The 138964-nt window shown below is 50.8% G+C and overlaps 7 protein-coding genes and 1 long non-coding RNA gene across 29 annotated transcripts; 2 read left to right on the top strand and 6 right to left on the bottom strand.

Annotated features, from left to right (window-relative positions):
- Nucleotides 1–4091: 4091 nt before the first annotated feature.
- On the bottom strand, nt 4092–7551 carry LOC129528710 (ret finger protein-like 4A). Its single transcript, XM_055370634.1, has 3 exons — nt 7473–7551; nt 5426–5720; nt 4092–4914 (listed from the first exon to the last, which is right to left on the bottom strand). Exons 2-3 carry the CDS (start codon nt 5709–5711, stop codon nt 4334–4336), a joined length of 867 nt encoding a protein of 288 aa, XP_055226609.1. The 5' UTR covers nt 5712–5720; nt 7473–7551; the 3' UTR covers nt 4092–4333.
- A 20858-nt stretch (nt 7552–28409) lies between these two features.
- On the top strand, nt 28410–61061 carry NLRP9 (NLR family pyrin domain containing 9). Its single transcript, XM_055370623.2, has 9 exons — nt 28410–28717; nt 33213–34764; nt 36806–36967; nt 42665–42829; nt 49897–50067; nt 51572–51742; nt 56777–56947; nt 57397–57567; nt 60314–61061. The coding sequence occupies exons 1-9, from the start codon at nt 28438–28440 to the stop codon at nt 60444–60446; spliced, it is 2976 nt and encodes a 991-aa protein (XP_055226598.1). The 5' UTR covers nt 28410–28437; the 3' UTR covers nt 60447–61061.
- Nucleotides 61062–74834: 13773 nt separating this feature from the next.
- Nucleotides 74835–96139, bottom strand: EPN1 (epsin 1). Of its 7 annotated transcripts, none has more exons than XM_031007780.3 (11): nt 95846–96139; nt 92407–92736; nt 84929–85178; nt 81574–81698; nt 81197–81271; nt 80618–80701; nt 78542–78845; nt 77803–77913; nt 77562–77648; nt 75625–75882; nt 74835–75460 (listed from the first exon to the last, which is right to left on the bottom strand). In XM_031007780.3, the coding sequence occupies exons 2-11, from the start codon at nt 92632–92634 to the stop codon at nt 75252–75254; spliced, it is 1731 nt and encodes a 576-aa protein (XP_030863640.1). In that variant the 5' UTR covers nt 92635–92736; nt 95846–96139; the 3' UTR covers nt 74835–75251. The 7 variants fall into 7 exon arrangements, with proteins under 7 accessions (XP_030863640.1, XP_030863641.1, XP_055226602.1 ...); XM_031007781.3 differs by having other exon boundaries at nt 92407–92756; nt 95846–96053; XM_055370627.2 differs by having other exon boundaries at nt 77562–77645; nt 92407–92756; nt 95846–96035.
- Nucleotides 96140–96574: 435 nt separating this feature from the next.
- U2AF2 (U2 small nuclear RNA auxiliary factor 2) lies at nt 96575–115893 on the bottom strand. 2 transcript variants are annotated; one of them, XM_031007778.3, is made up of 12 exons: nt 115672–115893; nt 111480–111615; nt 110603–110647; nt 110205–110308; nt 109635–109786; nt 108220–108336; nt 107094–107232; nt 102572–102651; nt 102366–102488; nt 101989–102075; nt 101470–101718; nt 96575–97350 (listed from the first exon to the last, which is right to left on the bottom strand). In XM_031007778.3, the coding sequence occupies exons 1-12, from the start codon at nt 115718–115720 to the stop codon at nt 97216–97218; spliced, it is 1416 nt and encodes a 471-aa protein (XP_030863638.1). In that variant the 5' UTR covers nt 115721–115893; the 3' UTR covers nt 96575–97215. The 2 variants fall into 2 exon arrangements, with proteins under 2 accessions (XP_030863638.1, XP_030863637.1); XM_031007777.3 differs by having other exon boundaries at nt 101977–102075; nt 115672–115870.
- Nucleotides 115894–116992: 1099 nt separating this feature from the next.
- Nucleotides 116993–117672, top strand: LOC129528708 (uncharacterized). The gene is made up of 2 exons (XR_008674001.2): nt 116993–117124; nt 117331–117672. It is a non-coding gene; the product is annotated as an uncharacterized lncRNA (long non-coding RNA).
- CCDC106 (coiled-coil domain containing 106) lies at nt 117669–123551 on the bottom strand. 5 transcript variants are annotated; one of them, XM_055370629.1, is made up of 6 exons: nt 123269–123551; nt 121771–121846; nt 121539–121643; nt 121264–121440; nt 119350–119562; nt 117669–118406 (listed from the first exon to the last, which is right to left on the bottom strand). In XM_055370629.1, the coding sequence occupies exons 2-6, from the start codon at nt 121799–121801 to the stop codon at nt 118090–118092; spliced, it is 843 nt and encodes a 280-aa protein (XP_055226604.1). In that variant the 5' UTR covers nt 121802–121846; nt 123269–123551; the 3' UTR covers nt 117669–118089. The 5 variants fall into 5 exon arrangements, with proteins under 5 accessions (XP_055226604.1, XP_018871527.1, XP_055226605.1 ...); XM_019015982.4 differs by lacking the exon at nt 123269–123551 and adding an exon at nt 122568–122895; XM_055370630.2 differs by lacking the exon at nt 123269–123551 and adding an exon at nt 122568–122844 and having other exon boundaries at nt 121771–122090.
- Nucleotides 123552–125221: 1670 nt separating this feature from the next.
- ZNF581 (zinc finger protein 581) lies at nt 125222–126273 on the bottom strand. Its single transcript, XM_004061490.4, has one exon. The coding sequence runs from the start codon at nt 126271–126273 to the stop codon at nt 125680–125682; it is 594 nt and encodes a 197-aa protein (XP_004061538.1). The 3' UTR covers nt 125222–125679.
- A 1101-nt stretch (nt 126274–127374) lies between these two features.
- ZNF580 (zinc finger protein 580) lies at nt 127375–135804 on the bottom strand. Of its 11 annotated transcripts, none has more exons than XM_063701668.1 (4): nt 134501–135790; nt 132640–132711; nt 129664–130727; nt 127375–128347 (listed from the first exon to the last, which is right to left on the bottom strand). In XM_063701668.1, the coding sequence occupies exon 4, from the start codon at nt 128333–128335 to the stop codon at nt 127817–127819; it is 519 nt and encodes a 172-aa protein (XP_063557738.1). In that variant the 5' UTR covers nt 128336–128347; nt 129664–130727; nt 132640–132711; nt 134501–135790; the 3' UTR covers nt 127375–127816. The 11 variants fall into 11 exon arrangements, with proteins under 11 accessions (XP_063557738.1, XP_055226607.2, XP_055226608.2 ...); XM_055370632.2 differs by having other exon boundaries at nt 135078–135790; XM_055370633.2 differs by having other exon boundaries at nt 135675–135789.
- Between the last annotated feature and the right edge of the window lie 3160 nt (nt 135805–138964).

Raw genomic sequence — 138964 nt, 5'->3', positions numbered from 1 at the left:
CAGCAAGGGCTGCATTCTCCATGCCCTGTCCCTGCAGGCGTGTCACAGAAGCGGATGTAAATTGTTGGCTTCGGTGGCTTCTGATCCACAGACCCTGTTCACTGTACAAGCAGACTTTTCTTTTTTTTTTTTTTTTCTAATTATACTTTAAGTTCTTGGGTACATGTGCAGAACGTACAGGTTTGGTACAGAGGTGTAGATGTGCCATGTGGGCTTGCTGCACCCATCAACCCGTCAACTACATTAGATATTTCTCCCTAATGCTGTCCCTCCCTTAACCTCCCGCCCCCGGACAGGTCCCAGTGTGTGATGTTCCTCTCCCTGTGTCCATGTGTTCTCATTGTTCAACTCCTACTTATGAGTGAGAACATGCCGTGTTTGGTTTTCCAATCTTGTGGTAGTTTGCTGAGAATCATGGTTTCCAGCTTCATCCATGTCCCTGCAGAAAACATGAAGTCATCCTTTTTTATGGCTGCATAGTATTCCGTGGTGTAGATGTGCCACATTTTCTTCTTTAACAATGAAGAGAAGCTCAGAGTTTCTGACAACCCAGGGCTTGGCTCAGTTTCTAAAGGAAACTGTCTTCCTTTCTCTCATTGTCAGTGTTGGTACGGCAAACGGATTTGAGGTGAACCCGGACATTGTTGTCTTACCCTGAGCCACTGCCCAGCACGTGGCCCCACCGTCAGTCCAGCCGGGGCATGGATGAGGTGGCTCAGAACCAGGCAGGTCATGTTATTGCCCAACCGTGGCTCTGAATTTTTTTCTTCACGATTCCTTAGGTTCTGTGTTTTGCCCAGGATATAAGGAAGCACTCACGTGGGCCGTCTAGTCTCCAAGTTCTATGAGGAGAAGTGTCAGTCAGGATGAGCTGAGACCACAGAGGAGAAACAACGGAATCGTTGCAAAATGCTTTCATTAAGTCCAAACAAAACAAAACAAAAACAGAAAACCACAGCCCACAAGTATAACAATAAAAATCCTGTGAACTTTGAGAATCTGATGTGCGTCTGCCACAGAAAACTTCCAATTATCAACAAAAAAATATGAGGTACACAAAGAGAACAGAATGTCTGCAAGTCACAAGATGAAGTAAATGTGCTCAAGACCTTGGGCTTCCTCTCTACAGACTAAATTACTTGTCTAAGGAGGACCAAAAGAACTAAAGGAAACTACAGGCAAAGAACTGAAGTAAATTAGAAGAGTAACACTTCACAAAATAGAAAATACCAATAACCAAATAGAAATTTTAAAAATGAACTAATTAGAAATTGAGGGACATAAAGTAAAATAACTGAAATGAAAACTCACTACAGAGGTTCGACAGAAGTTTTTCCATTCTTTTTTGTTTTTATAAATGTTATGAAAATCTAATTCAAGGCAAGTGAAATTGTCACTGCCGATGACACCATCTTATATAGAGAAAACCCTAAAAACTCCAACAAATTCTGTTAGGACTGATAAATGAATTCAGTGAAGGTGCAAGACACAAAATCAACAAACAAAAATTCTTAGCATTTTTATGAATTGTAAATAAACTACCTGAAAAAGAAAATAAACAATAATTCTGGGCCAGGTATGGTGGCTCACCCCTGTAATCCCAGAATATTGGGAGGCCAAAGTGGGCAGATCACTTGTGGTCAGGAATTCGAGACCAGCCTGGCCAAAATGGTGAAACTCTATCTCTACCAAAAAGACAAAAATAAGCTGAGCATGGTGACTGGTACCTGTAATGTCAGCTACTTGGGGGCCTGAGGCAGGAGTCTGCAGTGAGCTGAGATCGTTACACTACACTCCAGCCAGGAAAACAGAGAGAGACTCTCTCTCCAAATATCATAATAATAATTCCAATTAAAATAACAATAAGAAAATCAAACATCAGAGTAAATTCAATAAAGAAGGAGAAAGACCTGTACAATATAAAGTATAAAATACCAATGAACAAAATTGACAAAAACACAAATAAAAGGATATCTCATGTTCATGGATTAGAATTAATATTCTTAGAATGTCTATACACTCAAAGGGATCCACACATTCAATGCAATCCCAATCACAATTGTCATTTATCACAGAAAAAGAGAAAAAAGTCCTAAAACTTGTGTGAAGCCACAAAAGACCCCAAATAACTGAAACAATCATATGCAGAAAAATCTCACAGCTGTAGACATCACATTACTTGATTTCAAAATATATTATCAAACTATTATAAACAAAACGACGTGGTACTAGAATAAAAACAGCCGTTTCTACCAATGAAACAGGAGAGAAAGCTCCCATATAAACGTGCACACGTGTGGCAAATTCATTTTTGACAAAGGATCCACAATACAAAATGGGGAAAGTACAGCCCCTTCAATAAATTGTGCTCGAAGAACTCATCCACATAGAGAAGAATACAATTGTATCTTTACATCAAACTGCATGCATGAATCAACTCAAAACGGAGAAAAGAGTTAAATGAAAGACCTGAAATGGTAAAACTATCAGATCAAAACACAGGGGGAAAGATCTAAGAAATTTGTCTGGGCAAACTTTTTTTTCGATATAACCACCTAAATCACAGGCAACAAAAGCAAACATAGACAAGTGGGATCGCATCACATGTAAAAGCCGCTGCACAACAAAGGAAACAATAAGGTGAAGAGACAATCTACACAGTGGGAGAAAATATTTGCAAACCATACGTCCGATAAGGGGTTAACATCCAGAATACATAAGGCACTCAGGCGAGACAACAAATAGATGGATTTAAAAGAGGGCTAGGATGGGTACACAGTTTCAATTTTGGAAGATGAAAAGATTTCTGGAGATGAATGGCAGTGATGGTGGCAAAATAATATGGACATCATAAAATACCATTGAATTTTACACTTAAAAATGGTTAAGATGGTCAATGACATATACTTTACCACCATTTGTTAAGAAATAAAAGACTGAATGAAAATTAATAGTATTCTGTGGGATCATATCAAGTGATACGGTTTGGCTCCGTGTCCCCAGCCAAATGTCATGTTGAATTGTCATCCTCAGTGTTGGGGGAAGGACCAGGTGGGAGATGATTGGATCACGGGGACGGATTTCCTCCACCCTGTTCCCGTGACCGTGAGTGAGTTCTCACAAGATCTGATGCTTTCAAAGTGTATGGCACTTTCCTTTTCCTCTCTTTCCTGTCACTATGTGAAAAAGCCACTCGCTTCCCCTCTGCCTTCCTCCATGATTGTTAAGTTTCCCGAGGCCCCCCAGTGATGTTCCCCGTGCGACCTGCAGAACTATAAATTAATGAAACCTCTTTTCTTCCTAAATTACCCAGTCTCCGGTAGTTCTTTAGAGCAGTGTGAGAATGAACTGATATAGAATATTGGTACCAGGAGTGAGGCAATTCTACTAAGGTACCTGAAAATGTGGAAGCGACTTTGGAACTGGGTAACGGGCAGAGGTTGCAACCGTTTGGAGGGCTCAGAAGAAGACAGGAAGATGTGAGAATGTCTGGAACTTCCCAGATACTTGTCAGATGGTTTTCATCAAAATGCTGACAATTGAATTGTTCTTAGTGAAGTAACTTCAAGTAGAAATTCAGGTGATTGATTACGGTATTTTCTTCCTATTGTGAGTTTCTCAGTGAGCTTCAACCGCATCTAGAAATTTTGGAAATGTGTGCTTTTCATTCAACTCAGGATAGCTGTAATTTCCATTGTAATTTCATGTTTGATCATTTTATTTAGAAGTGGTTGTTTAATTTGCATGTATGTGGAGAATTTGTGGATTTCTTGCTGTTATTGATTTCCGATTCAACACTGATGCCGTCATAGGAGACGGTGTATAGTATTTCAAATTAATGCTAATGAGTTCTCTCTGAAACCACACATATTCGTGGCAAACACTCGGTGTGCGCTTGAAATGAATGTCAGTGTTCAGTTGTTGGGTTAAACTGAATACATGAACATATATAATTTTGCCGTATTCATAGGTCCTTATCATTTGAAATTCAGTTACTGTGTTGGGTCACATTCAAAGTATTATTTAGTTCATAAGTTCCATAACACACAGTACACTAATCTTGCAGAAAATAGAAAACATTGGCAAATGACTCTGAATTTTCAAAATATTTATTGAACAGAAATATAAACATAAGCCCCAAAGAAAACAACATGACAAACTTTAAGTACAATGTAATCTTCCCCTCATTAATATAATTGCTTTCTGTTCATGGTTTACAGAGTGATGGCTCTTTCCCTTCTGTCCCTTTGTACCTATGTGTATCTAGCAGAAAAGTTCTTAGCTGTGGCTATGGGCGCACTGAAACTTCCTCAAGATGATTATGTTCAAATGTTTATTTACTTTCCCCAGAATAAACTGGGGCACTGGCACTGGCTGGATTGATCACAGAACAGATACTCAGGATGCTCTGATCATCTTGACTTCCACGTTGATGAGCAAAAAATGGACGCCATGGCTCGCAAACAGGAATGTCGATGAATGTGTAGATATGGCACCCATCACTAACATTGTAAAAGGAAATGGACCTCATACCTACATCCAGGAAAATCCCCACTCTGTGCAACTGGGGACCCACCCAGAGAGGAGTCATAGGCACACTGCTGGCAGCAAAGACCTTTCCTTGCCTGCAACCCACAGTCAAGAAGCCATGTTCTGAAGAAAGCACAATCTTCCCCTGTCGGTTCACAGATTCCTTGCACACGCCCACATCCCACACTTGGCTGGTGCCCACGTCCACCTCCCAGTAATGGCGGCCGGAAGTGAAGCGAGGGGTGCCCAGGACGCACAGGGCAGTGTCGAACCTCTCAGCTTGCTCCTTCCTGTTCTGGCTCAAATCCCCACTTCGGAAACTCCTCAGGTCTTCAGAAATGATGAGATAGTTGTTGGCTGTGTCCACATCGAACGTCATATCCACTGTGCAAAGAAGAACCAGGAGTTCAGCAAAGACACACACTACAGACTCCCTCTGCCCTTTGACTGCAAACACTTAAACACATTATTCACTTTTACTTGTATTCTACTTTCTTTCCCAAATCAAACTTTCCTGGGGAAACTTGTTTGGCCTCCTGATGAGGTTAAATTTTATCTATAGATTGCATGAATATAATCATTGTAACAAGTCCACCTTATTCATATTAGAAATGCCTTTTGAATTAATTTAGTGGATAATTTGATGAAAATTAGTTTTCCATTTAGCACATATGATACATGAAAGAAGACAGTAGCTTGCTCTCCAAAGTATTCTACAAACTTGCACAGATTCCATGAAAATCTCTATGCAAAGGTGAGAACTGCTGTTGTTTGGGAAGCATGGAAGTTTTAGATGCTAGATATCCTGCTAATGCCTATGTTTAATGAAGAAATGTTTGAAAGTCGTTTTCCCAGTGCCTTTTATGGGTTGTGGCAGGTCCTATAGATTCCTTACCTTGAAACTTCCTCATCCTTGGGTTCATTGTTAGAACAGATTTCAGCTTGGGCTCTAGTTCCTTGATGATGGAGACCAGCGCCCTCAGCTTGTACTTGGGCTTGATGTCATCCTTCTGAGAGACCACAGAGCAGAAACGGCACAGTAAACCTTCCCCATCGGGCTCCTTCTGGAGTGAATTGAGGCACTGGAGGCAGCAGACATATCCACATTTCAGTTGCACGGCTTCTTCAAGATCTTTTAGGCAGACAGGACATCTAATGACCTGTTTGAAGTGCTCAGCCATGGCAAAAGTCTAGAGAAAAAAAAATGAACACGGTATTAGAATTTCCACAAGCTGAATGAACAGCTGATAGTGTTTGGGGCTTTTATCTTTACATGCATGGAGCTATCATGGCACAATACTTAAAATCACTACTGCTAGTGATGAAGACACAACATGAATACAAATGTCAATGACTCGAGGTCCTGAACTTCTAATATCTGTAATACTCATTGGAATAAAGGGCATGATTCACCGAAAGACTTTGAGTTGAAATAGGAAAGGAGTCTACACCTGAGCTGTTTGATATGGTAGCCACCAGTCACAAATGGCTATTGAGACCTGAAATGGGGCGTATCTGAATGGAGATGTGCTGTGAGCCGAATACACTCTTATTTTTGAAGACATAATGGGGAAAAGAGAACGTAAACTCTCTGCTTGAGAATGTTTAAAGTTGCTCACATGTTAAATGATTATATTTTGAGTTAAAATTCATTAGGCTTGCTTTGTTCTATTTTATGTGACTACCAGAAAGTGAATTTACAATTACATATATGGGTTATCTTATGTGTCTATTGGGCAGTGCTGGAGTACATTTGAAGACCTTCTACTTCCTCAACTGTGCAAACTGCATGTGGTGAAAGCCCTGATAGGGCACCAAAAGGACAAGACACAAAATACAAATAAGTCTTACCAGGTAAACCTGAATATTCTGCATAGCGGAAAAAGAAAAAAAAAGCAAAAAGCAGAACTAAAAAAAAAACAAACAAGCAGCCATATATATGACAGTGGATTAATATCCAAAATATATAAGGAATATTTTCAAGGCCGTAGCAAAAAGAAAATAGTAGGGAGGTTTCTGAAAACATTAGGTATAGAACTGCCTGTGTTCCAGCAACCCTACTTCTGTGTTTATAGGTGAAAGAAAGAGGTCAGCATGTCAAAGAGACATCTGCACTCTCAGGTTCTCTGCAGCGTTATTCACAAGAGCCATGGAAACAACCCCAGAGTCTGTGAGAGAAAAATGGATGAGGAAACGGTGATATATACATTGGAGTATTCTACCATAAAAAAGAAGGCAATTCTGGCATTGCACCAATGTGGATGAAGGCCGAGGGCATGATGAGAAGTGAAATAAGTGAGGCTAGGGAACTGAACACTGTATGATCTCAGTTATGTGGAATCTGACTTGACTGATCTCATAGAATCAGAAAATAGCCACTGCACTCCAGCCTGGGAGACAGAGCGAGACCCTGTCTCAAAACAATTAAAGAAATAATGAATCCCCATCCTGGAAGAGGTAGGTCCCAGCATCCGGCCAGATCTTTTCTGCAATAGTAATGTAAACACTTTGCTTTTCATTTCCTTCCCTTTCTCTTTCTGAATTAAAAGGAACAAAAAACTGAACAAAAAAAAAATCAGAAAATAAGAGAAGAATGATGGTTGCCAGGGGTTGTGGGAAGGGGAGAATAGGAAAACTATACCAAACCCATAGGAAAACCTGACTTTGAATAACGCAGCCACCGAAACTCTGTCCATCATTTCACAAAGTCTACCAAATTCTGATGAAATTCAAGCAAATGGAGATTGTCGTGTCTCTTGCCTTGGTATTGAAAATCTAAGACTTACCTGTTACCAGGGCAGAGTTCCCATTATCCTCCAGAAATACAGTGTGTCTGTCATGGAGTTGGCCTCAGACAACTCTTGTGGAATCAAGACATTATTGCATTCCCCTAGACTCTCATACGCCTTTTGTAAAAATGAATTCCAAGAGATTGAACTCACCTCTCCTTCAGGAGTTTCTCCCCTGGCCTCCAGCTGCTTTTGCGGACAGCTCAGATCTGGAGTGAGAGCTGCCTGCCAGGGGCTTTTATACGAGAGGGTGTCTCCACCCACCTTAGCCACACCCTTTCCCTCCTTTTTAATCCAATCATATTCTGATTTCATTCTGCCATCGAGATGGTCACTACTGGTCAGGTTTTTACCGTAAAGGAAGACGATTGTGTTTTCAGTGTTATATTTTAATTCACAAGGACAAAATATTGCCACGGAATAATTTTTAGATAAGATCTTGAATATTATGCCTATTGATTAAAATTTGGAAATTAATTAAAATTAATTAAAATCTTAAAATTTGGGGTGACATTTAAAATTTCTCTAAAATGAACGGTGCGACTTTCAAAGAGTTTTCTCTTATAAATGTAACACCTTTTCACATTTCAATAAAAGAATTGAGTTAAACCTACTCAGAAGTCGTTACTAATAGGACACTCCACAGACCACACTCAACTCTCAAAAATATTTTCTCTATAATGTCAAGATTCTAATTAAGAAGCTTAGAACAGAAGTCCCAAAACGGTTTCCAGACAATCAGTCAGCCAGTGAAAGTCCGGTTATTCTTTTTAGTTGCAGCATCTAAAATGAAAGGTAAAAGTTACTGTTACAATCTTTCTATTTCCCTTACATCACAACATAAGTAAAATGAGATTCATTTCCTCTTTAAAAATGTTCAAAAATGGGTTCCTCATGTATTAAATATATTATAGGTGATCAGAGTTCATGGATAAGAATGTAAAAGTAGGAGACTGGAGGTAGGGTGGGAAAGGATTTGATTACATTAATGTGATTAAATTAATAGTCTTTAATTAAATCATCTCCACAGTAATCATTCTCTAGTGATTGCCAGATTCTCTTCTTTCCTATTCAAAGCCAAGGCAGTTCTCAATTCCTTTTGTCTCATGAAGGCAAATGGAGAAACACAAATCTCTACGTTGTGGTGCATATATTATATGAAATCCTTGCACATTGCATTTCTTCACTGATTGGGATCTATAATATAATCTGCCACATGTATGTCCATGTATACACACATACGGTATCTACACATATGCGTGCAGGGAGAAAATGCTTATCTCTTCTGGCATAATTCTAATTGGTTTATTTTCTTATATAAATCCTTTTAAAATATACTCACATTTCTGGGAGCAGTTATTCTCCAGCTTGTAATTTTATGGACCCATGTTCCTGGAGCACTGATCCCTCACATCTTTTAATTTTTATCTGCTTTGAGGAAAGCTTGAACAAAATTTATGTTCTCTTTGGGAATACCTGGCGGCCTCAGTTGTGGAAAGGACCAAGCCCAGTGGGTTGATTTGCCTCTTTAATATTCTCCCAAAATATCTTACAGCCTGGAATTGCATTCATGCTCATGTCTTGGGAGAGGAGTTCTTCCGTTCAGAATTAGAGAATAGCGTCTTAGGATTGCTGGCACACTGGTGGGGTTGCTTTGGGTGTTAGATACTTTCCACATCTTTTCCAATTGCATCTTTTCAAAGAAAGCAGCTCCGCTGGCTTCTATTAAGACAGTGGTGAAGTTTCCTTGCCCGCTCTCATGTACAGTTCAGTACTTTGAGGGTTTTCTGTGTTTGAATAAACCTGTCCTTCAACATCCCAGTCAGCGAGGGCTGTATTCTCCATGCCCCGTCCCTGCAGGCGTGTCACAGAAGCGGACGTAAATGGTTGGCGTCTGTGGCTTCCGATCCCTAGGCCCTGTTCACTCTACAAGCAGACTTTTCCTTTTTTCTGTTTTAATTATACTTTAAGTTCTGGGGTACATGTGCAGAACGTGCAGGTTTGGTACATAGGTATAGATGTGCCATGTGGGCTTGCTGCACCCTTCAACCCGTCAACTACATTAGGGATTTCTCCCTAATGCTATCCCTCCCCTAACCCCCCGCCCCCGGACAGGTCCCAGTGTGTGATGATCCTCTCCCTGTGTCCATGTGTTCTCATTGTTCAACTCCTACTTATGAGTGAGAACATGTGGTGTTTGGTTTTCCAATCTTGTGATAGTTCGCTGAGAATCATGGTTTCCAGCTTCATCCATGTCCCTGCAAAGGGCATGAAGTCATCCTTTTTTATGGCTGCATAGTATTCCATGGTGTAGATGTGCCACATTTTCTTCTTTAACAATGAAGAGAAGCTCAGAGTTTCTCACAACCCAGGGCTTCGCTCAGTTTCTAAAGGAAACTGTCTTCCTTTCTCTCATTGTCAGTGTTGGTACGGCAAACGGATTTGAGGTGAACCCGGACATTGTGGTCTTACCCTGAGCCACTGCCCAGCACGTGGCCCCACCGTCAGTCCAGCCGGGGCATGGATGAGGTGGCTCAGAACCAGGCAGGAGATGTTATTGCTCAACCGTGGCTCTGAATTCTTTTGTTCACAATTCTTTAGGTTCTGTGTTTTGCCCAGGATATAAGGAAGCACTCACGTGGGTCGTCTAGTCACCAAGTTCTATGAGGAGAAGTGTCAGTCAGGATGAGCTGAGACCACAGAGGAGAAAAAACGGAATTCTTGCAAAATACTTTCATTAAGTCCAAACAAAACAAAACAAAAACAGAAAACTACAGCCCACAAGTATAACAAAAAAAAAAAAAACCTGTGAACTTTGAGAATCTGATCTGCGTCTGCCACAGAAAACTTCCAATTTTCAACGAAAAAAATATGAGGCACATAAAGAGAACCGAATGTCTACAAGTCACAAGATGAAATAAATGTCTATGAGAGCTTAAGACCTTGGGCTTCCTCTCCACGCACTAAATTACTTGTCTAAGGAGGACCAAAAGAACTAAAGGAAACAACAGGCAAAGAACTGAAGTAAATTAGAAGAGTAACACCTCACAAAATGGAAAATGTCAATAACCAAATAGAAATTTTAAAAATGAACTAATTAGAAATTGAGGGGCATAAAGTAAAATAACTGAAATGAAAACTCACTACAGAGGTTTGACAGAAGTTTTTCCATTTTTTTTGTTTTTGCAAATGTTATTAAAATCTAATTCAAGGCTAGGCACGGCGGGTCTTGCCTGTGATCCCTGCATTTTGGGGAGACGAGGCGGGTGAATCACTTGAGGTCAGGAGTTCGGCACCAACCTGGCCAACATGGAGAAACCTCGTCTCTACTAAACGTACAAAAATTAGCCCGGCATGGTGGCACACACCTGTAATTCCAGCTACTTGGGAGGCTGAGGCAGGAGAATCACGTGAATCCAGGAAGCAGAGGTTGCTGTGAGCCGAGATTGTGCCACTGAACTCCAGCCTGGACGACAGAGTGAGTGAGACTCCAACTTGAAAAAAAAATCTAATTAGACTAAAACCATCTGCACCAATGTAATGTATAAATTTTGATTATTGTTATTTTTCTATTATAAAGACACATGCACGTAAATGTTCATCACAACACCATCCACGATAGCAAAGACATGGAATCAACCTAGATGGCCAGGAGTGGTGGACTGGATAAAGAAAATGTGGCCCGTATACACCATGCAATACTACACAGTCAAAGAATGAAATCATGTCTTCTCCAGTAACATGGATCCAGCTGGAGGCCACTGTCCTAAGTGAAATAACACGGGAACAGGAAAGCAAATATCACGTGTTCTCGCTTAGAAGTGAGAGCTAAGCATTGAGGTCACATGGACATAAAGAAGGGAACAAGAGACACTGGGTGCAACTCGAGGGTAGAGGGTGGGAGGAGGGCGAGAATCAAAAAACTGCCTCTCAGGTACTGTGCTCATTACCTGGGTGACGAAACTGTCTGTACACCAAACCCCTGAGGCATGCAGTTTATCATGTCACAAAGCTGCACGTGTACCCCCATGAACCTAAAATACAAGTTGGAAGGAAAAGAAAAAAAAGAACTTAGTAAAGGAGGGAAAAAAAAAAAAACCCAAAACAACATATGGTTCAGGAACCAGCAGCATCAGCTGCTCTTGTCAGAAATTTCTGGGCTCTTGTCAGAAATCCTGAGTCTCAGGAGATCCCAGAGGTGTAGTACCAGAATGCACATTTTAATAAGATCCTCAGACAATTTAACAAATATTCAAGTTGTAGGCCAGTGCTGCCTGAAGAAATATAACATGACCCGCATGTGTCGTTGTAAATGTACTAGTAGCTGCATTCAAAAACATAAAAAAGACCTGGTGAGATTAACTTCAGTAATATATTTCATTGAACCCAATATGTACAGAATAGCATCCTTTCCACTAGGTACCAGCTGCATTTCTCGTGGTCCAGAGCCACTAGTCCCTATCCTGTTGGACAGCACACGGCTAGGGTATGACCTGAATATTCCATTTCCTTCAAAATCTCCAGGTGGTTCTATACTCAGAGGCAAGAACCACTGATGCTCAAAGGTGCATACAATGTTAGGAGCCAGAATCCTGCTAATATTAAGTGAAGAGGCTTTTGCCCAGTTGCTTTTTCCTAGGCCCTTTGTGGGGAGGGTCTAGGTGGGGCAGATACTTTACCTTGGAACTTCAGCATCCTTGGTTCAGCTGTAGAACAGATCTCAGGTGTGGCTCTAGTTCTTTGATCTGGGAAGCTGGCTTCCCCGGTTGACAGTTGATCTTGATCTCATTCTTCTGAGTGACCACGGTACAGAAAGGGCACCATACACCCTCCACTTTGGGGCTTCCTCTTCAGTGAATTGACGCAGCTGATGGATCTACATCTCAAGAATACAGGTTTCTCGAGACAGGCCAGACGGTTAAGACATCTTGCTTCTCACGAATGTTCAGCCGTGGCTGCTGCCTGGGGGGATAATGTGCCTCTTCATGGAGATTCCACGAGACGAATGAACTGGGGTTCTTTCACTTTAGGGATTGTGTACCTACTATGTGATATCCCTTGTACCAGGCAATACGGGTACAGACGTGAAGAGTCATGGCTGCTGACTTCTGAATTTCAAATGCTAGCTGGAATGAAGAATATCGTTCATTATTCGACATAGAGTTGAAGTGGTAAAAGGGTCTAGACCCGGGCTGTCCAATATGGTGGCCGCCAACAGCATGTGGCTAGCAACCCGCTGAAATGGAGTTTATCTGAATGGAGACATACTGTGAGTGTAAAACGCACACTAGATCGTGATGATGTTGGATGAAAAAGGTCGTCATTCATAGCTGTTTAATATTGGTTACATGTTAAAATGACAAATCTTTCGGATGTTAAAATTAGTTCAACATGTTGCTTTCCATTTTCTTTAGTGTATCTAGAAAATTTATCATTACATATATGGGTCACAGTATATTTCTTATGAACAGCGCTGGTCTAGACTCAAAGACCCTCCGACTCCCCCAGCGGGTCTAATATGACTGTGGGAAAAACTAACGGGACCTGAGAAATTGAGTAAGTTAATGGCTGAAACTCAACTCGCCACCGTCCTGCAGAGTCTTTGAAGCTATGATTTGATTAAGGAAAATGAAGGCCCTTGTCGGTACACCAGCCTGGGTTTTGAAATTGAAGTCCTGCCAATACCTGCCAGGGCAGAGGGCTCAGTGCACACAATGTACCTGGCACGGAGTTGGCTTCACGGCTTCACACAACACTTGCTGAATTAATAAATTACCCAATTCCCTGGACTTTGCTCTCTCTGCCCTTTGTAGAAATGTAAATTATATAAAATTGGATTTACCTTTCTTCCATTGTGGCTTTTTTTTTTTTTTTTGGCTTTTTTTTTTTTGGCTTCGAACCTTCCGTAATAATTTGGTTTTGGAGTGACATCCATGAGCAAGAGGCTTTTATTGAAGAGGGTACCTCTTCCCACCTTAATCACATCAGGCCACACCTTCTTAATCCAATCATATTTTAATTTAGGCAGAAATAAGAGTTTTACTAATGATATATAGAGAGGTTACCACAAATGTTTTTGCTTAACATGGAAACTCACATTTATTATGAATTCCTTCCTTCCGTCAATTTTTTTTTTTTTTTTTTTTGAGATAGGGTCTCACTCTGTTGCCCAGGCTGGAGTGCAGTGGTGCTATCTCGGCTCACTACAACCTCCACCTCCCAGGTTTAAGTGATTCTCCTGCCTCAGCCTCCCGAGTAGCTGGGATTACAGGCTCCCACCACCACGTCTGGCTAATTTTTGTATTTTTAGTAGAGAAGGGGTTTCGCCATGTTGGCCAGGATGGTCTCGAACTCTTGACCTCAACTGATTAACTCACCTCTTCTTATTTCCTTACCTCCTCCTACCTTCCTCAGCCTCTAGTAACCACTACTCTACTCTCTAGTTCTGAGATCAAATTTCTTTTAGATTTCACGTATAAGTGAGACCATGGGATATTCGTCTTTTTGTGCCTGACTTATTCCATCTAACATAATGTCCTCCAGTCGTTAAGTGAAATAAGCCAGGCACAGAAAGACAAACTTCCCACTTATCTGTGGGAGCTAAAAATTAAAGCAATTGAACTTACGGAGACAGAGTAGAAGGGTGATTACCAGAGGCTGGGAATCGTAGCGGAGGGGACTTGGTGGGGAAGTGGGGATGGTTAATTGGTATTAAAAAATAGAAAGAATAGGACTTAGGATTTGCTAGCACAACCTGTTGACTATAGTAAAAAATAACTTAACGTACATTTAAAAAATAACTAAAAGAGGCTGGGCACAGTGGCTCACACCTGTAATCCCAGCATTTTGGAAGGCTGAGGCAGGCGAATCACCTGAGGTCAGGAGTTCAAGACCAGCCTGGCCAACATGGTGAAACCCCGCCTCTACTAAAAATACAAAAATTAGCCAGGCACAGTGGTGTGCACCTGTAATCCCAGCTACTCAGGAGGCTGAGGCAGGAGAGTCGCTTGAATTCAGGAGGCAGAGGCTGCGGTGAGCTGAGATGGTGCCACTGCACTCCAGCCTGGGCAACAGAGTGAGACTGTCTTAAAATACAAATAAAAATAAACTAAATGAGTATAATTCGATTGTTTGTAACACAAGGGATAAATCCTTGAGGTGATGGATACTCTATACATTTTGATGTGATTATTACACATGGCAAGCCTGAACCAAAATATCTCATGTACCCCATAAATATATACCCCTACTCTGTACCCACAAAAATAAAAAAACAAGGAAAGACTAATGAAAAAACCCAGAATACCCTCCAGGTTCATCCGTGTTCTTACAAATAACAGGATTTCCTTCTTTTTAAAGGCTGAATAGTATTGCATTGTGTATATGTGCCACATTTTCTTTATCCATTCATCCACAGTCACATTTGAATTTTATGTCTATCGTTCCAGTCCTTAACAAACGCAGTATGTAGATTTCAGAATTTTGTAAAGTTAAAGTTAAAAATAGAACAAAATGGCACGTACAGTGTTAGGATCATAAGCAACAATGCATTGCTGTAATGTATTTCTTATTAACCTGCAGTAGAAATAGCTTTTAAAATAAACTGATGAATCACAGTTTTATGGACTATTAGTTTTAAGCTTTGGCACCAAACATGTTTTCATATATTAGAAAGCGACATTGACTGTTGAAGAATGCGCACTTTCTAGGAATGTGGACACATCTCATGTCTTGACTGGGTTGGCAGTATGTGGGCATATATTTTTATCAAAAGTCAGTGAACTGGTACCTAGATCTTGAATTTTAAATATTATTCTACACTAAGAGAAATCAAGACCCCTTGAAGAAATAGCTAAATCAGGGCTGGGACAAGGGAAATACTAGAGGAGCCTGGAATATCTTGTAGTCCCAGAAAATAAGAAAAGGATCAGTGATGGCTCACACCTGTAATCCCAGCACTTTGGGAGGCCGAGGCGGGCGGATCACGAGGTCAGGAGATCGAGACCATCCTGGCTAACACGGTGAAACCCCGTCTGTACTAAAAATACAAAAAAAATTAGCCAGGCGTGGTGGCGGGCGCCTGTAGTCCCAGCTACTCGGGAGGCTGAGGCAGGAGAATGACGTGAACCCGGGAGGCGGAGCTTGTAGTGAGCCGAGATCGCGCCACTGCACTCCAGCCTGGGTGACAGAGCGAGACTCTGTCTCAAAAAAAAAAGAAAGAAAGAAAGAAAAAAGAAAAGGATCAGTGATGGGGACGTGTCACCGGATCTTGAAATGAAAATGAAATTGAAGTGGGTCCCACTTGCCGAATGTGGACCAATTTGAATACCAAACTAAATATTTACAATAACATAACCTTGAGAATGAAATGAGAATCAATGAATCAATACTGGCGAAATGAACAAGTGAAATATACCACAGTTTCTTCATCCACTCGTTGATTGCTGGGCATCTGGGTTGGTTCCACGATTTTGCAGTGGCGAATGGTGCAGCTATAAACAGGCGTGTGCAAGTGTCTTTTTCATATAATGACTTCTTTTCCTCTGGGTAGATACCCAGGAGTGGGGTTGCTGGATCAAATGGTAGTTCTACTTTTATTTATATGGTGGAATACTACTCAGCCACAAAAAGGAATGAATTAACAGCATTTGCATCAACCTGGATGAGATTCGAGATTATTATTCTAAGTGAAGTAACTCTGGAATGAAAAACCAAACATCGTATGTTCTCACTGATATGTGGGAGCTAAGCTGTGAGGATGCAAAGGCATAAGAATGATAAAATGGACTTTGGGGACTTGGGGGGAAGGGTGAGAGAGGGGGCGAGGGACAAAAGACTACAAATATGGTGCCGTGTATACTGCTCAGGTGATGGGTGCACCGAAATCTCACACATCACCACTAAAGAACTTACTCATGTGACCTAATATCACCTGTACCCCGATAACTTAAAGGAAAAATTTTTAAAATCAGACAGAAAAAAATAAACGAACAAGTGAGTAAAATTCATCCCTCTATTAAAAAGTCAGCTAATAAATACAGAAGAAATGATGAAGTTATAGAACTGTCATTTGAATATTACTCAACCATAAGAAACAAGAAAATTCTGCTATTTGTGACAACATGGATGAGTCTGGAGGGCGTGGTGCTCAGTGAAATAAGCCACATACAAAAAGGCAAATATTGTATGATCTCACTTGTATATGGAATATTTTTTTTAAAAGCTAAACTCATAGAAGCAGAGAGTACAGAGGTGGCTGCCTGGGGCTGGGAGAAGAGGAAATGAAAAGATGCTGGTCAATGGGTACAAACTCTTAATAATAAGATGAATAAATTCTGAAGCCCTGATGTACAAGGAGATGACCATATTTAATAATACTGTACAGTTTACTTACAATTTGTAAAGAAAGTAGATTTTAAGTGTTCTTATCCCACGCAAGCACAAAAAGTTAAGTAATTGTGATGACGTGTTAATGTGGTTGTGGTAATCTTTTCACAATGCCTATGTATAATCGAATTATCGTTTCAAACACATTGAATATGTACAATTTTTACCTGTCAATTATATTTTAATAAAGCTAGCGGAAAATCTTTTAATAAAAAAGAAATTAAAATATCATTTATTTTGGTTACTATTTTTTGGCAAATAAAATGTTCAAAAAGGTTCTTGTTTAGTTTACAAGTCATTTCAAGAGAATTTCCAGTTTGTTTAAAAAACTTCTGGAAATAGGCCGGGGGTGGCGACTCATGCCTGTAATCCCAGCACTTTGGGAGGCCAAGACGGGCGGATCACGAGGTCAGGAGATGGAGACCATCCTGGCCGACACGGTGAAACCCCATCTCTACTAAAAATACAAAAAATTAGCCAGGCGTGGTGGTGGGCACCTGTGGTCCCAGCTACTTGGGAGGCTGAGGCAGGAGAATGGCGTGAACCCGGGAGGCGGAGCTTGCAGTGAGCCGAGATCCTGCCACTGCGCTCCAGCCTGGGCGACAGAACGAAACTCCGTCTAAAAAAAAAAGCCTTCTGAAAATAAATTCCTGCAATTAGAAAAATATATCTGAAGAAACAATTTTATCTTCTGAGTGAGCTTTTAGGGAATACTTGTGAATAGGCTTTATCAAAAGGGTCTCTAACTACATATTTGTTACATGTGGATAAGATGCAACTTCTAACATTTTGCCAACAGACTTTTTTTTTTTTTTTTGAGACAGAGTCTCACTCTGTCACCCAGGCTGGAGTGCAGTGGCACAATCTCGGCTCACTGGAACCTCCGCCTTCTGGGTTCAAGCAATTCTCCTGCCTCAGCTGGGATTACGGGCACCCACCAACAGGCCCAGCTAATTTTTGTATTTTTAGTAGAGATGGGGTTTCACCATGCTGGCCAGGATGGTCTCCAACTCCTGATCTCAGGTGATCCACCTACCTCGGCCTCTCAAACTGCTGGGATTACAAGTGTGAGCCACGGTGCCCGGACACAAATGGACTTCTTAATAGTCATGGTCTAACTAATATAATATTCAGCCAGGATGGGAAATTCAGTTTCAGCCAGAACGAAATAAGGCATAGTGCAATTCATTAAAGAACTAATATATATCCAAAAGAGAAAGAGATAACTGCCTGCAGAATTTCCTGAAATTAAAAGAAAAATTTCACCATCATTATAATTGGCATAATTATGTCTAACACGATTAACTCTAATTTCATCAATATAATAATGAAAGGTGAACTTTCAACAAAACTAAAGAAACCTCCAGGACATGTAAACGAAAGTGAAATGGAATTCTGAGTGTTCCCTCTCAAGTCCATGCTACTACGAGCTTTGGGCATGGTTGGAGGGTCAGAGTTAGAAATGAGTTGGATTCCTTTGAGGCCCAGAGACTCATCACTCAGGCAGGGACGGGTGTAAGCATTGACACTGGTGAAGTGAGATGCAGAAACTGAGCTCTTCACTCACAGGAGATTCTTGAAGTGCTGAAACTCTAGCGATTCAGCAACAGGATCCTTACCTCTATGCCAGGAGAGAAAGTAAGCCAATCACTTCCCCCAAAGGACAATTGTTTCTTGGCAATTTTAAAATATTAGGAATTGAAAGCCAAAGGCAGTCCCAGAAATTTCCTGGAAGGATAGAAAAAGAAAAAATACGAAACCATCACACTAACCCTCGCACTTATGAGAGACAAGGGCTACTTGGATGAACCTACCAGAAGCAGAATTGAACACTTTTGGTTACCTTTTGCAAGTGAAGCCACATGGTCACACCAATGGGAAAATATTCCTTATTCATTGCTTCAAAATAACTACAAGACACACTTGGAAACAATTTCCCATGAGCAAGAATCAGTGACACAACGTGAGAATGTGTGTCCCGATACTCAACACTCTAAAAGGCACTGTGCAATAACTTTAATATTATTAAAATAGTATGCATGATAAAACTATAAAAATGCATATGGAAATATATTACTATAAACCCACGTAATACAAAAATATTCCATTTTTTTTTTGAGACAGAGTTTCGCTCTTGTTGCCCAGGCTGGAGTGCAATAGCGCGATCTCAGCTCACCACAACCTCCACCTACCAGGTTCAAGGGATTCTCCCGCCTCAGCCTCCTGAGTAGCTGGGATTACAGGCATGTGCCACCACACCTGGCTAATTTTTGTATTTTTAGTAGAGACGGGGTATCTCCATGTTGGCCAGGCTCATCTCGAACTCCTGACCTCAGGTGATCTGCCCACCTCAGCCTCCCAAAGTGCTGGGATTACAGGCATGAGCTACTGCACCCAGCCAATATTCAATATTTGTAAAGTGGTATGATATTGTAGCAGTAACAGAAAATAGACAAAGTACAACAAAAGTTACAGAAAGAGACCAAGGCAACAGGTGGGTGTTTCACATCCAGTGGATGGTGCCAGAAAATTGGTATGGGAAGATAGGCTATGCAATATATGTGTTGAAGTAATTGGTATCAATAGATAAAACTGAACCACTACATCACATTATGAAGATTTATTATGTATAAGCGAGTTGAAAATGTAAAAAGAGACATTAATGTGTGAAAGAAAATATAGGGAAATAGTTGGCTTTCAGGATAGGAAGTATTTATATCACCCACAAATGATAAGATTAATAAAAATAGACATTAATACATTTTAAAACAACTCTACCCCTAAAATACCATAAACAATAAAGAGAAAATCCCAAATTTTAGAAGGATTTATGATTTTGTATTAACCGGCAAATTGTATTTTGCATAAATATACACAAAAAAATACATAAAGTCAGGTAAATCTTTAAGGAAAAGAACAGGCAATTCACAAAAGAGAAACCAAGTGACAGCCTGGCCACCCTTTCTGCCCCCCATCATCACCATCATCACCATCATCATAATCTTCATCTTCACCATCACCATCATCATCATCACCATCATCATCATCTTCATCTTCACCATCACCATCATCATCATCACTACCATCACCATCATCACCACCATAATAATCTTCATCTTCACCATCACCGTCATCATCATCATCATCATCTTCATCTTCACCATCACAGTCATCATCACCATCATCATAATCTTCATCTTCACCATCACCACCATCATCATCATCATCATCACCACCATAATAATCTTCATCTTCACCATCACCGTCATCATCATCATCACCATCATCATAATCTTCATCTTCACCATCACTGTCATCATCACCATCATCATAATCTTCATCTTCACCATCACCGTCATCATCATCATCATCATCACCATCATCATCAATATCATCACGATCATCATCCTCTTCATTTCACAGAGGAGGAAAAAAAAGTGAAGTTAATAAATACTTGTCCATAGCCACACCAACAGTCTAGAATAGAGGTTGCTGTTCCAGCTCAAGTGCTTAACCACTTCTAACCTTCTATGCCAGATCCTGTGGCGGCTATCAGAAAAACTGAAGAAAGGGAGATCAAGACACAGCCCTCTAATGGATGCACCCCGGCCCAGCTAAGGATGGTTTGACCAGTCAGGGTAAAGAGGTCAGGTCAGAATTTTGATGGTGAGTAGCTGGTTAAAGAAAGGCCAAGATCCTGGAGAGGAAAGATTCTTTGAGTCTCTTAGCTCAGTCTCATTAGGCAGAACTGAGCCACATCTTCCCACAGATCCAACACAGACCTTCCTAAGCCTCACTGGGATCAATGATGCCTGGGAGGCAGGACAATGTTGTAGTTAAAATTTGGGCTGACCAAGTAGGAATGTTCTCAACTCTAGCCTCCACCCTGATGGCCTCAAGTATCTTTGACAATGGGAATAATAATGCTATCTACTTCAGGGGAATGTGAAGAGAAGGATCTTGCATGAAATGCACTCAGCTGTAGGGCTTTTACACCATTAGCATTCAATTAATGTTAAAGAGGGTGGAGAAAAGAATGGCAGCTGCGGGGGGATAATGGGGATGAGCGTGAAGAGGGGGCAGCATTCGCACAGGAGTCAATGATGAGGGTAACAGGGCGTTTGGAGACACCTGCAGATTCTGACTTCTGCCCTTTATATCCAAAGCCAGTTACTCAAGCATATTCATTGATTTCCTTACATACAAATGCTCCTTTTTAAGTGCTCAACTTTTAAAGCGGAAGTTGAGACATGCACAAAATAGGTTCCCTTAGGAAGTTCACAGGAGGAGTCAGATACTCAGATTATGAGCAGAGTGGTTCCCATTACTAGTCTCCAAACCAGCTCTCATTGGTCGGGAGAAGATAGTTCGCAGAAGCCCTAGGATCATATTATATTACGTAGGGAGATGATATTAACAGCAGCACGGACTATCCAGCTGGGGGAAAAGCATTCACACCTGAGGAGTTAAAAAAGAACCTAAACAATTGCAGTCTGGGTCTAGTCATCAATATCCATGACAGCCAATGAAAAAGAGAGATTCTGTGGCCAGTCACAGAGCAGCCAGGGCCTTTTATTCTAAGTTTCCACAGCTGTTCTTTGTTGAGTTCCAGCCAGGAGGACCAGGGGCTGGGTTGGGTAAGTCTTCCCCCTGAACTTTCTTCTTCATTTCCCTAAAGTCTCAGTGCTTCCTGAAGGTCTGGAGTGCATAAGGAACAGGGAAGAGGGCACCAGAAATGATCAAGTCTTGACCTTTTGTTTTGGCAAGGATGCATTGTAGTGAAAACCATTTATTTATTTATTTATTGTTTTAAGATGGAGTTTTGCATTGTCACCCAGGCTGGAGTGCAATGGCGCGACCTCGGCTCACCACAACCTCTGCCTCCTGGGTTCAAGCGATTCTCCTGCCTCAGCCTCCCGAGTAGCCGGGACTCCAGGCGCACGCCACCACTCCCGGCTAATTTTTGTATTTTTAGTAGAGACGGGGTTTCGCCATTTTGGCCAGGATGGTCTCAAAGTCCTGACCTCAAGTGATCTGCCCACCTCGACCTCCCAGTGTGCTGAGATTGCAGGTGAGAGTCACTGCTCCCGGCCTGTAATGAAAACCAGATAAATTTGCAGAGAGGTTGTGTACCCAGCACTTTCACTTGTTAACTTTTGTGTTTCCCAATTCTAAATTGGGTGAGAGAACGGGACTCTTCCAGAAGGCATTGTCTCATTTTTTTTTTTTTTTTTCCGAAATTGAATTAGAGATACAGAACATTGGAGGTCTTGGAGAGCTGAGGAGAAATGATGAAAATATCGAAAAGTGAAGGTCCATTTTCCAGACTTGGTCTGTTGGTTCTGATTGGGGGATTCATGTAACCTGGGGAGACAAATAATAAAACACCAAATCTCTGGCAGTGAGAAAGAGTGAAGTGGAGAGAAGGAAGTTTGAGACCTGTTGATCTGGTGACTTGGCTGGTTGGTTTTGAAGTAATCTTTTATCAGCCAGTTCTAAAATGTCCTAACCTTATGCTAAATGACATATTCATCATGTTGTCAGTAATGGTTGCTTTGCATGCCCACAAGAATAGCTTGAGAGTAGGGGTGAGCCGGGGGGTAGAATCTGGGAGGAATGAGGAGATTGTGCCAGGGACCTTGGATGGCAACAACACAAAATGGTAATGGGTGGTGGAGCCTAGTGTTGGCCGAAAGTCTGTGAGGTGTTAGGGGGCACCAGCGAGGGTATCTATACCTTATCTGGACTCCACAGCATGAAGAATGGGGCTGATGAAACCGTCGGCATGAGAGAGCCGCGGGAGACTCAGTATCTGCAGAGGGAGGTTTCCCCTAGAGCAGGGAGGAGAAAGGAATGTTCGGAGAAGAGACTGAGGGGATGTGGGGTTTGTTTTTTTATTGGTTTGTTTGTTTTAAACTTTTGGTGAAATATCCATAAAATTTACCATCTTAACTACTTTTAAGAGTGCAATTCAGTGGCATTAAGTACATTCACATTGCTGTGCAATCATCACCACCATCCCTAGAACCTGTTCGTACCAAACTGAAACTCTACGCAATGTCCATCAAACCACTCCCCGTATCTTCTCCAGCCCCTCTAGTCTCCGTCTGACTCCATACAACGGTCCAATTGTACTATAATATTATACCATTATTTAACTGTTCTCTTATTTATGAATATTTAGGTTTTTGCTTTCAACAATTATTTAAAACCCTGCAGTGACCATTTGTGCACACAAAACTCTGGGCACATTTGCAAATGCTGCTTTGGAATGGATAACCAGGGAATAAAATCGTGGGGTTGAAGAAAATCTTCATTTTCCATTTTAATAGAGGTTGCCACATTTTCCTCCAAAATTACATGCATTTATATTCCACCAGTGTTTAACATCCATTTCCCCATATATTATGATGAAAATTATGTATATTATTTATTTATTTTTTGAAACTGAGTTTTGATCTTGTCGCCCAGGCTGGAGTGCAATGGTGTGATCTCGGCTCACTGCAACCTCCACCTCCCGGGTTCAACCGATTCTCCTGCTTCAGCCTCCCGAGTAGCTGGGATTACAGGCACGTGCCACCATGCCCGACTAATTTTTTGTATTTTTAGTAGAGTTAGAGTTTCACCATATTGGGCAGGCTGGTCTTGAACTCCCGACCTCAGGTGATCCACCCACCTCAGCCTCTCAAAGTGCTGGGATTACAGGCATGAGCCACCATACCCGGCCTATATATTTCAAATCTGGATGGAAAATGAGCTTCTAGAAAATTTTTCCTATTTTTAACAGCCATTGAAGTTTATTTCATGAAGTTTGTCTGTTCCTTTCTCAGTAAGTTAAATTAGCTTCTTACTTGCCTGTTACATTAAAATGTACACTTAAAATTTAACTATGGAGGCCGGGCGCCGTGGCTCATGCCTATAATCCCAGCACTTTGGGAGGCCAAGACGGGTAGATCACAACGTCAGGAGTTCCACACCATCCTGGCCAAGATGGTGAAACCGCGTCTCTACTAAAAATACAAAAAAAAATTAGCCAGGCGTGGTGGCAGGTGCCTGTAATCCCAGCTACTCAGGAGGCTGAGGCAGAGAATTGCTTGAACCTGGGAGGCGGAGGTTGCAATGAGCTGAGGTCGTGCCACTGCACTCCAGCCTGGGCGACAGAGCGAGACTCTGTCTCAAAAAACAAATAAATAAACAAAAAATTTAACAATGGATTTCCATGCTTTTGCCTTTATTTTCTAATTTTATTGGGATTGTTGAATGAGACCAGTGATCTCTGATTTAGAATACCTGTTTCTCTTTTAGTTTTTATTTATGCCCAAGATAAGGTCATGTTTAGTAAATGTCCCATGTGTGTTTGAATGGAATGTACATATTTGATTTGGAATCAAAGAACTTTCCCTTTAAAAAATGTATACATTTATTTCGCATACATATGTCACAAACTTGTGTATTACCTCAATAGTATATTACTAATTTTTTTTTTTTTTTTTTTTTTTTTTTTTTTTTTTTTGCTGGGTGTGGTGGCTCTTGCCTATAATCTCAGCACTTTGGAAGGCCGAGGTGGGAGGATTACTTGAGACCAGGAGTTTGGGACCAGCCTGGGCAACATAGTGAGACGTCATGTCTACAAAAATCTAAAAAAATTAGCTGGGCCTGGTGGTGTGTGCCTGTAGCCCCAGCTACTTGGGAGGCGGAGGTGGGGAGGTTGAGGAGGTCCTTGAGCCCCGGTGGGTGTGGGTGGGGGGCCGGTCGAGGCTGCAGGGAGCTGTGATTGAGCCACTGCACTCAGCCTGGGCACAGAGCAAGACCTTGTCTCAAAAAATTTATTGTGGTAAAATACACATAATACAAAACTTACCGTCTTAACCGTTTTAAGTGTATAGTTCAGTGGTACTAAATACGCTTATAATGTTGTACAAGCATCGTCACATCCATCTCCATAACTGTTTATCTTGTAAAACTGAAACTGTCCTCATTAAACAGTAGCTCTCCATTTTCTTCTTCAGCCCCTGGCAACCATCATTCTACTTTGTCTCTATGATTCTGACCACTTTAAGTACCTCATATACATTTAATTGAACAGTATTTGTCGTTTTGTGACTGGTTTCTATCACTTGGCATAATGTCCTCAAGGTTCATTCATGTCACAGCATATGTCAGAATCTCCTTCCTAGGCCGGGCGCCGTGGCTCACCACGCCTGTAATCCCAGCACTTTGGGAGGCTGAGGCGGGTGGATCACGAGGTCAGGAGATCGAGACCATCCTGGCTAACACGGTGAAACCCCATCTCTACTAAAAATTCAAAAAATTAGCCGGGCGTGGTGGCCGGCGCCTGTAGTCCCAGCTACTCAGGAGGCTGAGGCGGGAGAATGGCGTGAACCCGGGAGGCGGAGCTTGCAGGGAGCAGAGATCGCACCACTGCACTCCAGCCTGGGGACAGAGCAAGACTCCTTCTCAAAAAAAAAAAAAAAACTCCTTCTTTTTTTTTTTTTTTTTTTTTTTGAGACAGAGTCTCGCTCTGTCGCCCAGAGTGGAGTTCAGTGACGCAATCTTTGCTCACTACAACCTCCGACTCCCAGGTTCAAGCGATTCTCCTGTCTCAGCCTCCTGAGTAGCTGAGATTACAGGCACCTGCCACCACGCCTGGCTAATTTTTTTTTGTATTTTTAGTAGAGACGGGGTTTCACCATGTTGACCATGCTGGTCTCGAACTCCTGACCTCAGGTGATCCACCCGCCTCAGCCTCCCAAAGTGCTGGGGTTACAGGCATGAGCCACTGGGCCCAGCTTCCTTCCTTTTTAAGGCTGTATGATACTGTATTTATAGACTGCATTTCGCTTTTCCATTCATCTGTTGATGAATACTTGAGTCACTGATGCTCCTATTAACATGAGTGTCCGGATAACTCTGAGAGAGGCTGCTTTCAATTCTTTTGGGTTGCTGGATCCTACAGTAATTCTGTTCTTATATTTTTCAGAAAATATGATACGGTTTTCCACAGTGGCTGAACCATTTAACATTTATACATCACTAGGATACAAGGGTTCCAGTTTCTCTACCTTGTCATCAACACTTGTTTTGAATTTTTTTTTTTTTTTTGTAGTTACCATCTTAGTGGATGTGAGGCATTATCTCATTGTAGTTGTGATCTGTATTTCTCTAATGGTTAGTGACGTTGAGCCTCTTTTTATTTGCTTATTGGCTATGGACCATTTGTATATCTTTGGAGAAATGTCTATTCTAGTCCTTTTCTCATTGTTAATAAGATTGTTTTGTTATTGAGTTTTAGGCATTCCCTGTAATCTGGATTTTAATCCCTGTGAGATACATGCTTTGCAAATATTTTCTCCCATTCTGTTGGTTGACTTTTTACTCTTTTGATATCGTCTTTTTTTTGAGACAGAGTCTCGCTCTGTCACCCAGGCTGGAGTGTAGCGGCGTGATCTCAGCTTGCTGCAGCCTCCGCCTCCCAAGCAGCTGGGATTACAGGTGTCTGCCACCACGCCTGGCTAATTTTTGTATTTTTAGTAGGGACAGGGTTTCACCATGTGGGCCAGGGGTCTCAAACTCCTGGCCTCAAGTGATCCACCTGCCTCGGCCTCCCAAAGTGCTGGGATTACAGGCATGAACCACCGCACCTGGCCGATATTGTCTTTTGATGCACAAAATTTTAAAATTTTTATAAAGTCCAGTTTATGTTTTTCTTTTGTCTGTGTCATGTCATATTCAAGAAATAATCACCAAATCTGTGTCTGGAAGCTTCTGCCCTACATTTTCTCCTAGGAGTTTTATACTTTGGGCCTTCCATTTAGATCTTCTTCTATCCATTTTGCATTAATTTTTGTTTATGGTATTAAGGGTCCACGTTTATTCTTTTGCATGTGGCCATAGATGGTATGTAACCTTTGCTAATGGTTTGTAATTATCTGAAAGGTATATTAGCTCAGATACAATGATACTGTGTTTGTCATCATCTCCTTGTGTGTAAAGTGGTATTCCCGGGTGCACATATGCTCATGAGTTCTAGATCTTGGGGAACTGAATCTTGGTGTTCAAAAATTCTTAGTCCATTTAGTGCTTTCTAGCTTGAGTGTTTTTCAATGCTGATATTTTATACTATTAATACTTTGTTGGGTAAGAATTTGCCAGGCTTTTTCTTCTGTTTTACTTTTCTGTGTATTTTCTAGGATTCTCTTATAAACAACATATAGCAGGATTTGTATTTATCCAATGTGAGTCTATATATTAGTGAGCAATTTTATTTCATTCATATGTGTTAAAATTATATTTAGGCTGGGCACAGTGGCTCAAGCCTGTAATCCCAGCACTTTGGGAGGCTGAGGCAGGTGGATCACCTGAGGTCAGGAGTTCGAGACCAGCCTGGCCAACATGGTGAAACCCCATCTCTACTAAAAATACAAAAAAAAAAAAAATATTAGCCGGGCATGGTGGCAGGTGCCTGTAATCCCAGCTACTTGGGAGGATGAGGCAGGAGAATCACTTGAACCTGGGAGGCAGAGGTTGCAGTGAGCTGAGGTCATACCATTGCATTCTAGTCTGGGCAACAAGAGTGAAACTCTGTCTCAAAATACATATCTATATATATTTGGTATTATTTTTGCCACCTGTCTTATTTTGTCTACCATATATTTCTACTTCATTTCCTGTCTTTTGTTGAGTTGCAATGATTATCTGAAGGGTTTATAATAGTGGGAAAGTTCACTGCTCTGTTTCTCTCTGAGTTGTCTGCAGATGCTAACCTATAGTAAATCTAACTTTTTCCTTATATACTGTAATAAGAAGGCATATACCAGCCGGGCACAGTGGCTCACGCCTGTAATCCCAGAACTTTGGGAGGCCGAGGCGGGTGGATCACGAGGTCAGGAGATCGAGACCATCCTGGCGAACGCGGTGAAACCCCATCTCTACTAAAAATACAAAAAATTAGCCGGGTGTGGTGGCAGGCACCTGTAGTCCCAGCTACTCAGGAGGCTGAGGCAGGAGAATGGCGTGAACCCAGGAGGCAGAGCTTGCAGTGAGCTGAGATTGCACCACTGCACTCCAGCCTGGGCAACAGAGCGAGACTCTGTCTCCAAAAAAAAAAAAAAAAAAAAAAGGCATATACCACCAAACAAGATTAAAAAAAATCTAAATTTGCTTTTATGTCCTCTTCCTTTATTTTCATCTTCCTGAATGTGATCATCTGTAATTTTAATATCAGTTCATTTTTTTCATTATCAGAATTGGATTAGACTATACTAAGTATGGGAAGGTCTACAGAGCAAACAAACTCATAGAATGCTGGTAGGAATGTCAGTTATTATATACACAAGGGAAAACCGTTGAGTATTATGTAGCAAACATGGTGACCTGTGTTTGCTGTTTGACCTATAATTTATAAATCTAGAGAAATTTGTGCTTATATGCACCAAACTACACAAAAACACTTGTTCCTGGAAGCATCATTTATGTCAGACAAAAACAAGACACATAAGTGGCAGTCAACTCTACCATTCACATGCATTTGTTTGGAAAAAGATGAAGCTTCTTCCCTAGATGATGTTTGGTGCAAGCTACGCATGATGATATCAATAATTTTGAGCTGCTTTCAGCTGCTGAAACTTAACTCTGTAATCATGTCATTCTTCTCCAGGTATCATTTATTCTTTATTTTTGAGGATCTTTCTTTTCCCTCTGGAGACACCTGAGTTCACAATCCTGGGGCGATATGGCAGAATCTTTTTTTTCGGATTTTGGCTTGTTGTGGTACCTGAAGGAGCTCAGAAAGGAAGAGTTTTGGAAACTTAAGGAGCTCCTCAAACAACCTTTGGAGAAATTTGAACTCAAGCCAATCCCCTGGGCTGAGCTGAAGAAGGCCTCCAAAGAAGATGTAGCAAAGCTGTTGGACAAACATTACCCAGGAAAGCAGGCATGGGAGGTAACACTGAACCTGTTTCTACAGATCAATAGGAAAGATCTCTGGACAAAGGCTCAGGAAGAGATGAGAAGTAAGTGCTGGATGACGGGGCAAGGACCCATGGGGGAAGCCTGGGAACAAGGTGATAGCATTGTTAAATGAGTTGCCACCCCCTCCATCAGATGAGAATGTGTGTGGGTCAAGGTGAGAGTTGAAGGTAGGAAGAGTTGCAGGCCAGGGCTGTTCATATGTGGGCCAGCGATGAACTGGGGACAGATGGCGTCCTGATACCAACTGTTCACCTAAGGAGTGTCTTCCAATTTTTCCACCCCAAGTGGAGTTGTTGTTACAGGAGATGAGTGGCCAGTTAGTGTCTGCATTGCCAGGTCTACTGAGATGGAATTCTAGTATGGTAGTTGCCTATCTTTTTTTTTTTAGAGACAGGGTCTTGCCATGTTGCTCAGGCTGGTCTTGAACTCCCAGGCTCAAGTGATCCACCTGCCTAGGCATCCCAAAGTGCTGTGATTACAGGAGTGAGCCACCATGCCTAACTGCCTGTCCTTTGTGACCAGACATGTACCAAGGAGTAGGTAGAATCTTAAGACAATCAGACAGCATATGTCCCAGGTACTACAGGAAGCATTCTTGCGAGCTTGTTTGGAGGTTCTAGTAGGGGAGCACAGCTTCTCTTCTGCCCGTGATGGAAGGACCTTCCTCTATGGGCAAAGGTTGTCATCGTCTTTGACCCAGGGGAGACCTTCAGGACGGACGCATATGGAGCAGTGAGGGAGGAAGTGGACACCCGCCCAGCTGGCCACATCAGCCGAATTAGCCCTGGGGCGATCAATGGGGTTACAGACATCACAGCCAGGTTGTCCTCACGTCCTGGAAGCATTCTTTCTGCATAATGTCTTTTCATTCTTTTCACAACCCAGGAAAGGTTTACAAGTCAGAAAACTGGACAAAACAGTATTCCCATGTGTTACATGACTTTTCCAAAAGTGACAGATCTGACTCCGAACCAGTTCTGCTGGACTCATTGATGGGGTCTACACCCTCCTCTGGGGGGGATACTTAGGAAAAACTAAATATATTCCCTATTAGGTATCTAGTAATTAGCATTTGTTTCTGATGATTGTTATCTTCTCCCTTTACTTTTGAGTTCCATCAACTTCTGTCATGTTTACTTCTGTTTTGTTCATGTTTCTTCTTTGTGTTGGTAATTCTAATTTGAGACCTTATTTCGTATCCCCACATGCTTGAGGGTATTTTATTTGGTTTGGAGTTGCTTGCTGTGTTAGTTTTTTGTTTTTTTTGTTTTTTGTTTTATTTTTTTGAGACGGAGTCTTGCTCTGTTGCCCAGGTTGGAGGGCAGTGACATGATCTCGGTTCACTGCAACTTCTGCCTCCCAGGTTCAAGCGATTCTCCTGCCTCAGCTTCCCGAGTAGCTGGGATTACAGGCATGCACCACCACGCCCAGCTAATTTTTGTATTTTTAGTAGAGACGGGGTATCACCATGTTGGTCAGGCTGGTCTCAAACTCCTGACCTCAGATGATCCTCCTGCCTGGGCTTCCCAAAGTGCTGTGATTACAGGTGTGTGCCAGTTTTCTTTATCTCTGTGGTTCGTGTCTTTGACTTTTCTGCTGATTAATGTTCTATGTTGGCAGATGAAAAAGTGACTGAGTCAGTGTCTGAACTGAGAGTTTCTCACTTGGGACACTGAGGTCCTAAATGTTATAAAAATCTGTAAGACGTGACATGACTTTTTTCTTTTTTGAGACGGAGTCTCGCTCTGTCGCCCAGGCTGGAGTGCAGTGGCGCGATCTCAGCTCACTGCAAGCTCTGCCTCCCGGGTTCCCAGCATTCTCCTGCCTCAGCCTCCCAAGTAGCTGGGACTACAGGCACCACGCCCAGATAATTTTTTGTATTTTTAGTAGAGATGGGGTCTCACCGTGTTAGCCAGGATGGTCTCGATCTCCTGACCTCATGATCCACCCACCTCAGCCTCCCAAAGTGCGGGGATTACAGGCGTGAATCATCAGTTTTAAATAACCTTGCTTATGAATTTTGTCTCAAAAACCTTGGATGTCAGCAAATGTTTACTATGGGCAAATATAGAAAGTGAATAATATAATGATAAATCCATTCAATTAAATAGCATAGGGTTTTGCCAGGCGTGGTGGCTCACACCCGTAATCCGAGCACTTTGGGAGGCTGAGGTGGGCGGATCACCTAAGGTCAGGAGTTCGAGACCAGCCTGGCCTACATGGTGAGACATTCTATCTACTAAAAATACAAAAATTACCCAGGCGTGGTCGTGCACGCCTGTAATCCCAGCTACTCGGGAGGCTGAGGCACGAGAATCACTAGAACCTGGGAGGTGGAAGTTGCAGTGAGCCACAATCACACCACTGCACTTTAGCCTGGGCCACAGAGTGATGAGACTCTGTCTCAAAAAAAATTTTTTTAATAAATAGCATAGTGTTTTATGACGAAAAATGTGCATGAATTTAGAAAGATGTCCATAATATATTGTTCAGCCAAAAACCATGTTTGAAAATAGTATATACAGTATAATTCTACTGTAGAGAGAAAAATCGGGCAGAAGAAAAATGTAGAGTAATACAGACACAGATCAAGCTATGAGCCATGATTATATACATTGATGACATTTTGGAATGGCCTTATTTCCTTTCTCTTTATCTGCATATTTTTTAATTTAATTTTTTAATAGAGATGGAGTCTCACTATGTTGGCCAAGCTGGTCTTGAACTCCTGGCCTCAAGTGCTCCTCCTGCCTCAGCACTCCCAAAGCGCTGGGATTACCGGCGTGAGCCACGGTGCCTAGCATGTATGTTTTAAATTCAAGACAGTTTTACAATATTAATTTTGTACAAAGTCAGTCACTGCTCAGAGACTTGAATAACTCCTGTGCGGCGGTGTTAAAGGGATATAGCGGAGAATAAAGTGGATGCTGTTCCCTCCTGTGATGTCCACAGACGAGTGTGCAAGGAGAGCATAGACCATCGGTGGAACCGTCCCTGCCTTCCTGTGAGCAACTGTAGGGCCCCTTTGCAGTCTCCTTCCGTCCAGTCCCTTCCCAAGACTCAAAATTTTTCTGAAATTTGAAAACTCAGATTATGAACAGGATTTTAATTCTTCTCCCTTCTCCATTTCTCATCACTCATTAGATAAACTTTGCATAAAATATATATTTTGTGGCTGGGCATGGTGGCTTACGCCTGTAATCCCAGCACTTTGGGAGGCCAAGGAGGGCAGATCACCTGAGGTCAAGAGTTCAAGACCAGCCTGACCAACATGGTGAGACCCTGTATCTACTAAAAATACAAAAATTAGCCGGGCGTGGTGGCAGGTGCCTGTAATCCCAGCTACTTGGGAGGCTGAGGCAGAAGAATCGCTTGAACCTGGGAGGCAGAGGTTGCAGTGAGCTGAGATGGCGCCATCTCACTCCAGCCTGGGGGACAAGAGCGAGAGTTCATCTCAAAAAAAAAAAATATATATATATATATATGTGTGTGTGTGTGTGTATGTGTATGTATATATGTGTATATATGTATATATGTGTATATATATGTGTGCGTATATATGTATATATATGTGTGTGTGTGTATATATATGTGTACTTTGTTGATAGGTGACCTGCTATCATCAGTTTAATTAAAGAGAATGCAGAAATTAGGGGAAGGTTATATAGACAAGACCAATTTTCGAAACAATTGATATAGTAAAATTTTTTTTTTTTTTTTTTTTTGAGTCTCATGCTGTTGCCCAGGCTTGAGTGCAGTGGTGTTATGTTGGCTTATTGCAATCTCCGCTTCCTAGGTTCAAGCAATTCTTGTGCCTCAGCTTCCTGAGTAGGTGGGACCACAGGCACGTACTGGTTGACAGCCGGGCGCGGTGGCTCACGCCTGTAATCCCAGCACTTTGGGAGACCCAGGCGGGCAGATCACGAGGTCAGGAGATCGAGACCATCCTGGCCAACATGGTGAAACCCCGTCTCTACTAAAAACACAAAAAACTTAGCCGGGCGTGGTGGCGGGCGCCTGTAGTCCCAGCTACTCTGGAGGCTGAGGGAGGAGAATGGCGTGAACCCGGGAGGCGGAGCTTGCAGTGAGCTGAGATCGCGCCACCGCACTCCAGCCTGGGCGACAGAGTGAGACTCCGTCAAAAAAAAAAAAAAAAAAAAAAAAAAATCTGGTTGACAACTGGTTGAGTTTATCTAAAGACCTGGGATCAAAATAAAGGAAATGTCTGGGTTAAGATAAAGGATTATGGAGATCCACATCCTTATTTGTACAGGAGACCTTCAGAGAGAATAGGTTGAAAAATGTTTCTTATCAGACTTCAAGCCTGTGTTCGTGTTAATGGAGAGGTACAATGAAGTATGTCTGACCCCCACTTCCCATCATGGCGTGAACCAGTCTCTCAGGTTAAATTTTAAAAGCACCCTGGCTTCAGATGGCTGGCGAGTATTAGAATTTTATTTTTGGTTTACAGTTCTCAGAAGTATAAAAGAATGAGTGCATTTTTACCTATCTTATATGCTGTTCTCATTAACACAGATAAGCTAAACCCGTACAGAAAGCATATGAAGGAAAAATTTCAACTCATATGGAAGAAGGAAACCTGTCTTCACGTCCCTGAGCATTTCTACAAAGAAACCATGAAAAATGAGTATAAAGAATTGAATGACGCATATACTGCTGCGGCTAGACGACACACTGTGGTCCTGGAAGGTCCTGATGGAATTGGAAAAACAACCCTTTTAAGAAAAGTGATGTTGGACTGGGCAGAGGGAAACTTATGGAAGGATAGGTTCACATTTGTGTTTTTCCTCAATGTCTATGAAATGAACGGTATCGCAGAGACCAGCTTACTGGAGCTCCTCTCTAGGGACTGGCCGGAGCCTTCAGAGAAGATCGAAGACATTTTTTCCCAGCCAGAGAGAATTCTGTTCATCATGGATGGCTTTGAGCAACTGAAGTTTAACTTACAACTTAAGGCTGACTTGAGCGATGATTGGAGGCAGCGGCAGCCAATGCCGATTATCCTGAGCAGTTTGTTGCAAAAAAAGATGCTTCCAGAATCCTCTCTGCTTGTTGCATTAGGAAAACTGGCTATGCAAAAACACTATTTTATGTTGCGGCATCCAAAACTCATAAAGCTCTTAGGATTCAGTGAATCTGAAAAGAAGTCGTATTTCTCCTACTTCTTTGGTGAGAAGAGCAAAGCCTTGAAAGTCTTCAATTTTGTGAGAGATAATGGGCCGCTGTTTATCTTGTGCCATAATCCCTTTATATGCTGGTTGGTCTGTACTTGTGTGAAACCGAGGCTAGAGAGGGGAGAAGACCTTGAAATAAACTCCCAAAACACCACCTATTTATATGCATCCTTTTTAACAACTGTATTCAAAGCAGGAAGTCAGAGTTTTCCACCTAAGGTGAACAGAGCCCGACTAAAAAGCCTGTGTGCTTTGGCTGCAGAGGGAATTTGGACATATACATATGTATTTTCCCATGGGGATCTCCGGAGGAATGGGTTATCTGAGTCTGAGGGCTTGATGTGGGTGGGTATGAGACTCCTCCAAAGGAGAGGGGACTGTTTTGCCTTCATGCATCTGTGTATCCAAGAGTTTTGTGCCGCCATGTTTTATTTGCTGAAACGACCCAAAGACGATCCTAACCCGGCCATTGGAAGCATAACCCAGCTTGTAAGAGCAAGTGTGGTTCAGCCTCAAACCCTCTTGACCCAGGTGGGGATATTCATGTTTGGAATTTCAACAGAAGAAATCGTCAGCATGCTGGAGACCTCCTTTGGTTTTCCACTGTCAAAAGACCTAAAGCAGGAAATAACCCAATGCCTTGAAAGTTTAAGTCAATGTGAAGCTGATAGGGAAGCCATAGCTTTCCAGGAACTATTCATTGGTTTGTTTGAAACTCAGGAAAAAGAATTTGTAACCAAAGTGATGAATTTCTTTGAAGAAGTTTTCATTTATATTGGTAACATAGAACATTTGGTAATAGCTTCATTCTGCCTGAAGCATTGTCAACATTTAACGACACTTCGCATGTGTGTGGAGAATATCTTTCCAGATGACTCAGGATGCATCTCAGAGTGAGTCTGTCTATTAATCCCCCGTCCCACACACTACGCTTGGAGTTTGCTCTAGTGGCCTGTGGGTATTTCATGGGCCTTATGCCACTGTGCTTAAAAGCATGGAGGTCGGAGTCAGAAAGCCTTCCTTTCGAGCCTTGGCACTGCTGTGGGATCATGAGCTGCAACTTCTTGAACTTTTTCCATTTGCATAAAAAGAGATAAAAGTTTTATCTACTTCATAGGGCCTGTGTGAGATTAAAAGGCGGCTAGCAGGACTTTTTTTTTTTTTTTTTTTTTTTTTTTTTTTTTTTTGAGACGGAGTCTTGCTCTATCACCCAGGCTGGAGTGCAGTGGCACGATCTTGGCCTACTGCAACCTCCACCTCCCAGGTTCAAGCGACTCTCCTGCCTCAGCTTCCCAAGTAGCTGGGATTACAGGTGCCCACCACCACGCCCAGCTAATTTTTGTATTTTTGGTAGAGACAGGGTTTAACCATGTTAGCCAGGCTGGTCTTGAACTCCTGAACTCAGGTGATCCACCCATCTCGGCCTCCCAAAGTGCTAGGATTACAACCGTAAGCCACTGCGCCTGGCCTTGCTTGCTTCCTCCCTCCCTCCCTCCCTCCCTCCGTTCCTTCCTCTTTCTTTCTCTTTTTCTCTTTCTTTCCTTTTCTTTTTTTTTTTTCACCATTTTTATTGTTGTCAGACTGTGCTTTTTTTTTCCCCCTCCATAGCTTGTGCGGTATCCCCCAGTGACCCCACTGAGAGGGGACTCCTGGAAGTTCGTGCCTCGTTTCCTCTGCATTTTTTCCATATGCCTTTTCCCTCCGCTGATTTTGCCTTGTATTCTTCCATCGGGTTCAGGTTACCAGCTCATACGTTAGCTCTCAGATACATGCTGCTGTTCATGATAACATTTTTGGATACAGTTCCCTGTTCACTGAGGGGTCACCAAATAACCCTTGTTCACAGAATACAATAGAGTATTCTCACCTAAAAGAGGAGGAAATGAAGCAGAATAAGGTTGAATAGCTTGTCCAGGGTCACGTAGCTACTAAATGTTTACACCGAGTCTGATTCCAATCAATTACTCTTGTCTCAGGATCCACTTTCTTTTTTTTTATTTCCAACTTTTAAGTTCAGGGATACATGTGCAGGATGTGCAAGTTTGTGACATAGGTAAGCGTGTGTCATGGTGATTTGCTGGGCAGATCATCCCATCACCCAGGTATCAAGCCCGATATCCACTAGCTATTCTTCCTGATGCTCTCCCTCCTCCCAAGCCCCACACTCCAACAGGCCCCAGTGTGTGTGGTTCCCCTCCCTGTGTCCATGTGTTCTCATCATTCAGCTCCTACTTATAAGTGAGAACATGTGGTATTTGGTTTTCTGTCCCTGCATTCGTTTGCTAAGGATAATGGCCTCCTGCTCCATCCATGTCCTTGCAAAGGACATGATCTTGTTCCTTTTCATGGCTGCATAGTATTCCATGATGTATATGTACCACATTTTCTTTATCCAGTCTATCATTGATGGGCATTTAGGTTGATTCCATGTCTTTGCTATTGTAAATAGTGTTCCTTTTTTTTTTTTTTTTTTTTTTGAGACAGGGTCTAGCTCTGTTTCCCTAGCTTAGTGCAGTGGCATGATCATAGCTCACTTTAGTCTTATACTCCTGGGTTCAAGTGATTCTCTCACCTCAGCCCCCAAATAGCTGGGACTACAGGTGTATGCCACCACATCTGTCTAATTTTTTAAATTTTTAATAGAGATGGAGTCTTGCTATGTTGCCCAGGCCGTCCTCAAACTCCTAAGCTCAAGCGATTCTCTTGCCTTGGCCTCTCAAAGTGCTGGAATTACAGGCTTGAGCCACTCTACCTGGCCAGGGCCTACTTTCTAACTATTATGTCATGTTGGCTCCGTTTACCTGGCTGACCTCCCTGTTCAGGCCTGGGTGTCTTTCAGCTTTGAGGTGCTTTGGAAATGGTGTTCGACCTGTTTTGAGAATGTCTTGAATTGAGTTTAGCCACTGGAGAATCACGATCTTTGTTCTCTCATAGTTACAATGAGAAGCTCGTCTACTGGCGGGAGCTTTGCTCAATGTTCATTACCAACAAGAACTTCCAGATTTTAGACATGGAAAATACCAGCCTCGATGATCCCTCCCTGGCGATTCTTTGCAAAGCGCTGGCTCAGCCTGTTTGTAAACTCCGAAAACTCATGTAAGTTTTATGTTAACCTGTCCTTTAAGCAAATGGCAGAGTTTCCTTCTCTCTACTGTGGCCTTTTTGGAAGAAGACCAATGGATAAATGCAGAGCAGCAATCCAGTGTGTTAAATGTAGTGACATGTACATGTATGTTTATTGCGACACTATTCACAATAGCAAAGACTTGGAACCAACCCAAATGTCCATCAATGATAGACTGGATTAAGAAAATGTGGCACATATACACCATGGAATACTATGCAGCCATAAAAAAGGATGAGTTCATGTCCTTTGTAGGAACATGGACGAAGCTGGAAACCATCATTCTCAGCAAACTATCGCAAGGACAAAAAACCAAACAACGCATGTTCTAACTCATAGGTGGGAATTGAACAATGAGAACACATGGACACAGGAAGGGGAACATCACACACCGGGGACTGTTGTGGGGTGGGGGGAGAGGGAAGGGATAGCGTTAGGAGATATACCTAATGTAAATGACGAGTTAATGGGTGCAGCACACCAACATGGCACATGTATACATATGTAACAAACCTGCACGTTGTACACATGCACCCTAGAACTTAAAGTATAATAATAATAAAAAAAATGTAGTGACATGTAAAATGAAATCTAGTTGGAGGGCCAGAGAGCAAGCAGTCCTGGTTAGGGATGACCTTTGCTTGGATGTGGGTGGATGGAGAATAGATGTTTCTCAGGTGAGAAAGGAAGAGTGCTGAGGACAGACAGAAAAATAGCCTTAAATTTGTAAAAAAAAAAAAAAAAAAAAAAAAAGAAGAAGAAGAAAAATAATGAAGATAAGCATAATGGGTAGCATTCATAAAACAGAGTGCTGATGTGCAATATTTTCTTCAGTTTCTTTTAATCCTAATAAAGTTTTTGTTATTACTTTTATACAAATAATGTATGAGAGGATAGAAACACAGTTGTTCCTTAATATTTTACTTATCTTGATTTGCCTGGGCCATGCTGTTCTCTTCACCCCTGTAAGCAAACTTACTGCTTTCAGGTTAAATTTAAGTCTTCCTTCAGCTTGAAAAGTCATGTCATCACGGAAGACTTGCTATGCTCCCAAAGCACCTTATACATCTTTTTGGTAAGAGTTATTGCATTGAATTATTGGCCCACATATTTGTGCAGAAAAAAGTTAACATAGCAGACGTTAAGACTGCTGTCTTGAGAAAGGCCTCTTTGCTAAGTTGGTCCTTGGCTGATGTCTTTTTTGTTTGTTTGTTTTTGTTGTGTTGTTGTTGTTTTGAGATGGAGTTTTGCCCTTGTTGCCCAGGCTGGAGTGCAGTGGAATGATCTCGGCTCACCGCAACCTCCACCTCCCGGGTTCAAGCGATTCTCCTGCCTCAGTCTCCCGAGTAGCTGGGATTACAGGCACGCACCACGACACCTGGCTAGTTTTTGTATTAGTAGAGACGGGATTTCACCATGTTGGCCAGGCTGGTCTCAAACTCCTGGCCTTGTGATCCGCCCGCCTCGGCCTCCCAAAGTGCTGGGATTACAGACGTGAGCCACCGCACCTGGCCTGGCTGATGTCTTGAAACTTGGACTTTGGGAGAGTTTCCACCAACCTGACTGATAAGAATGGTTCACTGTTCGTAAACTCTACCGGCACTGTGGTTTATACTGAATGTCTGGTTTCCTTCAGTGAGTTTTGAATTTTGGTTCATGCTAGGCAGAGGGTGCCTATATGACAAGCCCCAGTAAAAACCACGGACATTGAATCCTTAATGAGCTTCCCTGGTAGATGACACTTCACATGTGTTCTCACATTTTGTTGCTGGAGGAATTTATTGTGTCCTGGTGTCCTGGTGATCCCACGGGGAGAGGACTCTTGGAAGCTTTTGTCTGGTTTTCTCTGGATTTTTCCTATGTTCTTTTTCCCCTTGGTGGTTTTTCCTTTGTGTCCTTTTGCTGAAATAAATCATAGCCATTGTAAGACTGTATTGCAAGTCGTATGAGGTCTCCTAGCAAGTCACCAAAGCTAGGAGTGATCTTGGGGAGCACAGTGTTTCTCTGTTGACTAAACCTCCATGATGGATGGGGATGCGTTTACCCTCACATCCTCAGCATCTAGAAAAATACAAAGCTTTGTAGGGGCTCACTAAACATCCATAGAATGAATGTGTGCTGAAAATAATGAAGGAACTGACTCAAAAGAATTTCTAAAGATCCCACATGGAGAGTAAAAAGTGGACCTCACTGAACTTTTTTTTTCTGGAAAATGTTAAAGTAGGGGACTGGCTTGATTATAACGCATGAGCAGTATCTGAATTTCAGTGGGATCTGTGAGGAATAGTAGCAAGGAAGAGGTGGTTAGTGGTCTTGCAATGAAGACATTTGTCATTGATTTTTGTTTTATAAATTCAGTCTCAAAGCACAAGAAGTCATTGATTTTCAGATGAGATCAATGGCAACATGAAGCAGAACAGTAATCTGGATAAACCTGGGTGAAGGCATGCATTAAGATGTACGTGTCCTTCCTAGGAACCTTAGGTTACAAAATGAGGACATTAGTGCTTCTTCACAGTGTTGATGACAGAATAAATAATTGATCTTTTATTTAAAAAAACTTTTTTTGAGATGGAGTCTCTGTCGCCCAGGCTGGAGTGCAATGGCACAATCTCAGCTCACTGCAACCTCCGCCTCCCAGGTTCAAGCAATGCTCCTGCCTCAGCCTCCCAAGTAGCTGGGATTACAGGTGCCCGCCACCACACCTGGCTAATTTTGTATTTTTAGTAGAGATGGGGTTTCACTATGTTGGCCAGGCTGGTCTCAAACTCCTGACCTCATATGATCCACCTGCCTTGACCTCCCAACTCATTGATATTTTACACAAGTCCTTTAGTTCAGTGTCTAGTAAAAACATCATTAGATTCATTTTAAGTTGTCCAGAAATGATAGAGACAGTTTGGTCATTTCTCTTCAAAGGTATCTAGCCACATGCCTTGAAATTGAAAAATGTTTTTCCTTCTCTTTTTTGTTGTGTATATGAATGATGAATGCAATTGCTGAGACGAATGGAGAATCAGAAGCCAGAGCTCATTCCTTCAACATCGATTCTAATGCCTCCCCAAGGTTAGGGTTTAGGGAACGTTGGAGGTATCATCCAACTGCCATCACTCACATGGAATGGTTAGTTCAGATCCTGTTCTATTTATCAACTTTTTTTCTGTCATAGTTAAGGAAAAAGTTATCCTTGAGAAAAAGTGATAATAGTTTCTGGAAACAGAGTGGCATTAGTAGAGGCTGAGAGAAGTAGATTGATTCCTTGGGTTATGTAGGGCAGACTAATAACGGATCAATATGTTCCAAACGCACATACCTCCAGCGTTCCTTAATCCCTAACGCTGGGGAGGCATTGGACTCAAAGTTGAAGGAATGAGCCCAGGCTTCTGCTTCTTTATTCATCTCAGCAATTGCATTTTTTATCATTTTATGTGCAGAAAAAGGAAAAAGTTGACAAGGCAAATAGTCAACAAATGGTATCATAATCAACTGTTCTATTTTAGTTTGCCCCTTTTCCATGAGGTTGATTATCCTGAAATGGCGATGATTCCTGATTACATGTTCATCTTTGTGACTGTTTTCCCACCATATTGTCTGTTGACTCGATTGTTCGCTGCTGGCTGACGGTTGGCATTCACTGCAGCTGCCTAGCTAACCAATCCCAGTGCTTTCATTAATGTGGTGTGGTGGCTTGGAGGCCGGATCTTCCTGTCCTTTTTGCCACACACCCCCCTTATTCTCACAGGTGTCTCCAGAAATCAAGGGGGTTCGCTGTTTTTCTTTTTTTTTTCTGAGACAGAGTCTCGCTCTGTCCCCCAGGCTGGAGTGCAATGGTGCAATCTCGGCTCACTGCAACCTCCACCTCCTGGGTTCAAGCAATTCTCCTGCCTCAGCTTCCCCAGTAGCTGGGACTACAGGTGCCCGCCACCACGCCCGGCTAATTTTTGTATTTTAGTAGAGATGCGGTTTCATCATGTTGCCCAGGGTGGTCTTGAACTCCTGAGCTCAGGCAATCCACCCACCTCAGCCTCCCAAAGTGCTGGGATTACAGGCGGGAGCCACCGCGCCTGGCCTGGATTCCCTGTTTTCATGTGGTAGCACTTCCACCTGTTAATGGGTCAGGCTCTGCTCACCCTCGCCGCACAGATCCCTGTACACCTCACCGCCCTGTCACCAGCTCCTGGCTTCCTTTATCTCCAGGCAGGTGGTACCTGGGTGTCACTCAGACATTTAGGGGATCACTCCGCCCGCAATCCCCACAGTTCCTCCAGCCTGCTGTTCCCCTCTGTGATCTGCCCTTATCTGTCTTTTGATTCTGGCCTACTCAAAATTTCCATTCTAGTTTTTGAACATGGTAAAAATATTTACTTTTAAAATTCTCTGTCATTTCTTAAAGTTGACTAGGAGAGAAATCAGGGTGCGCTCATCTGCTGTAACACCAGGAGTCACATAGAGCAAGTTCTGTGTGTCATGTATTTATTCTTACGTGTGTCTGGTTTGTAAATACACATTTATCAGGCTAATAAATACATATTATATATGGTTTATACATAAATTTTGTCTGGATTTTAAGTACATATTCTGATTTTGTATTTATCTGGTAAATATGTACATATCTGGCTTATAGATACATATTTGTAGTTACGTATTTGGTTTATAAATACACATATATGGCATATACGTGTAGATATTAAAATAAAAGCCAGCATGAATTGACCATGTTCCAGGCATTACAATAAATGCTCATTTCTTTTTTTTGAGACACAGTTTCACTCTTGTTGCCCAGGCTGGAGTGCAGTGGCACCATCTCGGCTCACTGCAGCCTCCGCCTCCTGGGTTCAAGTGATTTTCCTACCTCAGCCTCTTGAGTGCCTGGGATTACAGGCACACACCACCATACCCAGCTAATTTTTTGTATTTTTAGTAGAGACAGGGTTTCGCCTTGTTGCCCAGGCTGGTCTCAAACTCCTGACCTCATGTGATCTGCCTGCCTTGGCCTCCCAAATTACAGGTGTGAGTCACCATGCCTGGCCTTAAATGTTAACTTCTTAATTACCATGACCATATCTTTCATGAAGAGACTGGGCCACACAGCCATTAGGTCATTTGCCCAATCTTGCAAAAGCAACAAGGAGAAAAGCACAATGTCAAATCCAGTTTCCTGTAACTCTGGAGCCTGAGTTTTTTGACACTACATAACATTGTCTCTTTTATTAAAAAAAAAAAAACTTAATTTTAAAACAGAAATGGGTTATTTCCTTGGGTAACACAGTTTTGCTTGGAGTATTAATTCAGATATGTGTGCATCATTTTATGTGAGGCATTAATCACATTAATCTCAGAATACAAAGAGGTACAAGTATAGTTTGTTCCTGTCCCCATGGGGCTCGGTTTAACATGGGATTCGTCTGACTCGTTTTCCTTATATGTTTGGAGTTATGTAGAAGTGGAGGGGTTAGGAAGAAACAGGAAAGTTCTAAGCAGCTTGAGCCTCTGTGCTGTCTGGTGTCTGAAAACCCCATCGAGAAATAATTTACGGGCAGGAGTAACCAGAATTCCAGAAACAGTGTGGTGAGGCCCAGCATTCAGGGCAGGAAGAATCGTACAAGAGGTGTCTGTCTTTGTGCTGGGATCTCATTGCATGACGCTATTTTTTTTTTAATCTTTTGCAGATTTACTTCTGTGTACTTTGGACATGATTCAGAATTATTTAAGGCAGTTCTTCACAACCCTCATCTGAAACTTCTGAGCCTGTACGGCACTAGCCTCTCCCAGTCTGACATCAGACACCTGTGTGAGACGCTGAAACATCCAATGTGCAAGATAGAAGAGCTGATGTAAGTCCAGGCTGTTCATGCCGAGTGCTGTTTCTTTCCAAGGTGGGCTTTGCAGTTTGATTTTCTTGTTTTCCTTCCTGGAGGGTCATTGCATCAGCCTTCATCTCTCTTGGTTTTCATCTTTTGAATCTGTCTCTCTCATAAGGTGAAGGTAGATTCTGCCGGGCAAGGCCTCCTCTCAGAAGGTTTGTTTCCGCCTTCCCATCTCTAGTACTCACTTTAATTACTTCTTTTTTTTTTTTTTTTTTTTTTTTTGAGACAGGGTCTCACTCTGTTGCCCAGGCTGGAGTGCAATGACGCAGTCTTGACTCACTGCAACCTCAGCTTCCCGGGTTCAAGCAATCCTCCCACCTCAGCCTCTCAAGTAGCTAGGATTACAGGTGCACGCCACCATACCCAGCTAATTTTCGTAATTTTTTTGTAGAGATGGGGTTTCACCATATTGCCCAGGCTGATCTTGCACTCCTGGTCTTAACCAATCTGCCTGCCTTGTTGACCTCCTAAAGTACTGGGATTACAGTACTTCACATGAGCCATTGCATCCAGCCTCATCTCACGGACACCTCCCTTGATACTTCCTGGTTCTGCCCTCAACCAACCAGGCCAAAACAAGAACACCATTTTTTTTTCCCTAAAGATATTTATAGAAACTTAAAACTGAAGCATGTTAATGATCACAAGTGTGATCGTCTGATTTGGCAGTTGACAGCATTAAAGCTGTCAGGGGGAGAATGACTTGCCCAAAGTAATTTCTTCCTCTTGAACATTGTCAGAGTGGCCCCTGTCCTAACTGGGTGATTTCCAGGCAGAGCAAATCTATCTTTCTTTTTCTATTATTATTATACTTTAAGTTCTGGGGTACATGTGTACAATGTGCAGATTTGTTAGATAGGTATACATGTGCCATGTTGGTTTGCTGTACCCATCAACTCGTCATTTACATTAGGTATATCTCCTAATGCTCTCCCTCCCCCAGCTCCCCACCCGCCGACAGGCCCCAGTGTGTGTTGTTCCCCTCCCTGTGTCCATGTGTTCTCACTGATCAACTCCCACTTATGAGTGAGAACAGGCAGTGTTTGGTTTTCTCTTCTTGTGTTACTTTGCTGAGAATGATGGTTTCCAGTTTCATCCACGTCCCTGCAAAGAACATGAACTCTTCCTTTTTTATGGCTGCATAGTATTCCATGGTGTACATGTACCATATTTTCTTTATCCAGTCTATCATTGATGGGCATTTGGGTTGGTTCCAAGGCTGTGCTATTGTGAACAGTGCCGCAGTAAACATACATGTGCATGTATCTTTATAGTAGAATAATCACTGGCCAATCCATCTTTCCAAAGAGAACAAAGGGAAGTCATTGAGGCAGCAATAAATAAAATCAGCCTGCTAAACCCCCTAAGAGAATATGCTCTTCTCTCTCCCAGTTCACTGTCTTGTCTTTGCAGTAACCGTCAAAAAATGTAATTGACAGATTCATCTATACTTGGTTAATTTTATGCATGTAGACTCATCAGGAGAAAGAGGCAGGTTCTATGCATAAGGGTTGTTTGAGCTTATAGAACTGCTGTAGATCTCATTCCTTATTCAAGCTGTTTCCATATCATGGCAACTTTTTTTTAACTTCTACTCTAACTTTCTTTTCTCAGGGGGAACTTTCAAAATTCTATTGTATTTTGCTCCATTTCATAATTATGTTATCTGCATAGGGTTTTATCTATTATACATTAATATAAGGATTGGGGAACATATCTACAATGATAGATATAATGTAGCTGGGAATGTTGCCTTTTGGGGTAAACTAACTATTCTTCATTTACTTCAATGTGGTATTGGTGGTGGAAGGTCTTCAAAGTCAGGTTCTCTCTAGCTCAGTAGTTCTCAATGGGGGGAATTTTGTCCCTTTGGGGATGTCAATGTTTAGAGACATTTTCAATGATCACAGTTGAGTGGGGAGGGTGCTGCTGGCATCTGGTGGATAGAGACCAAGTGTATTAGTCCGTTTTCACACTGCTGATAGACATACCTGAGACTGAGCAATTTACAAAAGAAAGAGGTTTATTGGACTTACAGTTCGATGTGGCTTGGGAGGCCTCACAATCATGGTAGAAGGTGAAAGGCACATCTCACATGGCGGCAGACAAGAGAAAAGAGCTTGTGCAGGGAAACTCCCCTTTATAAAACCATCAGACCTTGTGAAACATATTCACTGTCAGGAGAACAGCCTGGGAAAGACCCACCCCTGTGATTTAATTATCTTCCACTGGGTCCCTCCGAGAACACATGGGAATTATGGGAGCTACAGGATGAGATTTGGGTGGGGACACAGAGCCAAACCATATCACCAAGGATGCTGCTAAATACCCAGTAATGTACAGGACAGCTCCCCAACAACAAAGGATTATCTAGTCCAGTAGTGCTAGCCTGTGAAGTGCCCTGGGAGAGATTAGACTGATGCTTCTCTTCTGGTGGTGGGAGGGGGTCAGCTTGGCTAAAACAGAATGGGGTATTTGCCTAAATCCAACCCAGGGGCTCTTGTACTAGGAAAAAAACATCTAATACTGTGCAGTGGCCCTGGACAAACATTTTTATGGATACCACACCTTAATTCGTGTGTATCTGGAAACCCTTATGACAAACACCTGTTTCTCCACATCAGCCATTTTACTTTGTCGTTGTTGTTTACTTTTTATTGAAAGATTATTATACTCACAGGAAATTACAAAAATAGTACAGAGAAGTCCCATATACCAATCACCACCCAACTTCCACCAAAGGTAACATGTTACATAACAATAGTGCATTCTTAAAACTAGGAAATTTTACTAATGAAACGTACAAAGCTGTTTTTAAAAATATGCTTTTATGAAACTTCCAGTGAAACTAGACTTAATCAGTATCTTTTAACCAGAGGCTTCACCAGATTATTTGCCTATGAAATGAATGCGTTCCACTTGTCCCGTTTTCTCCCCAACACTTAAGGGTGTTGATCTTTTCAAATCCATTCTGCTTTGGGCATAATATCTGAGTGGGTTTAATTTGCATTTCTCTAATGACTAATAATATGGGCGCCTTTTCATTTGTTTGACTTTCTGGGCTTCCTGTTGTTATATGTCTGTTTGATGTGCTGGTGTAGCCCATTGTTTTATTGGGTTGTCTTCTTCTAATTGATTGACAGGTGTTTTTCCTATATTGTGGAATGAATCCTAGGTCAAATACATGTATTGCAAATATCTTCTATGTGGTTTGGTTTTCCACATTCTTAATATCATCTTTGAATTAAGAGAGATTCTTTATCAAAACTCAGTGTGTCTTTTCGTGTTCAGCTGCTTTTTGTGTTTGTTTAAGGAATCGTTGCCAGGCTTGGTGGCTCATGCCTGTGATCCCAGCAGTTTGGGAGGCTGAGGCAGGAGGATTGTTTGAGGCCAGGAGTTGGAGACCAGCCTGGGCAACATAGTGAGACTCCCGTCTCTAAAAACAAAACAAAAAAATTATCTAGGTATGGTGGTGGATGCCTGTAGTCACAGCTACTCATCAGGCTGATGCAGGAGGATCTCTTGAGCCCAAAGGTCCAAGGTTGCTGCAGTGAGCTGTCATCACGTCACTGCACTCTAACCTGAGTGACAGGGTGAGACCACATCTCAAAAGAAAATAATTGTTTCCAAGCCCAAAGTCATAAGAATGACTTCCTATGCATTTTTCTCTAAAAGTCTTATTGTACCATGCACAAGTGGGGCTATGACCTACTTTGAGTAAGTGTTTCTATGTAGTATAAAGTCAGGTTTTTAAAAAAAATTCACATATGAACACAGAATGCTGTTGAAAAACGACTTTTTCTCAAGTGAACAACAGTAGTTATCGTTATAAACCAGATGACCACGGTGTATTTGAGACCAAAAATATCTGTTTTGATTTTATTTTTGTAGATTTTTTTCCCCCACACATCAGAGAATTGTAGGTTTTCACTGTTTTCTTTCTTTTGTTCTTTTACATGTTAAAGATGTAATTCCATCCCATTCAGGCTGCCATGCTTTTTCTAAATTTAGCCATCAGTATATTTCGTCCCATTGTAGGCAATGTGCTTAATGTGTCTTGTCTCCGGCTAATTTTAAGTTTCCCCTCCCACCCCTATTTTGTGTGGTTTTGGTATTTCTTTGTGTTTATCCTGCTTAAAAATTCACTGAGCTTCCTGCATTTGTGGATGAACGTTTGCACAGGCTTCTGAGAACATTTTACCATGATCTCTATCTTTAAATATGGCTTCTGCTCCATCTTCTCTCTCATTTCCTCTTGGTCTGAGAGGAGAGATCCCCATCATAGTTTCAATCAAGAGTCTTGAAGAATGAGGAGCTTTCTATGAGGCACAGAAGATAATTAGATACAGGCATGCAATAATTAATAAAAAGTCAAAAGACTGAGGAGCTTTTAAAAAATTATCACAATGGAGAGCAAACAGTCCATGCATAAACACTTGCATATGCATTGCCCTTTGAGCAGGATGGAGAAGAGAGATCTGAAGGAGGCCAGGGGCTGGGCCGGGCATGGCGGCTCACACCTGTCATCCCAGCACTCTGGGAGGCCGAGGCAGGCAGATCACTTGAGCTCAGGAGTTCGAGATCACCCTGGCCAACATGGTGAAACCCCGTCTCTACTAAAAATAAAAAAATTAGCCGGGTGTGGTGGCAGGTTCCTGTACTCCCAGCTAGTTGGGAGGCTGAGGTAGGATCTCAGCTGACTGCAACCTCTGCCTCCTGAGCTCAAGCAATCATTTATGAAATGTAATTGTTTTCCTGAGGTCTGTGATCCACTCTAGCAAATCAGTCTAACCCAAGGAAGGGGTCAGGGGAACCCCCATGTATAGCTGGTTGGTCAAACACAGGCAGAGCAACCCAGCCTTTGCAACTGGCATCTGAAGTCAAGGGTGATCTTGTGGGACTGAGCTCCTACCGTCTGGGATCTGACTCTCACCTAATTTAATAAATGATCTGAAAGATACAGATGTGCAGCTGGGATCTGACTCTCAATTTAATAAATGATCTGAAAAATACAGATGTGCAGCCAGATAGACACACAGGATGAGATCTGGAAGGGTCCCGAGTGTGAAGGGGGCCAGCCCCTCCACACCTGTGGGTATTTCTAGTCAGGTGGAGATGAGAGACTCAGAAAAGAAACAAGACACAGAGACAAAGTATAGAGAAAGAACAGTGGGCCCAGGGGACAGGCGCTCAATGTGCGAGGACCCGCACTGGTGCTGGTCTCTGAGTTCCTTCAGTACTTATTGATCACTATTTTTACTATCTTGGCGAGGGGAATGTGGCTGGGCAACAGGTGGGGAGAAGGTCAGCAGAGAAACGTGAGCGAAGGAATCTGTATCATGAATAAGTTCAAGGAAAGGTACTGTGGCTGGATGTGCATGTAGGCTAGATTTACGTTTCTCTTCACCCAAACATCTCAGTGTAGCAAAGAGTCACAGAGCAGTATTGCTGCCAGCATATCTCGCCTCCAGCCACAGGGCGATTTTCTCCTATCTCAGAATAGAATGAATGGGAATGGTCAGCTTTACACCTAGACATTCCATTCCCAGGGACAAGCAGGAGACAGAAGCCTTCCTCTTATCTCAACTGCAAAGAGGCCTCCCTCTTTCACTCCTCCTCCTCAGCACAGACCCTTTACGGGTGTCGGGCTGGGGGATGGTAAAGTCTGTCCTTTCCCATGAGGCCATATCTCAGGCTATCTCAGTGGGGGAAACCTTGGACAATACCCAGGCTTTCTCGGGCAGAGGTCCCTGCGGCTTTCCGCAGTGCATTGTGTCCCTGGTTAATCGAGAATGGGAAGATGGCGATGACTTTTACCAAGTATACTGCCTGCAAACATATGGTTAACAAGGCACATGCTGCACAGCCCTAAATCCATTAAACCACGTGTTCTGTGAGCACAGGGTTGAGGCTAAAGTTATGGATTATCAGCATCTCAGAACAGTTTTTCTTAGTACAGATCAAAGTGGAGTTTCTTATGTCTTCCTTTTCTACATAGACACAGTAACAATCTGATCTCTCTTTCTTTTCCCCACACGAGTGCAGGAGCATCTGTCCCTGTGGAGCTGGGGCATGGCGTGTGGATGTGTTTGCCAACCTGGACGCTCTCTGAACTACATTCTTTTAGGATTTTTATGGAGGTTTCATCACACAGGCATAATCGATCAACTCTGTGTCTAGCCCCTCTAGGAAGTGTCAGGATTGGGTTAAGTTTTAGGACATCCACTTAGTGGCTGCAGAAGAGCTGCCCTGCCGTCTCCGGTCACAGAAGCATGTTGCGCTGAGTGTGTGAAAGTAGGAAAAAAAAACAGTTTGGTTTTTCCTATTTCTTGTAGTGCTATTGACAGAGAGTCAGATTTATCAAGTTCTGGATACTCCTTCATGGCAGGGTCTGTCCTGTTCACTGAAGGATGTTGAGCAGCATTCCTGGCTGCCTCCATCGTGACAGCCAATAATATACACAGACATTTCCACATGTCTCTATTAGGGCAAATCACCCCAGGCAGTGAGAAGCGTGGGCTTAGACATTTTTGCTAACTTCAGTGCAAACCTTTGGGATTAATGAGGGAGTCATGTCATTACGTTTGCACTTCTTAAAAGTTTGTAATGTGGCTGGGCGCGGTGGCTCATCCCTGTAATCCCAGCACTTTGGGAGGCCGAGATGGGCAGATCTCTTGAGGTCAGGAGTTCGAGACCAGCCTGGCCAACATGGTGAAACCCCCATCTCTACTAAAAATACAAATGAACTGGGCGTGATGGCGGGCGCCTGTAATCCCAGCTACTTGGGAGACTGAGGCAGGAGAATCATTTGAACCCGGGAGGTGGAGGTTGCGGTGAGCCGAGATCGCACCACTGCACTCCTGCCTGGGCAACAGAGTGAGATTCCTTCTGAAAAAAAAAAAAAAGACTCTGTAGTGTAGATAATGGATCGGCAGGTGCAATACTAGAATCAGAGGTGTCGTTTGGTCTGTGGATAATGTTTCATGAGCGATTGAAAGCTTTGGTCCGTCTCATGGTGTGTGTTTCACATGTAGACTGGGAAAGTGTGACATCTCCAGTGAAGCTTGTGAAGACATCGCCTCCGTCCTGGCCTGCAACAGCAAGCTGAAACACCTCTCCTTGGTAGAAAATCCCTTGAGGGACGAAGGAATGACGTTGCTGTGTGAAGCCCTGAAGCACCCACACTGTGCCCTGGAGAGGCTGATGTAAGTTGGTCTGCAGGAAGCACGTTCGGAGGAGATTTCGAAGCGTGCACCTGGATCCACCCATTATGAAAGCAACGCAGTGCTCACTGAGGGGTGCAGCAGAATGCGGAATCCGTAGCTAGACCTGAGTTCCTTTCCCACGCCTCAGTTGCTCATCAGTAAAATGGAGCTGGCTGGGCGTGGTGGCTCACGCCTGTAATCCCAGCACTTTGGGAAGCCGAGGCGGGAGGATCACCTGAGCTCAGGAGTTCGAGACCAGCCTGGCCAACATGGGGAAACTCCATCTGTACTAAAAATACAAAAATCAGCTGGGTGTGGTGGCACATGCCCATACTCCCAGCTACTCGGGAGGCTGAGGCAGGAGAATCCCTTGAACCCGGGAGGTGGAGGTTGCAGTGAGCCAAGATTGTGCCACTGCACTCCAGCCTAGGAGACAGAGCAAGATTACATCTCAAAAAAAAAAAAAGAAAGAAAAAAAAAGAAAATTTTAAAATTGCATATATTTAAGCCATACAATGTGATGTTCTGATATATGCATACACTGTAAAATGATTACTATAATCAAGCTAATTAACAGAGTTATCATTTTGGAGGATGTGAGAACATTTAAAATGAACTCTCAGCGAACTATACGGTACATTGTGATTAAATAATTTTTAAAACAAAAAGTATTTGATATGCATATCCATAGTAAAATGTTGGCTGTCGTCAAGGAAACTAACATACTCATCATCTGACATCGTTGAAGCATTTTATTTTTTTGTGACTAGAGCACTTAAAATCTATTCTTTTAACAAAACCTTAAATATGTGTATTAAACAACAAAACAAAAATTATTCTACATGGGATATCGTCCAGTACATTCCGTTAAGCCATATGTATACTCTGTTGCAAAGAATGGGTGACTTTTGCCCTAGGTCTTCCAGCTGGTGATGATCTGACTTGGAACTGGAATCTGAGATTCAGTTTGTTGGGACGCTGTATTCCACATTCGTCTTTCTGTACATCTGTAGGTGTTACAAGTTTTAACCCCCTTCTTTTTTTTGAGACGGAGTTTCGCTCTTGTTGCCCAGGCTGAAGTGCAGTGGCACGATCTCAGCTCACAGCAACCTCCGCCTCCTGGGTTCAAGTGATTCTCCTGCCTCAGCCTCCCGAGTAGCTGGGATTACAGGTGTGCGTCACCATGCCTGGCTAATTTTGTATTTTTAGTAGAGACAGGGGTTCACCATGTGGGTCATGCTGGTCTCAAACTCCTTATCTCAGGTGATCCACCCGCCTCAGCCTCCCAAAGTGCTCGGATGACAGGCGTGAGGCACCGCACCCAGCTCCTTATTTTCTTGAGTGACAGCAGAGTTCAAGGAACATCTGGAAAGGTTTTGCCTGGGACAAAGAAAATATGGTAATATTACCATAGGAAGCTTCAGTGGGCTGGGAGATGGTGTGTTTCTCTGCAGAATGATGTACTGCTGTTCAGTAGGCTGGGAGACGGTGTGTTTCTTTGCAGGTTGATGTACTGCTGTCTCACCTCTGTCTCCTGTGACTCCATTTCCGAAGTCCTCTTGTGCAGTAAGTCCCTGTCCCTCCTCGATCTGGGCTCAAATGCCCTGGAAGATAATGGAGTGGCATCTCTGTGTGCAGCGCTGAAGCACCCAGGCTGCAGCATACAGGAGCTGTGGTAGGACTGGCCATGACTTGTTTCAATGTCAGGGTTTCTTTTTTTGGATACTGTGGCTCTAGGAAAGACATAGGAAAGGGATATGCTAGCATCTGAATGTATATATCCTCCCAAAATTCGTATGTTGGGTCCTCACCCCCAGGCTGATGGTACTAGGAGGTGGAGCCTCTGGGAGGTGATGAGGTTATAGAGGGTGGAGTCTCCCACACCTATAAAAGAGGCCCCAGAGACTCTTCTGCGCCTTCCACCATCTGTGGACACCGTGAGAAAATGCCACTTCCAAAGCAGAACGTGGCCCTCGCCAGACACTGAATTTGTTGGCATCTTGATCTTGGACTTCCCGGCTCCAGAACTGTGAGAAATACATTTCTGTTGTCTATAAGGGACCCGTTTCAGTCTATGGCATTTTGTTATACCAGCCCAAATAGACTGAGACAGGAAGAGAATGGTGTCTTCTGAAAAAAAAATCCAGATGAGGCTATACATTTACCCCACCTGGTTCTGGGAACCTTCAGTGGGAAGGAGTTGTAACGACACAGCAGGGGACTCTGGAGTTGGGTCTCCAGCCCTAGAAAGGCCTGGATGGAGTCCCGAGTGGCCCTGACTGCCTGAGCTTGTGCAGGTGACTCAGCTCTCCCCAGGTAATGAGAGGATAGCTAGAGCCTCCTCCTTAAAGAATCGAGATAGCCAGTTGGAATCACACACATGACGGACTATGATCAATGCCTGGCTTGTCATACACTCTCGATAAATGACAGTCAGAGTGCGAGACTCATTCATTCCCTCTGCTAGGAACTGAAGACGCTTCTGGGTGGATAAGTTGGTCAGCAGAGCATTCTAACATCCCTGTTCCCATGGACTTCCATCTGATGGAGTGTCAGATACACACACATGCATGTGTGAGGCTGCAAGGATGTGTCTGCATCCTGGATTCTCAGTATTGACATGGGGGCATTTTAGCCCAATTCATTCTGTGTTGTTGGGGCTGCTGTCCCATGCTTCCTAGGGTGTTGAGCAGCTTCCCTGGTTCCCAGCCACTAGATGAGCAGAGAAGAACGAGGGAGGAGAGGGGAGGATGGGGGAGGAGGAGAGGGGAAGAGGGGATGGAAATCAGGGCAGGAGGGGAAGAGAGGATGAAAGAGGTAAGGAACGAGGGGAAGGGGGGAGGAGGGGAGAAGAGGTGGGGAGGAGGGGGAAGAGGTGGGGAGGAGGGGGAAGAGGTGGGGAGGAGGGGGGAAGAGGTGGGGAGAGGGGAGAGGAGGAGGCGGGAGGAAAAGGGAGAGGGGAGGGGAGAGGAGGGGGGAGGAAAAGGGAGAGGGGAGACGAGGGGGGAGGAAAAGGGAGAGGGGAGGAAGACGGAGAGGGGAGGAGGGAGAGGAGGAGGAGGAGGAGGGGAGGAGGGAGAGAAGGTGCCAGTGGCACTCTCTCTCTTGGCGTGGTAGACCAAAAATGTCTCCAGACACTACCAATGTCCTCTGGTGGGCAAAAATCTTGCCTGCCTGAGAGCCACCAACACACAAGTACATACATCAGACACATACATATATGAGTGTGGGTAGATACGTGCCTATCCACACATCTATGTATATCATGTATCTATACGTCATCTGTCATTTATCATCTATTAACTATCCATCTGTCCCCTATCCTCTGTCCTCTATCTACCATCTTTCTGTCTATCTGTATTAGGAAGTAATAAGTACTATGAGGAATCACCAGCTTGGGGCCTGGAGAGGGATTGGACAGATGATATACAAAATAGTCAGGGGAGGGCTCACCAAAAAGGTGACATTTGCACAGGGGTTTGAAGGTGGGGAGGAGGTAGCTATGCTGATAATTGGGGCAGGAGCATTTCAACCAGGGAGAATAATGAGGAGAGGCCACAGAGAAAAGAGAGCCAGGCAGGACAGAAGAAGTGCAGGGACCCCAAAGTGTTGGAGCAGAGTAGGGAAGGTGGAGGAACTGGGAAGTCATTGCTGCTTCCACCTTCTTTGTCTTCCCTCCTCCTCTCTTCTGCCATCTCTCTTCTTCCTCCCTCCCCTTCTTCCTCCCTCCCCTTCTTCCTCCCTCCCTCCCCTTCTTCCTCCCTCCCTCCCCCTCCCCTTCCTCCCTCCCTCCCCCTCCCCTTCCTCCCTCCCCCTCCCCTTCCTCCCTCCCCCTCCCCTTCCTCCCTCCCCCTCCCCTTCCTCCTCCCTCCCCTTCCTCCTCCCTCCCCTTCTTCCTCCCTCCCCTTCTTCCTCCCTCCCCTTCTTCCTCCCTCCCTCCCCCTCCCCTTCCTCCTCCCTCCCCCTCCTCCCTCCCCCGTCCTCATCCCTCCCACTCCCCCTCCAACCTCCCCCCTTCCTCCTTCCTCCTTTCTCCTCCCTCCTTTCTCCTTCCTCCCCCTTCCTCCTCCCTCCCCCTTCCTCCTCCCTCCCCCTCCTCCCTCCCCCTTCCTCCTCCCTCCCCCTCCTCCCTCCCCTCCTCCCTCCCCCTCTTCCCTCCCCCTCCTCCCTCCCCCTCCTCCCTCCCCCTCCTCCCTCCCCCTTCCTCCTCCCTCCCCCTCCCCTCCCCCTTCCTCCTCCCTCCCCTTCCTCCCTCCCCCTTCCTCCCTCCCCCTTCCTCCCTCCCCCTTCCTCCCTCCCCCTTCCTCCTCCCTCCCTTTCCTCCCTCCCCCCTTCCTCCCTCCCCCTTCCTCCTCCCTCCCTTTCCTCCCTCCCCCCTTCCTCCATCCCCCCTTCCTCCCTCCCCCCTTCCTCCCTCCCCCTTCCTCCCTCCCCCCTTCCTCCCCCTTCCTCCTCCCTCCCCCCTTCCTCCCCCCTCCCCCTTCCTCCCCCCTCCCCCTTCCTCCCCCCTCCCCCTTCCTCCTCCCTCCCCCTTCCTCCTCCCTCCCCCTCTCCTCCCTCCCCCTCTCCTCCTCCCTCCCCCTCTCCTCCCTCCCCCTCCCCGCTCCCCCCTCCTCCCCCCTCCCTCCCCCCTCCGCTTCCCCTCCCTCCCCCCTCCGCTTCCCCTCCCTCCCCCCTCCGCTTCCCCTCCCTCCCCCCTCCGCTTCCCCTCCACTTCCCCAATTCCCCTCTTCTCCCTCCCCCTACTCTTCTCCTCCCTTCCCTTCCACTCCCCCCTCTTCCCCTCTCCCCTCTTCCCCTCTTCCCCTCTCCCCTCTCCCCTCTTCCCCTCTTCCCTCTTCCCCTCTCCCCTCTTCCCTCTTCCCCTCTTCCCTCTTCCCCTCTTCCCCTTCCCCTCCCCCCCTCCCCCTTCCCCTCCCCCCTCCCCCTCCCTCCCCATCTCTTCCCCTTCCCTCCCCATCTCTTCCCCTTCCCCCATCTCTTCCCCTCCCTCCCCATCTCTTCCCCTCCCTCCCCATCTCTTCCCCTCCCTCCCCATCTCTTCCCCTTCCCTCCCCATCTCTTCCCCTTCCCTCCCCATCTCTTCCCCTTCCCTCCCCATCTCTTCCCCTTCCCCCCATCTCTTCCCCTCCCTCCCCATCTCTTCCCCTCCCTCCCCATCTCTTCCCCTCCCTCCCCATCTCTTCCCCTCCCTCCCCATCTCTTCCCCTCCCTCCCCATCTCTTCCCCTCCCTCCCCATCTCTTCCCCTCCCTCCCCATCTCTTCCCCTCCCTTCTCTTCCCCTGCCCCCTCTTCCCCTCCCCCTATTCCCCTCCCCCCTTGCCCTCCCCCTCCTTTCCTCCCGTCATTCCTCCTCCCCCTCTCCTCACTCTCTCTCCTCACCCTCCCTCCTCCTCCCCCTCTCCTCACTCTCTCTCCTCACCCTCCCTCCTCCTCCCTCCTCTCCCTCTCCTCCCTCCTCTCCCTCTCTCCTCCCCCCTCCTCTCCCTCTCTCCTCCCCCCTCCTCTCCCTCTCCTCTCCCTCCTCCTCCCTGTTCCTCCTTCTCTCTCCCTCCTCCCCCTTCCCCCCCTCTCCCTCCCCCCTCCCCTCCTCTCCCTCCCCATTCTCTCCCTCCCCCTCCTCCCCTCCCCCTCCTCCCCTCCCCCTCCTCCCCCTCACCTCCCCTTCTTCCCCATCTTCCCTCTCCCCCTCTTCCGCCTCCCTCTTCTCCCCCTCCCCCCTCACCTTCTGCCTCCCCTCCTCCTCCTCCCCCTCCCACCCCTCCCCTTCCTGCCCCTTCTCCCCCTCCCCTTCCTTCCCCTTCTCCCCCTTCCCTTCCTTCCCCTTCTCCCCCTCCCCTTCCTGCCCCTTCTCCCCCTCCCCTTCCTGCCCCTTCTCCCCCTCCCCTTTCTGCCCCTTCTCCCCCTCCCCTTTCTGCCCCTTCTCCCCCTCCCCTTTCTGCCTCTTCTCCTTCTCACCTTTCCCTTTCTGCCCTTTCTCCCCCTTCTCCCCCTCCCTTCTCCCCCTCTCCTCCCCCTCCTCCCCTTCCCCCTCCTCCCTTTCCCCTCCTCCCTTTCCACCTCCTCCTCCCCCTCCTCCCCCTCCTCCTCCCCCTCCTCCCCCTCCTCCCCCTCCTCCTCCCCCTCCTCCCCCTCCTCCTCCCCCTCCTCCCCCTCCTCCTCCCCCTCCCCCTCCTCCTCCCCCTCCTCCCCCTCCTCCTCCCCCTCCTCCCCCTCCTCCCCCTCCTCCTCCCCCTCCTCCCCCTCCTCCCCCTCCTCCCCCTCCTCCTCCCCCTCCTCCCCCTCCTCCTCCCCCTCCTCCCCCTCCTCCCCCTCCCCCTCCCCCTCCTCCTCCTCCCCCTCCTCCTCCCCCTCCTCCTCCCCCTCCTCCTCCTCCCCCTCCTCCTCCTCCCCCTCCTCCTCCCCCTCCTCCCTCCTCCTCCTCCCCCTCCTCCCTCCTCCTCCTCCCCCTCCTCCCTCCCCCTCCTTCCCCTCCCACTCCTCTCCCTCGTCTTCCTCCCTTCTTCCCTCCTCCCTCATTCTCCCACCCTCCCCTGTCCTCTGCTCTCCTCTCCTCCCTCATTCTTCTCTCCTCCTTCCCCTCCCAACCCTCCTCGTCTCAGAAGTACTTGGGTATTTCTTGCGTCATATGAATAAATGAAAATAAGGTGGGCTGTTATGATTGACCTCGTAAGTGTACGTATTTGTGTATGTCTTCCACCTCCCCAGGTTGATGGGCTGTTTCATTACTTCCGATTCCTGTAAGGACATTGCTGCTGTTCTTATTTGCAATGAGAAACTGAAGACCCTGAAACTTGGGCATAATGAAATAGGAGACACTGGTGTCAGACAGTTATGTGCAGCTTTGCAGCATCCTCACTGTAAATTAGAATGTCTCGGGTGAGTATCTATTGATCACCATCATAGGAAAATTTATCTATTTCAAGAATAGGAAGAGCTGGAGGGTCAATAGAATGGAAGGGAGGCAGGTTTAAAAGCAAGTCCCTCTGGGACGATCTGATACGTAAAATGCTGCTCCAGGGTTTGCTCAGTCTTGGTACTCTTGCTGTTTGAAACTGGAGAGTTATTTGCCTTGGGGGCTATCCTGTGCATCATAGGGTCTTTAGCAGCGCCCCTGGACACTATCCTCAAGTTGCCAGCAGCACCTTCAGTTGGGATAAAGGTCACTAGACATACGTCCCCCAGGAGCACAGTCGTCCTGGCTGAGAAACGCGGGTCTAGACAGCAGAGTGTCCTGCCGGGAGGTGTGTAATTAGCAAGTAACAATGGCGTGCCTTCCAGCCTACCCAAAGCTAGAGTGGATTCTCTGGTGTGTTTCCCTTTTGCAGGCTGCAAACGTGTCCGATCACCCGTGCCTGCTGCGGCGACCTCGCCGCGGCACTCATCACCTGCAAAACACTGAGGAGCCTGAACCTCGACTGGATTGCCTTGGACGCTGATGCGGTGGTGGTGCTGTGTGAGGCATTGAGCCACCCGGACTGTGCCCTGCAGATGCTGGGGTGAGTGGACACTGTTTCCTTTGGGGTGAGTGACTTCAGAACGAGCTTAGTTCATTGGCCGTTTGCTCAACCGCGACATGATGGATGCCAGGCTGAAGGGTTGTTTGTGGTGGGGGCCTGTCCTTGGGCCCCTGTTGACACTATAAAATATAAAAACTATTGACATTGTAAGATGTCAAGCAACATTCTCGGCCTTTCTCATGAGTTGCCAGTAGCACTTCTCTCAGTTGTGACAATCAAAAAGAGCTGCAGAAATTGTCAGAAGTCCCTCGGAGACACAGTTGCACCAGGTGAGAACCACTGCTCTACTAAAACATCTTCTACTTACGTTGCCCATAAATATGCAACGCCAGCTCAGACTTCGGAAGGGCTTCTGGAATGGGCTGAGTAAGGTCTTGATTCAGAAATACATTCGCCAAATGGCAGCAGTTAACGTTGTTCTGAAAATCAGGTTTGCCTTTAGAGTTGTACCTATTTGAAATCTGTAGGATGAATTTTTTAAGTTAATTTTTCCTTCTGATTTTTTTTTTAATTTTTAAAAGTTATTTTTTTATTTTTTAAAAAACAAATGGGCGGGGTATAAATGGAAGAGGCTGAATATTGTTAATTGTTCAAGTTGGTGATGAGTACATGAATTCATTATGCTAGTGTCTCTAAGAAAAGTTCACAATATGTTAAGTTTTTGTTGTTGTTGTTTTTTGGGGTTTTTTTTTTTTTGAGGCAGAGTCTTGCTCTGTCATCCAGGCTGGAGTGCAGTGACACAGTCTCAGCTCACTTCAACCCCTGCCTCCCGGGCTCAAGCAATTCTCATGCCTTAGCCTCCCAAGTAGCTGGGATTACAGGCACTCACCCCATGCTCAGCTAATTTTTGTATTTTTAGTAGAGACGGGGTTTCACCATGTTGGCCAGGCTAGTCTCGAACTCCTGACCTCAGGTGATCCACCTGCCTCAGCCTCTCAAAGAGCTGGGATTACAAGCGTGAGCCACCATGCCTGGAAGAGACAGGTAACATAAAGGAAAGAGGTTTAATTGGCTTATGCATCTGCAGGCTGTACAAGAAGCACAGCAGCTTCTGCTTCTGAGGTACCCTCAGGAAACTTTGAATCATGGCGGAATGTGAAGCAGAAATAGGCACGTCTTTGGTGGCGGGAGCAGGAGGAAAGGAAGCAGGGGGGATGCCACACACTTTTAAACAACCAGATCTCGTGAGAACTCTACCATGAGAACAGCACCAAAGGGATGGTGCTCAACCATTCACGAAGGATCCACCCCCATGATCCAGTCACCTCCCACCAGGCCCCACCTCCAACATTGGGGACTACAATTAAATATGAGATTTGGGTGGGGACACAGATTGAAACCATATCACGAATGTCTAGGGAGGACCCCAAGTGAAGGGGGCACAGCAAAACATAAAGGCCCTGTGATGGGGCCAGGCCTTGTACCCTGCAGGGCTGGAAGGGAGTCCCGGGGAGCTGTATAGCAGAGAAAGGGAAAAATGAATTCAGAGAGGAGACAGAGACCCAGTCCCCATAGGGACAGGCCAGGTACTTAAGACCTGCATTATAAAGTAATAATTATCATGTCTCCCTTCTCTTCAACCACCATCCCCATACCCAAAACATGTCATCTCCACAGTAGCAAACATTCAGAGCAGTTATTTCTGGGTAACTTTCTCATAGTGTCGCTGTAGCTGAAAGGAAACTTAGCCATCTTCCCTACCTCTGAAGATTTAAGATAATAAACTCCTACTTCTCCTGTGTCTAAATGTCTACGAAATTTTGTGACCTGCTAATCCTCCTCAACTTCTTTTTATAATTGGAGATAAAAAGGCATATAACTATGAACACCAGGCAAGAAGGAAGGACACGGGAGAGGGGAGAAGAGAATTGCAAATGTTACTTATATTCTTTCAGGAAAGCCTATGTTCCAGTCTTACCAATTATTTGTGAACTTATTTTTTATATTTTCCTGATGCTGAGAAAATTTAGAAGTTATAAAGAGACACAGATTCAACGTATAAAGCAAGAACGATAGCTGTTGAGGGAGTAGAAGCCAGGAGGAAGTCGTGTCCAGTAAGCTAAGGGAAAAAATAAACAAGAAAGTGTAATTAACTGTATTCAATGCTAACTGGGTAAGTAGGATAGAATGTATTTAACAAATTGATGTTATTGGTGACTACAAAAACCAGCTTTGTTGAGGTGGGTTCAGGGGACGACATGAAAGGAACTGAAAACAGCAAAAATAGACAAGAACATTTGACATATTTATGGGTGTAGCATCTGCTTTATTTCTTAGAAAATGAGCAGGTTGTAAATGGAAGAGGCTGAATATTGGTTAATTGTAGAAGTTGGTGATGGGTACATGAATTCATTATATTAATGTCTCTGAGAAAAGCTCATAATATTTTTTTTAAGCACATTATAAGAAGCAATAAGTGTGTCAGGACATATGAACATCAGATGAATGGAAGTTATCCTGTGTTTTTCTTTTTAACTTAAATTCATCTTTTTTGAATTAAGTCTTAATTGATACATCCTGTATATGAAATTTCACTTTATGGTATAAATCAGAGGCTTCCTATCCTATAGGAAAGATTCATGCTTGTTTTTCAAATTCAGTACAATTCTCCCAGTGATTTCTAGGAAAGAATAAAGAGAGGAGAGGTAGACATCAGAATGTAGAGAGGCAATACTGTGTAAAAATGAAAAAAACAAAAAAAAAAACTTTATTTCTATTTTCCCAGGCTGCACAAATCTGGCTTTGATGAAGAAACTCAGAAGATCCTGATGTCTGTCGAAGAAAAAATTCCCCATCTGACCATTTCACATGGACCTTGGATTGACGAGGAATACAAGATCAGGGGTGTGCTCCTCTGATGGGGAACACCCTGAAGTAGTCTTCTCACAAAGGCTTTCCTTGGCCACAGTGGGACCTTCACCTGGCACCTCTATCCTGTAATTGCACATCATGGCAGGAGGGCTGTGATTTCAGAGGTACTCCCTAGGTGTTCTAGCAATATGATTATGGAGTGTGATTCAGTGTACATGCTGATTGTCTTTGCCTCGGTCCTATATCCCCTTGTCTTTAGAAATCCCATCCTGCCTTGTGATATTTAGAAGCATAAGTACGTTAAACAAGTGCTAAAGGCTCTGGAAAGCATGACTTTATTTTCTTAATGGATGTCTTGGTGTGTAGGAGCATGCATTTGTAGGCACCACAATCCGGATACTTCTGACACAGAAGTGATGCTAGAATGTGTCTATAGATTGTATTGCTAGCATCCAAACTTTCTAGTTTGTCCAGATTTTGATTTGATCAATTTTCTTGTCCAATAAAAAAGCATTTCCAAATCTCTACTTATCCTTTTATATATGACACCCCAATAGATTTTTCTAAAAATTCAGTATTATTCAAATGTATCTATACTGTTTGTATTTCAAAACACAATATTAAACACTTCATTGTCATAATTAAACATTCCCTAGTTCCCTACGGTAAATTGCTGATGCCTTATTGGCCTGGTCTAAAATTTTTATTACAAAATATAAAAGCAAGATGATGCAGAAGTTGGATTATATAATATCAGTTATCATTAGATTGAAATATAATCTCAGATTCTCCTGAGAATGAGAAATTGTGGACCTACTCTTGGATCTCTTGGCACACTCCTGGATTCTTTGGATATTTGGGAGGCTGAATTTTCTATAATCTTCGATGTAGAGTGCTCGCACTTACTTGCTTAATTTTACTTCCAGGTTTTCCATATGTTTAAGCAATTATGAACTTTTTTGCCCAATTTTCTATTTGCTTTTGGCCTTTTCCCACAACTTTAAAGAATGCTGGCATAGGCCGGGAGTGGTGGCTCATGCCTGTAATTCCAGCACTTTGGGAGGTCCACGCGGGCGGACCACGAGGTCAGGACTTCAAGACCTGTAAACACGAGTTTACACTCAAGAATGGACAAGGGTTTCTATAGAACAAAAGACACCATTGTGTGGGGGATTCCAGTGGAAAGAACCAAGGCGTTTGCTACGGCCATGTGGGTGAGAATCTTGTGTGTGGGCCTCATTTGATGCTCAGTCAAGATGGGAAAGATATTATGGAAGAACAGAATGGCATTGGCCAGAGTCCCCACCCCAGTCTGCAAAGGAAAGATGGTTTTTATGGCCACTTCCCCTATGGTTCTTAGGTCATTGTTCTGAAAAGACATGGGGAGGGTTTCCGGGTGGTCTGAACTGAAGAGCTGGCTACGTCTGTGATGAGATCAGCACTCTTTCTTAGCTTTTCATCTTGGAAAGTTATTTTGGTCTTTCCTTTACCCGAAATAGAGACACTGTCACATTCCACAGAAGGGGCTCAACATGGAGAACACACCCCTGACACCGATTTCACATTTGACTGGTTTTTGGGTATTTATTTTCATTTGCTATTTGTTCTTTCTTTTTAGAGTCAGGGTCTGCTTTTGTGGCTCAGTCTGGAGGGCAGTGGTGCCATCATAGCTCACTGCAGCCTTGAACTCCTGGGTTCAAGTGATGCTCCTGCCTCAGCCTCCTGTGTAGCTGGGACCACAAGTGCACACTACCGTTCATTTTTTTTTTTTTTTTTTATTGATCATTCTTGGGTGTTTCTCGCAGAGGGGGACTTGGCAGGGTCACAGGACAACAGTGGAGGGAAGGTCAGCAGATAAACAAGTGAACAAAGTTCTCTGGTTTCCTTTTTTTTTTCGAGAGAGACAGTCTCACTCTGTCACTCGCCCAGGCTGGAGTGCCGTGGCACAATCTCGGCTCACTGCAGCCTCCGTCTCCTGGGTTCAAGTGATTCTCCTGTCTCAGCCACCTGAGTAGCTGGGATTTCAGGCATGTGCCACCATGCCCTGCTAGTTTTTGTTTTTTGTTTTTTGTTTTTTTTTTTTTTAGTATTTTTAGTGGAGACGGGGTTTTGCCATGTTGGTCAGGCTGGTCTCAAACTCCTGACCTGAGGTGATCCGCCTGCCTCGGCCTCCCAAAGTGCTGGGATTACAGGCCTGAGCCACTGCGCTCAGCCCATTTAAATATTTTTTAGTATAGATGGGGTCTCACTATGTTTCCCAGGCTGGTCTGGTACTCCTGGCTTCAAGTGATCCTCCCACTTCAGCCTCTCAAACCGCTGGGGTTACAGGCACAAGCCATCGCACCTGGCCCGTTTACTTTTTTTTTTAAATCTCTCTCTTTACTATTGTTTTTTAAATCTCTCCCTTCCCTTCCCCTCTTTCTTTCTTCTTTCCTTTTCCTTCCCCTTCCCTCCTTTCTTCCCTCCTTTTTCTTTCTTTCGTGCAATGCTGCAATCTTGGCTCACTGCAGCCTCTGCCTCTGGGTTCAAGCGATTCTCCCGCCTTAGCCTACTGAGGAGCTGAGATTACAGGCATCTGCCATCATGCCCGGCTAATTTTTGTATTTTTAGTAGAGACAGGGTTTTGCCATGTCAGCCAGGCTGGTCTCGAACTCACAACCTCAGGTGATCCACCCGCCTCGGCCTCCCAAAGTGCTGGGATTTCAGACATGAGCCACCGCGCCCGGCCCTCTTTCACTTTTCTGAAACAGTACGCCACTGCATTCCAGCCTGGGTGACAGAGCGAAACTCGGTCTTTAAAAAAAAAAAAAAAAAGGAAGAAAAAGAGAAGAAAGAAGGAGGAAAAAGGAGGAGGAAGAGGAGGAAAAGGAAGAAAAGAGAAGGAAGAAAGGAGGAGGAAGAGGAAGAAGAAAAGAAAGGAGGAGGAGGAAGAAGAAATCAAAGTTCTCCAGTCTCATAAACCTGCACATGCAGAGAATCTGGAAAAACTAAAGCTGGGTTGTTCCCCAACCAATGGACATTCTATGGTCCCTTTTCTTCCAGATAATAAGGCCTTGTTTGTAACTGCTATGCAGACCTCTGGCTTCCCATCCAGCATACCTGAACTAAGACTTATTTTGTCTTACACTTTATAGTCACTGAAAATCAAGAATCCCATGGTGAGCTATGATCACACACTGCAATGCAGCTTTAGTGACAGAGCAAGACCTTGTCTCTAAATATATATATCCCACAACACTCTAAATATATATATATATCCCACAACAACAAATATTCCAGCTACAATGTCAGTATGACTGTTGAAGAACCTGACCTTATGACTGACATGTCATTTTCTCGATACTTTCAAGATTTTCTCTACATTTGGCCTTTATTAACTTGACTCTGATAATGTTCGGGGATACTTTTCTTTTTTCTAAGAAAGGGTCTTGCTCTATTGTCCATGCTGGAGTGCAATGGTGTGATCTCGGCTCACTGCAACCTCCACCTCCCGGGCTCAAACGATTCTCCCATCTCAGCATCCCGAGTAGCTGGGACTACAGGTGCATGCCACTATGCATGACTAATTTTTGTATTTTTAGTAGAGATGGTGATATTGTCATGTTGGCCAGGCTGGTCTCGAACTCCTGACCTCAAGTCATCCATCCGCCTTGGCCTCCCAAACTGCTGGAATTACAGGCTCACGCCACTTCATGAAATGTGTTGTAGTGACTCTGGACTCTGTATCGTTCTGAGAGGTTTTTTCATTGGTTTGTTTTCATTTTTGTCTGTTTCCGTAGGCAAAAAAGTTGCCTGGACAGGTTTACAAAACATATCTCCCCATCTCCCTGCAGTCAGCAGCTATCGGTATCTATGCTAAGTTCCTTCAAAGACTCTTAAGAGGTCTCCATGGACCTCTGAAGTTTAATAGTCAATGATTGGGTCAGAGCTTACTCAGAAACCTCAGGCCAGTGAGGCTTCCAAGCTCCGCGGCCCAGGCTGAGTGGCTTGAGTAGCACATTCACTGTGTGGCAGAATTGCGAGTCTGCCCAGGCTTTTCATTTCTGCTGGGCTCCCCGGTGCCTCCCACGTGCATGTGTAGAACAGCACTCAGCCAGAGATGCTTGGGAAGTGGATGATGTCTACCATTCTACGGATCACTTGCGATGCTTATTTCCCAGGGAATAGAAATGAGGAAGTGGGGCCAGGCCGTCTCCTGTCTCTGTTGTCTGTATTACAGAAAGAAGGGAGCAGTGCTGGAGCAGGGGGCCCAGGAGCATCACAGGCGGCAGGCCAGTCCCTGCCAAGAAGAGAGATGTAGGTGGCATGACCCTCCAGGGACTCGGGAGAGACACATGCGTGAGCTTTTGCGATACGGGGTGAGACAGCAAGGGTGCTGTGGGGTGTGCGTGCATTCCCCCCAGACAGTGTGGATGGCTGCAGTCATGTTAGGGCTGTCATAACAAAGTACCGCCAGCTGGGAGCGCTATAGAACGTCAATGTGTTTTCTCACAGTTCTGGAAACCAGAAGTTCAAGATGAAGGTGCTGCAGGGTTAGTTTCCGCCAAGGCCTCTCTCCTTGGCTCCCAGACGGCTGTCTTCTCCCTGCGTCCTCACATGAAGGTGCAACCCCACTATATAACAGTCAGATTGGATTAGGACCCACCCTAATGTCCTCATTTTAACCTTACTTACCTTTGTAAAGGCCCTGTCTCCAAATACAGCCCCATTCTGGGGTACGGGGTTGGTGCAGGGTGGGGGGTAGGGTTTCAACATAGAGCTTTCAGGAGGGCGCAGTTCAGCTAGTGACAGTGACTGCAGGTGTCTAAGCGGAGAGGATGGGCCACTCCAACGGGGGGCGGGTGAGCAAGGGGCGCTGGAGAAAGCGTGGAGAGCACGTGCGCCGTCTAGTGTGCGCGCTGGGCTGGAAGGTGGGGACCAGGAGGAGACCGGGACCACGAGTAAGAGCCCGCGAGAGGTACGTGTGAGAGCGACTGTCTCCGTGTGGGCGAGAAGCCTGGAAACGCAGGAACTGGGTTTCCGAGGGACTAAATACCTCGGTTGATAGTCTGCGCGCTGGCCCAGAAGGAGCACAAGCGCGCACGGAATCCCAGCGTCTTCCCACAACCCCGCCTGCGGCTCCGTCCGCTCTCCGGCGCCCTCTGCTGGGCCAGCAGCCGAAACGCAGGGGAGCACTTTCCAGCTTCCTCCAATCCCAGCCCACGCGGTAGCCGCTCACATGCAGGTGCTTAAACTTAAATCCATCAAAAATTGGCAAGATTAAAAAAATCTCATGCTGGCCACATTTTAACTGTTCTACGTGGCATGTGGCTAGTGGCATCCCTTTTGTACAGCACAGAGAACATTTCCAGCATCTCAGAAAGTTCCATTAGACGCCCTGCTAGTGACCAATCTGCGAAAAAGTGAGGATCCCAGCCTGCGCCCAGTGGCTCACGCCTGTAATCCCAGTACTTTGGGAAGCCGAGGCAGGTGGATCACCTGAGGTCAGGAGTTCGAGACCAGCCTGGCCAACGTGGTGAAACCCCGTCTCTACTAAAAATACAAAAATTAGCTGGGCGTGGGGGCGGGCACCTGTAATCCCAGCTACTTGAGAGGCTGAAGCAGGAGAATCGCTTAAACCCGGGAGGCAGAGGTTGCAGTGAGCCGAAATCACGCCATTGCACTCTAGCCTGGGTGACGACAGTGAAACTCCATCTCAACTTAAAAAAAAAAAAAAAAAGAATCCCCGACTGTCCCAACCACACACAACACACACAGCAGCAATCTCCTTGGTTGAGGGCACTTCCCACTTACGCCCCTCCGGACAGTCCAGGACAGAAACACATGTGGCCACACACACGCCCTCCCCTCCATTTATGGCTGGCCCAGAGCTGCCCAGCCAGAGACCATGCAGGGCCAAAGGAAATAATCTGCTATCAAAACTGAAAGAGGCCAGGTGCAGTGGCTGACGCCTGTAATCCCAGCACTTTGGGAGGCCGAGGTGGGCGGATCACAAGGTCAGATTGAGGCCATCCTGGCTAACAGTGAAACCCCGTCTCTACTAACAATACAAAAAATTAGCTTAGCCGGGCGTGGTGGTGGTGGGCGCCTGTAGTCCCAGCTACTGGGGAGGCTGAGGCAGGAGAATGGCATGAACCCGGGAGGTGGAGCTTGCAGTGAGCCAAGATTGCACCACTGCACTCCAGCCTGGGTGACAGAGCAAGACTCCGTCTCAAAAAAAAAAAACAGTGAAAGGAGTAAATGCAGCTTAGATGAACGAATAAATGCATTCACCCATTCTACCTGAAATCAATACCCAATTGATGTAAGAAACAGAAATCATTTAGGTAGATAGGGCGAAGAGAGTCCCCAGCAAAAAACTTTCTAACAAAAAGCAGCTTAGAAATTGCTCCCTTTCTGGATATTAGCCCTTTGTCAGATGAGTAGGTTGCGAAAATTCTCTCCCATTTTGTAGGTTGCCTGTTCACTCTGATGGTAGTTTCTTTTGCTGTGCAGAAGCTCTTTAGTTTAATTAGATCCCATTTGTCAATTTTGTCTTTTGTTGTCATTGCTTTTGGTGTTTTGGACATGAAGTCCTTGCCCATGCCTATGTCCTGAATGGTGATGCCTAGGTTTTCTTCTAGGGTTTTTATGGTTTTAGGTCTAACGTTTAAGTCTTTAATCCATCTTGAATTGATTTTTGTATAAGGTGTAAGGAAGGGATCCAGAATCTACAATGAACTCAAACAAATTTACAAGAAAAAAACAAACAACCCCATCAAAAAGTGGGCAAAGGACATGAACAGACACTTCTCAAAAGATGACATTTATGCAGCCAAAAAACACATGAAAAAATGCTCATCATCACTGGCCATCAGAGAAATGCAAATCAAAACCACAATGAGATACCATCTCACACCAGTTAGAATGGCAATCATTAAAAAGTCAGGAAACAACCAGGTGCTGGAGAGGATGTGGAGAAATAGGAACACTTTTACACTGTTGGTGGGACTGTAAACTAGTTCAACCATTGTGGAAGTCAGTGTGGCGATTCCTCAGGGATCTAGAACTAGAAATACCATTTGACCCAGCCATCCCATTACTGGGTATATACCCAAAGGACTATAAATCTTGCTGCTATAAAGACACATGCACACGTATGTTTATTGCGGCATTATTCACAATAGCAAAGACTTGGAACCAACCCAAATGTCCAACAATGATAAACTGGATTAAGAAAATGTGGCACATATACACCATGGAATACTATGCAGCCATAAAAAGTGATGAGTTCATGTCATTTGTAGGGACATGGATGAAATTGGAAATCATCATTCTCAGTAAACTATCGCAAGAACAAAAAACCAAACATCGCATATTCTCACTCATAGGTGGGAATTGAACAATGAGATCACATGGACACAGCAAGGGGAATATCACACTCTGGGGACTGTGGTGGGGTGGGGGGAGGGGGGAGGGATAGCATTGGGAGATATACCTAATGCTAGATGATGAGTTAGTGGGTGCAGCGCACCAGCATGGCACATGCATACATATGTAACTAACCTGCACAATGTGCACATGTGCCCTAAAACTTAAAAAAGACACAAAGGAAAAAAAAAAAGAAATTGCTCCCTTTCTCACCACACCACGCAGTTCAAAGAAATCACTTCTCCTAACAAAGAGCAGCCTGATCTTTCAGGCTGTAAAACACAGATAAGCAACTCGGGCACAGACTTGGGAGGTTCCTGGGTAATCACCAAGCCACATACATAGATGGGCCCCAGTGAAAACAGTGGGCCTAAAGCACAGTCCTTTCCCTTTCTTTAGGCACACTAAGATAGGGAAGCTGGAAGCGCGTGGGGGAGATGCCTGCAGCTCCAAGAAGGTGCCTGGGAATGGGCACAGAAACTCTCCCTCCCCTTTTAGCACACACAGATAAGCAGCAGCGCAGAGCAGCACAAACAAAGGGCCTGCCTGCAGGATCAAAGAATGGGGTGGGGGCCCGGCGCGGTGGCTCACGCCTGTAATCCCACTACTTTGGGAGGCCGAGGCAGGCGGATCACTTGAGGTCAGGAGTTGGAGACCAGCCTGACCAACATGGTGAAACCTTGTCTCTACTAAAAATACAAAATTAGCCGGTCATGGCTGCATGCACCTGTAATCCCAACTACTCGGGAGGCTGAGGCACGAGAATTGCTTGAACCTGGGAGGCGGAGGTTGCAGTGAGCCAAGATGACACCACTGCACTCCAGCCTGGGCGACAGAGCAAGACTCCATCTCAAAAAAAAAAAAAAAAAAAAAAAAAGAATGGGGTGGGGGCTGCTAGAGACTCTGCTCGATGCAGACAGCACACCTGGTCCTAACTGGTTCTTCAGGCCCTAGCAAGAAAAGACAGCCCTCCTCACCAGCCCATCTATAAAATCCCTGACATTTCTACTACAACTTCACAACCCGTTCGGGACCCGTCTCTGCAACAGAGCTGTTCCTTCCTTTTGCCTATTAAACTCCTGCTCCAAATCTCACTCTGTGCATCCACATCCTTGATTTCCTCGGCTGTGAGACCGAAAACCTTAGTATTTACCACAGACAAGACCGTTTTGCAGGAACAAGCCAGGCAGGGTCCCGAAAGCTCAGTATTTTAAGGGTCTAACGGAGAAGTTCTCATTAATGTCAGCTCCTTCTGAGAACTGCTGGGGTCAGAATAGTCCGGGAAAGGGGAGAGGAGACACAAGGTCCTTGTTCAAATCATGTATTTCTTAAGATACTAAGAGAAAAAAATACAGGAAACAGTATCTTTTTTTTTTTTTTTTTTGGAGACAGGGTCTCACTCTGTCCCCCAGGCTGGAGTGCAGTGGTGCAATCTCAGCTCACTACAACCTCCACCTCCTGGGTTCAAGCGATTCTCCTGCCTCAGCCTCCTGAGTAGCTGGGATTACAGGTGCCCGCCACCACACTAGGCTAATTTTTGTATTTTTAGTAGAGACGGGGTTTCGCCATGTTGGCCAAGCTGGTCTCGAACTCCTGACCTCGTGATCCGCCCGCCTCGGCCTCCCAAAGTACTAGGATTACAGGCATGAGCCACGGCACCCAGGCGAAACAGTATCATTTCTAACCCTTTTCATGTGGCTGTCAGGACATGTTTCAAGCACCGAGTCCAGCATCTTGATAAGATGGGAACCAGGGAGCCCTCAGGGCCCCCGCGCCAGCCCTCCCACTGCAAACCCACATCACCCTGGCCGTCTGGAGCTTGTGCCAGCCCAGCTCCCCGTGACATCGGGACCTGGCCACTCCTGGACATGGTGCCCTAAGCTTACCTCCCCTGCGGATGGATGTAGTGATGCTTGATTTGGGTGGATGAGAACATTCCCCACAACACAAGCCATTTTGCAACCTCACCTCCTGAGCCTCTGAGCTACCTTTCATTCCCCTTTGAGCACGCGGGGTTAACTGCTGTAGGGGTTACCCCCATAAGTGCATGAGTTATACCTTTTGACAGTAACACACAACTATTACTAGAGAGCATGTAATTACCATTTTTAAGTGCTCCAGGGGAGGGGCCATGAGGAGGCTGTAGGTGAAACAGGAGTGGCTCAAATGTAAATGATGGCTGAACACGAGTGAGGCATTTGCAGGGGTGGTTATGATAATATTGTCTATAGTTTTGTGTGCTTCAAGATGTCCCTCAGAAAGTTTGTATTTATGGGCCGGGTGCCGTGGCTCACGCCTGTAATCCCAGCACTTTGGGAGGCCGAGGCGGGTGGATCACGAGGTCAGGAGTTCGACCAGCCTGGCCAATATGGTGAAACCCTGTCTCTGCTAAAAACAGAAAAATTAGTTGGCTGTGTTCGCACGCACCTGTAGTCCCAAGTCAGGAGAATCGCTTGAACCCGGGAGGCGGAGGTTGCGTGAGCCGAGATCGCGCCACTGCACTCCAGCCTGGGGGACAAGAGCAAGACTCCATCTCAAAAAAATAAATAAATAATAATAATAAGGAAAGAAAGTTTGTATTTATGGAGCAGTCGTTAAATAGTGCTTTATGGGCCGGGCACGGTGGCTCACGCCTGTAATCCCAACACTTTGGGAGGCCGAGGTGGGCAGATCACGAGGTCAGGAGATCGTGACCATCCTGGCTAACATAGTGAAACCCCGTCTCTACTAAAAAAATACAAAAAAATTAGCTGGGCATGGTGGTGGGCGCCTGTAGTCCCAGCTACTTGGGAGGCTGAGGCAGGAGAATGGCGTGAACACAGGAGGCAGAGCTTGCAGTGAGCAGAGATCGAGCCACTGCACTCCAGCCTGGGCGACAGAGCGAGACTCTGTCTCAAAAAAAAATAAAAAAATAGTGCTTTAGGAAATTATAAATATCCATACTAAAATAATGTGGATGAAACATAACATTAAATAATTATCCCTGAAAGTAAAACAAAAGCATGAAGAAACATTCAATAGAAAACAAACAGCAAAGGGAGCGATTTCTCGGCGGAAAGCATGCTGGAACCCTGTGGAAGCGTGGGCTGTCCCAGGACGTGCAGGCAGGCCCTAGACCCCTGCCACATACAAGCAATCACCGGGGGTCAGCACACTTTTTGTTGAAGAGCCAGATAGTAAATATTTTAGGCTCAAGGGACACTCGGTCTCTGCCACACTCAATGTCACCATTGCCACTGTAGTGCAGAAGCAGCCGTGGCTGCACTCTAATAAAACATTTTTTTTTACAAAAGCAAGCAGCCAATCCTTGGGCTGCAGTTTGAGAAACTCCAGGGGCACCTGTGATGTGAGTAGGCCGGTTTCTCAGCACAGTGAAGGGCCTGGCAGGATGGCGCTTGAGGGATGAGCTGGACAACCCACAGTCATCACAGAGACAAGTTCTCAAGAAATAAAACATTTCTGGCCGGACGCAATAGCTCACGCCACACCCGGGAAGCTGGAAGCACGCATGGGGGAGATGCCTGCAGCTGCAAGAAGGTGCCTGGGAATGGGCACAGAAACTCTCCCTCCCCTTTTAGCACATGCAGAAAACCAACGCAGAGCAGCACAAACTAAGGGCCTGAGGGAGGCGGGAGGGAAAGCATTAGATATACCTAATGTAAATGACGAGTTAATGCGTGCAGCACACCAACATGGCACATGTATACATATGTAACAAACCTGCACGTTGTACACGTGCACCCTAGAACTTAAAGTATAATAAAAAAATAAAAAATAAAATGGGGTGGGGGCCGCTACAGTGGCTCTCGCCTGTAATCCCAGCACTTTGGGAGGCCGAGGCGGGCGGATCACGAGGTCAGGAGATCGAGACCATCCTAACATGGTGAAACCCCGTCTGTACTAAAAATACAAAAAAAAATTAGCTGGGCGTGGTGGTGGGCACCTGTAATCCCAGCTACTCAAGAGGCTGAGGCAGGAGAATCGCTTGAACCCGGGAGGTGGAGGTTGCGGTGAGCCAAGATCGTGCCACTGCACTCCAGCCTGGCAACAGAGCAAGACTCCTTCTCGGGAAAAAATCAAAAAAAAAGGCGTTTCTTCCTATTCAATGAGAACATGAGGAAAAGGCAAAAGGCAGAGGCTGGCTGGGAGTGGGTTTGTGTGTGTAAAATTGAGTTTCAGTATAAAAAAAGGTCAAGGCAGGACTGAAAGCCCTGAGGCTGGCATCGCAGCTCCAGAGCGAGGGGCAAGCGTAGGGCGAGGAGCGAGGATAGGGCGAGGGCGGGAGTAGAGCGAGGGGTAAGGCTAGGGTGAGCACAGGTGGCAGGGGACTCTGGTGGGCCTGGACTCTGGTGGGTGGGGTGACCCAGGAGCTCGGATGAAGCTCCTACGGGCTCCAGGAAGGTTCCCTCAAGTGCCTTCCCCACCAGACCCCTAGGCCCTGAACAGAGTCAAGACCCAGGAATGTCCCACGCCCCATCGCTTCACCTGTCCCAGGGAGAAATTCTGTGGGTTTTTTCCACTTCAGCCCTCTCTGGGGGAAGATGCCGGGTCAGAAGCACATCTGCTCCTGAGAGCCAGCCGGGAGCACCACCATGACTCTTGCTTAGCCAAACCTGAGAGTTCCGAACCTCCTCCTAGGCCCATCCGTGCATGCCCTTGTAAAATCCTTTCAGCAAATGAACCCCGCCGCCATCCCCCCCAACCCCCCCGCCACCCTCACATCTGATAGGCTTCTTCAGCCTCCACCATCCCCAGGTGACCTCTGATCACCCTGGCCTGCCTTCAGCAAGAATCCTGCTAGGTGGGTTTAGCCGAAAACCCCCTGACCCCTGAGGTTTGCTCTTAGTGATTTTCCATCCACTGATGGTACCTGTACCTGTCTCGATGGTCCTGAATAAAGTCTTCCTCACGGCCATTTAACAAGCTCGCCATCCCACTGTGGGGAAAGAGACACATCTGCTGTAGAAGAATGATACACACACAGTGGGGTGAACCCTCAATCGGGGACAACAGCAGGCTCCCAGCATTCAACTGTGCATGTCACTAAGCTCAAGTGCTTGGGCCTCATGGGGGACTCCTACACAGCAGCTCCTGCTGAGCACTTTGGTGGCTGGAATATTCTAGAAAGAGGAATAAAGTAGGAGACACGAGATCTGTGGTGCTACTTTGTAATTCGCACTGTAGGGAAAAGAAGATGCCGAAGATGCTGTAATTAAGCCCCAAATTTACGTGCAAGCCTCTGGGTTTTTGTCTTGTTTTTCAATCCTGTCTTCTCTGTTTTGCCAAATGAGGAAATGGTGGGGAGAATTAAAGCCTCACACCTTTAACCCCTCCACTGGACTAACCCAACTATCATTTTATCTTCCTCTTCAGCTTTTTTGAAGAGAAAGGGAGTGCAGGCTCCGCAGTGCGAAATCGTGAAACTTATCCTTAATTTGGTGAATGGAAGGTCTGACAAGTGAGCGGCCCAGGAGCTATGACCGTGTGGGGAGACCAAGATTGGCAAGAGGGAGGCTCGCCTCCCCTTTCCCTGCGATCCCACCCAGAGCTGCCACCTTCAGCTGGCTCTCTGTGCCCTGTGGGGCTCCCCCATCACAACCGCCTAGAGCAGCAGGGTCTCGGACAGCCCAAGCGTAAGGGACGCTTGCTGCTGCCTAGGGACAGCACCCCCTCCACCGGTAACAGTCCCCATTTCCTCCCGGGAAATGACTCTCCCACAGCATACCCAGGCCGGGTGTGAGAAGAGGGCTTCCCCTCCCTGGCTAAGCAAGGGGGATGCTCCTCTGCAACTGAATCTGGAACCAGCTGACCCCAAAGTTCCTGTGTCCCTGGGACCCACCTCTTCCTGCATGGTGTGGTCAGCAATTCCTCCATCAAGCCCCCCACAACCCTCCAGACAGCCTGGTCTGCAGGGGCGAGTGGAGGCCAGAGAATGCTCCGACACAGGTCATGACCCAATCCACAGCAAGAAAGAGAACCCCAACTTCACATCACCCCAATAGCACTCCTTTTGCTCTGCAATCCCCAGGTGACGTAGGTCTGTCCACCAGGGAGTGGGCACACAGGGTGGCCACCAGGCTGCTCGGACACCACAGTCATGTCCCTCTCAGTGGCCTCCAACACTCCACTGGCTGGGTGCTCCCTGGACCCCGACCCATAACAAGTGTTCCTGTGATGCAGCTGTCTGGCCCCACCCTGAGCCCAGAGCATCCCCCGGGCAGAACGGGCAAGAAGTCTGACCCCAGGGGCCTGGCCCCATACAGCCTTCACGCCAGCACCTCTGAGACAAGAGCTGTCGGAGTCACTGAGGGAGCAAACCCAGCCGTCAGGACTTGACCCCAGGGGATCACGGAGGGAGACTCCACATGGAAGAACAGCCTGTTCTGCTTAAAACAGACACGGCCAGATCCCCATCCCTGAGGCCTTGGCTGTGGGGCCTGCAACAAGCTGTCACCTAGCCCTGGAGATGACAGCAACACCCCCCTCACAAGGCGGCCCGAGGATTCTCCCGGATAGTCTCACCAGGTGTGGTCCAGCCCAGGACAAGAGCACACAGAGGACAACCAGGAGGCGCCTGGTAGTCCACTCAGCTCGGCCGGCAGAGGCTGACCCGGCTTTCCAGGAGTGCAGGGATGGATTAGTGATGCTTGCGGTGGGCCCGGGCGATGGCGACGGTGACCTGTGTTGCACATGTGCCATCTCTCAGGATTCTTCTCCTCCCTGAACCCCAGTGCACTCTCTGACCTCATCCTGGTGTCCCCTCAAGAGCAAGGCCTCCTGCACCGGAAGCGTCTGGCCACGAGTGGCCTCCCGACCACCTGGACCTGCGTGGGCTACAGCTCCGCCAGGCCTCGCACCGTCCACCCTCAACCCAGCCATCCCTTGACCTGGGAGGGTCAGGGAAATCGGGGCTTCTGAGACAGAGGGGCTGGTTCCCAGCCACCCCCGAGACAGAGACGGGACCTGAGCCCTGGGTCTCTGGATGAAGGGGCTCTGGGGGACACACGAAATCACAGATGGGAATCTGGGGGTGCCAAGCCCGTGGGAACTGCCATTTATTCCCAAAGTTGCCAAAATCATCACCAAGGATTCACCGAGGGTGCGTGAGGGGGTGCGTGAGGGGAACAAGGAGGCTCAAACACTGACTGGGGGTTGGGAGTTTGGAGGGAGGGGGAACGGGTGGGGGCCCCAGCCACCCCTCCCCCTTCTAATGCCACGGGAAAGGGGTCCTCCTCTGGCCAGCTCCCCTCCCCAGGCCCCATGTCCAGTTTCTCTCCGGGGAGGTGGGGTGGGAAAGGAAGAGGGTGTAGTGTGAGTGGGCCCCAGGAAGGGGAAGGGCAGTGGGGGTGGGGATCCCCCATTTCACATGCACTCACAACACTGATCTCCCAGGGAGCCGGAATGGGGCAGCCGGATGGAGCCAGGCCCCCTTCCGCCCTGGATTATAGGAGGAAGGGATTAGTGTTGGGGGCCGGGGGGCCCGGGGGCATCATGGGGGGCAGGCCAGGGCCCCCGCCAAGGGGAGAGATGTACGTGGGTGGCGCTCCAGGGACGGGAGGCACAGGACTGAGACGGAGCTGGTTCAGGGTGAGCGTCGCGGGAGGCGCGGGCTGGAAGGGGTTGGTGACGGAAGGGCCAGTGGCAGGGCCTCCTGCAGGAAGAGAAAACGAGAGACACGGAGTGGAGTCAGTGGCGCAGCCCACCTGTGTCCATCCAGCATGTGCAGGCAAAGGGCGAAGTGTCCCTGCCCCGTGAGGCACCTCCTCTGGTGGAACCCACAGGAAGGACTTGAGCAGGTGATGGGCCCACACTCACCGCCTGGCAGGAAGGGGTTGGAGGCCTTGGCTCCAGGCGGCGTGGGGCCCGGCCGGCTCACCAGCGAGTCCAGGTCGACGAGGGCTGCATTGGGCCCCAGGAATGACTCCGGCGTCTTCCGGGTGGGGGGCGTGGGAGTTGGTGTGGCTGCAGGTGGGGGGCTGCCCACAGCCTCAGCCAGAGATCCCCTGACCCCACTCATGTCAAACGCCCCAGGGCTTCGGGCCGGCACCTCTCCTGCCAGCAGCTCCAGCTCTCCTGGAAGGAGCCGGGAGAGGGGCTCAGACAGGGCAGACAGCAGTGAGGCTCCAACCCGGGAGCAGTATAGGCCATCATAGGGGGCGCTTCAAACAGCCCGGTGCCCAGAGACCTCGGGAAGGAGGAACTGAGGTGCAGAGCGGGAGCATCGCTTGCCCAGGCCAAAACCTCACGTCAGCCCAGATTCCCATAAGGTGGGTCTGATTCCAGTGAGCAAACACAAGAGGGACGACAGAAGCAGGTGTCACCCTCTGACAACCAGAGGGCAGCAAGTGCTTCAGGGTGGGGCCGTCCAGGGTCTACAGGCCCGCGGGGGAAGGCAGCAGGGGCCTGTTCACAGGTGCCTCCAGGCTCAGAGGAGCCTGCCCTCAGACGCTCCTTGAGTACACAGCCCCAGAGGGAGCTTCCAAGTGGACAGACAGCGCAGACACGTGTTCCAGGCCAGCGTGAAGACGTCTGTTGGCTGGAGGTCTGATTTTCTGGTTTTTTTTTTTTTTCCTGAGACGGAGTTTCACTCGTTTCCCCAGTTGGAGTGCAATGGCGCAACCTCAGCTCACTGCAACCTCCACCTCCTGGGTTCAAGCGATTCTCCTGCCTCAGCCTCCCAAGTAGCTGGGATTACAGGCGTGCGCCACCATGCCTGGGTAATAATTTTGTGTTTTTAGTAGAGATGGAGTTTTGGCCATGGTGGTCAGGCTGGTCTTGAACTCCCGACCTCAGGTGATCCACCCACCTCGAGCTTCCAAAGTGCTGGGATTACAGGCGCAAGCCACTGCGCCTGGCCTGATTTTCTTTTTAAATAGATTTAAGAATTCTATCTAATGTTGAAAAAATGCACACATTTGTATGGGACAAAAAAGGGCCTAAAAGAAGGAAAACTGCATGCTGGAAGGTTGCTCTACATTAACCTAGATAACGAGAGGAGGGAAGCGTGGGTGCAGCTCACTCCCCGAAAGCTGCCAGCCTTTCATCAGTGGAAACAGGTTTCTGTACCACAACCTGCTCTTCAGTAACAGCTCACTTAAAATAAAAATAAGAGATCAAGGCTGACCCGACTCATCACGGGACAGACAGGTATCGGCTGAGGGCCGTGGCGAAGCACTAGTGGCCCACCATGACCTCGGGCACTCCTGACGGAAGAGCCACTCAGGACTCAGCAGATGGGCCCGTCACCGGCAATGGGCGCCGGCTTACGCCAGCTGAAAACCCCAAGGAGCCAGGGCAGCTAAAGGCAGCACCCATGAGGACGCACCCTGGCCAGCCCAGGAGCCACCAGCAGGTGAGTGGCGACCCGGAAGGGGAGCCTCGGCTGCCTTCCAAACCCCTGTCCACGCAGCTCACTGCACAGGACAAGACAGTCCGTGTTCTTTGAGACACCTGGAGAGTTTGCAAGTCACTCAAGCGACGTGGAGGCAGAGACGGGTCAGAGGTCAACATTCGGGTGGGAAACCTTGAGAACAATTCTCAGTTTTTCTCTAAGTCTGCAATTTCTCTAAAATAAAGATGCACACTTCTTTCAAAGACAGGTGGATGGTTCTGGCCCACTCTACCCAACTGAACTTTTCATCCCTAAGTCCAGCTGGCCCTGCCTGGAGTGGGACAAAGACAGCAGGGGAATGGGCTCCTGAAGAGCTAGGGGAGGCTCCCTCTGGCCACTGGGAAGGAGGGCAGGGGCTCACCTGCGCTGCTCCCGGAGGTCGGCAGTGCCGTGCGGAGTCGGTCAAAGTCAGAGAACTCGTCGGGCTCCGTGTCGAATCCCCCAGCTGCTGTGGGGTCAGGATGTTCTGCTCAGCCCCTCCCTGGGGCCCCGCCTCAGCCCCCACCTCCAGTCCAGGCGTCCACCCCTCCCTTAGGACACTCAACACTAACTTCTCCCACTCACTCCCACCCGGGGCTCCATTCCCACCCCCACTCCAGTACCTGTTGTGCCATTGGTGCTGGGCTTGGCAGGTGACCCTCCCCAGGGATCTGAGAAGGCCGGGGCCGGTGTCCAGGGATCGGAGGCTGAGGGCCCACTGACCGGGACCCCACCTGGGTGAGGACAGAAGAGCATGAGGGGCTGGCAACCTTGACTGCCCAGATGGCTAGGGGGGACCATTGCCTCCGAATCTGTGGCTGTTCACACAAAAGCCCCCCTGCCCCCCAGAAGCCCACCCCACCCGGCCTCCCGCACACACACTCAAATTCCAACTGGGCTTCTCTGCCAGGCTCTGCCCCTGGGACCCCAGCTGGGGTGAGGGGCTTCCCCGCAGCCTCTGCCAGACCTGCCCAGCCCTCCCTCAGCTCCCACGGCTCCCCCACCCCTCCCCTGTCCAGCTGGGTGTCAGGCCCCTTCTCCACCTGCACCTCCCAGCTCCACCCACCACCCTCCCCAGATGCCTACGTCACACAGTCTCTGCCCTGGCCACAGCCTCTCTGCCCCTCAGCTGAGCTGCCATCCCCTCCCCACAGCACACCCCCCATGTCCTCCAAGGCACAATCTCACACGCCCTGTCCTGGGCTCTCATCTGACCCCCTCCCTTGCCCCCTCCCCTGCACCCAGGACGCCCCACCACTGCCCGGCGCCACTGGCTCGATCTGTCCCTGTCCAAGGGCACAGTCAACCAAAGACAGGTGCACACAGGCGTAGGGGCTGCATGCAAGTGGGCCACGCACTCACCATCGGAACTTCCCCATGGATCCGGCGTGGGCCCCTCCCCAGCCGCAGGGGCTGGGGTCCCACCCCAAGGGTCAACTGAGGATCCTGCAGGGGCAGCAGGCCTCCAGGGGTCCCCAGAGGCCGGCGTGGGGGCTGGACCTCCCCAGGGATCAGCAGCTGGAGGGACAGGGGGGCCGCCCCAGGGGTCCGAGGTGGGGGCAGCTGTGGGGACGGCAGCAGCCATGGGTGCTGGGCCCCCCCAGGGGTCTGTGGTCGGGGCAGGAGCTGGGGCCGTGAAGACGTCAGCAAGGTCCATGAGGGACGACTGTGGGGGAGAGAGAAGAGAAGGAGCATGAAGAAGTGGTGGGAAGCCTGGGACAGGGACCAAGCTGGGGCCCGTGGCGGGGGAGGCGGCCAGGCCCTGGGTGTCCAGACAGCAGCCATCCATAAGGGGTGAGACGGAGGCAGGCCCCAAACACACCACCTGCCCTCCCTCCTCATCCGTCCTGGGGTCGGCCCACCCCTGCTCACCTACCCCACCCCAGGGCACCACCAGGGAGCCCCAACACAGCCCCACTCCTGCCCCACATCCATTCTCCACACTGCAGCAGGGCAGCCCCTTAACTCCACCTGCTCCCAGGTCCTTGCCCAGCCCTGACTGAGGATGGAGGCCAAGCCCTCCCCTCGCTCGACCCGAAGCAGCTTGATCCTCCCTCTGCCCACCGTGCCTTCTTCAGCCAGACTGGCCAGCCCCTGCTCCATGCCTTCCCCTGGGAAGCCCCCCATGAACCCACTCAGGTCACCCTGAGCACCCTCATGATGCCCCCTACGTTGCCCCGCCGTCACCCCACAGTCATCGCGCTGCAGGCCTTCCCACGCCCATTGCCCCACTGTCACCCCGCAGTCATCGCACTGCACGTCTTCCCATGCCACACGCACACGCATGCATGGTCCTGTGTTCTGGAAGTGGGCACACGACGGGCCCAGCTAACCAGAGCCCGTCTCAGAACGTGCAGATGCCCCCAACATACTCATGCACACATCTCCAGTCAGCACCCATGAGGCAAAGGCCCCGTGGGGGATGGGAAGGGGAGAAGAGCTGAGTCCAGGGCAGGGCAGGAGAAGAGATGGGTGAGATCTGGTGCTCCCCCATGAAGGCAGCCCTTATTCGGGTCACTGGGCTGTGGTGGACACTGATAGAGACCCCTTGGCCGAGGCCAACCTAAAGAGGCTTTCCGTCTACCAAGAAAGTCCCACTGTGCCTGATCACTTATGGCCACAAGCTGTCTGCCGCCTCCCATGGAGAGGAGGCCTTGTCCCCACCCCTCAAACTTGGGCTGGCCTCAGGACCTGCTGAGACCAATAGCAGTGTACAGGCTGACGAGGCAACTCCAACCCAGCCCGACGAGTTTGTCCTGGGGGCAGCAGCAGCAGCAGCAGCTACTGTGCTGTGAGGACACTCGGGACAGACTAGTAACCGGGGAGAGGCCAGGGGAGGAGGCTGGAGGGCAAGGCCAGTGTGGATGCCCTGGGCCCAGAGGAATGAGTGACCTCAGCCCTGACACGAAACAACCAGCCAGCGGCCCGTCAGAGAAGTACTGAAGCGTGACCTGGAAGCACAAGGTCGTGGGAGGGTTTGCTAGTCAGCTGCAGAGCACGGGGACACCACAGAAACACTGTTCGCGAGGGCGGGACCATGCCTCCTCGCTCACCAACAGGCCCTGGGTGTGCAGCACACGGCCTGGCACCAAGGAGGTGCCCGACAAAGTGTGACAGATGGGCGAGCCCTGCGCCCTCCTCCCTGTGGCCATGCCAGGCTGTTGGCCTATTCTGGGCCTCCCCATTCAGCTGTGGCGGCCGGTGGTGGCCCTCACGTGCTCAGCCCGAAGGGGGATGGCCAGCGCTGACCACAGGAGGTGGCCGCAGGGCAGCCTGGTCAGTCACCGGCCTCAGCCCAGCAGGGAGGGAGAGGCACAGAGAGGCCGACCAAGCCTGGAAACCCAGTGCCCAGCTCCAGGGACCTGGCCATGCAGGAATGAGCGATGGAACGGACGGACACCTGCGGGGGCCAGGGAGGGCAGAACAAGCCCCGCTCACCTCCTCCTTGCCCCCAGTCTCCCTCTTGCTCTCCTCGATTGCCATCTGCAGCCGCAGGTCATCCCCGCGACGGATCCGCTCCTCCTGTTGGGGCACGGGCAGCGGCCAGGGAGACATGAGAACGTGAGCCGCGGGCAGATGCCGCCTCAGCCTGGAAGCCCCAGCAACCCCTCCCACCCCAACGAAAGCGGCTGAAGGATTCGATGGGATGCGGACAATGTATGAAATGGGGATGGGGCACCTGGGTCAAAGGTCAGGTGGGACAGGGGATAAGGGGAGTGGGGTGCTGTGCTGGGGCACCCGGGGAGGACGGGCACCCGCCTCGGTGCTATCTCCTGCGTTGGGGGGAGGAAGGGACCCTGGTCACCAGAGCAACCTTGGCACAGCTGTGCTGGCCACCACCCAGGCTCTGTCTGACTTGTGGTCCTACATCCTACGGCTGAAGGTACTGAGGTTTCAACACGCGTGAGCCTGTGGGCTTCGGGCCCAGCAGGATGGTGGTGGGTGACTTAGGAAGGGGCGACGGGGCTGGTCTGAGGGGAGCCCCTGGCAGGGGCAGGAAAGGGAGGCTGCTCTGACCTTATCATGCTCTTCTCGGCTCAAACTAAGGGCCAGCTGGAGCTGGGCGTCGTCCTCGGGGCCGCAGGACGGGGGCTGGGGGAGAGAGAGTGTGAGGGGCATGGCGGGAGGGGCCAGAGGCAGAGTCAGAGGCAGAGCCAGGGTCAGATAGAGCCGAAGAGAGAGAGGGCTGGGGGTCCCTGAACCAGTGAGGGACAGGCAGAGAGTGACACGCAGAGGGAAGGCGGGGTGAGGATGAGGCAGGACTGGGGAGGAGACGAGTGACAGCATGTGGAGCAGCGACAGTGAGGGCCAGGCCCACGCCTGGCTGGGAGGGAGCCTGAGGTGAAGCGTGGAGGCGGGTGGCGGACAGACAGCCCCAGCTGCACGCCCAGTACCTGGTCGGCCTCCTCCTTGCTCATGGCCAGGGCCAGCTGGAGCTGCAGCTCCTCCTCCCCGCTGCTCTGCGGCCACGCCTGCTCCGCCTCGGGAGGGGGGCCTGAGCCCACAGCTGCTGATGAGGCTGGAGGGCGGGTGAGAAACGCGTGAGACCCAGACCAGGGAACGAGAGACAGGAAACCCCACAGCCTAGACAGACGGGGGCTTCTGTGTCCAACCCCACCCCCAAGTCCCCCACCCTACAACCTCTGCAGGCCAAGACTAGGACTGAGAGGCGGAGACCAGACGCCAGGTGCTCAGAGGAGGAAGGGTGGGGATGCAGGCAGCCTCACCCACGGGAGGGGCCGGGCATCAGGGAAGGACCAGAGCAAAAGTCGGTCTGATAAGCAGGTTGGGGAACCCCAGGAACCTCTGAGCCCTGCCACCACCAGGACTCTCCGCGTGCCTGGGGTCTGTCCCTGGGCCCCTGGGGGATGGGAGGTCCTTCCTCCCAGGTTTTCCAGGCCTGTTTCCAGGGCTTGTTGAGAATGGTAGCTCTGGCAGGAAACAACTGGAATTCAGAGGGGAGAACAGCATCCATTGAAACAGCGGGATCCAAGGCCTAGTCAGGGTTAGGGAGTGGGCTAGCGAGGAGCCCTTGGTCCTGCTTGGTTCCAGGAGCAGGAGAGGAAGGGAGAGAGAGGACACAGGAAGGCAGGGCCGGACCCTCCAGGAAGGTGCTGAGATATCCTCGGCCTCCACTGCAGCATCCTCTCAGCGACCCCGCCTTCCCTCAAACTCTGTCCTGACACTGTTCTCTCCACCCCCAAGGCCTGTGGACCCTTGCCCCCTCCACAGTGCAGAGGACAGGCTCCAACCAGGCCCTAGGCCCGCCGAGCACAGGGCCATCGCCCCAGCCTCCAAAGCCCCAGGGCGGACCCTGCCTCTCCTGCCCCGCCCTCCCAACCACTGTGCACTGGTCAGCAAGTTCTGTCCGCTCCAGCTCCAAGACGCCGCCTTGCCCCTGTGTCCTGTACTTGTGTCCCCACCCAACCCACTCCCCAGGCCCAGGCCTCTCCCTGATGAGCAGGCCCTGGCTCCCCTTGCCCGGAGCCGCAGCAGGCAGCTGTGTGGTGGCCCCACCTGCACCAGGTCCAGGGGCCCCCAGGCTGGCCCCCGTGTGGTGTGCCCAGCAGGGCTGAGTGCATGGGATGCTCCAGGGAGCATGTGGGCGGCAGAGCGGGGCCGAAGGGTGACCATCTGGGGTTATGAGTGAGGAAAGGACAAGAGAACCAGCAGGGGTTGACGGACTTGGGTGGGTAAGCGGCCGTCTGAGGGGATGGGCAGATGGAAGGGCAGCGTGGGGCACAGGTGAGGCCAGCGCACAGGGAGGACCACACCCCTGTGGCCCCTCCTGCTCTTCCCTGCCCCTGCGACTTCCTCCTAAGCTCTAGGGACTCTCAGAGGTGAGTGCTGGGAATCTACACCCCATTGCCCAACCTCTACCTTGCAAATGCCCCTAACCCCCCAGCCTGATGGTGGCTAAATCCGATGCCCAGCAGCCCTGAGGACCCCACCTCCCACATCACAGGTAATACTGGCACCCAGCCAGCAACACCTGGGCCTTCCCATCACCAGAGCACCCAGCCTCGGTGCTGCCCGGAGACCACAGGCCCTTCCCCGCCCGCTGAGGGTCTCAGGGCGCACTCCCTAGCTGCCCCCATCCTCCTCCCCAGCCACAGCCCTCCACACAACTCACTCCAAGACAGGGGCCAGCACACCACAGTGGCAGCCACAGCTGGCCTGAGAAGGTCTAAGAAAGGCCTTTACATTTTTCAATGGTTGGAAAAAATGAAAAGAATACACCAAGATGGGCGAAAATTCAGAGTACCCTTAAAAAATTAAATAACAACTTAAAAGTCTTAAAAAAGACACGTGAAAACTACATAAAATTCAAATTTCGGAGACCTTGGTGAGTGGCGGAGGGGTGCAGCTGCTTCCCAGCAACCGCCAGCGGACGGGGCCAGGCAGCTGGGATGGGAAGGCGTGGCCAGCAACGCAGAGGACGTAGCTCTGGCCCTGCACAAAGTCTGACAACCCCCAAGCCAGGATGTCCCACCCTCAGGCCTCTTACCTGAAGCTCCCACTCTCCTCCGAGCTACTGCCAATGTCCCTCCTCCGTCCACCCCAACCCCGCCACCCACCCACCTGCCTGCCTGCCTCGAGCTGACCAGCCCCCCTCTGCCGCCTACACTCCCTCCTGGTGTCCCTGGCTCTGAGCACTCCCACGCCACACCGGCCTCCTTCCCTCCACTTCACTCTCTCTCTGCTTTCACGCCATCTACCGGCTCGTGGGTCCCTACTCTGGAGTCCCAGGCAGGGCCGCACACACCCTGTCACACCCATGTCTCCCCGTGGGTGCTGAAAGGTGATCCCAAATGAGACCCGTCCAAACAGAAGGCCTAGACTTCCCCAAACAAGTCCAGTCCCTCGAGCCGGACCCCACGAGGGCCACAGGCCCTTCCTCCTGTTTGCACCGGCCTGGCTGACCCACCTCCACCTCCAGGGCAGTGCTCTAGCAGCCCCTCCCCATCCCACGTATCCCCACTAACCGAGGCACCTCCACTCTTCCTGGAGAGCAGAAGAGCCTGGCAGACATTCTCCAGCCTCCCTCCCGTCCTGAGCAGCCGGACTAGCCTCTTCACGGCTGTGAGCCCCCGGCCAACATAGACCACACTTCCCGGAACAGCCCGAGACCCACACAGCCATCACATAACTGGAAATGTTTCCTGGGACAGATCTTGGCTTGACGATGTGGGATGCACTATTTCAAGTTTTGTTTTCGGTGCTGGTCACCACCCACCAGACTGAGTCCTCCACCTCCAGAAGGCACTGTCAAGGCTCCTAACACAGGCCCAGATGCCTGGTGCAACCTGCAGGCCCTGGCTCTGGCCTTCCTTCTGTGGCTCTTCCAGGCCCCCCTCTGCCTCTCCGATGTTCCCCTCATCTCAGCGCAGAGAGAAGGACAGCACCCTCGGGGGTCACTGTGCGTGTCCCCTCAGAGCCCTGTCCCCAGCACTGATCACCCTCAGGCCCTGAGCCTATGGGGGAGCGGAATAAAAGTTCCCAATTCTAAGCCTGCCCTGGGGCACGAGGCAAGAGGCACGAAGGGTCCCAGAGCTGCTGCATGGGAGGTGCTAAGGGAAAAAAAGGGCCCAAGTGAGACCAGAGCAAGGGGCCCAGGTGAGGAGAAGCAAAGGGGGATGCCTCGGTCCCTCCTGGCTGGGAGAGAAAGCAGTGGGCGGCTGGGTGCCGGGAGCCGCAGCAGGCGGAGGACAGACTCTAGGCCGTCAGGGACCGCAGGGAGGGACTCACCCGTGGCGGTCTGTGCCAGCTTTTCCTTGGTCTTGAGCGCGTGCGCCCGCTCTTCCCGCAGCCGGTCCTCGTCGCGCAGCAGGGCCACCAGCTGCTTAGCTTTCTCACGCACGTTCACGCCCTGGTCCTTGCCGTCGCGGTCCACGTACTGGAAGTCCTTCAGCGTCTGCACGGCGTACATGTTCTCCTTGCACTGCTGCGACACGCGCTCCGAGCCAGTCTTGATGAGGTACTCCATCAGCGTCATGGCCTGCGAGTGGGCACAGGGATGCCCGGTCAGCACACCGGACACAAGGCGGGCCGGAGACTGCCTGCGACCCAGGCTCTGGGGCGGCTGACTGGGTGCAAGGCCCACAACCCACCTGTCGTCAGCGGGTGGACACACATCTGTCCCCACAGAATACAACACGGCCATGCAAAGGAATGAACACGGACCCACGCTGTGACGGGGACCAGCCGCAGAGGTACTGCGCTCAGCGACACACGCCAGCACAGAACGCCACACAGCCTACGATTCCATCGACGTGAATCATCCAGAATGGGCAAATCCAGAGAGACGGAGTGGATTATGGGTTGCCAGGGGTGGAGGGAGGGATGGAGAGGGACCACCTGAAGGCTATGGGTTTTCCTTCTGGGGCAATGAAGACGTTCTGGAGCTGGACAGAGGTGGTCGCCCAGCACTGTGAATGGGCCGAAGGCCACTGAACTGTGCGATATGAAGGGGGCTGCACAGTGTAGGCGCTCCATCTCAATCCAAATAAAAGAGGAAATGGCAGCTACAGGCACCACAGCCACCGTGGGCATTGCCTGGCATCCTGGAGCCCTGTCTATTTCTTTACAACTAAAATCTAAAGTAACACGGCCAAGAAAACCACATTAGTTAAATCACAATGAAGGGGGTCTTAGTACTAGTTTGAAATGTGTATTTCTGACTGTAAAACCTCACGCTGGTACTAACAGCCTGGAGCAGTAGTTTATCACCTCTGCAAGAAGGGAAGAGATCCACGCAAGGGCCTGTGTAGGCCTGGGCTCTCTTGGGAGGGGCACCCAGGTTCCACACCACCAGGAGCAAAAGGACAGGGCGGAGGGAACATTATCGTTCAATCTGCACCCTTTAGTATGTTTGTATTTTATACTACGAAAACAAACTCCCTTTCAACAAGCTGAAATTAATAGTGGGGGCGGGGGGACCAAGGTCTCTGAGGTTCTCCCTAGCTCAGGCTCAAGTCCTGGGCTTGAGGGGTCATGGCCCCCTTAAGGCTCTGCAGGGGGTGTCTTGGTCACTGACCTCAAAAAACGGCACAACTTTGATTCTGCAGGGGATTCCAGGGCCTTCACAGAGCCACAGAAACCCACCCAGGGCTCCTAGGGGAAGAGTCAGCTGTCACAGCTAAGCTCCGTCTGAACCAAGGAGAAATTTGCCAGGAAAGATGCCAGGGCCATTCATATCTCCTCACCCTCTGAGGCAGCTGGACCTAGCTCTGGCAAGGCCTTTCAAAGGTGTGTTAACAGTATTGACAGCGTAATCAGAGATTAGTCTTTAACCGGCCCTCAAGGTATTTACACGAAAGAAAGGAAAGCAGGTAAGCCATTGCTATGCCTTATCACACCCCAAGCCAAGAGGCAGTCCCAGGTCCAGAACTCCTGGGGCCCTTGTGTTTTGGAATTCAGAATTTTCTTGAGGTCAGACCAGGAAAATAACGTACATACAACACATAACAGAATGCGCCAGGCAGAGTCGTGCCAACAGCCACACTACTGTGGGACCAACAGACACCATGTGAACGACCTCACTTCAGTCTGGGTCAGACTTTGTGCCGAACGGATCATGAAATACTTTTGTTTCCAGAGCTCTCTGGACTTTGGTATCGCAGCTAAAAAGATTATGAAGCAGGAAATAGTGCGAATACCCACGCACAGTGAAATGCATACATCAACTATGGCACGCTCACACAGCGGGACTACCACGTACACTGAAATAAAAGAGAAACGAGGCCAGGTGCGGTGGCTCACGCCTATAATCCCAGCACTATGGGAGGCTGAGGCAGGTGGACCACCCGAGGTCAGGGGTTCGAGACCAGCCTGGCCAACATGATGAAACCTGTTTCTACTAAAAACACAAAACAACTGGCCAGGCGTGGTGGTGCACACCTGTAATCCCAGCTACTCAGGAGGCTGAGGTGGGAGGATCCCCTGGATCAGGGAGGCAGAGGTGACAGTGAGCCAAGATCACGCCACTGTACTCCAGCCTGGGAGACAGAGTGAGACTCCATTTAAAAATAAATAAATAAGGCCGGGCATGGTGGCTCACACCTGTAATCTTACCATTTTGAGAGGCCGAGGCGGGCAGATCACAAAGTCAGCAGTTTGAGACCAGCCTGGCCAACATGGTGAAACACCATCTCTACTAAAAATACAAAAAATTAGCCAGGCATTGTGGCATGCGCCTGTAATCCCAGCTACTCAGGAGGCTGAGGCAGGAGAATCACTTGATCTTGGGAGGCAGAGGTTGCAGTGAGCCAAGATAGCACCACTGCACTTCAGCTTGGGCAACAAGAGCGAAACTCCGTTTCAAGAAAAAACAAAAAACAGGCTGGGCGCAGTGGCTCACATCTGTAATCCCAGCACTTTGGGAGGCCAAGGTGGGCGGATCACGAGGTCAGAAGTTCGAGACCAGCCTGCCCAATATGGTGAAACCCCATCTCTACTAAAAATACAAAAATTAGCCAGGCGTGGTGGCAGGTACCTGTAATCCCAGCTACTCGGGAGGCTAAGGCAGGAGAATTGCTTGAACCTGGGAGGCAGAAGTTGCAGTGAGCAGAGGTGGTGCCACTGCACTCCAGCCTGGGCAACACAGCGAGACTCCGTCTCATAAATAAATAAATAAGAAACAATAATTAAATAAATAAATAAAATCGGGTGCAGTGGCAAAATCCTGTAACCCCAGTGCTTTGAGAGGCTAAAGTGGGTGGATTGCTTGAGTCCAGGAGTTCAAGACCATCCTGGGTGACATGGCAAAACCCCAGCTCTAAAAAAATAAATAAATAAAATAACAAAAAATTAGCTAGGCGTGGTGGCACATGCCTGTCATCCCTGCTACTTGGGAGGCTGTGGCAGGAGGATTGCTTAAGCCCGGGAGGCAGAGGCTACAGTGAGCTGAGAACATGTCAATGCACTCCAGGCTGGGCAACAGTGAGACTCTTTCTCAAAATAAATGAACAACTGCTTTATGCAACAGCACGGTCAACCTTGCTGACCTGATGGTGATGGTGAGCAAAAGAAGCCAGACACAAAAGACCACGCGTGTGACTCCACATATATAAAGCTCAAGAACAGTCTTGGCAGACAGAAGTCAGACACGGTGCTGTGGGAGACAGGTCTCCTGAGGAAACCTGGAAGGCTGGATGCATCCTCTACCTCCCTCTAGGTGAAGGCTACACAGGTGTCCACATGCGTAACAGCTGTGTTATACATTCATGATGTGCTTAGTATACAACTTCTTAATGAAAAATTTAAAACCTTATTTTAGAAGTGAGCAAGTGGGCCAGGTGTAGTGGCTCATGACTATAATCCCAGCCCTTTGGGAAGCCAAGGCAAGAGGATCGCTTGAGCCCAGGAGTTCAAGACCAGCCTGGGCAACACAGTGAGACCGCCATCTCTACAAAAAAAATTTAAAATATCTTAAAATTAGCCGGGCATGGTGGTGTGTGCCTGTGGTCCCAGCTATTCCTCAACCATGCTTGGAGCCCAGGAGGTCAAGGTTCAGTGAGCTATGACTGTACTGCTGGATTCCAGCCTGGGCTACAGAGCAACACTTTGTCTCTAAAAAAGTTAAAAAAAAAAAAAAAAAGTTTGCAAAATAAGTCATTATTTCTCCTTTGCTTTTCTGAAAACAACCAAAAAGCAGTGGGCAACTGCATAAAATGATAGTCCTTTTTAATGTTAAAGGCAGCTTTATCAAGGACATCCTGCAATGCAGAAATAAAGTTTAAAACAGGGATCAGCAAACATTTCTGTAAGGAGCCAGATGAAAAACATTTCAGTTTTTCAGGCCATATACTCTCTGTCTCAACTACTTCACAGCCACAGATGAATGGGCCTGGCTGTGTTCCAATAAAACTTTATTTACAAACACAGGCTGTGAGTGGGATTTCACCAGTGGGCTGTACTTTGCTGACCCCTGGTTTAAAGCCAAGACTGAGACCCTGCATTCCTCAGAAGTGAGGTGGCAGTGCAGGGCCCAGAGGGTGGGCTCGGGGCTCCTCTTGGCTCTACCACCTCCTGCAAGGTAGAGCTGAGCTCCTTTATGTCTCAGTTCCCTCATCTGGAAAACAGAGGAAAAGGAGAAAAAGAACTTCCTTTACAGGGCAACCGTGGATTTCATGAGAACCTGTGTGTGCTACACATACAAGGTACCAAATAAACGCCGGCCCTTACTCACCAAGACTCACCCCCAAGGCCATGCAGGGAGGCCGTGCAGAGCCAGGCCTGCAAGGCCCCCACAGCTCACCCTCCTTCTCCACGGGGACAATAAGGCCCACAAAGTGCCAGCCAGCAGGGCCACAGGGTGGGACAGCCTGGACTCTGAACAGATGGGCCCAAGCCCCAGCTCCCCAACGAGCCTCGGCAGGCCACCTCCCCCGTCTCTGGGCCTCAGTTTCCCCATCCATCAAAGTGGAAAGACTGCTCCTGCACAACCCACCACCTGGGGCTGAAGTGACAAGATGAGACCATGTGGCGAAGGGATGGTGGGAAGCAAGAGGACTCGCCCTCATGCCAGAACAGGTTAGCACAGAGGGCTCCGGAGAGGGCCAAAGGGGGTGTAGCAGCTTCACAGTGGCTCAGGGCCTCTGGGCCTGTGGGGTTGTCCTCATCACCCGTACTTCCAGAAGGGAACTGCGGGATAGAAGTGGTCAGCCAGGAAGGGAGGCGCTGGCTAGACGTGGACCCAGGGAGCCCCTCCTGGGCCCCTGCCCTGTGCCTATGCTCAGCTATCGGCGCATGCCACAGCAGGGACAACAGTGACACATGCTGACCTCACAAAGCTGCTCTCAGGACAGTGTCCAGCAGGCAGCACAAGCAGCAACCAAAGCAGGTTTCCAGACGCCATCAACCCTCCCCCAGGGAACTGAGGCTGAACCCCACCCCAGCATGAGGAACCAGTGGTTCAGGGTGGAACGGGAACCCCGTGTCCTCAGCCACATGGGCTGGGGATCCTACAGGCTCTGCTGTGGGGAGCATAGAAAGGAGAGTCCCAAGAATCAAGAGATGCTGCAGGGATGGCGGACACAGCAGGAACAGCCAGGCCTGGGGGGAGAGTCCCAGAGGGGGGCAAAAACCATAGGGGAGGTCTTGGGGGTGACAAAAACCTTCTATGCCTTGACTGTGATGACAGTTATGAAATATGTGCATCTGTCAGAATCCAGAGAACTCTATCTCGAAAGGCTGGGTTTCACTGTGTGCAAATTATACCTCAGTAAAGCAGCCCAAGCCCCGCCTGGCACTGGAGGCCACGTCCCCTCTCCTGCACTGCCCTGTCCTGCCGTCCACCCCGGCTGCCAGCACCACATGCTCCCCAGCAGACTCTCAGGCCTTGGCACCTGCCAGCCCTGCCCACAGGCCACTCTGTGTCTGCCCCCAGCAGCATCACCCCAGCCACTGGCCAGGAAGGATCTGCATCTGGGGCCCCTCTGGATTCATCACCTCTGCACACCCACCCCTCCAGCCCCACCTGCCCCTCTAGCCCCATCCCTCCTCGTTGCCTCCAAAGAGGCTCACCTGCACCTCCAGGGTTTTCCAAGATTCTCAACTAAACAAACGCCACCCAGCCCTTCACAATAAATGACCAATAACTGATTCAATCTATGACTCAACCCAATCCTGGTGTGTCGGGATGGGTATGAAAACGAGTCACAGGAAACGAGCCTCAACCCCTGCTCCCATGTGTAAGTGCTGCAATGCTCCGGGCCTCAGCCTCCTCATCTGTGAGTGGAGGGAACCACCCTCGCCTAGGCAGAAGTCTCAAAGATCAGCAAGGACAGCGACCTCCGCCAGAGCAGGCCCAGGTCTAAGCGCATGAGGGTGGGGCCTTGTTGGTCTCGTGCACCAAGACACCCAGAGCGGGCCCTCTGCAGATGCTTGCCGACGGGACCGCAACAGCAGGAGTCTAACACTCACCAGCCCCTGCCCCAAGTCAGACGTGAATCGACTCCATGGGCCCTCGCAGAGGGAGATTTAGGGACGAGCCTGAGATCCCGCCACTGGGAGTATAACCCAGCCCCAGCCCATGTCCTTGGCCACTTTGCCGTAACACGACGAACACAGTAACCAAAGACCAAAGGTGGGGATGCCAAGGCCCCTGGACCCCAAGAGCAGCAAACTGAAAACCCAGTCGCTGAGTCCTGCTCACAGGCACGACCCCTTTGGCCCAAAACCTGCCATCTGCATGTGTGGTCAGTGGATCAGAACCAGCAACTAGGCCACATCCATGGAAGGCACTCTGGCCACATTTGCTAAAATTACACACGCACGAGCCTCTTGACTCGGCAACTCCAGTTCTAAGAAACAGAAAAGCTACAAGGATATTCATGGCAATCTCATTCTTAAAAGCAAAACACTGCAAAATCCTTTTCAAAAGAATCCATCAACAAGACACTAGTTAAATAAATTATGACCAATGCATAGAGTTGACAGTTCGGCAGTTGTAAGAGAAAAAAAAAGTGGCAAATCTTTTACATCCTGATAGGCAATGTCTAAGATAAAGTCTCATCTTCCTTTTTTAAATCGGGGTCTAACTTACATGTGGCAAGACTCACTCATTTTAACATCAGTCTGAGTTCCGACAAATGCAGAGACCACGAAGCCACCACGGCACTCAATGCACAGAACAGTCCCGCTGCCCCCAAAATGTCCTTGTGCTGCCCTTTGTAGGTGACCCTCCCCTCCAACTCCTGGCAAGCACCAACCTGCTATCTGCATTCCATCCCTACGGTCCTGTCTCTCTCACTGTCAGATCGATGTCAGCAAACAGCATGCAGGCTTTTGAGTCTGACAAGGAGTGTGAGAACACGGTGCCGTTCCGGCGTTCATCCCCAGCGTGGCATCGCCTGTGCCACGGGGAGCACACACCTGCCTGAGAGGCATTCGTAGATGGGGCCCAGAGCGGAAACTTGGCTGCTGTGAGGAAAGGAACTGGGTGTCTGGGCACACAGAAGAGATGGGCACTGTGGGCCCTCTCAGGCCTCCTCAGCACATGAATCTTACGAACGCACCACTCACTCAAAAACAGATTTTAACCACAAGGCTCCAAACTTCTCAGCCTTATATTCGTTGCCTTCATTAAACAAAAAGAGAGATTTTACTCTTCTCCAGTTCCTCTTGAGAACCGGGATGCCATCCCAGGCAGGGTGCACAACACGGGCTCCTGTCCTCCCACCTGAGCCCCTGCACCTGCCTGGGGAGGAGAGCAGGACGCTGACCTTGTAAACGTGACGCCAGTTCTTGCCATGGTCGTTGAGCCGCTTCCAGATCATGCTCATGATCTCCGAGAAGGCGACAACGTTGTAGGTGAGGTCGGCAATCTCTGACATGAGGGAGCTGGATGGGCCCCAGGGGTCATTGCTCGTGGCCTCTCGAACCTTGATCTCCGCCTCTGAGTAGTTGTGGACGATGTTCTTCATCTGGCGCCTCAAGGACGAGGTCGACATGGTGCCCGGCTGCAGCAGCAAGGGGCACAGGGCCCCTGATGCGTGGAGAGATGGGGCAACTCCCGGACGAAGGCTGCGGCAGGTGCTGGCAGGTCACCGCATCTGCGAGGGGAAGAGGACCTCTGGAAACACAAATGGGACATGGCCTGCCCAGAGCCCTCAGGGTCAAAGATGAGTTCCTAACTGTGGCCCAGAAGGCTCTGTCCCTTGTTAACCTCTAGGTCTCAAAGTAACCCCATCCATGTTTCAGTTCCTCAAACAGGCTGCCTCCTTCCTGCTGGGGCCCCTGCTCAGTGAGGCACAGTATATGCAGTGGCAGATCGCAGCCCCACAACCTGGCTCAGCACTTCCTGGCAAGGCCACCCTGGGCGGGCTGGATCTTTTGCACCTCAGCTTTCTCTTCTGTCAAATGGGGCTCCATGCGGTCATCTAGAGAACTGACGCCCTGTAAACACCGGCAGCGCATCAGGAGGCCCTCCGTCCTGCCCATGCGCTCTTCCTTCTTCCTCATCCAGGGATATCCACTCACCCCAAGGGCTCTGCTTACACTTCCCAGGTGCATACCCAAACATCACGGTCATCTATCCCTGGGGCCTCATCAGTAAACTCAGTCTCCCTCATGATTTTATATTCTCTTGTCTGATTCTGTAGCTAAGGTCAACCCACAGGCCCCACGGGGGCAGAGAACATGTCTGTCTGCACGTGGCTTTTCCCAGCAAAGAAGCTGGCCCAGAAAAACCATTCAGTAAACCATGCAAGGAGGAAGTGGAGAGGGAGGGCAGGAGAGACCTCTGGAACAAGGGCAGAGGGGGCAGGAACCCACAGCAGAAACAAGGACACATTGGAAAGAAGGCTGATGAAGGGATTAAAGACAGGGGCAGGAGCAGGGAGCCAACCCAGGGCGGCAGGAAGAACCGGGGAAGCCAGAAGACCAGACGTCCCAAGGATAGCGGAAGCCCAAGGCTCAGGAGAGATAAGGAACCTAACAGCCCCACTGCCTGGGTCCCAGCTGTGTGCCAGGTGCTCGCTCAGCACAAGAGGGACATTAACTTTTTCAACACTGCATGCAGAGACTGGGCTCCTGGAAGTTAAATAATTCAACCAAGGTCACACACCAGGAATGGCAGGGCAGACTCAACCCGAGGCCCACCTGAACTCCAAAACTCATACTTTTAAATTAACCTAAATTAAATTAACCCATCCCAAGACTGGTGACGAGAAACAGAAGGAGAGTCAAGCAAATGATGATGACACCAGCAGACACTCGCACTGCTCTTATCCCATGCCAGGCACTGTTTTAAGCGCTTTACACGTATTAACTCAGTTAATCCTTGAAACAATCCCATGATTCATAGCCACCTCACAGGGTGGAAACTGAGACACAGAGGTTCAGCCCCTTGCCCAGGGACACACATCTTACTCCTGGAGCAGCCTGGTTCCACAGCCAGCTCTGATCACCCATCTATGCGGCTCCAAGAAGCCACAGAGGGAGATTTTCAAAGCCCCACCATGATGTAAGCCCAGGGAAGATACGGATGACAGAGAAAGGCTGGCCTCTGCTTCCAACTCAGGCCAGAGAGCCAGGCACCTGAAGACAGATGTAGCTAGTTAAAAAGTAACTCTCCAAAGTACCAAATCAGCCCCAGCCTAATACATTAAGATGAAGAGATGATGTAACAAATGCAGAGAAGGGGACTGAGAAGAAATAGAAGACAGTTCTGACAGAAAGAGACACATAGAAACCTGGGCAGAGGGAGCTAGGCAGAGACACAATGAGAAAGACACAAGCAGCAGCAGATACAAGAACATGGGAAGACAGGGAGGCAGGAGGCCAAGGAAGAAAGAGGCCCAGAAACAAAAAGAGACCTGGCGCTGAGAAATAAGAGATAAGAAAAATGGAATCTAATGGCAAAGAATATAAAATGTGGGTTCCAATCCTGGCCACATCAGCTACCTGCAGAGCACACCTCCTTGAGACACAGTTTGCTCAACTCTGAAATGAAAGAATTCCTACCTGGCAGGCCTGTTGATTAAATAAGATGGGTACATACAGTGCTTGGCTCTGTGCCCCACAGATAGTAGGCGCTCAATAACACTGGCTGCTATTATTATCAGAGAAAAAACAGAAAACAGTTCCAAAAGGGTGGCGGCAGAAAAGGCACTATCTTAATACTCTGTACTTATTTGCCGTGCATTAGAAAAAAATACCCAACTAGCACATCAAAGCTGAAATTTCTCAGATACTGCTTAGAATGAGACTGTATTTCAAATTAAATTGATTCAAAGAGAATTCTTACATTAAAAAGAATACAAAGGATATGGCAAAGTTCTCCAAGGAGTACTCCAATAACCGACCGATATCTAACACTTACTGTGTAAAAATCTCTAAGCACTGTAATAATAAAAACCAGAGCTCCCAGTAATTACACACTTGCTATGTGTCAGATACCGTCAGGCACTTTACAAGCATCACCTCAACTTACATGCACAAGGACCCTATGATGTAGGAACTACGAATGCCTACGAACGCCTACGAACTACGGATTTCCTACGACTAGGAAACTGAGGTTTTGAGATAGAGACTATCACCTGGCAAATATTACACAGCTTAGCAGGCAGCCGGGCTTCTGAATCCAAGCCTGGGGCTCTTCACCACCACACCAGAGACTCAGAAAACTGGGGAAAAGGGGCAGATTCTAGACCAAGTTAACAGACTCCTGGAAAGAAACTTCAGGATTGGAGGTGATAGGTATGGGGGCAAAACTCAGATGCGAAGACGGGGCGGGGGTAAGATTTGCACCACAGGCAGAAAAGCCCGCAGGGAAGGGCTAGAGACACCTAGGGAAAAGAAGACTCGGAAACTCAACGAGACACGAACAAATCCTGACAGACACAGACACGACAGACAGAGGAAAAAGAGACCCGGGACAGACACACAAACACACTCCTATCTCCAAACCCTTTTCTAAGTTCACTGAAACAGGCACAGGCAGAGGCCCACAGGAAACAGACGCTGACAGACACACAGACACGAGAGAGACAGACACAGACAACCGACACGGGGGCAGTCAAGGCCGACACAGGAGCAGAGACACAAAGGCCGCCAGAGACACCCAGAACTGGCCAGGCGCGAGCCCGCGCGCGCCGCGGCCCAGGCCCGAACACCCAGAGCAGGCGGGCCAGCGTCCCCCGCGCTCCGCCCCGCGCTCACCTCGGCCCCCTCACGCCGGGCTCTGGGGGGTCATGGCGGTCAGCCCCCTGCCCCGCTCGGCCTCGGTGTCGCGGGGCGTGCGCCGGGCCACGGGCGCACGCACGAACGCAAGGAGGGCCGCACGCCGACGGCTCCGCCGCCCCGCCGCCCAGAAGGGGCGCGGAGAGCCGGGCGGGGGAGGGGAGCCGCCGAGGAGACGGGAAGCAACAGAAGAAGGCGACGGACCGGAAGCGGAAATTGCCGCGCTCCCCGCCCTCCCGTGCCGCACCCCGCCCCGGCAGGAGTCGCTTCCGCAGCCAAGCCAACCTGGAAGGCATCACTTCCGGCGCGCTGGGCCCCGTTGCTAGGCGCCTCTACGTCACTTCCGCCCGCTCCGGTGGCGGGGGGGGGTGGATCCGCGGGGTGCTCACGGGACGCCGAGGGTCAGCTCCAGCTCGCTTGGCGGCAACCGCGGAGCTCCTGGCACACCCACGCCAAGCCCGCCCCGGCCCGCTTGGCCACCATCCCTCCTGTCGGCGGGGTGGGAGAGCACTCGGGAACCTCACGTCCCCCGGGGCTATGCCTGTGCCGACCCCGAGGAGCGCACCGCGCAAGCAGGGAAGGCCTCGAGGCTGCCGGCGCCGGCAGCAGGGGCGTCCCAGCCAGGGGCCCGCAGTTTGCCAAGGGAACCCCCACCCGAGCCCAGAACCGAGGAAGAGGGTCGGACATACTGGACACACAGCCGCTCCATAAAGTAAAATACAACAAAATGTTTAATGAGCAAATTCGTCTTAGCAAATATGAAACTGCCACAGAGAGTAGGAGAGGGGCAGGGGCCACAGGGCTGGGCGCAGGTCGAGGGAGACTAAAGAGGAAAAATCAACTACGTAAGAAACCCAGGAGGGAACCAGAGAGGACCAGAGGCCGAAGGAACAGAGCTGTGGTCCTGGTAAGGGAGAGGGCAGGGCACTGAGGGCCGGACAACAAAATTCAAAATAGTTTGGCCATAAAATATAAACACGCTATGTTCCTACCGTGGGGAAGGGGAGAAGAAAGGGGTCTAAGGGAGAAGGAGAGGCTGTTTTGGGAGGGGCTGGGGTCCTACCCCGCCCTGCTGTGCACCCTGTCCCCATCCCAACCCCTTCCCTCTGTGTCTGTGTGGGTGCGTGTTGTCTGTGTGGGCTGTGTGCGCACTTCCCCAGTCCCCTCCCTGCCCTAACCCCCCAACCCCCGCCCCCCACCCTTAATTGCTGCCATTCCAGTTGCTGCCGGCTGTCGTGTGTCTGCGGCTGTCACTCCTCTGCCCATCGTCTTCAGAGGGGGATAAGGGGGGGGGCGGGAGTGGGGAGAAGCCCCCAGCCAGCCCTGCCCCCACCCTCCCCCAGCCGCCTCTACCAGAAGTCCCGGCGGTGATAAGAGTCGGGGTCACAGTATTTTGTGACAACCACTCTGTTGGCGAACTTGCGGCCCGTCAGGCCCTGCATGGCTTTCTGGCAGTCAAACACAGAGGTGAACTCCACAAAGATCTGTGGGGAAAGGAGAGGCAGGTTTGTGAACAAGGCTTACGCCCAACAGCCAGTCAGCGTCCACCCAACCCCAGAACTGAAGGCAGGAAGGGACAGGGAGGAGGGGGCTTCGCCACAGGTGTCAGAAAGGGACCCTTAGTGCAGGTTTGGTGGAGTTCACCCAAATATTCTCCAGGATCAAAAAACAAGAGCATAAACACACCATAGGCATGGAGAGGGAGAAAGAATAGAGACATGCCAGAAACTCAGCAGAGCCATAGAGGGCAGGCGGGAGGCCTAGACGAGCTCACCGCGGGGGAGGGGTCCCTCGTGCTGAGTGTCTACTCCACACGAGCCACCATGGTGGGCGCTCCCAGAACCACCCCAACAGCCATGTTCTCCCAACAATAAATGAGCTAAGGGAAGCTCAAAAATTAGGATTCAAACCCAGGTTGAATAAAATTTAAAAACTTGAACCTTGATCTATTCGAGCTTCTAACCTTGCTTAAACCAATTTACAGGAAAATGGAGGGAGGGAAGGATACAATGAGCCTACACAAACATTGAAAATCCTATATAGCAGATGAACTTATTTCTTCTGCAAATAAAAGAGCTTGCAAAAAAAAAAGAGGGAGTGAGGTACAAAGGATAAATTACACAAACTTTGTAACCAAATTCAAGGTAGGGACCTGATATGGATCCTTACTGAAACAAACCATAAAAAATATTCTCGGCTGGGCACAGTGGCTCACGCCTGTAATCCCAGTACTTTGGGAGGCTGAGGCAGATGGATCACCTGAGGTCAGGAGTTCAAGACCAGCATGGCCAACATGGCGAAACCCCATCTCTACCAAAAATACAAAAATTAGCCGGACATGATGATGGCGGGTGCCTGTCCCAGCTACTCTTCTTTAACTCGGGAGGTGAAGGATGCAGTGAGCCGAGATTGCGCCACTGCACTCCAGCCTGGGTGCCAGAGTGAGGCTCCGTCTCAAAAAAAAAAAAATTATTGGCCGGGCACGGTGGCTCACGCCTGTAATCCCAGTACTTTGGAAGGCCGAGATGGGCGGCTCACAAAGTCAGGAGATCGAGAGCATCCTGGCTAACACGGTGAAACCCCGTCTCTATTAAAAATACAAAAAAAATTAACCAGGTGTGGTGGCGGGCACACTGCACTCCAGCCTGGGCAACAGAGCGAGACTCCGTCTCAAAAAAAAAAAAAAATTCTTGAGATAGAAAAATTTGAACACGGAATAGGCACTAAGGAATTTCGCTAATCTAATCATGCTATTGTGGTTTTGTTAAAAAAACAAAACAAAACAATTTTTTAAGGTTATCTGGTTAGAGCAGTGGTTGTCAACTGGAGGAGGGGGGTTGTCCCCAGGGAACACTGAGCAATCTTTGCAGATGCTTTTGGGTGTCTCAGCAGGGAGTAGTGCTCTTGCATCCGGTGGGTGGAGGCTGGGGATACATCTCAATATCCTACAACGCACAGCAAAGGCCCCCACAGAGAAGTTATCTGACCCAAAATGTTAATTGAGAAATAACAGAAATATACTTAAGGATCTCAGGTGAAATAAACCTGATAAGCTTTAAAATAATCCAGCAAAGAAAAGAGGAGGGGGGAGAAATAAGCTGAATATGAAAATTAAGAATGACAAAATATTGGTAACTTGAAGCCAGATGAAGGAACACCAAAATATTAGCACATATACTATGATAAAAACGTATCACTATCATAGTCTCTACTTTTAAGTATATTTGAAAAGACATGTAACAAAAAATTTAAGAATAGAACAAAAATACGATGCAGTAATTTTTTTTTTTTTTTTCTGAGACCGTATCTTGCTCTGTCGCCCAGGCTGGAGTGCAGTGGCGTAATCTTGGCTCACTGCAACCTCTGCCTCCCGGGTTCAAGTAATTCTCCTGCCTCAGCCTCCTGAGTAGCTGGGATTACAGGCACGCACTGCCACCATGCCTGGCTAATTTTTGTATTTTTTAGTAGAGACGGGGTTTCACCACATTGGCCAGGCTGGTCTCCAACTCCTGACCTCATGATCCGCCCGTCTCGGCCTCCCAAAGTGCTGGGATTACAGGCGTGAGCCACCTCGCCCGGCCGCCGATGCAATAAATTTAATATGCAAAACAGGTCAGCTGATCCCAAAGGCCAGGGTCTCTCCATTCGTTCTTCCCACAAATGTTTCCTCAGCCCCTGCTTGAGCCAAGCTCCATCCCAGCACCAGAGGGCAGCCCTGACATACCGGCTCAAGGGAAGAGGACTCTGGAGGGCAGTGGGCAGGAGCTGCAGTGAGAGGAGATGCCGTTGGCCTTCCCCATGCCCCTTTTGTAAGATGCTCCTTCCACCTCTCCAGCCGCCCTCCCCAACCCTGCTCTCCCTGGGCAAACCACTCCGACATCCCAAGCAGGGCCTCGACACCTGAGTGTCCATCAGCCCTCATGCTGGGAACACAGACCTGTCCCGCTAATTTTTCCTTGACATCTGTACTGGGTGTCTCAGAAACCGCAAAGCCAGCTAGCTGCCCCCCACCCCCCGCTCACCCCCGACAACGTGCTCATCACCCCTGCATCTCACCTGCCATCCCCACCATCAGAGCTGCCACTAAGCAGCTCATAGGCCTTCTCCTCCCCTCCCCACAAACCCACACCCATCACCAAAGTCTGGACACTTCCCAGGCACAAGTCTCCCTCAAATCCATCAACTTCTCTCCATCCCCTGCTACTACTTTAAATCAGATCACCATCTTTCACCAGACTATTGCGGGAGACCTCATTCATTTTCCCAGCTGCAGCCACAATCACCTCAAAAATGCCACCACCACAGCCCTGTTTTCTCCTTGAAAAGCCCACCAACTCCAGGGGAAAGCCAAGCTGCTTCCATGACGTAAGAAGGCCCCCACGCCCGATCTGGCCCTGCAGAGCCAGCCTTGGTCCTGACAAACCTGGCTGTGGCATCGCTTTGGCAAGACCAACCCTGCCAGCTCCCGGCAAGCCATCCTGTCCACAGCACCCTCTCTGCCCTCCTGCTGATCCACATCCTGCCCTGCAGGGCTCAGCAGGGAAGCCAGGGCCGGGGGAAGTACCTGCTGTGCCTCCGCACCCACCCCCAACCTCACTATGTGGGGTCATTTCCATCTGCCAGGCGTGACCACCCTGGAGGCCTCTCAATATTGCTTCCCTCCCATCTGGCTCAAAATAACCGGTCGTTCTAAGACCCATGCAGCCCTCCAAGGCCTGCCACTCTGCCCTGGCCCCACCACCTTGCTCACTCACCTGCTCACTGCCACCTCTTGACCTTGACCACCCTGAATGAACAGCACACCCAGGAACGGGGCCCCTGCCCCAACTCAATACGGCATGCAGGTCCTCTAACAGCTGCACAGACAGCAGGGTGCACAGGACAGGAGAGTGCACAGGACAGCAGGGTGCACAGGACAGCAGGGACCTCTATTCACAACTGAACCCTCAGCGTCTAGATCAGAGCCTGGTATGATGGGAATTCCATACATACACCCAGCAAGGGGATCAAAGAGCAGGTCACACGCCCTCACCACCACCGTCTCATGAGGCAGACGAGGTGAGGTGATTACACCTGTCACGGCGCTGGAGGTGACAGGACTTAGCAGGGTCTGAAATCAGACTCCGAGAACCTAAAACCTGCCAGTGTGAGCCACCCCCACTGTGCCTGTCTCCTTCCACGATGGGGCTCAGGGGCTACGGGGAGGGCTCAGGGTGAACACAGACACAGCTTCAGCAGGGTGCCTGGCACACAGGAGACATCAGCAGGTGTCTCGGGACTGTTCCCGGCACTCTTCCCCACTCCACAGACCAGGCAAAACCATTTGCACAAGCCAGGCCATATAAGGGGGAGCAGGGCCAAGTTCTACAGCAATACAGAGCTACATTCCCCAGCTACTGTCTCGCCTGCAGGTCTTGGGCCCCCACAGGGCCACAAACCCCTCAGGGTCACCAACATCTCCCATGGCCAGGCCTGAGGGCGGCACTCAGTGATGGCACACACCTACATGCACGTGCTGCGAGAGGAGAGAGAGAGGAAGAAAGAGGGCGCGGAGAAGAGGAGGGGGAGAGGGTGAGAGAGCACTGAGCCCAAGGCCTCCTGACCTTTCCGCAGCCGGGCACCTCGACGCCGTCCACAGGCCGGGGGATCTCGATGGACTTGACAAGCCCGTACTTGCTGCACTCGTCCCGCACATCCTCCACGATCTCCTCATACTCCTCGTCGTCCAGCAGCTCCTCAGGCAGCACCATGTTCATGAGGCACAGGACCTCAGTTGGGTGGCCGCCCATCTGCACCTGGGAGCTCATCAAGCCCGGCACTTGCAGGGTCACAGGCGTCTGATTGATGGTGCTCTGTGGGGCCAGGGGAGGCAGCGGCGTCACAGGGGGCCGAGACCCAGTCTCCCTCTGCTCAAGCCTAGGCCCCTCACATGCCCCCCCAGGGGAAAGGCCATCTCTCCACTTCCAACACCTAAAGCCCGACTCCCCAACACTGCACTGAATGCCCCCCAGATGCCTTCCCATGGAAGCCGGGAGAAAGATCAGGAACGCTTGTCCCTAGCCAGCCCCTCCCACCCCCGGGGTCCCTCGAGCCAATGGAAGATGACGTGCCGGGGGGCTCACCAGCGTGGCATTCTTGGCTCCCACACTCGCCCTCTGGACCAGCAGCTTCTTATCCCCCAGCTGCATGCCGTTCAGCCCCGCAATGGCCTGCGTTTGGAGGATGAGGGGTGGGGGGGTGCGGGGAGAGGTGGGGTCAGGGACCAGGAGCCCGACACCTACCCCCAAGCCGGGGCATTGGTGGGGGAAGAGGGGAAGGCAAAGGGGATTAAGAGCCTGGAAAAAGCCGACACCATGGGACAGGGACGAGCCCACACGCAGGGCACTGCCTCAGGTTGGCCGCCTCCCGCCCCGTCCCCTGAGGAGGGGAGACCATGGCTTGGCAACAGCGCAGGGCAGGGAAGGACAGACGCGGCAGCGGCCAGGGACCGGGGACTCACCTGATCCGTGACGTTGATGTCCACGTACTCACAGAAGGCGTAGCCCTTGGAGAGCCCCGTGGCACTGTCCTTGACCAGGTTGAAGGCCTTGAGGGGCCCAAAGGATGTCAGCAGCTCTTTGACCTGCAGTAGCCGAGAGTCCATCAGGGCTGGGATGAGGTGGGGCGGGGTTGGGGGACGGGGCTGGAGGGAGGCAGGGAAGTTACCTGGTCATCGTTCAGGTAGTTGGGTAAGCCCCCGATGAACAGCTTGTGGGCAGAGTCGGGGACCACAGTGGACACAACCCCTATGGGCAGAGAAGAGGAGGACTTCAATTCCAGTACCAGGTTATCTCCCAAAACCTGGACAGTCTACGGCGAGCTCCTCAATTGCCAAAGAGAACACTTCCTGCCTGATCTGACGAGGGAGGGGTCGCCATGTGCCCACCCCACCCCAGCCTTATCTGACGAGTGAGGGTCCTGGGCAGTGGCACACAGAGGCTCCTCGGGGAGAACGCACCATGTCTCCCAAATCTGCCCAGCCTCAGGGGAATCTCAAACTAGAACATCCTCCAGAACGCTCCGAGGGCACAAAGTTCACACCCACATCTGCTACCTGCTGCTGTGGAACGCTGGCAGGTCACCTGGGCTCGGGACCTACTGGTGAGTCGAAACACACCCCACCCCTTCTCTGACAGCCACCCAGGCAAGGCTCCCATTAAAGCTCAGTCCGGGCCAGGCGCGGGGGCTCACGCCTGTAATCTCAGCACTTTGGGAGGCCAAGGCGAGCAGATCACAAGATCAAGAGATAAGACCATCCTGGCCAACATGGTGAAACCCCGTCTCTCTAAAAACACAAAAATTAGCGGGCTGTGGTAGCGTGCACCTGTAGTCCAAGCTACTCGGGAGGCTGAGGCAGAAGAATGGCGTGAACCCAGGAGGCGGAGGTTGCAGTGAGCCGAGATCACTCCACTGCACTCCAGCCTGGGCAAGAGTGAGACTCCGTCTCAAAGGAAAAAAAAAAAAAAAAAGCTCAGTCCCTTCCCTTCACGCCCTGTCAGAACAGCAGGTGCCAGGTGCAAATGCCCTCACAGGGGTGGCACGACACGATGAGCAGCCGCAGCTGCCCGGGAAGTCTCAGAACAGCATCCGCAGCGTTAGCTGCTCTGATCTCACTGGGAACTGTGGGCTGACTGTGGGATGCAGGATCCAGTGTCTTCGAGGGCTGACATATCAGAGTGGGGGCTTATCAGCTGAATTTACTGGCCCTCGATCCTGCCCTGTCCGCTGAACTCTGGACTCACAGACAAGTGCCTGCTAGTGGGATGATTCAACCTGAGACCCCACAGGCTCTGCCAATGCATCCTGACGCCGTCCTGTCAGATATCAGCTATGCCAGGCCCCGGGAACCAACCAGCCTGACTCCCAAGTTCAAAACCTAGGCCATATGGCCTCCCCTTCCTCTGCAGCCTCCACACCAAGTGTGAGTGGCCCCATCCCACCTCCATCCTGATGCTGGGAAGGAATAGGTAAGACAGGAAATGGGAAAGAGCCTCAGAAGCATGAGCCGCTCTGCCCATGGAAGGAGAGGAGACGCCCCCACACACCCTCTCCCACCTACTCACTCAAGCCCTTCCAGCCCATGATGACGCTGCCCCCACAGAACTGGAAGCACCAACCCAGCCGGCTCCAACCACCAGACGGGGCCACACAGACCCCAGGAGACCCGGCTCCTATACTACAGGGACAAGAAGCAGCAGCCCGGGAGCAGGAACACACACCGAGCACTCACCCCATGGGCCAGGCATCCTGTAAGACTTTCAACCTCCTACAGCAATGCTGTACATACAGCACAGAAGGCAAAAACTGAGGCACAGAGCAAAGACACACAGGCAGGAAAAAGGCAGCCTCCAGAGCCCACACTCAGCTGTGACTCCCCAAAGGCAGCATGGCAGGCTGCAGGCTCTGCCTGGGTCCAAGGAAGAATGGGTCACACTGGAAGCTCAGCCGCGAGCCCTGGCTCTGCCCGTCTCACTTGAGCAACACAGAGCCAAGGGTACAAGAGTTGGGCTCCCTGGGTTCATGGCTCCTTGGGTTCAAGTCATGTTTGTACCGTATGAGCCTCCAAGGGCCTCTGTCTTCATCTGTAGAATGGGAAGAACACTGGTGCCCGTCATGTGAGCCACGTGTGTGAGAACAGCTCAGGCCAAGTGCTGATTCAGTCGAGGACGTGAGAACAGGCACGGCAGTCCCCATGGCCCGGGCATCTGCCAGACTCAATGCCCGCAACAGGACCCACCCAGCCCAGACACACACTGTGAGCTCTGTCAGTGGGGTCAGCCGCTGTTACATGACAACAACTTCAAAGGAATCTTCTCGGAGTCTTGAGTTCCTCCACTCATCACTGAGGAGGACAAGCCCTGCTTGGCAGGGATGTTCCAAGAGTTGGGCGGGGAAACAGGGCCCCATACCTCTGCAGCGGCTGCATCTACAAAGCATCACACCTGGAGCAGAGGCGGTATGGGGAAGACCCAGCAGGGATCCCCACTGTCCCGAAGCTCTTTCCTCATCTGTAAGATGGAGGAATGTCCCCTCCCATGGTGACCAGGCCATCTTGGTGCAGGGGGCGCCTGAGAGGAGCTCGGCAGCCACTATCACGGGGTTGCCCTCAGCTCAGCCCCTGCCAGAGCACCCCATCACCTTCAGAAGAGTCAAGCTCCTCAGCCTGGTAAGAGAAGCAATCTTAGATCCATAACCCACGGTTCCTATTCCCCAAGGCCCACCACACGTCCCTACCCAGGAAGGAGGCACTGCACAGTGAGGCCAGCTGCACCGCCATTAGTCTTTACTTACAAAAACAGGCAGTGGCCGGGAGCGGTGGCTCCTGCCTATAATCCCAACACTTTGGGAGGCCAAGGCAGGTCACAAAGTCAGGAGTTCGAGACCAGCCTGGCCAACATGGTGAAACCCCATCTCTACTAAAAACACAAAAAATTAGCAGGTGTGGTGGCACATGCCTGTAATCCCAGCTACTCGGCAGGAGAATCGCTTGAACCTGGGAGGCGGAGGTTGCAGTGAGCCGAGATCACACCACTGCACTGCAGCCTGGGCAACACAGCAAGACTCCGTCTCAAAAAAAACAACAAAAAAACAAAAAACAGGCAGTGGGCCAGCGTTGGCCTCTCAGTTGTAACTTGCCAATCCCTGTATCGTAGAACTGCCATGCATGGAGGGCACTTAGGACAGCGCCTGACACACAGACTAAGCACCTGCAAGTGGCGGGCCACTCACGGGATTTAAAATGAAGGAAAACGCAGTGGATTCACCAGGAAGAGTCGTGGGGAAGACATTCTGCAGCTTGATCGGGGAAACGCACCCATACGTAAAAAGTCCATATCGACTGGGAGCATGTCAACATATATTACAGGCTCTAAAAGGTTAGCTGAATTTACCAAAACCCATGATGGAAAAGCACTGGGCTGAGTGCAGTGGCTCATGCCTGTAATCCCAACACTTTGGGAGACTGAGGTGAGTGGATCACTTGAGGTCAGGCGTTGGAGACCAACCTGACCAACACGGTGAAACCCAGCCTCTACTAAAAATACAAAAATTAGCCAGACATGGTGGCAGGTGCCTGTAATCCCAGCTGCTCCAGAGGCTGAAGCAGGAGAATTGCTTGAACCCTAGAGGCGGAGGATGCAGTGAGCCGAAATCGTGCCACTGCATTCCAGCCTGGGTGACAGAGCGAGACTGTCTCAAAACAACAACAACAACAAAAAGAAAAGCACTGGAGGCCAGTGAGGGACCTAGCCCAAGTCCTGCCTGACACAGATGTGCCTCCGTCTGGGGCTCCACATCGCCTGCCCTGAAGAGCTGACTCGGTTCCAAAAGGGCTCCTCAAACAGTGAGTACCCGCCGGCAGAACCCCACCTCCTCCATGTCCCAGGCCTGAGACACAGCCGCACCCTGACAGGGCATCAGACAAGCCCTCCCTCAAATCCCATTCGTCAACTGCAAGGGTCAGCAAACTATAGCCTGTGGGCTGACAGGGCCCATCCCCTGGTTTTGCACATCCTGCAAGCTTTCTAAAGGGAGACCATTCTGTGGCCTGTGAGAAGCACAGGAAAGCCCAACCTCAGCAGCCACGCATGTCGAGGAGTGCCGGCACACAGCCAGGCCCACGCATGCAGACACCGTCTGGCTGCTTTCACACACAGTGACATGGTCGCCAACCCCTGGTCTGCTATGTTACCTACCAATTACAGATGATGTTCAACACAGCTATGGGGAATGGCCCAGAACCAAGATTCAAGGCAAACACTAGGAGACAAAAACAAGTGAATACCCAGGTGCCAGACCCCACAGCAGGAGCTTTGCTGCCAACCGTTGACACACAGCAGCCCCGACGGGCACAGACTGAGCCCTCCAAGGTCCCACAGCCGCAAAGCAGGCACGAGGTCCAGGCCACAAGCCCCTCACTTCCCCAGCACCTTTGGTCTGATCCTGGCTCTGCCACGTACTAGCTGTGTGTCCTCAAGCAGGTGACAGCTCATTCTCCCGGCCCTAGGCACCTTCTCTACCAGCAGGAGAGCACCCCACTCACAGAGACTTAGGGGAAGCAGGGAAAAGGCACCTATCTTCCACAGTACTTACACGACTTCCTAAGCCACTCCAGCTGGGCTGAAGGGATGGACGGGCCACGGGAACAGGATTGGGGGAGAAGGGGGCCCTTAATGGATCCCCCACTCACCAGGCACATAGACGGAGGGGTTCTCTGACATGCCAGGAAGCGGCTGGTAGTCGTGAGGCCTGCGGATCTTTAGTGACTGGCCCTGGAAGATGATGCCATCAAAGGCCATGGCCTGGGTAGTCTCGTCCACTGAGCGGAACTGAATGAAAGAGAAAGGAGTGGTGAGGGATGGGGGTCAGGGACTAGTACAGCCCCTAGTGTTCCAGGATTGGGATTTCCTCTTTCCTTTCACTCATGTGAACAAATACAACATGCCAGGCCCCAGGCTGGGCACTGGGAGGACAACAGACACGCATGTCCCTGCTGCCAGGAGCTCACACTCGACCATTAAAAACACCAGGCACCCAACACAAACACAGAGGCAAACACACAATTGCAGGCTGTGACGACACGGAAGAGGGACAAAGTGCTGAAAAGGGATGTTACGGGAAAGGTTAGTTGAACGGGGAGATGACAGTACTGGAGTCTTTCTGGTGAGGGGGACATTTCAGCCCATCTCCGGAGCAATGCAACTGCAAGTGGACTGCAGTGAGGCAAGGACAGAGTGAGAGAGACAGAGTGAGACGGAGTGCTCAGACAGTGAGAGGGAGTGCTCAGAAACCTCTGCAGTAAGCTAACACTGCCCACACCTTCACAGTACTTCACGAGAGTTATCAGTCCACCAAGAGTCGAAAATCAAAAACCAAGGCCCTTTCCCGACAGTTGAGAAACACAGACACAGAAGACTAGTTAGGAACATCAGTTAGCCGGGGTAACAGAAGACTAGTTAGGAACATCAGTTAGCTGGCGTAAAGAACTCTAGCCAAGCAGGCAGGAGCATGGTAGGTTCTGGGAAGGTCAGCGTGGCCAGAGTGCAGAGAGGACTGGGCCGGAATGGTCTGGAAAAGGCCAAAGACGTCTGCAGAGACCAAACAGGCCTCTCAGGTCACACAGAAAGCAAACAGAAGGCAGAAAGTAGGATCAGATCTGTAATGCTATTACAGGGCTCACTTCAGCGACCGGGTGGAGAAGAGGCTGCAGAGGGCCCGGTGGAAACAGCGCAAGGCAGCTCCACACAACATCAGCCTGAGGGCTGGGCCCTCACATCACACGCATTTCCTGGACCTCACTCACTCCCCCAGCTCACCTCCAAAAAGGCAAAATTCTTGTCCTGGTTAATCTGCACAGCCAACACTGGGTTGCCAGGGGCCTGGGTCAGCCCCCCCAGGCGCATCTGGGCGTTGAAGAAATCCATCATGGCCTCCTGCAGAGGGAATAGGAGACAAGGGGGGGGCGGGGGAAGGGAGGTGGAGAGAGGAGGGGAAGGGTGAGAGAGGGAGACACAGAGGGGTTTGGGGGTAAGGGGAGAGGGATGAGGGGAGGGAGGAGGGGGGGAAGGAACAGTGGAATATGGGTGGGGGTGTAGAAGTCAATAGTAGGAACAGAAGCAAGAGAGAAAATGGGGAGGAAGCAGTAGCAAGAGACGGCCAAGGGCAGGCGATGGACAGGCGTTGGGGGACAGCCACAGGGGCCCCAAAAAATCAGGGGAAAGGAGAAGATTGTTCAAGAAAAGGCAGAGGGCATGATGACAACACAAAATGAAGAAAAACACGAAACAGAAGAGATGAAGAGACAGAGCACACAGGAAGGGACACCCAGTGGAGACAGACAGAAAAGTGGCAGGAAAGTAGAAAGGAAGTGGCAGGCAGGGGCAGAGACGAGCAAAGGACAGAAAGGGAGAGCAGGACAGAGACGAGCGAGGAGGAGGAAGTCAAGAGTGCAGGGGAAGGAGAGGAGGAGTGTAGGGAGGAGGGGCAGGGACGGGAGGGGAGGAGAAAAGAGTGATGTGGAGGAATCTGGCCCTGGAGTCCGGGGGCTGGTTTATCAAATGTAGCAAAGTGCAGGTTGAGAAAGTCAGAATGGACCTTACTTGCCTTCGACGATGGTAGCAAACTTTTTGTTGCTACGAGGGATCTCAGCCCCACAATATTTCACTTTAAAGAGAAATGGAAACAACTCTTTGATCTCGGGATTCTCAGGGGGTGCCACAGGAAGGGGTTGGGGAGAGGGGAGAGGGAAAAGGAGTGGTGGGGAAGGGGGAGGTCAGGGGCGATCAAAAATAAAAGAACAGCGACCATGGGAGGGACATGGGGGAGAGGATAGGGGACAGGCGGCAGAGAACGAGAGGCGTGTCAGAAAAAAACTGAGGGGCAGCGTGCGTCTGTGTGTGTGTGTGTGTGTGTGTGTGTGTGTGTCCAAGTCTCCCTCTCTGTCTCTCTCCGACACGTAGGTACAACACGTGGGTACATTATGTGTGTGCTTGATCCCTGGGTTGCTGGAGGAGGTTGGGGGGAGGGGAGACGGGAGAGGGGAAGAGGAGGGAGGGAGGGCCACCCCCAGCCCGGCCCCTGGCTGGCTCAACTCCATCGGTCCGTCTGGGAGGGGGCCGGGGGGTCTTAGGAGCAGAGTCTGACCCGTGCAGGTTGGGGAAAGGGAATGGAGGGAAGGGGAGGAATGGGGTAGAGGGACAAGGGAGAGGGTAGGGGCAGGGGAGGGCAGTACCTCAGTGATGCCAAAGGGGATGTTGCCCACGTAGAGGCGCCGGGCTTGTCTGGTCATCTGGCTCCCGACCACGGGCACCGGCGTTGGGGTCACAGCCAGACCGTCAGGGGTCATGGTGGGGAGAAGAGCAGTGGCTGGAATCTGACCCGCAGCTTCAAAGGGGGTAAAAGCGGGATAAAACCCCATCAGGGGAATGCTCAGTGACCACCCCCCACCACACACTGGGAGTTCCCCTCCTCAGCAGAAAGCTCCTACAGGCTCTCGGCCTTAGCACCTTCCAGAACCCTCTTTCCACCCTCGGGACCCCCATCCAGTAATTGCTGCTCCTAAGAAGTCTCACTTCCTAATGGCGTCCAGATGGAGGCCTCATTCCCCTGTCAACCACGGGTGTCTCTGGTCATCTCCTCCTCTAGGGAGGCTTCAAAAGCGCAGAGACCAGAACCCCCAGGGGTGTGCAACCCTCTACCTGTGTCCTTGACCCCCTCCAAGCACACACACAGGGGAATGACTGACGGAGAATCCCAACCCCTGTACCCTCCCGCTCTGGGAGCAGCCCGGCCAGGGGCCTACCTTGCATGGCCTTGTACTGCATTGGGGTGATGTGCTCAAAGCCTGGGGGTGGCACGTCCCAGTATTTACGGACCTTCTTCTTCTTCTCATGGCGGGGGGAACGACTGGGGGAGGTGGGAGGGGAGAGCGGGGCAGGGCAACCTCAGTCTGACCAACAGTGGGCCTGCGAGCCCCCTCCCAGGCACCCTTTCACCCTCCCCGCAACCATGTAAGCTCCACTCTCTCCAGGGAAGGAGAGGGTCTGGGGCAGGGCCTGGGAAAGGGGTGCTGGTTTCAAGGTAAGTGGACTCTTCCCAGTGCTTGGGCCAGGGCTGGAAATGGGCGGGACAGGGTGCACGGGCGTGAGGAAGGTGAAGGGAGTGGACATCAGGGAGGAAGGGGCAGGAAGAGAAGCTCACATCAGTCCACCGTGCTCCTCTTTAGCGCCTCTGGTCAAAGGTTTGCTGGGGGGTGGGAGGGAAAGGTATGGGGAGGGGTGACTGGGGACCCTCGTCTTCCCCACATGCCACACCCCCCCAAGGGCACTGAGCCCCAGGGTGGGAGCAGGGCCGCGGTGAACAAGCAGCAAGCAGGCCACCCTCAGCCCTGCCATTTCCCCCCAAACACTCCCACCCCCAGGAAAGAGGAAGTGAGGAAAGGAGAAAGGGGCCACGGGCCAGGAAGGACCAGTCTCTAGCTGGAGAAACTGAGCTGGGAGGAGGCAGGAGGACTTCCGCCTATCCTGCCCTTCCTCACCTAAGGGGGCAGAGAACAGAAAGGGGAGCCTAGAAGGGAAGAGGCGGTGGAAACCGACACCCCTGGGCCAAAAAGTCAGCCCAGGCTGTGGATACTGCCTCAGTCCCAAGAGCTCCCTTCTCCTGGGAGGTAGGGAAGAAAGAAACTGGAGGCAGAGACCAACCCCCTCGAAGAGAGTCCCACAGAGAGCCACAGAGAGTCGAAAAGAAGGAACAGGCCCTCAGAGTCAGAGACAGAGAACAACCCCTTGTGAAGGAAAACACAAAATCAATTCCCAGGCTCCACATAAAGAACCTATTACCCCCAGCAACCCACCAGCAACCACCAAGACAGAAAATGAAAGAAACCCCAGAAACGGGGGAAAAAATCGGAATCCAAGACAGACCAAGCAGTAGATCCCTCCCCTAGATCCACACAAAGAACGAACGAGGCACACAGGGCCCGGGCCCAGACACAGACACACACAGGCCACCCATAGGCCGGCCAACACCGACCCCCCGACTCCCAGGCTGGCCCAGGGGGATCCCTGAGCCCTAGTACCTGCGTCGTCGCCTGTCCCGGGAGGCGCTCCGCTGGTCCCGGTTGCGCCGGTCGCGGCTCCGGCTCCGGCGTTTGCGGTCCCGGCTCCGAGAGCGGCTGTGGCTGCGCTTCCGATGCCGGTTCTCCTTGTCCCGCTCTGGGCAAGGGTGAGAGGAGGGGCACGGGATAAGCGGAGTAAGGATGTGGGCCCAGCCCACCCTGCGCGCTGGTGGCTATGTCCCAAGCCCCAGGGAGGCCACCCCCAAAGGGAAGGGATTCAATGGAGGAAGGGAATTAACAGGCCTCCTGGGTCCACAAGCGAGTCCAGGGACCATGAGGGGACCAGGGGGACGGGGCCTGGAAATGCCCCCGGGGTGTAAGATACCTGAGGATGCTCAGGAGGAGCTGGGGAGCCAGAGAAGACAGAGGAGGCTGGCTCCTGGTCCCCCTCGAGGGCTGAGGGGCCTGACCCCAGGGTCGTCCCTGAGAGGGGCAGGGCTAGAGGCTGGGGAATCAAGAGACCCAATGATGTTTTCCTGAAGGGACCCAGCGACCCCTCAGGAAAGACCTCTGCAACTAGCTGGCACCCACAGCCCCACCATCAGGACTAGAGGTCAGGTCCCAGGCAGGATCTGATATCCCCAGGAAGCAGGGAAACTCAACCCATCCCTTCCCAAGCCGGTGAATAATGCAGAAGCAAGCACCCTTCCCAGGGGAAGGGAAGGGCCTCGGAGAATCTGCAGACTGAAGGGGAAAGAGGCCCTCCTCTCCTTCAGCAGGTCAGGGGAGGAGCTTGCCCCATCCAGACTTGAATCCCAAACCACTTGAATCTCTCAGCCTCACTCCCTTCAAAGCCAAGTACTGGAGAGGCTGTAAAGGCGTGAGTAGGGGCGGGTATCTCTGCCAGCCTCCAGCAGGTTCTCTCAACCCTCTATTTGCCTGAGGTAGCCACTAGGAACGGAGCCTCGCTGGCAAAACCACAGAAACCTCTGCTCTCACCAGACCCTGCAACCCCTGAAGGGAGATCAGCCCTTCAAGATGGAGGATAAACCATGAGCATTGGGGGGGTGTTCATGAGCACCGCCACACCATGTCCTTAATTCAAAGACACCCAGATTTCTCAACTAGCCATGAAGCACACACACAAAAAAGAGGCACACGTTAAGGTGCTCATATATGTTAACACGCATCTCATGGAGTGATCATCCCTGGGGACAAGAGGAGGAAAGGGCAGAGGGAGGATGTTAAACTTCAGCCTCACCCACGGTGTTTTGTCTCACGTTTTTGCGATGCAATGTGAATGTCTGGAAAAGCATCACAATTCCAAAACCACCAACACTCAGAAAAATATGCACCCAGCAGGGAAAAAAACAGCAACAAATATTGAGATGCTTCCTACAACCGGAATCTGTACTAAATCGTTTTGTTTGTTCTTAATCCTCACTACTGCTTCGGAAAAACACTGCTGGGGGCTGACATAATGGGTAAGGAAACTAAGGTACAGAGAGATCACAACTGCCAAGGTCAAACAGCTAGGAAATGGTGACACCAGAATTTAAACACTCTGACATCAGTGAGTTAAGCACGAGGCCATACTCTCGAATGTGGATCAGGCAGAACACTCAGGTCTGGCTAGAATCATTAATGACAATATAATTGTCCCCTTGAAGGCCAAAAACCCCAAAATCAAAAACTGAAATTGGGAGGAACAATCGGCAGGACAGGCCAGCAGTGCAAAGCAGCGGGGTAAGCACACAGGCACGGCACTGGGCACAGCTCCACGCTTATAAGATGGACAGGCTGTGAGCCCCAAGAGCCCTTTCTGCTGCTAAGGCTCTGAAACAGGCAAGCAGGCAGACAGGAACCCACGCAGAGAAAGCAATGATGCCCGCTGGGTGCCTGGGATATAGACAAGGAAATTCCCTGTAGATACAGGTAGCAGAGGAAACGACTGAAGCAGAAGGCGACACGTACAGAAGCTGGCCCGTCCTCCGCAGAGACAAAGACTACAAGCAGTGACACGCGCGGGCAGAGCTTCCCCTATGGCAAGAACCCTCTCCCACACACTGATGCTGGACAGGTAAAAACAATGAGAGCTTCGTTTGCTCAAAACACTGTATTGTGGTCATCTTATGGAAGCAGCTCCGCCAACCCAGGAGCAATGCCAGGTCTCAGGGACTGCCCTACCAGCACCAAAAGGGAAACCCCGGGAGAACCGGTGAAGCACCATCTGAGAGCCTCAAAGAACCGCCCAATCAGCTCCACTTGGTCCAGCAGAGTGGAACTTGGCCTTGCAGCCAGAGCTCAGAATCGGTACCTGCTTTTCTGCTTACGAACAACAAAAACCATGCAAAAGCAACTTAGCCTTTAAGACTTGGTTTTCTCTTTAAACGAGGGTCATATCTACTCCATCCAGGTGTTGTGTGGCAGAATGACATTTGGAAAGCACCTTTTCCTGCCCTTTCCCAACTCTGACACAATCTCTGTGAGCGGAAGACCCTCCTCTCTAAGCACGGAATTTTACAATTGCAAAGATCGCTTACTGCACACCTAGTGTACGCAAAGCCACATGCCACACACTTTACATGTTACCCCATTTAATCTCAGCTCTGCCTCTGACTAGCTGAGCCCTGAGAAAGTTTTTAACTTTTCTGAGCCCTCAGTTTCCTCCCCAGTAGAGGTGGAAATTTTGGCCTCACAAGGCTGTTACAAGGATCCACTTAGTAAAACATGCTAAGAGTTTAGCGAAGAGCCTGGCACACGGTAAGCGCTCAGAGTTTAACTACATCTATCGTTACTATCATCCTTTTTAATCTTCTCAAAATCCGGTGACAAAAAAATAATAATCAGTCTACAAATGGAAAAAAAGATATAAACGTATTAAAAGTAGTTACTAAACGACAAAGCAGGTATCTAAACTTCCTGACGTGCTCAACTCCGAAGCCTATGCTCTTGAGCAGTCCATCAACTAAGACAGAGTCAGACAGACCCTCAGTAAACGTTATTGCTTCCCCAGGGCACTGTTTCCTAATACAACCCCTACCCAACTCTAGCCTGGGTTCAAAGGAAAATTCCTCAGCCCTCATTTCGTCCTCCGAACGAGCTAGGAACATGGGCAGCTGAAGCCTGAAAAGAAACAAGTCTCCAATCTTCCCTAGTCCTGTATTTCTTCACAAACTGAAACACGGAGGATTTTTAAAGAGTCTAACAACTCTCCCACTTCTAATATTATTGGAATCCCTAAGACCAGGGCCCCACGCTTTTTGTTCTAACCCATCACAATTTTCGATACCCTGAAGGGAACCTGCCTCCCACCTTCCCCGTAAGTGAAGAGTTTAGCGCAGTGGGCCAGATCCCTCTTCCTCCCTCAGAACCTGTTTTCTTATCTCTATATTGAGATCTGAGAGTGAGTATTATCAGGTGCCCTGAGTTTGGGATTGTAAATGATTTGACGTTTGTCTCAAACACTCCATATCGCGATTCTCGGGACCGCCAAAAGCCCCGCATATGCAGGATGTGTGCGTGCGGACACTCAAAGAATGCAGATGCTTTTAGGGAACATGCGCCAAACACGTTAATATGAGGCGCCCCACTACCAACAGACAGGGCAGAAACCACCTGGCGGGAGAGATCAGAGCAAATCAGCAAAAAGGAAAAGTAGTACGCGAGGAGCCCGTGGCCTCCAAGCATCCGCCGAAACGGATCTGCCCTCATCCACGTGAAGGAGGAAAAGGTGCCCCCCCGCCAAGTTCTCACAACCGCCATTTTGGAAACAAAGGGGGCGTGGAGACGCTGCCGTGGGCCCGACAGGAAGCGGAAGTGCCAAGGCAGCGGGAGAAAAGAGATTACGGGGCCTAACATGATCTCCTTTTCAGAGAAACCAAAAAGATTTTAAAAAACAAAAGTTCACGTCGAGGCATCTGGCGCGCTCGCGCCGCGTCCCCCGCGCCACCTCCGCCAAGACCACGTGGGGCGCAGGGACAGCCGCCGTGCGCATGCGTCACGGGCCCGCGCCCCGCCGCCCCCTTCCCCTCGCCTAGCGCGCGGCGGAACGCTGGGGACATCACGTGAACGAGGCGCGCGCCACGGAACCGGGGTTGGGGGGCGCCGCGCGGCCGTGAAGTGGGGGGAAGCGAGGGAGAAAATGGCGGGGGGGCAAAGAGCGATGCGAGGAGCCGCCCACACCTCCGCCCCGCGACCCCGGCGCCCTCACCTTGTTTATTCTCGTTGAGCTGCCGCTCGAACTCGTCGAAGTCCGACATGCTGAGGCGGCCGCGTAGGGCCCTGTGCAGCTCTCGCCTCGCCTTGCCGCCCGCTCCAGCCGCTTCGGCTACTTCCGCCGCTGGCTTCGGCTACTTCCGGCCGCCGCCGGCGCTTCGCCACCTCCTACCTAATCAAGCCTCCGGCAGCCCTCCCCGCCCCGCCCGGGCTCCGCCCCCTCACCCGCCCGCCCGCCCGCGAGCTTGCCCCTCCCCCCGAGCCTGGCTCCGAAGCGCCTCGGCTATCTCCGGATACTGGACGAAGGCGAAGCAGTCGGCCGCTTCGGCTGCTTCCGAAAACACCCGAACCTAGGGTTTCGGCGACTTCCCAGGTTTCCGTAACTTTTCCGAGATTAGCTCCTCAACGTTCGGAGGTTTCCGTGTGTCCTCGTGTGCCACTGCGCCCAGCCCCCTCTGCGAGTTCGGGTTCTTCCAGCAATTCAATCCGTCCCAGTCTTTGGTTTCTTCCACGGACTTGCTCCGATCTTCTCCGCCGGCCCTGTCCAAGCAATCGGCCACTTCCGACAATCCTAACCGTCCCGGCCTTCGGCTCTTTCCGGAGATTTCCGGATCTCGCCCTCGGGCCCCTCCTGGGATTAAGCTCGAGTCCGTGTTTCGGCTCTTTCCGGAGATGCCACTTGCTCACTCCTCCGATCAGAGAACTTCGGCTCCTTCCGCCACCGCTTCGTGAAGGCCTCACTCTCCGGGGACAGCTTCGACTTTTTCCGTGGGTACCTCGGCTCCTTCCGGCTTCGGGAACGGAAAAGGGAGGGAGGACAGAGGCGAGGTGGATCAGGGGAAGGGATAGAGAAGGGGACGAGGTCCTAGTTCTCGGCACCTGGCTCTCCGCGTGGGGAAAGTGAAAGAAAAAAAGGGCCGGCCTCGCGGAGGGCCTGAGAAGATTGTGCGAGACAAAAGCAGCAAGAGGGGTGAAGGGTGCGCGCGACCGCTGCGGAGGTTGCCAGCGCGGCTTTTTGCGCCTGCGCAGGGTGGAAGCCGCGGGTGAGGGGGAAACAGGCTTCTGCGCCTGCGTAAAAGTCGTTCTGTGGCACCCTCTCCCACTGCTCCGGTGAAGGGGGTTGCGGGGACCAGGTTTCAGTCCCCATTGCGCGTGCGCGAGATTTCCCTTACTAGAGTGAAAGTGCTTAATCCCCAACCGTTAAATCCGGCCACCCTCTTGGTTGTCTCGGCAACCACATCAACGCGCTCCGGCTCTTCCCGCCGCGCAGGCGCGGCAGACGGATCATCTCGCATTACTTCCGGGAGACAGATGATCTGGCGTTACTGCCCCCTGGCGGCCCGACGGAAGTATCCTCCAGACTTGGCCTCGCCGCTAGGTGGCCTCCCCCGCTAGAGGTCATCGACTCACGCCTCTCGCGCCGCGCTCCGGTCCGGGTAGCCCAGCGGGTACTGTCCACGCTTCTTTTTACTTTTTTTTTTTTTTTTTTTTTTGAGACGGAGTCTCTGTCGCCCAGGCTGGGGTGCAGTGGCGCGATCTCGGCTCACTGGAACCTTCGCCTGCCGGGTTCAAGCGATTCTCCTGCCTCAGCCTTCCAAGTAGCTGGGACTATAGACACGCGCCACCACACCTGGCTAATTTTTTGTATTTTTAGTAGAGACAAGGTTTCACCGTGTTAGCCAGGATGGTCTCGATCTCCTGAACTCGTGATCCGCCTGCCTCGGCCTCCCAAAGTGCTGGGATTACAGGAGTGAGCCACCGCGCCCGGCTGTGTCCGCGCTTCTTTTCCCGAGCTCTGCCTCCGAGTTTTCTGGGGCGCAGCTGCTTCACTCTCCATCTCTGCCTCCGGGGGGCTAATTACACCGTATCCTACCCATCCTCCCGCCTGACCACCCACCCCCTTGGAAGCCCCCGCAACCCCGTCACCGTCTTCGGGGCGACGGCCGCCCCCTCCCAGGCACGTCCCCCTCCTAGGAAGAGGCTGAGGCCAAGTTTACTCCAAATTTTGACGTCGTTTTTTAATTTAAATTCTCTGAATAATTCTCTGTCTCACGCGGAGTTGGGGAGGTCTGTCCGGGAATCAGGTGGGCAGCTCCTCCGCGGGGCCGGGGCGGAGACGGGGTCTGTACAGTCCCCTACTCGAGGGGGGGGGAGGGGCACCCGCCTGCCTGGTTTTCCAGGAGGAAGGGGCCCGGCGAGGACAGGGCTGGGCAGCCCAAGCGAAAGGGGGTGCCGGCGTTCGGGAAGGGGCCGCGGCCGGTCCGGGGCCGTCGCGCTTGGGGGCCCGGCTAAGGGAGCCCCCAACCCAGGGGGCGAGGAGGAGGCGCAGGGGCGCGGCGGGGAGAGGGGCAGGTCATCCACCGGGGTCCACGGGGGAGGAAGGCCCGGGTGGAGGCGCGGAGGCGTGGTGCGATCACCGCTTGAAGCGGTAGGTGATGGGCAGCAGCAGCTTGCTCTTCTTGAGCGCCTGCACCTTCTTGAGCGTCTCGTCGTCCAGAGCCAGAAAGCAGCGGCGGGAGTACTCGAGCAGGCGCTCCTTGGAGGGGTCGAACTCGCCCACCTCGGCCAGCTTCTCGGGGGCCACAATGAGCAGCTCGGCGATGGGCGTGGTCAGCGCCACGGTGTTCCTGTCCACGCGGTGGTGCTCGAAGGCCCGCGACATGCTCTTGAGCTTCTGGAAGGTGCCTAGGATCTTCTTGTACCGGCAGAGAACCCCGTCGGCGTCCTTCACTGAGGGGTGGAGGCGGGGACACGGAAGTGAGGGGCAGGGGACAAGACTGAGGGGGCGGACACGGGAAGGGAAACGGCCATGGGAAGGAAGGATCTCGGCGAGCAGAGGCACGGGCCGGTGCAGGAGGAGACGGAGAACAACAGGCAAGGAAGGGGCAGAGAGGAGGGGAAGAAGCGCAGCCAGATCTTGGACCAGTGGGAAATGGGAAGAGGCAGGCCCAGGAAGGAGGGTGAGGAAACAAAATGAGCCAAGAGGCCGGGTTCAACCCACGCGGTCCCAGCACCCCCCGACCCCCCCAGCCATCACCCTCGTCTCCCTGCCTCAGGTGAATTCACTTATTCAAGTCTCACCCTCCCCTTGAGGTAGGTCCTACTGCGCACCTCCTTCTTACTGATGAAGGTTAAGGAGGTGCCCAAGGTGGCCCTGCCCTCGACGGTGGACCAAAACTTAAAAGTAAACCCAGGACAGGCCATGCGCAGTGGCTCACGCCTGTAATCCCAGCACTTTGGGAGGCCGAGGCGCGCGGATCACGAGGGCAGGAGATCCAGACCATCCTGGCTAACACGGTGAAACGCTGGCCTCTACTAAAAATACAAAAAATTAGCCAGGCGTGGTGGCGGCTGCCTGTAGTCCCAGCTACTCGGGAGGCTGAGGCAGGAGAATGGCGTGGACCCAGGAGGCGGAGATTCCAGTGAGGTGAGAATGCGCCACTGCACCACTCCAGCCTGGGCGACAGGGCAAGACGTCCCCCACCCCCCGGCCAAAAAAAAAAAGAAAGAAAGTAAACCCAGGACCACACGTGGAGGAGGGAGAGACAGAACCCGGTGGGTCTTTCTCCAGCAAGGCTGGAGGGGCTTGGAGAGAAAGGGGGACCTCTGGGAAGGACACACAGCAATTCAGCAGCCCGGGCCCCTCAGCGCCCGCCCCATGCACCCCACTCACCTCGCTGCCTCTCCCGGGCCTTGGGCTTCCCAAAGCGCCTCCGACTAGCACCTCCCTTCTGCTTCTGCCTCCTCCTCTCACTGGCGCTGCCTTCTTCGGACGCTCCGCTGAGGGAGGAGGCTGCTGACTCAGGGTCCGAGGCCTCGCCCCCAGCCCCACCACGGCTGTCCCCCTCCATCCGCCTGGGCCCAGGCTTCATCCGGCAGTGGTCCTCTGGGGAGATGGAGACACACACATGAACCAAGGGACCAGACATCCCATCACAGGTCCCGGGACTGAGAGAGGCTGCAGTCCCCTAACTGGATCCCCCAACCTGGGCTGGTCCCCTAAAGAGACAGAGGGACAGGGAGTACGGTAGAGACTCTGGTGGCTGAGTAGAGCCAGTTGGGGTCTGTGGGAGGTGGTAATGGGTGGAGCATTTTCTCAGAGGCCTGGGTTGGCAAGAGGTCTTACGGAGGCAGCCGACCAGGGGCCTCAGGACCCCTGTGACTATGCGCGGTTCCCATAGGGGAGGGAGAGATTTCTGGGCACTGGACTGGGCGGGACCTCTGGAGAGTAGCCTCTGGAAACCCAGGAGGCAGGCAAGGCCTTGGCTGGAGTCGGGGGGTCAGACCGAGAGAAATCGGGCCCTGGGTCCAGCAGGCTGGGTCCCACCTCCATCTAGACAGACGGAGCCGGCAGGCGGAGGCCCAGACACAGATTCCTCTAGAAGGCAGGTTAGGGGAGGGCTCTGGTGCCAGGGTCCCCACTGGGAAAGTGCCGAAGCCGCAGGGCCAAACTGTCTGTGCAAAGGAGTCAGTCACCCAGGATGGAACCATCAGTGAGAGGAGACAGTGGCAGGCCCAAGGGCAGCCAGAGGTGGTTTGTTCCCGAGCAGAGGGAAGGCCAGATCCCCAGATGCTGGGCTTCCAGTAACAGAGACACCACAAGACCATAGCCCCCTTGCCCAGGTTTTTTGGGGAAAGGGTTGAATTCACAAAGAGAGATGTGGGAGCTTTTGAGGGGTCTTCCCAGCCAAGGAGCTACCAAGGCTGAGATGAGGGTAGGTGGGGTAGAGTGTGGGTTCTCCAGGACATGGGCTGTTGGGCAAACGGCCTGACCATCCGGGGAAGAGGATGGGGCTGGGGTCCAAAATGTATTAAGCAGGGCACAGGGTCCCACCAGTCAAGAGAAGACGCTAGCTGTGAACTGGCTGGGGCTGGGGGCTGCTATGGGAGCTATCTGGGCTGCTTCTGGCCATGAATTATAGCAGAGCAAGGTATGTGGGTGGGGACTGCCCAGGAATCGGGCAGGGTTTGAGGGACAGCACCTGCTGGGGTCACCACCCAAAAAGGCCCACAAAGGAAGGAACTTAATGTCTTTGATGGGGAAGGAGTGCTCATTAACCAAGGATGGGACAGGGTGGGTGGGAAGATGGTCCCTGGTGTCACAGAGGGGAGGGGGGGACAGGAGGAGGCCGGATGGCTGGACTCTTGGATCTTGGAGAAGACAGGGATGGGAGGAGGAGCAGGGGCCCCCTGAGGAAACCCAAAGAACTAGGGTGGGTCTCTTGGCCAAAGAGATGAAGGAAGGTCCCCCTAGGAGTCAGAAGAGAGGGGCTCTCAGGTGCCAGGGTCCCTGAAGTCACCATGGGCCGAGGAAGCAGATGGCAGGGCACTGGAGGCTGATGGGATTTGGGGAGCTGACAGAGAAGGCAGGAGGACGAGCCCCAGTAGACAGTTCATGGGGATGAGGCCCTGGAATCAAGCGAGGAGGCAGCTGGGCCTGGGGGCCCAAAACAGGCAGGGGACTAGCAGAGAGGGCCAACATGGCAGGTCCCACCCAGCCAGCCAAACAGTGGAGCCTTGAGTCTGGGTGAGCGGGTACCCAATAGTGGGACAGGGAGGCAGGTGGATCAGAGCACCCCACACACACCTGCCTCCATCCGAGCAGAAGAGATGAATTTGTCCAGCTGGCACCGCAGGAAGTCCCTCTCTTCCTCCAGGTCCTCGATGCGCTTCTGCAGCCAGGAGTTCCTCTCCAGAGCCATGTGCAGCTGGGCCTTGACGCTGTTCATCAGAGCCAGGGTGGAGGACGCAGCCTCCGGAGGCTCTAGGGACACAGCGAGGGTGAGGGGACCAGGTCACACCCTGGGACTCAGGGCTTGGCTTCCCAGCTGACTCCAGTCCCTCCACACCCCCTCAGCTCACCCTCGAAGTTTCTCCGAGAGGGGCTCAGACTGTAAAAGATCTGTGAGTCTAGGTGGGGTGCCTCATCGAAGGGAATGGAGATCTCGAAGGTCTCATCGTCCTTCACTGGAGAGGAGAGGCCCCGGGTTACCCCAGAGAATTCCCCGGGCCTCTCAGGCCACCCCCCAACCACGGCAGCCTGGAGCCGACCGCACTGGGACCCAGGGTAGGGAAGGGGACCCAGCTTCCTCACTTGTCCGCCTCCGGCTGCTCCGGTCATTCATGGCGCGGCTTCCTGCGGACCCCAGCAGCCGAGGGCCTCAGGGGCACTGGACAGAAACGGCAGCCACAAATGGAGAGACGCAGATGGACTGGAGGGTCCATCCTGGGGGAGGTGAATTGAGACAGGAGGGACCTTCTGGCCTGGACCCCTGGTCTGAGGGAGGAGGGAGCCTGGACCCCAGGACTGAGGCAAAACGCGCCTGGGCTTCAAACTCCTGGGCTCCTGGAGTCAGGGGCAGGGGGCCCAGCCGCCTAGGTCCTGGGGGAGAAGTGAGCTGGGGACGTGGGCTCCTGGGTATCGAAGGAAAAGGAAGCTGAAGCCCTAAATTGCTGGGTGCCCCAAGGGGTCGCCTGACCAGGGACACCTGGCCTGAAGGGGAAGGACCCTCTCTCATCGCGGGCCACTGCCAGGCCTAAGGAAGAGGCAGGTGCAGGGGGAAACTGCCCCAACTTCCCAGGGTAGGAGGAGGTCCAGCCCGTGCGCGCTGCCTCCCCTACCTTCGGGGCCCCCACACCCCTCCCCCGCACTCGCGTGGGCGGGCGGACCGTCCCCCGGTGGTGGGGGCTGGGCGCGTGCGCAGTACGGGGAAAGGTCACGCGTGGGGGTGCGCCCCCGCCCCCGCCCTTTGTCCCGCGGGTGGGAGGGGGAGCGGTCGTGGAACGATCCCAGCGGGGACATGCACTAGGGCAGGGGTGCAAACGCGGCCACCATCCCCCGCCCGCGGGTGCCCGGGGTCCGAGGGGCCGAGGCCCCCCGCGCTCACCCACCCGCGCGCGGAATCCGGCTCGGGGACCGACGGCGGCGGCGCCCATGCCCGGCGCCGGGGAGCGTCTGCAAAGTGTCACGGGGAGCCGAGGGAAGCGCCCACCCACCCGCGAACAGGCGGGGCGGCAGGGGAGCGAGTCGTGGAACTGAGCGACGGAACGGGCAGGGACGCGGGGACTCGCCCAGTCGGGCCAGGCTAGCGCCCCTCGTTGAAGAGTCCCCGGGTCCAGGTGAGGCCCGCCGTTTGCGGCAGAAGCAGAGGGTCTGCACTTGCGCGATAGCCCCTTACAGCACTCCCCCGCCCTCCCCGAAGCTCAGGCAGGGAACATCACGAAATTCCCATCCTGGAGAGCTGGCGAGTCTCCGGGGGTCCCCGGATTGGGTGGCGGTGTGCCCAATGGGCCCAGAAGGCAGGAGAGTGTTTGAGACACCGAGAAAGATGGAGCGAAAGGAGAATCTACTTTTAACGCTCTCTCAGGAACTAGCCAGCGCGGACCCCTCAGAGCTCCCCTACCTCCTACAGCCAGACCCCAAGGTTCTCAGGGATGTGGGGGCCAAAATCGGGGGAGTTACCCCTCTCCCGGAAAATGAGGGCCAGGAACACGCCACCCCCATCCCCATGTTGGTAATTAAGAGCCGGCTTTGGAGCAAAGCTAGATTCCAGTCCTGACTGTTCCTGCTCCTCCCCAGCCTGTTAACTCACCTGTAAAATGGGGAAATTACAAGCCCTTCTAAATTTGTGAGGATGCAATGATGCGACACACAGAAGCTCAGCCCAGCACCTGGCCATAGTCAGGGCTGAAGAGAGGAGCGCTGCTGGTATTTGAGGTCAGATGGTGGGGTATGATCGCAGCCTCTGGGAGGCTCTTTCCCACTCTGGGGAGTATGAACGACAGATTTGTTCTTCCTCCCAAAAAAAGAGGTCGGAAGAGCAAATGAGGCCTAGCACAGTGCCTGGCACAAAATAGGCAAGAAAAATGAATGAATAAGCAGATGTTTATTAAGCTTCAGGCTCAGCTCCACCTGCCTCTCCTGTTCACCAGAAGCATCCAAGCTCTGGACTGTGGCCAGCCCTTATAAGAGCAAGGTCTTAACCCGATGGAGGGAGAATCTAAATGTTTGCACCGCCTGCAAGGCTGTGACCATGATCCTCCCCTCCCCACTTTACAGATTAACTGCAGCCTGGTCCAAAAATTCCAGGGGGAGCCATCTGCCCTAGATTGGTCTTTTCCAAACTACAGGTTCATGGGTGGAGAATTCAATAGAATAGGATGAAATCAGCAGTTTAAAAAAATATTTAGCCGGGCGTGGTGGTGCACACCTGTAATCCCAGCTACTCAGGAGGCTGAGGCAGGAGAATCGCTTAAACCGGGGAGGTGGAGGTTGCAGTGAGCCGAGATCACACCACTGCTCCAGCCTGGGCAACACAGCGAAACTCCGTCTCAAATAGTAATAATAATAGTTGGTGGAAAAAAAAATGCACAAACTAAAGCTAACTATGGTAAAGAAACTTTTGTGGGCCAGGCGCAGTGGTTCACGCCTGTAATCCCAACACTTTGGGAGGCAGAGGGGGGCGGATCACGAGGTCAGGAGATCGAGACCATCCTGGCTAACACAGTGAAACCCCATCTCTACTAAAAATACAAAAAATTAGCCAGGCATGGTGGCGGGCGCCTGTAGTCCCACCTACTCGGGAGGCTGAGGCAGGAGAATGGCGTGAACTCGGGAGGCGGAGCTTGCAGTGAGCTGAGATCGTGCCACTGCACTCCAGCCTGGGCGACAGAGCAAGACTCCGTCTCAAAAGAAAAAAAAAAAAAAAAAAAAAAACTTTTGTTTCGAGGCCTAGTGCCCTGAGGGAGGCCGAGGTGTGTGGATCACCTCAGGTCAGGAGTTCCAGACCAGCCTGACAAACACGGTGAAACCCGTCTCTACTAAAGGTACAAAATCAGCCGGGCATGGTGGCACACGCTTGTAAGCCCAACTACTTGGGAGGCTGAAGCAGGAGAATCGCTTGAACCCAGGAGGTGAAGGTTGCAGTGAGCTGAGATCACGCCATTACACTCCAGCCTGGGTGACAAGAGCGAAACTCCGTCTAAAAGAAAAGAGGCCAGGCGCTGTGGCTCACGCCTGGAATCCCAGCACTTTGGGAGGCCGAGGCAGGTGAATCACCTGAGGTTGGGAGTTCAAGAACAGCCTGACCAACATGGAGAAACCCCGTCTCTACTAAAAATACAAAATTAGCTGAGCATGGTGGCACATGCTTGTAATCCCAGCTACTAGTGAGGCCGAGGCAGGAGAATCACTTGAACCCGGGAGGCGTTGCGGTGATCCGAGATCGCGCCATTGGACTCCAGCCTGGGCAAAAAGAGTGAAACTCCGTCTCAAAAAAAAAAAGGAAACTTGGTTCACGTGTATTTTGCGTATCTGTATACTCTATTGCCATATAAAATGTGTTTGTAACAGGAGATTGTGGTTTTAAAATTGTTTCAGTTAAAAACATTCTTCCCAGATGACCCAGGTCTTCAGGAGCTGAGGAGGGGATAACCCCAAGGCAGGCCAACCTTCCCATTCCCCAGCCAGGCAAGCTGAGGTCTCCCTGCTAGACGGCCACCAAAGAGGGTCTGAGATGCTGTCTCTAAAAACAAACCTCGAGTGCTCAGAGTGGGAAACGTGTTTATTGTTTGATCAGTCTCAGGCCTGGTTGGGGGGTGGAAGGCAGGACTGGGGTCCCTTCCCCAACAACAGCGCAGAAGCCCCAGGAAGATGGCGCAGATTCCTGACGACCCACAGCCACCTTTTATGAGACCAGAGACTTTACACACCACACTCCCCACCCCCATCCAGTCAAGGCTCTGCCATGGAACAGCTGATATCTTTAGGCTAGAGGACTCCATTCTGTGTAGGGGCTCATTCCCATCTCAGCTCCAGAACACGGAGGACCTGAAGATTACTCACGGATTCCTCCTTCAGGCAGGGCTCTGCCTTTGAGATGCGGCTGCTCTGTGTCTGTGTCCAGGGCCCTGAACACCAGCCTCAGGCTCTCACCAGGTGTCTGGACAGGAGTCCAGGCTCCCTGCAAAGTCCTGTGGTACCTGGGGCACCCGGCAGCCCGGCTCATGGATGCTTCCACCGCGTGTGTTTCTGCAGTGTGTTCTGCTCCATAAAGCGGCGAGGGCAGTGTGGACACTGAAACGGGCGTTCCCCAGAGTGCACCCGGCTGTGCTGGGCCAGCTCACCCGCATCCCGGAAGCGGCGAGGGCAGAGCGGGCAGCCGTGGGGCCGCCCACCACCCGCCAGGTGAATGGAATGGTGCCGTGCCAAGTGGCTGGCGCGCTTGAATGCCTTCCCACAGATGTCACACTCGAAGGGCTTTACCTCCGAGTGGGTGATGCTGTGTCGCTGAAGGTAGGACATGTACTCGAAGACTCTTGAGCACACGGGGCAGCTGTAGCACTTTTTCTGGCCTGGAGCCCCACTGGCCCCTGGCTCCCTCTGTGACTCCTCGTCCACCAGCACTGTGTAGGGGACACCCTGAGTGTCAATAAGCAGGTAGTGGTTGGGCCTTGGAGGAGATGAAGCCTGGGGAGATCCGATGGAGGAGGAAGGTCCAGGTTCTGGGGAGCGGCAAGTCCGACGGGGAGGGCCCTCCATGGTCTCAACGGAGGAAAATGCCAGAGGCTGAGGGCAGGGGGATGGCAGCACCAGCATCCGGAGGGCTGGCGGAGGCCTGGTGGATGGGAGATGGGATAAGAAGGTTATATAGAAGAGGGCAGCTCAGCACCACAGGCTCCATGCTTTTCCCTCCCTATACCCGGCCCAGGACCTCTGCATCCTGCTGCCCCTCAGTCCCTCTTTTCCAGTCCCGCTCACAGCTGGACTCTGTGGCCCCCTAAAAGGTCCCCAGGGTCTTCCTCCTTGGAAAACCTCTCCTAGCCTCGGTGCTCCACCACACACTGTACTCACAGGATCTCTTGACCTCCTCTGCACAACCTGGACCTCGCTCTAACCTTCCCCTTTGTGCCCTCCCAGGTCACTGGGTGCCCCACCCCGCAGGCCTCCAGGCCTCTCCCTCCCCTCCTTCTAGCCCTTTCCAGGGTCTGCGTGTTGGCCTATGCTACATACTCAAGCCTTTCCTGACCCTCTCCATACAAGCCAAGCCTATTCACAGGGGCTCCGACGTTAGGAACCCCAGGTTCCGGCCCTCTCTCCAGCCACGTGTCTGAACAACTCCGTGCTCCCACCCGTCCACCCACCTCAGGTTCTCTCTAGTCCTCGCCCGGCCTCCACCAGGCTCCTTCTAGGTCCCAGCGCTCTCCGGGGTTCCACCCCCGGGGCCGCAGCCCTCGCTTTCTGGGCCTTTCTGTGTAAGTTCTCGCCCCCTCCAAGCTCCAGAACAGCCCCCTCCGGCACCTGCCCCACTCCCGCCCCGGCCCAGGTACCCTCCACGCGGTCCAGCCCCTCCCGCCGCCCGCCCCCAGCCCCCTCCCTCCTCCCGGCCCCCGTACCCAGTGCAGCAGCCTCTCAGGTCCGGGCGACTCCAAGCGGCCCCGGGCTACCCTCGCAGTTGCAGGCGGCGGCGGGAAGGGGACCTCTGGGTGTGCCCCAGGAACTGGCGGCGCCGGCCGAAAGAGAGAAGCCGAAGGGAGAGAAGAGGGTCTAGGGAAGGAAGGTGGGGGCGGGGCGCCCGGGCCGTCGCGAAACGGCTCCGGCCAGAAACACACACCGAGAGGAAAGTACCCAAGCTAGGAAGATCCGGTCTCCACCCCCCAGCACCCAACGCGCACGCACACGCAAGGAAGAGCCTGAAAATGGAGTGCGGAATGTTTATTGAGCAAAGGGTCGGGGGCGTGGGCGGAAGGGGGTAGATACAGAAATGAACCAGACCGTGCCCGTGCTCTTTATCATCTCTTCCCCGCAGACAACCACCGGTTCACCGCTCCAGAGAGCAGAAAACCAAGGTTTAGAGAGGTCATGTCACTTGCACAGGCTCACACAGCACAGCTGGACTGGAACCCAGTTCCGACTGGTTCCCAGGCCCAGGGAGGGGCAACGACTTTGGTCTACATCACACAGCTAGAAAGGGGGTAAGGAAGGAATGATGCTCCTCCCTTTGGAAGGTGGGGAAACTGAGGCCCAGGGTAAGGCAGTAACCTCAGCAGAGCCAGGGGGTGTGTGTGGGAGTGAGTGACGCTGTGTGGGTCAGACTTGGTGACCCTGAGATGGGCAGGGCAGCACAGGCCGGGTCTCGAGCTTAGTGGAGGCGCACGTGCTGCGCCAGCTCCGCGGCGTCCTGGAAGCGGCGTGGGCAGAGCGGGCAGGTGTGCGGCGGCCCGGCGCGGGCGCGGTGCGTGGCGCGATGCCGCGACAGGTGGCTGGAGCGCTTGAAGGCCTTGCCGCAGGCGCCGCACGTGAAGGGCTTGAGGTCCGAGTGCGACACGCGGTGGCTCTGCAGCCGCAGAGGGCTGGCAAAGACACGGGCGCACTCCGGGCAGCTGTAGCCCTTGCGAGGGCCGGGCTCTCCTGGGGGCGCCTCGCGCTGGGGCGGACCCCGGGGCTCCTCCTCCAGCTGCACCGTGTATGTGTAGGGGACCCCATTGGCGTCGATGAGGAGGTGGCGGCCCAGCCGCGGGGGTCGGGGCCCCGCCGCCGAGGAAGGAGTGGAGGAGGGGCCTTCCGCCTTGGGGAAAGGGGGAGCCTTGGGGGGCGGTGGGTCCATGGCCTCCGGAGAGGAGGACCGAGGGTGGGGTGGCCGCGGCGGCAGCAGCAGCATCTGGAGCGGCAGCTGGGAGCGGCGGAGGGGAGATTAGTTAAAATTGCCACTTCCTTTTACGAAAAGTTTCCTAAAATGGAAAGCATCCCCACTATCACTGCTTGTTACCCTTTGTGCGCCACTGACTACCTCCCTAGTAAAATAAAAACTGTGACTCCAGCCCGGCTCTCCCACGTTCCATCAAGCTGCCTCGGAGAGGGCCTCCAACTGAGCTCTGCAAAACCCCGCCACCACCTGCCACTCCTCCCGGGTCCACCTCTCACCACTCAGGTCAGGTCTGAGGACGTAGTCCCCCGACTTTTCTTCCCTTTTCTCCTCTCAACCCACCCCAGCAGACAATCAATCCCTAAATCTGTTTACCTCTTTACGTCTTAGACCCCGGGCCTCCTGACCGCCGAGATTTCTCTAATCTGTGGTTTCTTCTTTTTTCCTGTTGCCCAGCCCCAGTTCAGTTTACTTCCCCTCCCTTTGCCGCCCCCCACCCCCCCACCGGCCCCCGCATCGGCCTCCTGGCCCTCCGTCCCCACTACATGCCGCAGGGCCTCCCCATCTTCATATTCCGTGGCCTCCCTCACTTCCTCTCTAGGTACCTCCCCAGAGCCCCACTAACCCAATTCCCCACATTTCACTAGGGCTTTTCCATCCTGTTCCTACACTTAGCACCTCGAAGTCTAGCCACCTCTCCCCACTACGGAACCCATCGTCTTACTACATCTATACACCCCAAAATGGCTCAAATGCCTTCCTTCTGTATACCCCGCCCCCCCAACCTGGCTACCTGCTACATTCTCCCCAAAGGCCCCCTTTTCTCTCCCCCCCCCCCATATATAGCGGTGACATCGTTACTTCTTTCTGTACCCATCAGGGGCCTTCTCCCAAACCCCGTTATGCACACCAGGCTCCGGGACTCCGCTTCCCACAGCACCTCTCCCAAGCCCACTTTCCCCTCCTTTCTGTGTACGTCTGGCATCTCTCTTTCTCCTCGTGTTCACCTCTTCCTGGAGCCCCATCCCTCTCCCTGTTACACACAGCGTGGTCCCCCGCCCGTTCTTTTGCTCTGCTCCCCTTGTTTATGGGAACCCCAGCGCCCGGGCGTTTTCGCCCCCATCGCGCTACACACCGCCTGTCCCCTGGCCCTGGGGCCCCTCCTATTGCCTTCACTTCCCCAAGGAGCCCTGGCGCCTCGACTTCCCCTCCCGTCCCTCCGCCCGATCCTGCCGCTCCCGACTCCCACCCCCATCCCGGGTGGCTCCAGCGCACTCCCCCAGCCTGCCTGGCCCCGGCGTCGTCCCAGGGCCAGGCTCCTCCCTCCATCCCGGCCCCCGTACCCCGTACGGCGGCCTCTCGGGTCCGGAGGAACGGGCCGAGGTCCCGGGCGGCCCCGGGCTTCCCCTGGTGAGCGCCGGCGGCGGAACCGAGACTTCCGGGCAGCTCCGGGCCGGCGGCGCCGGGGACGCGGGGACTGGGGGCGCGGGCGCGGGGGCGCGAGGGGTTGGCGGAGTCCCTGGGAAAAGGCGCCGGCCGGAAGCGCGCGAGCCCAATGCGGAGGTTCCGCCGCCTGGAGCCGGCGCTCCCACCCCTCGCCTCTGCGGAGCGCCCTGCGGGGAGGGGACCGGAGGCGTGGGGTCCACTGAAGACGCCCGCCCCCGGCGGCCCCGCTCCCCTCCCACCTCCCGAACGGAACGATTCCGCCGCTTGACAAGAAATCGGCCAATAAACCGAGACTAAGCAAAGTTACGTCTTCGCCCTAAGGCCCACAAGGGTTTGTCCTCTTTCCACTGGGCCGTCGCTGCCTGCTCGGCCGTGGCCACCCACCGAGGTAGAGGGCGGGAGAAGGGATGTTCCTGCCGGCTGAGCAAATGTGGAGACCGAGGTCCAGAGACCAGCCATTGGCTCCGATGTGGCCGGGCCGTGATTCTCCACCCAGCAAATGGGGAGGCCGAGGCCCGGAGAAGGCCAGACGCTGCCAGATAGTTGGGGAAGGTGTGTTCTTTCCACGGGGCACATGGGGGAACCAAGGCCCACAGAGGGCCAGACGGCTACATGCGCAGGTGGGGAGGTGTGATATTTCCAGAAGGCACGTGGCGACACCGAAGCGCAGCGAAGGCCAGGCTTTGCCAGATGCGGAGGTGGGAAAGGCTGGCACTGCCCACGGGGCCCACTGGAAGCCTGATGCGGGCTCGCGGGCTGCGCCAGGTCCTGGGGCACTTGAGGCCCCGGCGCTGGCTGCGCATGCGAAGGACTCCGGCGTCGAAATCAACGCGCGGTGGCGCTGCAGCCGCGCTGGAGAGCTGCACACGCGGCAGCACTCGGGACAGCTGCAGCTCCTCCTCCAGCCACGTGGCGCCACGGCCTCGCAGGAGGGCGGCAGCAGCAGCATCTGCAGGTGCAGCTGGGAGTGGGGGACAGAAGAGGAGTAACTGTCACAGCGAGCCCCAAGACCCTGGGGTGCCACAGCTACGTCCTAGAGCACTGTCCATCAGAACTTTCTGCAATGGTGGAAAGTTCTATGACAGTCACTAGCCACGTGGGACTCTTACACTCTTGAAATGTGGCTGGTGTATCACAGGACCTGAATTTTAAATTGTATTAAATTTCCCATAATCAGCACGGTGGCTCACACCTGTAACCCCAGCACTTTCAGAGGCCAAGGCGGGCGGATCACCTGAGGTCAGGAGTTCGAGACCAGCCTGGCCAACATGGTGAAACTCCTTCTCTACTAAAAGTACAAAAATTAGCCGGCCGTAGTGGTGCTCCCCTACAGTCCCAGCTACTTGGGAGGCTGAGGCAGGAGAATCGCTTGAACCCAGGAGGTAGAGTTTGCAGTGTGCCAAGATCGTGCCACTATACTGCAGCCTGGGCAACAGAGGGAGACTGTCTCAAAAAATAATAATTTCCCATAATCAAAATTTAAGCCACATATGGCTCCTACCTTATGGAACAATTCCAGAGACCACTGTCAACCAGTTGTAAACTGGAGGCCCAAGGGCCCAAAAGGCCTCACAGTTATATTTGGTTTGGGACACAAGTTACTTTTTAAACATTTTACTGGGCAGTATGTATATTTTTTGAGAGAGTCTCACTCTGTCGCCCACGCTGGAGTGCAGTGGCATGCTTCTGGCTCACTGCAGCCTCAACCTCCCAGGCACAAGTGATCCTTCCACTTCGGTCTCCCAAGCAGCTGGGACTACAGGCGTGGGCCACCACACATTTTGAGCCGGACCACTCTTTGTTGTGGGGGACTGTAGGGTGTTGAGCAGCATCCTTGGCCTCCACCCACCAGATGGCAGTAGCACCCTCCCCCAACCCCGAGTTGTGACAACCCAAAATGTCTCTACACATTGCCCGTGTCCTCTAGGAGGCAACATGGCTCCTGGCTGAGAACCCCTGGTCTACTTGGACAATTACCCAACCTGAGTGTCTTGCCAAGATCCCTGATATAGTTAAGATGTCTGTCCCCTCCAAATCTTTTTTTTTTTTTTTTTTGGAGATGGAGTCTTGCTCTGTTGCCCAGGCTAAAGTGCAGTGGCGCAATTCTAGGCTCACTGCAACCTCCAACTCCCGGGCTCAGGTGATTCTCCTGTTTCCGCCTCCCAAATAGCTGAGATTACAGATTACAGGTATGCACTACCATGCCCAGCTGTATTATATAAAATATAACAATTTTATATTTTTGGTAGAGACAGGTTTCACCATATTGGCCACCTGGTCTCCAACTCCTGACCTCAGGTGATCCACCTGCCTCAGCCTCCCAAAGTGCTGGGATTACAGGGTTGAGCCACCACACCTGGCCTCCTCCAAATCTCATGTTGAAATGTAATCCCCAGTGTTGGAGACGGGGCTTGGTGGGAGGCATTTGGATCATGGGGGTGGATCCTTCATGAATGGCTTGGTGCCATCCTCGAGGTAATGAGTGAGATCTCGCTGAGTTCACATGAGATCTAGTTGTTTAAAAGAGCATGTCAGGCTAAGCGTGGTGGCTCATGCCTGTAATCCCAACACTTTGGGAGGGCGAGGCGGGCGGATTACAAGGTCGAGATCAAGACCATCCTGGCCAACATGGTGTAACCTGATCTCTACTAAAAATACAAAAATTAGCTGGGCGTGGTGGCGGGCACCTGTAGTCCCAGCTACTTGGGAGGCTGAGGCAGGACAATCACTTGAACCCGCGATGCAGAGGCTGCAGTGAACCGAGATTGTGCCACTGCACTCCAGCCTGGCAACAGAGCAAGACTCCATCTAAACAAACAAACTCCTGCCAGTCTTTTCCCCCCCACCATGAGATATGCCAACTACCCCTTTACCTTTCACCATGATTGTAAGCTTCCTGAAGCCCTCGCCAGAAGCAGCTGCCAGGACCACACGTCCTGTATAGCCTGCAGAACCGTGAGCCAATTAAACTTCTTTTGTTGATAAATTACGCAGCCTCAGGTATTCACTCATAGAGACACAATGAGACTAACACAATCCCTCTCCTGAGTTTCAGACCATGTAACTAGTGGCACTGTAGTGGCCACAATCCCCACCCCCACTATCCCCAGAAATAATGACAACAATAAGCAACATTTATTGAGCCCTCACTCGGGAACAGCCATTGCTAAACGCACAGCATCCTCAGGGCAGAGCTACAAGGAAAGCTACAAGGGATCCATGAGGATCCCTGTTTTACAGATGAGGGAAGCAGAGCTCAAAGAGATCGTGTGATTGGCCTGAGGTCACACATCCGCAGGTGGGATGGCCAGGACAGCACCTGCCTCTGCCCACACCGGGTCAGTGCACATGACCCCTGTCAGCAAGCCACACACTTCCCTATAATCCCACCATCGCCGCTGCCACCCCAGCGCAAACCACCACCATTTAGCCCCAGCTTATAGCAGCAGCAGCCTCCCCCTCCATCACTCTCTCCCTCCCCTCTCGTTTTTTTTTGTTGCTGTGTCTTTTTTCAGACAGAGTCTCACTCTGTCGCCCAGGCTTGAGTACAATGGCACGATCTCAGCTCACTGCAGCCTCCACCTCCCAGGTTCAAGCGATTCTCCCGCCTCAGCCTCCTGAGTAGCTGGGATTACAGGCGTGCACCACCATGGCTGGCTAATTTTTTGTAATTTTAGAAGAGACAGGGTTTTACCCTGTTGCCCAGACTGGTCTCGAGCTCCTGGCCTCAAGCGATCCGCCTGCCTCAGCCTCCCAAAGTCCTGGGATTATAGGCGTGAGCCACCATGCCTGGCCTTCTCCCTCCCTTCCCTATGGCAATTTCCAAGTGATTTTTTAAGCTCACAGAATCATTCCCTGACTGAAAACCTTCCCCTCTGGGACACAGCAACATATTGAGACCCTGTCTCTCCAAAAAAAATGATAATAATAATTAGGCAGAGGTGGTGGCGCCTGCCTACAGTCCCAACTACCCAGGAAGCTGAGACAGGATTGCCTGAGCCCAGGAGTTTCAGACTGCAGTGTGTTATGATCAAAACCTTCCCCTCTGCCCTTAGAGTAAACCCAGACACTCTGCAAGGCCCTGCGTAGACTGGCCCCCCAGCTGCCTTCCCTTCTGGGCACCATGGTGCTGGCTTTCCCTTGCCCAGTGCACCAGCCTCGCCCATCTGGAGAGCCTTTGTGCTAGCTCCTCCCCTCTCTGTGATGTTCCTTTCAGCCCCTCACAAGAGTGACTCCTTCCTGGCCTTCAGGTTTCAGCTCACAGAACACTTGGTCATAGCAGCCTTTAGTGACCATGGTAGCTCGAGGTGCCCTGCTCTGCGTCCTCCGTCTGTTCATTTCCTTCACATCCCACAGCACAATCCATGATATGGCCTCGTTGATCTACTGCCTGCTGTGTTATTGCCTGCCTTCCCCACTCTCCAAGGCCCAGCTTCATCCTGGTCAACATTCTACCCTCAGAATCTATCAAAGGTCTTTCAGGAAAGGGTGAGGAATCAATTCGATACTGGTTGAATGAATACATGAATGAATTTGATTGCCCCATCCAAAAGTGAAGCATTACCTCCCTACCCAGCTCCCCACCAAAGAGAACCCCTGCTCAACCACAAGACATGGTCATGAGGAAGCCACACCATCTAGAACTTTGAACATCCCCATTTCCACCCACTCCCTCACTCCCCAAAGCCAGACAAGCACCAAGTTCCATCACCTCCACCCCCTGAGGGCACTGACCTCCGTTCTCCAAGCCAAGTTCTGGCCCCTTCCTTCTCACCTGGACCACCATATCTGGTACACTGGCCTCCAGTTCCCCTCCCACACTGGCCTGACCCTGACAGATGCTTCTCACAGCTGTGTTGAATGCAACTTCAGCACCATGCATAACATTCTCCGGCCCCCTTTACCCTCAGGACCAAGTCTGAGTTTCTCAGCCTAGAATTTGAGGCCCTTTGTGAGGTGGCCCAGCCACTTCCTCACCTCACTTCTCATTCCCGTGCTCCAAGCACACACGGCATCTCACAGCCCCCCTGGCCAGACCTTGGATTTACACAGCTCCACACGCAAAGGCTTATGTGTTTTCCTCGCCCTGGGAATTCTTCCCCTTTACTCTACTGGCAGCCTTCTCCTTAGCCTTCTGGAATCATGTATTCTGACCTCTCAAGTTGGCTTGGTGTCACCTATATGCCCTGCTCACCAGTCCACCAGCTCCTCTGCTTAAAATCCTCCCTATAGTATAACCCCCTCAGCCTGCCATGAAAGGCCTCTCACAACCTGGCCTCAGCCACCTTTCCCACCCTTGCCCTCACCCAACCTGTTCCAGACAGCTGCAGCGAATCATTCTGACTTCTCCATTTACACCTCAAATCTTGGGCCACTGTGACTGATTACTCATGTCCCCAAACTTCAGTTCACACTGCATATTCATATCCAGGGTCTCGATGAATCCTCTCAACGGTCCAGCGAGGCTGGCAATCAGATGCACTCCACAGCGCAGATGGGGCAGAGGCCACTCAGATCTCCGGCCGGAGTGACCGATTGACCCCTGCTCCAGCACCCTCACCTCCCTCTGGCTGCCCAAACCCTCCCCAGCCTGCAGTCTGGGTCCTGCCTCCTTCAGGAACCTTTTCCTGGCCACCCCCTCTTCTCAAGGTCCACTATTCATCCCACTTTGTCTTCCCATGGGAAATAGCCCCTTCTCCCCTCGGGAAATAATACAGTGATGCCCAGGCCTGTGCCTCTGGGGCAATTGGGATCCAAGAAGCCCACTCTCAAGGCTTTCCGCTCTCCTCTTCCTATACCTCGCCCCCTGGTCACCGTAGCCCCTCCCCAAGCCTCCTTCGCAGGGCCTCTCAGTTTCCAACGCCCACTGCCCTGGGGGCCACTCTGTCCCACACCCCAAGTCCCTCACTTGGGCAGGACTCTTAAGAATTCCGTCACTGCTGAACCTGCTCACTCCCCGCAATCCGGCCCGGTCTCCCTATCCCTACGCAGCAAACTTTCACGTCCGGAAGCGGCCGCAGTGACGACTTCCGGGATGCTCCGACTTCTCCGGCAGCTTCCGGATTCGGAGAGCAGCAGGAAAGCACTCGGGCCAGAAACGCACCCACAAGAGAAAGGTTCCTGCGTCGCGCACCTTGCTACTCCACACACACACTACACAAAAGTTAAAATGAAATCACTATTTGGCGCCGTGCCGGATGCTGAGGGAGGGAATACAACAGAGATGGCTTTTGTCAAAAAAAAAAAAAAAAAAAGGACTTTTCTTTCTTTCTTTTTTTTTTTTTTTTGAGACGGAGTCACGCTCTGTTGCCCAGGCTGGAGTGCAGTGGTGTGATCTCGGCTCGCTGCAACCTCCACCTCCCGGGTTCAAGCTATTCTCCTGCCTCAGCCTCCCCAGTAGCTGGGATTACAGGTACACACCACCACCCTCGGCTAATTTTTGTACTTTTAGTAGAGATGGGGATTTCACCATGTTGGCCAGGCTGGTCTTGAACTCCTGACCTCAAGTGATCCACCCACCTCGGCCTCCCAAAGTGCTGGGATTACAGGCGTGTGCCACCGTGCCCGGCCAGGAAAGACTTTCTAGAGTAGGAAAGACAGCACAAAGTCTTTCTACAAATAGGACCTGAAATCAGAAAGGTCTAGTGATTTGTCTGTTGCTACAGAGCAAAGGCAGAGGGCTGAAATTCTTCAACTCATGAGACAGTTGAAGACAGTCAGGCCCTAACTCTTGATTTGCTCCATGGCAAGAAAATGGAGTACTGTATCCCTATTGGTTAGGTGGTAACGCCAAGGCCATAGAGGGGCAGTCATTGGCCCTGGATCACACTGCTAGTCAAAGCTGGCTAGTAGGATGTAAAGACTTTTATTTTAAAAGTCTCAGGGCTGCCAAATTCATTATGCCAAAGGGAAGGTTAAGCCTGCAGACTGAGTTATGCAACACTGCTATCTGCTTCCCAAATCAACAGCTGTTGCTTCACAACCATGTGTCAAAGCATTACACGTTAGCCAGACCCTCACAGAAAAACAAAGCGCCTCAAGTATCTCCACATGACCACCAGTACAGATTGTTGTTTGCTGTCCTCGATCCTCCCATAAAACAAGAACATGGGCCGAGTGCTGTGGCACACGCCTGTAATCCCAACAATTTGGGAGGTCGAGGCGGGCAGATCACCTGAGGTCAGACGTTCAAGATCAGCCTGGCCAACATAGTGAAACCCTGTCTCTACTAAAAAAAAAAATACAAAAAAAAAATTAGTCATGCGTGGTGGCGCACACCTGTAATCCTAGCTACTTGGGAGGCCTAGGCAGGAGAATCGCTTGAACCTGGGAGCTGGAGGTTCCAGTGAGCCAAGATGGCGCCACTGCATTCCAGTGTGGATGACAGAGTGACTCTGTCTCAAATAAAAATAATAATAAGAAGAAGATGTCCCTTGTAACTTTAGGTTTGCAATCTAAGTCTAGCTCCTAAAACTAAAGTCTGTTAGGTTTCACACTGATAATGCTTATCTTCCCAGGTACAGAACAAAAACGATGAGCTCAATCATTCTTCCATCTGTCACCCTCTTCCTACCTGCCTTCCCTCCTTTAAGGAAATGTATAAATACTAAGCCTCCTGAAAACCTTTTCCATGAGCCACAGAGGTTTTCTGTGACTCTTGCCTTTCCCAGGTCTGCCCTCAAGCTCTGGATATATAAGCTCTGGAGTGATTGAGGCTCTTGCCTCAGTAACTTATTTTGGTTAACAATGATGTCACTTACCTCTGCAAAGCTATGTGATGGAGGGCAATGATATCCAGCTCTAAAGATAACCTAAAGAGGCCGGACGGGGTGGCTCACACCTGTAATCCCAGCACTTTGGGAAGCTGAGGCGGAGGATCATCTCAGGTCGGGAGTTCGAGACCAGCCTGACCAACATGGAGAAACCCCGTCTCTACTAAAAATACACAATTAGCCGGGCGTGGTGGCGCATGCCTGTGATCCCAGCTACTCAGGAGGCTGAGGCAGGAGAATTACTTGAACCCAAGAAACGAAGGTTGCAGTAAGCCGAGATGGCGCCATTGCACTCCAGCCTGGGCAACAAGAGTGAAACCCTGTCTCAAAAAATAAATAAATAAAATAAAGTAGGTGTCCTCAGCCTCCTCAGCCAGCCGGGATATGCTGGGCCAACTCCTGGAAATGTTGGGAACAGTGGGCAGAGAGGCAGTGATCGTCCACCCAGCTGGTTAGCCAGTGTTGGCAGAGGCTGCTGGAGTACTTAAAGACCTTTCCACTGGACCACACACATGTTCATATCATAGGGCCAGGAGGATGCTGAGTGTGAGGCATGATGCTGTGTGAAGTAGAGCAGGCTCGTGAAGGTTTGTAGGAACTCAGGGCAAGGCTGGGAACTGGGCCCTCTTTCTTCGCCTCCTCCTGAGCTGTCTTCTTAAACCACAGTACTACATGTGTAGGGCACCCCGTGGTGGTCAATAAGGTAATGACAGTTTGGACTTAAGGATACAAGTGAGGACAAAATAGGTGAGCAACTCATCCTGGTTTGGGAGAAGTCCTGGGACTATCCAGTTTTAAAACTGAGAGGAAAAAATAAAGAAGAACAAGGCAAGAAAATAGATGTCTTAGATTTGGCAAATCACCACCATCTGGCTGTTGACAAGGAGACAAGTTATTCCCATTTTATCGATGGGGCTGCTGAGACCAGACAGTAAACTGCCCATTCACAAAGGCCAGCAGGTGCAGAGTCAAAATAGATTACCCGCCTCCTGAGTGAGACTAACGGGGGAAAGAAGACCAGCAGTTACCCTAGGTGGCAAGTAAATCTTTCTCACTTTTTTTTTTTTTTTTTTTTTTTGAGACGGAGTTTCGTTCTCGTTGCCCAGGCTGGAGTGCAACGGCGAGATCTCAGCGCTGCTCACCGCGACCTCCGCCTCCCGCGCTCAAGCGATTCTCCTACCTCAGCCTCCCGAGTAGCTGGGATTACAGGCATGTGCCACCACTCCGGGCTAATTTGTATTTTTAGTAAAGACGGGGTTTCTCCATGTTGATCAGGCTGGTCTGGAACTCCTGACCTCAGGTGATCCGCCCGCTTCGGCCTCCCATAGTGCTGGGATTACAGGCCTGAGCCACCGCACCTGGCGGATTGATCTTTATTGGACACCTGCTGCGACAGGGAACCCTCCTAGGCCTCGTGGGGGCGACA

This window comes from Gorilla gorilla, chromosome 20, assembly GCF_029281585.2.
Source record: "Gorilla gorilla gorilla isolate KB3781 chromosome 20, NHGRI_mGorGor1-v2.1_pri, whole genome shotgun sequence".
In the NCBI taxonomy this organism is placed as follows: Eukaryota; Metazoa; Chordata; class Mammalia; order Primates; family Hominidae; genus Gorilla; species Gorilla gorilla.
This window is presented reverse-complemented; position numbering and strand designations above follow the sequence as displayed.

What these genes read in the sequence shown, in the direction of transcription:
- LOC129528710 (XM_055370634.1), bottom strand. Translation starts at nt 5,711, where the DNA reads ATGGCTGAGCACTTCAAACAGGTCATTAGATGTCCTGTCTGCCTAAAA. An exon ending in AAGGATGAGGAAGTTTCAAG is followed by an intron (nt 4,915 to 5,425) that starts GTAAGGAATCTA and finishes TTCTTTGCACAG; the next exon opens with TGGATATGACGTTCGATGTG.
- NLRP9 (XM_055370623.2), top strand. Translation starts at nt 28,438, where the DNA reads ATGGCAGAATCTTTTTTTTCGGATTTTGGCTTGTTGTGGTACCTGAAG. An exon ending in TGTAAACTCCGAAAACTCAT is followed by an intron (nt 36,968 to 42,664) that starts GTAAGTTTTATG and finishes AATCTTTTGCAG; the next exon opens with ATTTACTTCTGTGTACTTTG. An exon ending in TGTAAATTAGAATGTCTCGG is followed by an intron (nt 56,948 to 57,396) that starts GTGAGTATCTAT and finishes TCCCTTTTGCAG; the next exon opens with GCTGCAAACGTGTCCGATCA.
- EPN1 (XM_031007780.3), bottom strand. Translation starts at nt 92,634, where the DNA reads ATGTCGACCTCGTCCTTGAGGCGCCAGATGAAGAACATCGTCCACAAC. An exon ending in ACTGGCGTCACGTTTACAAG is followed by an intron (nt 85,179 to 92,406) that starts GTCAGCGTCCTG and finishes GCCCACTCGCAG; the next exon opens with GCCATGACGCTGATGGAGTA. An exon ending in GCTGGCACAGACCGCCACGG is followed by an intron (nt 81,699 to 84,928) that starts GTGAGTCCCTCC and finishes CCCGCCCTCCAG; the next exon opens with CCTCATCAGCAGCTGTGGGC.
- U2AF2 (XM_031007777.3), bottom strand. Translation starts at nt 115,720, where the DNA reads ATGTCGGACTTCGACGAGTTCGAGCGGCAGCTCAACGAGAATAAACAA. An exon ending in TCCCCTTTGGCATCACTGAG is followed by an intron (nt 108,337 to 109,634) that starts GTACTGCCCTCC and finishes TTCCCTCTGCAG; the next exon opens with GAGGCCATGATGGATTTCTT. An exon ending in CCACGCTGGTGAGCCCCCCG is followed by an intron (nt 101,719 to 101,976) that starts GCACGTCATCTT and finishes CTGGCCCCACAG; the next exon opens with AGCACCATCAATCAGACGCC.
- CCDC106 (XM_063701667.1), bottom strand. Translation starts at nt 121,801, where the DNA reads ATGAATGACCGGAGCAGCCGGAGGCGGACAA. An exon ending in GAGCAGCCGGAGGCGGACAA is followed by an intron (nt 121,644 to 121,770) that starts GTGAGGAAGCTG and finishes TCTCCTCTCCAG; the next exon opens with TGAAGGACGATGAGACCTTC. An exon ending in TTCTGCTCGGATGGAGGCAG is followed by an intron (nt 119,563 to 121,263) that starts GTGTGTGTGGGG and finishes CCATCTCCCCAG; the next exon opens with AGGACCACTGCCGGATGAAG.
- ZNF581 (XM_004061490.4), bottom strand. Translation starts at nt 126,273, where the DNA reads ATGCTGGTGCTGCCATCCCCCTGCCCTCAGCCTCTGGCATTTTCCTCC.
- ZNF580 (XM_019015972.3), bottom strand. Translation starts at nt 135,104, where the DNA reads ATGATTCGCTGCAGCTGTCTGGAACAG. An exon ending in GCTGCAGCTGTCTGGAACAG is followed by an intron (nt 130,728 to 135,077) that starts GTTGGGTGAGGG and finishes CCCCACTCCCAG; the next exon opens with CTGCACCTGCAGATGCTGCT.